The sequence below is a fragment of the Bufo gargarizans genome, chromosome 6 (genome assembly GCF_014858855.1).
Source record: "Bufo gargarizans isolate SCDJY-AF-19 chromosome 6, ASM1485885v1, whole genome shotgun sequence".
In the NCBI taxonomy this organism is placed as follows: Eukaryota; Metazoa; Chordata; class Amphibia; order Anura; family Bufonidae; genus Bufo; species Bufo gargarizans.
In genome coordinates, this window is record NC_058085.1 from 318,529,778 (window position 1) to 318,673,956 (window position 144,179).

At 45.5% G+C, this 144,179-nt stretch overlaps 1 protein-coding gene across 1 annotated transcript; it reads right to left on the reverse strand.

The window, feature by feature from the left end:
* Positions 1-25,663: 25,663 nt before the first annotated feature.
* BMP7 (bone morphogenetic protein 7) lies at positions 25,664-101,017 on the reverse strand. The gene is made up of 7 exons (XM_044297360.1): positions 100,339-101,017; positions 49,969-50,161; positions 37,402-37,550; positions 28,565-28,762; positions 28,309-28,385; positions 27,795-27,905; positions 25,664-26,713 (listed from the first exon to the last, which is right to left on the reverse strand). Exons 1-7 carry the CDS (start codon positions 100,733-100,735, stop codon positions 26,564-26,566), a joined length of 1,275 nt encoding a protein of 424 aa, XP_044153295.1. The 5' UTR covers positions 100,736-101,017; the 3' UTR covers positions 25,664-26,563.
* Positions 101,018-144,179: the final 43,162 nt, after the last annotated feature.

Sequence of the window (144,179 nt, forward strand, 5' to 3'; positions counted from 1 at the left end):
TGCGGACCCATTCATTTCAATGTGCAAAGAAAAAGGGGGTCAGTCAGCACATCCCAAAGCGCAGGGGAACGTTGCTATGGCTGAGAACAAGACTGTTAAACAAAACATGCAATGCAACAGCTCACTGCAAACCAAATAAAGTACAAAATTGCATCATAATTGCAAATGCTATACTAATAAGTTAGAGATGGTTGGCAAATCGTTTTGTACAAAATTATTTGAGCCCGTCTGCCACACTTCAAGGCGATCTCTAGTTAGACGGGTTCCTAACACTAAATTTTACCTGTTATGTGCCATGACGGCTACCATATAATTCAGAAAGTGCAGGTTCCACATGCATTTTTGGTGCCAAAATGGCCTCCATTATATCCACGGAAAGCAGTTACCAGCATGCATGCCGGGCCCACTCCACACCACTCCCGGCACCACATGGCCTCCAGGGACTGCAATGAGAGTCCACACACTATCTCTCTCCTGGTGCCATATGGCTTCAGTGAGTGAGGGGGAGCAGGCCAAGCCATATACTAACACTAATTAAAATCAGCCAATGGGGCAGACGAGCTGGTCAGGAGTGCACGACTGCCCCATTGGCTGATTTTAATTAGTTTGAGTATATGGCTTGGCCTGCTCCCCCTCACTCACTGAAGCCATATGGCACCAGGAGAGAGATAGTGTGTGGACTCTCATTGCAGTCCCTGGTGGCCATTTTGCGCCGGGAGTGGTGTGAAGTGGGCCCGGCATGCATGCTGGTAACTGCTTTCCGTGGATATAATGGAGGCCATTTTGGCACCAAAAATGACAGAAATTCAGGCGGATCCAGCATGCATGTGGAACCTGCACTTTCTGAATTATATGGTAGCCGTCATGGCACATAACAGGTAAAATTTAGTGTTAGGAACCCGTCTAACTAGAGATCGCCTTGACGTGTGGCAGACAGGCTCAAATAATTTTGTACAAAATGATTTGCCAAGCATCTCTAACTTATTAGAATAGCATTTGCAATTATGATGCAATTTTGTACTTTACATACAGTCGTGTGGATGTAGCCTTAGTTGCAGGATACAGTATCACACATAGACCTCTTTCACACGACCGTTTTATTTATTTTCTTTCGTTTAGGGGCCGTTTTTTGGGTTCCGTATACGGAACCATTCATTTCAATGGTTTCGCAAAAAAAAAACGGAATGTACTCTGTATGCATTCTGTTTTTATATCTCAGTTTTTAATGGCTAGGGCAGCATTAAGCAGTGACGTAACCGGGCTTCCTGGCAGCCCCATAGAGAGCCCCGGTACGTCCCCGGAACTCCTAAAAATGCCTTTTGTCCTGTGCGATTTAGCACAGGGCAAAGGAGAGCATCGGAGCATGAACTGCTCCGATGCTCAAGTCAGGGGGGCTGCTCGGGTGAAAATGGATGGAATGTCTGGGTTCTGTTCACACCTCTGGTGGGGGGTTCTGACAGGAGCCTCCATTGTAGATTCGGCAAGAAAATAAATGACAAAATAGCACTACACACAGCTGTATATTGTCCGGTAGTAGGCCATTATCCATGCCGTAAACACCAAGGACCCCATTATAGACAATGGGTCCCACTGGGCCATTCTGTTTTTCTGTTCCTATGCTGGAATTTTGCTGCATATGTGCACCTAGCCTAACTTGTCCATCACATTGATGTTGGAATTGCTCATGTCGTTGGCTTGGTCGAGCCAGATGATCTTCAGTATGTACTATAGGATCTACAATGATGAAAGGCTGTCTTCTGTCGCAGGATCTGCAGGGCTTGCTGGCCCTCAGTGCCACTGTAAATCTGATCCAGCAGACGTATCTCTTGGGGTACGGAATGCAGAATGAATAATGTGCTAGGGGTCAAATGTGGCTTCTTCCTTCACTGCTTCGGCTACAATGATGACTATTTAATTGCATTCCTTACCACTATAACTGTCTCTTCCCACACAGCCCGCTCCGCCTCCAAGTACCAACACTTCATGTCCAGACGTCTGCCAGAACATGGGAAAAATATGGATACATGTTTATATGTACAGCAACCATTTCTTAAAGAGGACCTCTCATGGTTTTTATTAATTGAGATAAATACCTTTACGATAAAATGCTTGCTTGCTTTCTGATGCTGCCACCCTGCCTGATTTTTTTTAAATATCGCTCCTATGCCCCACAGTGCCCCCCTGCAGTTTTCCAGCTCAGTATGCTAATACTGAGCATCGGTACAGGGAGGAGGAGACGCCAGGGTTTCTCAATGGGCGTGTCCTTCTCCCTGGCTGTGCCGCGATCCAATCACAGCGAAGAGCGCCAAAGCCAGGGAGAAAAAAAAGCTCACCTTCTCGCTGGCTGTGACGCTCTCCGCTGTGATTGGATCGCGGCATAGCCAGGGAAAAGGACACGCCCATTAAGAAACCCTGGCGTCTCCTCCTCCCTGTACCAATGCTCAGTATTAGCATACTGAGCGGGAAAACTGCAGGGGGGCACAGCGGGGAGTAGGAGCGATATTTTACAAAATCAGGCAGGGTGGCAGCATCAGCGGGGGGCACCCCGCAAGTAAAGGTATTAATCTCAATTAATAAAAAAACATGAAAGGTCCTCTTTAAATCTGGCATCCAATAATCCAGAAAGTCCAACAATCCAATAATTGAGCATAATGATAGCCGTATAACCAACGAGTACTTTATTATTTTACTGCTCTTTATGTTACCTTTATGTAATGAACAATATACACTTTCATACAACTGTCCGATAATACAGAATATTTGATAAACCAGCACTAGTCAGGTCCCTTTAATAACTGATAAGAAGAATATTAATGTAGGTACAAGTAGTACTAAGAATATTAATGTAGGTACAATTACAAGTAGTACTGACTTCACAGTAAAATATCATTTATGTTTGTGCACAGTTTATATACAAAATACCATGCCTTATACTCCAGTTACTTCCAAAGCTGCATGTAGAATTCTACCAGCTTCTAGGTAAATGGATTTTCCCATCATAGTAAGTGATGGCATATGACTAGGATAAGCTATCATTTACTGCCCAGTGGAGGGTCACCTGCAGGGACCCCCAACAATTCTTAGAATGAAGGGGAATCAGCGCTTCCCTGTTCATGTACACAAACGTATTTTTTTTGCGTGTCCGTTCTGTTTTATTTGCACTTCAATGGGTCCGCAAAAAAAGGGAAATTAATCAGTTTCCGTAAGTTCCACAAAAAAATTCTAAATGTCCTATTCTTGTCCGTTTTGCGGACAAGGAGAGCCATCTATGTTTTGCGGACCACTAAATAGATACGGTCGTGTGCATGAGCCCTAAGGCTCCTGGCCACCAAGTCCTATGACTCTGAATTATGTTATGTTGCTACGCCGAGGGGGTGGTTGGAAGCACAGCTGTAAAACAGGAAGGGACCTCCGATGTTAGACTCCACAGAGAATACTTTGGCATGGGCTAGTGATGTTCCATCTCGGTAATCCCACAATTAATGTAAAAAATGAAAATCAGACCGTATGTAGTACATGACAATCTCCTTCTAAGGCCCCCTGCACACGATCAGGAATGCGTGCGGATTTTGTGCGCGGAAAATCCGCACCATAGGTCATGTACATTGTATTCTATGAGAATTTGAAATTCTCAATGCACACGATGCAGATTTTTTCCGCGCGGATTTTGACCTGCGGTGCGGATTTTAAAATCTGCGACATGTCAATAATTTTTTTTTTCCTGACCGGATTTTCTTCATTCACTTAGTGAAATCTGCATGCGGAAAATCCGCACTGAATCCGCACCAAATCCGCACGCAAATCCGCATGCAAGTCCGCACCAATTAATGCGGATTGACCGCACAGATTTGCCTGCGAACACCTGCGGATTTCAATGCGGATTCTCCGCACATGAATCCTGAACGTGTGCATGTACCCTAAGGCCTCTTGCACACGAATGTGTGCGCCCCGTGGCCGTGCTGCAGCCCGCAAATTGCACGAACACCGTGGGGCAGCCACAGCGGATCGCGGTCCCATTCACTTTAATGGGTCCGCGATCCGCCCGTTCCGTCCTATCTTTTTGCGGAACGGAAGTACGGGACGAAAACCCACGGAAGCACTCCGTAGGGCTCCATTCCGTGCTTCCGTTCCGACCATTCCGCATCTCCGGATTTGCCGACCCATTCAAGTGAAGGGGTCCGCATCCATGATGCGGAATGCCCACAGAACGGCGTCCGTGTATTGCGGATCCGCAATACGGCCACGGAGCGCACACGTTTGTGTGAAAGAGGCCTAACAAAGCTAGAACCAGCCCTGTACCTCACATGGATCCAGAGATCTCCACATTCATTGCTCTAATTGCTCAGCTAGATTTATTTCAAGCTGGCAGTAGTGTTGGGCGCGAAGAGAGACAGCAGTGTCATTGCTGTGCTCTGTGCTTTACTGTGTCCTTACATTAGATAGTTAGCTTATATATATAATACACATAGTCAGTGTAGGTTAGATCCTGATATAGTGTAGCTGTTGCAGTGCAGGGTGTTAGGTAGTGGTATAGGTTCTGCTGTCCATATGTACATGCATACCTGCTAAAATGTAAAGTTTCACATATTGCGCCAAAATATACGCATCATTAGTGCCGATTAGCGCAATCGCGAATATATTGGAGAACTCTATCTGCATATAAAGCAATTGTAATGTTCTGCCGTGTCAACCATTTTCTCCAGTCTCAGTAAACTTCTAGCAGCTTGGAAAATGTAGCAAAAGTGACCCACGTCTGTATTTCTCGCGCATTACCCGAATATTACATTGACGATTTTTCGCAATCAAGAAAATAATCTCAAATTTGTGAACATATGACGAATATTCGTCCAAATATTTGCGAATTTGAATATAGCCCCTGCTGCTCATCACTAGCTGGCAGCTCAGGGAGCATTCCCTTTTGCCGCAGCTGGTGTCAGTTAATGGATGGATCTGAGCATGTGCGTCCACCTCACTGAGAAAAAGAACAAACAGCAGGTGGCGTTATACATATGGATTTAATTGAATAACTCAGTAGCTATAACACATTTTTAATTACATGCAATGACAAAAGTATTCAGAACCAGGTGCTGGTTTGAAAAAATGTAGAATATTTGTTGTGGGACAACCTCTTTAATATTCACCTGAGATCTCCTGCTGGTTCACCATCTGTACAGACAGCGCTCCAGTAGGGACTGTTAGGTGGTGCTGGTTCTATGTGTTTACAGAGCATATTCTAGTGATTTGCATCATGGGATATGAGCTCTTCAGACAAGGCACAGTTGTGTAGCAGTGTATGGTTTATCGGCATCTGGACTAATGACACATTCCAAGGCTGCCAAACTGTAAATGCAGCTCTGTATGTGACTGGAGTATAACACATGATGAGGATCATTATAAGCTAAAGCAAATATTAGGATGGAGTTCAGTGATGAATCTGCAGATTAAAGTTCTTTCTTCCCCAGGTGTGACGTGTGGAATTTTTCAGATGTTTGCAGCAGCGTCTATGGCAAAGGGTAGTTTCTTTTTATAATTGCAAAAAAAATAAAAAAAATCCTGGCTGGAAATAGTACTTATGACAAATCGTGCTGGCCTCGATGAGTAAGAATATGTCTGAGTTATGCCAAAAATGCGGGGTGCCCTTCTAAATCAAATAAACAGCGTCGGGTTACACAACACAGAACATTTGTGTTTATCAGCAGGGCCACAAAAGAAAACACATGTGAGGATCGCAGCGCGGAGAGCGTCCAGCCGGAGGCTCTGTACAGTGCTCCCATACAGAAAAATGATGGCTTACGACACACGGCTGCGATTTTGTCGCAATAGTTTTTTTCTTAGAGAGGCAAGTCTAGAAAACGTCCAGCATAAGGCGGTATTGTGTGAACAGACTCCTATAAAATTCCGTTCCATATTGACAATCCTCTGCGAAGTCACTATATTACCGCAGGGGCAAGACAATACGGGGGAAAAAAATGTAAATCTGCAAATTATAAACCCTCTTAGCCAATCGAAAGCTCAGAGAGAGCACACAGGAAAGCAGTTCCCCGCCCCTCAGACTCTTTCAAGCAGGAAGTGCCAAGGCTGAGTCACCCCCGATCAGCCGTGTTTCTGCCCAGCAGGACGGGGGCCGCCAACCATGGCTCTGGGGGCCGCATGCAACCCGCAGGTTGTGCACCCCTGGATTAAGCAGATTGATTGTTATGTACCTGTCTGGCAGCCATGAGGAGGGCTCAAGCTGTCCCATGGGCATTGGCCCACCAGGAAAGTTCCGTGTAGGGTCTATGGTCAGTCCACCTCATTTACTACTTTAAGTTTTGAAACTTTCTAATATGCTTGTTGAATTAAGTTGTCAACATTTTCAAGATCCCCGCTTACTGTTGAATGGAAACATTAAAGGGGTACTGTCGTTAGGATAAGGCATTATTTTATGATCAGTGGGAGTCTGACCACTGGACTCACAACCAATCTTGAAAATGAAGGGGCTCCAGTACTGATTTAGTACAGCAGCCCCTGTAAGGTCTTTTCTTGTGCAGCAGCACCCGGCCACCCGCTGAGCGTGTGGAAACTTAAATCAATTGGACCGACAGCAGTTCTGTGAACAGTGAGCTTTGCCCCTTCATTCTCAGAATTGGAAGATGTCCCAGAGGCTGTCACTTTAAGAGAACGGATTACCAATGTGTTGGCCCATCTCAAACATTGATGCCATATCGTTCGGATGCGCTATCAATGTCCGATAGGTGCAGGTGGCATAACCTAACCATATGACATCAAAGCCTGAGATGGGCCAACCCCTTTAAGGCCCCTTTCACACAGACGAGAATTCTGCGTGGGTGCAATGCGTGAGGTGAACACATTGCACCTGCACTAAATCCGGACCCATTCACTTCAATGGGGCTGTGCACATGAGCGGTAATTTTCACGCATCACTTGTGCGTTGCGTGAAAATCGCAGCAGGTTCTATATTATGCAACGCAAGCCCCATAAAAATGAATGGGTATGCGTGAAAATCGCAAGCATCCGCAAGCAAGTGCGATTTTCACGCATGGTTGCTAGGAGATGATAGGGATGAAAGCAACCCCGGTGTCATGGTCTTACCTCCTTGCTGTTCCCTTCGTTTGACATGTGCTGGCGGCCATCTTGGTTTCTGGGTTTTCTTGTAGCCTCCCACCCTGCGGCTCCTCCTTCCCACTGGGAGGAGCTGGATGCCTAGCTCATATATATAGGAGGTCTGTGGCTTCAGTTCCTTGCTTGGTCCTCCTGTGTTCACATGCTTCCAAGACTGCTGCTGCTTCTGGTTCCTGATCCTGGCCTCGTCTGACTACCCCGTTGGTTCCTGATTCCGGCTTCGTCTGACTACCCCGTTGGTTCCTGATTCCGGCTTCGTCTGACTACCCCGTTGGTTCCTGATTCCGGCTTCGTCTGACTACCCCGTTGGTTCCTGTTCCTGGCTTCGTCTGACTACCCTTCTGGTTCCTGACCTCTGTCTCCGCAAGACCCTGCTTCGGTTTAGCCATCCGTTTGGACTTTGCTTACGGCTTGCTCTTCAATAAAACCTTCTTATTTTCCACTTATCTCTTGTTGTACGTCTGGTTCATGGTTCCATGACATTAGGACCAAGCCATGAATTCTGACGGTACAGGGCCACCCTCGCTACCTACGCTGGTTGCCAGACTTGATCAGCAGGATCACCTGTTGGGTCGGTTCGCTGTGGCGTTGCAAACCCTGCTTGAACGCACGGCTCATTTAGCTTCCGTTGCCGATGGGTCGGTTGTCGCTCCTGGGCCCGCTCCTACTGCCGCTCCGGTTGTTGCGCCAGAGTCTACCCTGACACCTGTTGCTGCGCCTGTGGTGTTTCAGGGTATGACCGGTTCTGCCCCCCTTCCACAGCGCTTTGGGGGAGAGCCAACTCAGTGCCGAGGTTTCCTTAACCAGGTGGGCATTTACTTCGAGTTGCTGCCACATGCCTTTCCTACTGAGAGATCAAGGGTGGGCTTCTTGATCTCGCTGCTCTCGGACAAGGCCTTGGCCTGGGCCAGCCCTTTATGGGAGAACAACAATCCGGTGGTTGCCGAGTTTTCCGGTTTTGTTGCTTCTCTTCGGAAGGTATTCGATGTGCCGGCTCGTGCTGCCTCTGCTGCGAAGCTCCTTATGTCCATCAGACAGGGTTCACGATCCGTAGCTGAATACGCCATTGAGTTTCGTACCCTGGCAGCAGAGGTGGGCTGGAATAATGAGGCTCTGGTCGCTGCTTTCTCTCATGGTCTCTCGGATGCCTTGAAGGATGAGGTTGCAGCTAAGGACCTACCAGTGGAGCTCGAGTCTCTTATTTCTTTCCTGATTTTGATTGACACCAGACTCAGGGAGAGACCTTCCTTTAAGGAGAGCCTGCGGAGGTCTCCTAACAGATTGGCGCCTATGTTTGCTGTCCCACCCGTGCCTCCCTCTCCTCCCACGCCTCCTGGGGATGACTTGTCTGGGGGTGAACCCATGCAGCGGGGGTTTGCTCGCCTGTCTGAGGGGGAGAGGGTACTCCGGAGACGCGAGGGCCGATGCATGTACTGTGGTCTCGGTGGGCATTTTCGGTTGGCATGTCCGAACCGTCCGGGAGAACGCTCGCACCTGAGGTCCTGTCGGGGGCAGATCTTGGGTGGAGTCTCCTCGTCCCCGGTTTCCCGTGTTGACAAACCACTGATCACGGTTGTCCTCTCCTGGGTCGGGGGCTCGGTGACGACCCAGGCGTTGGTGGACTCTGGTGCTGGTGGTTTGTTCATTGATAGAGTGTTCGTTGCCGCCAATTCCATTCCTCTGCAGCCTCGAGGTTCCCCACTGGCTCTTGAGGCGATAGACGGCAGACCCCTTCTGCCGCCACACGTGACTCATGAGACCCTTCCAGTGGGGATAGCCATTGGTGCCGTTCACAGAGAGTCGGTCTGTCTCCAGGTTATTTCGTCTCCACACTACTCGGTGGTCTTGGGGTACCCCTGGCTCCAGAAGCATAATCCGACTTTCGATTGGAGATCGGTCGAGATCCTCTCGTGGTCACCGCAGTGTGGGGCTAGTTGCATCCATGGGCCTGTCAAGTTGCTGTGTACTTCCTCGGACTCTCTGTTGCCTCCTGAATACGAAGAGTACCGGGATGTATTCGATAAGGTGCGCGCGGTTGCCCTACCTCCGCACCGCCCATACGATTGTGCCATAGAGTTACAATCCGGTGCCGTTCCTCCTCGTGGCAAAGTCTATCCACTGTCGGTAGCGGAGAATGAGGCCATGGAGGAGTACGTGAGGGAGGCGCTTTCACGCGGACACATTCGCAAATCCTCGTCCCCGGCAGGGGCTGGATTTTTCTTTGTGAAAAAGAAGGGCGGCGAGTTGAGGCCTTGCATCGATTACAGGGGTCTCAATCGCATCACGATCAAGAACGCTTACCCGATACCCTTGATTTCCGAGCTGTTCGATCGCCTCAAAGGGGCCACGGTCTTTACCAAACTCGACCTGAGGGCGGCATATAACCTGGTAAGGATCAAGGCGGGCGATGAGTGGAAGACCGCGTTTAACACCAGGACCGGTCATTATGAATCCTTGGTTATGCCCTTTGGGTTGTGCAATGCGCCCGCAGTCTTCCAGGAATTCATCAACGATGTTTTCCGTGACCTGTTGCAGCAGTGTGTGGTGGTCTATTTGGATGACATCTTGGTATATTCTGCATCCATGGAGGCCCACATTCTGGATGTCAGACGAGTGTTGCAACGCTTACGAGAGAACAAGCTGTTCGGTAAGCTTGAGAAATGCGAATTTCACCGATCCCAGGTAACCTTCTTAGGTTACATCATTTCCGCTGAGGGGTTCTCCATGGATCCTGAGAAGGTTTCGGCTGTCTTACAGTGGCCCCAGCCCAGTGGGCTTCGTGCCCTGCAGCGCTTTTTGGGCTTCGCCAATTATTATCGGAAGTTCATCAGGGACTTTTCCATGCTAGCCAAGCCTCTCACGGATCTGACCAGGAAGGGCAGTAATCCTCAGGTCTGGCCGCTCGAGGCCATCCGAGCTTTTGAGGCTCTAAAGTCCGCCTTTGTGTCGGCTCCGATTCTGTCGCATCCCAACCCTGGGTTGCCTTTTGTCCTCGAGGTGGACGCGTCTGAGACGGGAGTAGGCGCCCTCCTGTCTCAGCGTAGAACACCAGAGGGTCCTCTGCTTCCTTGTGGGTTTTACTCCCGGAAACTGTCTTCCGCGGAGTGCAACTATCAGATTGGTGACAGGGAGTTATTGGCCATCGTGCAGGCCCTTAAAGAATGGAGGCACTTGCTCGAGGGCTCGGTGGTTCCGGTTCTCATCCTGACGGACCACAAGAATCTGACCTACCTCTCTGAGGCCAAGAGATTGACACCACGTCAGGCCAGATGGGCTCTGTTCTTGTCACGTTTTAATTACGTGGTCTCCTACCTACCCGGCTCCAAGAACATCAGAGCGGATGCCTTATCACGGCAGTACTCCGAGCTGTCCGGGGAGGAGTCGATTCCGACTACGGTCATACCCCCGAATCAGATCCTGGCCGCTATTCGCACCAGCCTGACTTCTCCTCTGGGTGAGCAGATTTTGGCGGCTCAATCTGGTGCTCCCTCTGGGAGACCCAACGGCAGATGTTTTGTGCCTGAGGAGTTGCGCACTCGGTTGTTGCGAACCTACCATAACTCCAAGGCCGCGGGGCACCCTGGAAAGAATCAGCTGTCCTGGGCGGTTTCACGTCTGTTCTGGTGGCCTTCTCTACGTTCCGACATCGCCGCATATGTAGCGGCATGCTCCGTTTGTGCCCAGAGTAAGTCCCCTCGGCACCTTCCGTTGGGCCTTTTGCAACCCATAGCCACCGGGGAGCGTCCATGGTCACACCTGGGGATGGATTTCATTGTGGACCTCACTGCATCCCGAGGCCATACGGTCATTCTCATGATTGTGGATCGTTTTTCCAAAATGTGCCACTGTGTTCCTCTCAAGAAGTTACCCTCTGCACAAGAGTTGGCCTCGATTTTTGCCAGGGAGGTCTTCCGGTTGCACGGTTTGCCCAAGGAGATTGTGTCGGATCGGGGGAGTCAGTTTGTGTCCAGGTTCTGGCGCGCCTTTTGCTCCCAGTTGGGGATTCATCTCTCTTTCTCCTCGGCCTACCACCCTCAGTCCAATGGGGCCGCAGAACGATCCAATCAGGCCTTGGAGCAATTCCTTCGTTGCTATGTCTCCGATCACCAAGACAATTGGGTTGACCTCCTGCCTTGGGCTGAGTTTGCCAGGAACACGGCGGTGAACTCTTCCTCTGGGACGTCTCCCTTCATGGCCAATTATGGGTTCCAACCTGCCGTGTTACCGGAGGTATTCTCTCCCCAGGATATTCCGGCTGTGGAGGATCACCTTTCCGTCCTACGTGCTTCTTGGGTACAGATCCAGAGGTCCCTTGAGGTCTCTGCGCAGCGCCAGAAACTCCAGGCTGATCGCAGACGAGCGCCCGCTCCTTCCTACCAGGTCGGAGACCGCGTATGGTTGTCCACACGCAACCTCAACCTTCGAGTGCCCACTCCCAAGCTGGCGCCTCGCTTTGTTGGTCCCTTCCGAGTGCTTCGCAGGGTAAACCCGGTAGCCTATGCCCTTGCGCTTCCTCCTGGCATGCGGATCTCCAACGTGTTTCATGTCTCCCTGTTGAAGCCACTGGTGTGTAATCGTTTCACTTCCTCGATTCCTCGGCCTCGTCCGGTCCAAGTGGGCAATCGTGAGGAGTATGAGGTGAGCAATATCCTGGACTCACGCCTGGTCCGCGGCCGGGTGCAGTTTTTGGTCCATTGGCGTGGTTATGGTCCAGAGGAGCGTTCCTGGGTTCCCTCCGCAGATGTCCATGCTCCTGTCTTGCTCCGAGCCTTCCACGCACGCTTCCCTCAGAAACCGTTCCTTACTCCGCGGAGGAGGGGCCCTTGAGGGGGAGGTACTGTCATGGTATTACCTCCTTGCTGTTCCCTTCGTTTGACATGTGCTGGCGGCCATCTTGGTTTCTGGGTTTTCTTGTAGCCTCCCACCCTGCGGCTCCTCCTTCCCACTGGGAGGAGCTGGATGCCTAGCTCATATATATAGGAGGTCTGTGGCTTCAGTTCCTTGCTTGGTCCTCCTGTGTTCACATGCTTCCAAGACTGCTGCTGCTTCTGGTTCCTGATCCTGGCCTCGTCTGACTACCCCGTTGGTTCCTGATTCCGGCTTCGTCTGACTACCCCGTTGGTTCCTGATTCCGGCTTCGTCTGACTACCCCGTTGGTTCCTGTTCCTGGCTTCGTCTGACTACCCTTCTGGTTCCTGACCTCTGTCTCCGCAAGACCCTGCTTCGGTTTAGCCATCCGTTTGGACTTTGCTTACGGCTTGCTCTTCAATAAAACCTTCTTATTTTCCACTTATCTCTTGTTGTACGTCTGGTTCATGGTTCCATGACACCCGGACCCCATTAAAGTGTATTCCCTGTATTATTTTCCCTTAAAACATGGTTATAAGGGAAAATAATAGCATTTTTAATACAGAATGCTTACTAAAATGTAGATTGAGGGGTTAAAAAATAAAAAATATATAACTTACCGGTTCCAATTGATCGCGCAGCCGGCATCCTCTTCTTGCTTCTTCTTTCAGGACCTGCAAAAGGACCTTTGGTGACGTAATTGCGCTACCACGTGGTGAGCGCGGTGACGTCAGTGCAGGTCATGCTAAATGAAGATAGACGATCTCTATATTCATTCAGCAGGACCTGCGCTGACGTCACCGCGCTCACCACGTGGTGAACGCGATTACGTCACCAAAGGTCCTTTTGCAGGTCCTGAAAGAAGAAGCAAGAAGAGGATGCCGGCTGCACGATCAATTGAAACAGGTAAGTGAATTTATTTTTATTTTTTTAACACCTCAAGCCACATTTTACTAAGCATTCTGTAGTAAGAATGCTATTATTTTCCATTATAACCATGTTATAAGGGAAAATATTAAAATCTACAGAATACCTAACCCAAACTTCAGTTAAAAAGTTCAGGTTCGGGTCTGGGTACCACAGTCTGTTTTTTCTCACGCGCGTGCAAAATGCATTGCACTCATGCGGAAAAAGCTGAAGAACGCAAAGCAATCGCATACAAAACTCACCCCACTCGCAGGTAATATCGCACGATTTTTTCCGCTACGCACCTGCATCCTATCCGGCCCCGTGTGAAAGAGGCCTAACATCCAGATGCTGAAATTTTTGTGCAAGTGGCATTTAAAAAATCTCAAATGTGCAGTATGTGCCTTTTTTTACGCTACAAACATAGTGTATTTAAATAATAAATCTGGCCCATTATCCTTACCAGAAATGTGATGATGGGAGTCTTTAACTTGTAGAAATGCGGGGAATTTTCTCTGGATCCTGGAAGGTTGATATAAGCCGTGTTTATAAACAGGATATATGTTCTTGTGAGACGCAGTAAGTGGTTAATTTATGTTTAAGGAAATCTTGAGAGTGGTTAGAAAGCCTCCAGTGTGAATTCCTGCCTTACTATGGGATCGCAGCCACAGGACCTGAAGCCGAAAGTCTCTCATACCTGGGATACCATTAGAAGAGATAACAGGCTGAGCTGCAGCTAAATGTATTATTTTAGGCATTTCTCTGAGGAGCGGATATGGGGCCATTTAATCATCACTCGCCACTCCTTTTGTCAGCATTGAACATGTATTCCATTTACCTCTAGGTCTGTGATATGTCCAGAGCTGTGTCCTGGGTCCCCGGGGACAGAGAAAGTGGGCGAGTAATTAGTGCCCTCACAGACCTTACTAAATACATCCATACATTGACGGACTATGTAACTATGATATCATAGCGTTGCCAATGTCATCTGAGCACAGCTGATATTAAGAGCACTGGTGCGAGGATGCCAGGACAGTTATACAGTACAGATATATGATAAAAGGAGGTTTGGCTGAATTTGTGTTTTTTTTCTTTTCTTTTTAATTTTTTCCAACCTTTCTGCAGCACTTATTTCATATTTTCTTTAATCTGAATAGTTTTTCTTCTGAGCTCTAGGTAATGTATATGTATTGCACAAGCACTGTCTAGTATAATACTTCTACCTATGTGCAAGAATATAACTACTATAACACTGACCCTATGTATAAAAATATATCTACTATAATACTGTACTATGTACAAGAATATAACTACTAAAACATACTGCTTCCTATGAATAAAAATACTACTATAATACTGCACCTATGTTTAAGAATATAACTACTATAATGCTGCTCATTTGTACAAGAAAATAACTGCTTTAATACTGTCTCCTGTATGCAAGAATATAACTACTATAATACTGCCTACTATGTACTAGAATATAACTACTATAATACTGCCTACTATGTACTAGAATATAACTACAATAATACTGACCCTATGTACTAGAATATAACTACTATAATATTGCCCTCTATGTATAAGAATATAACTACTATAATACTGCTCCCTTTGTACAAGAATATAACCACTATAATACTTCCTCCTATGTACTAGAATATAACTACTATAATACTGCACCTATGTCAAAGAATGTACTGTAACTACTATAATCATTTTTTTTTTTTCGATGATGCGTATAGTGGGTGATGGTGTCCGGCACTCCAATCAGATTGTAGGGGTGTGTCTAAGGACACTATTGGTTGGCAGTGCTTTGTTCTTTGTAACTGATAGGATGGCTAACCTGTCAATTAGTTTACACACTATTTAAACCTCCAGGTGGCCGGGGTCACTCATGGCTGCCCATTAACCCCTGAAGAAGCCAGAATACTGGCGAAACATGTCGGGGGGCAGTGTTAGTTTTTAATTGCTGTGCACCACTCCACTGTTAACCAGCAACTAGCGGTCAGGCTGGCCGACAGTGCTTGTTTTGATTTAGCAATCAAGTTAGTTGTGGTTTTGGCTACTGTGCACCGAGTCCATGTTGCGGTGTTAGTTGCCACTAATCCCAGTCTGAGATCAACTGAGACGCTTTATGCGCCATTCACATAGTGGGTTGATATTTCCATTTCTCCCACCACTCTATATGGCTCTTATTACAACCATTCTCAGCTGGCAGAGTCACCGCGGACAGTGGTACGGTAGTGTTCTGCCCTTACAGTGGTAAGAGTGAGAGATAGTGCACATTTCTTCACCCCGCCTAATTGTCAAAGCAATACACCTATCAGTGAAGTGGTGTACTGTGTTTTTAACACCCTTTAATTTTTTGGTTCTGTTTAAGTTCAATTTAAGAGTGCACCTCGCACACACTTAGCATTTAGGTTTTACTTGTATTCAAATAAAAGTGAAGTATTAATTTATACCTGGGTTAAGACAGGTTCTATTGCCTGGATAGGCATTTGTAAATAAACTACGGTAGTAAAATTACCTTACCCAGGTCAGGTCCTAATTATATTCATTTCTGTATGCAAGAATATAACTACTATAATACTGCCTACTATGTACTAGAATATAACTCCTATAATACTGCCTATTACGTACTAGAATATAACTACTATAATACTGCCCTCTATGTATAAGAATATAACTACTATAGAACTGCTCCCTTTGTACAAGAATATAACCACTATAATACTTCCTCCTATTTACTAGAATATAACTACTATAATACTGCACCTATGTCAAAGAATATACTGTAACTACTATAATACTGCCTCCTATGTACAAGAATATAACCACTATAATACTGCCTCCTACATGCAACAATATAACTACTATAATACTGTCCTCTACTTACAAGAATATGACTTCTATAATATATCTTCCTATGTGCAAGAATATAGCTACTAAAATACTGCGCTCTATGTAAATGAATATAACTACTATAATACTGCACTCTATGTATATGACTATAACTACCTTTGGACAGAATGTGGTCCTAAATAATAAAAATGCAGCTCTGTACTGTGTACAATGGATCTTGCGCTTGTCTGGAGTGTTCAGCAGATTTCCTTTAGTTAATCAGTACCTTGTAACTGTAAGAGAACTCTAATAAATCTCCCTTTCTAGAGGGCAGAAATGGAGGTGCACTTTATCCCATCCAGGTGGAGCGATATCTGTAAGTACCCCTGTGTGTGGGCTCTATCACAACATCCCCCCACCCCTGAAGCGTCTATTTTTATGGTCATGACTCTATCTCAGAAGTATTTTTGCAGTAAACAGAACTAATTTACCCCCCTCGCCTCCTACTTCTCTCAAACAGCTGTTGACATCTGTAATTCAGGAACAATCATGAACTTTCATACACTGCAGATGTCTGTAAACACATCACAAATCAGCAGCAATGAGAGATTCAAGGTAAACGTTCTCCTCAGCAGCAATGTGCTTTTCAGGTTATCAATTAGCTATATCCAACTTTGCATGATTTTTAAAGTAGAACTCCACCCCAAAATAAGCCTCTCTCTCTCACCAGGCAAGATATAAGTCTGAACAACTGTTCTTCTACCTTCCTCATTTTCTTCACTTGTTTGTGTCCTGAAGTTGCAACTTCCCCTTGAGTGTTAAAGCCTTAAAACAAGTCTGTGTAGTGTAGAGAGGCAGTCTACTATACAGGTAGGACTGGGGTTCCTTGACCCACCAGAGGAATTTATTCTTGGGGCCCAAACCTCATATCATCAATAATGTCTAAACACTTTTGATTCAAAGAAAATCCAAAGTCATCTCCAAATGTTTGTTTCTCCTGGACTTTAGGGGCCCACTATGAGTCTGGGTCCACCAGAGGATCCTCTGGTATTTTGGTGGGCCAGTCCAGCCCTGCTACTGTACAGCAGACTGAACTTGCTACAAGTTTTGTAAATTTACCCAAATGTTGGTCACCCAAACAGCAACTCGTGGATGCTAGGCAAGCTGGAGTAAAACAGCCTGGAGAGAGGTGGTTATACATTCTGAGGAGGTATATCATACAGTGAGATGGCATGCTAATGGGGTGGTCCTCTCGAAGAGGAGGGCCAATATACAAAGTAACTGTCATACCTTTTTTACCTCGAGCCGCTGTTCCCCTGTCTACTGTTGTGAAGCCTCCATGGCTGGAGACTCTCCTGCTGGTGGCTTTCAGTCTCTGCTTCCTAGTCCCAGTCACGACTCTCCTGGGTTCTCTAAGGCTACTTTCACACTAGCGTTCGGGGCTCCGCTTGTGAGTTCCGTTTGAAGGCTCTCACAAGCGGCCCTGAACGGATCCGTACAGCTCCAATGCATTCTGAGTGGATGCGGATCCGCTCAGAATGCATCAGTTCGGCACCGTGTGGCCTCCGCTCCGCTCAGCAGGCGGACACCCGAACGCAGCTTGCAGCGTTTTCGTGTCCGCCTGGCCGTGCGGAGCCAAACGGATCCGTCCAGACTTACAATGCAAGTCAATGGGGACGGATTTGTTTGACGTTGACACAATATGGTTCAATTTCAAACGGATCCGTCCCCCATTGACTTTCAATGTAAAGTCAGGAGTCCCTATTAATATACCATCAGATCGGAGTTTTCTCCGATCCGATGGTATATTTTAACTTGAAGCGTCCCCATCACCATGGGAACGCCTCTATGTTAGAATATACCATCGGATTTGAGTTACATCGTAAAACTCAGATCCGACAGTATATTCTAACACAGAGGCGTTCCCATGGTGATGGGGACGCTTCATGTTAGAATATACTGAGAACTGTGTACATGACTCCCCTCCTCCTGTATTTAACTTATTGGTGGCCAGTGCGGCCCCCCCTCCCTCCCCAGTATTAATTGTAGCCAGTGCGGCCCCCCTCCCTCTATATTCATCGGTGGCCAGTGCGGATTCCCAGTATTAAATATGACCAATGCGGCCTCCCCCTCCCTCCCTCCTCAGTATTAAATATGACCAGTGCGGCCTCCCCCTCCCTCTATATTTATTGGTGGCCAGTGCAGATTCCAAGTATTATGACCAGTGCGGCCTCCCCTCCCCCCCCCCCCTAATTAAAATCACACACCCCCCCATCATTGGTGGTAGCGGAGAGTACCGATTGGAGTCCCAGTTTAAATCGCTGGGGCTCCGATCGGTTACCATGGCAACCAAGACGCTATTGCAGTCTTGGCTGCCATGGTTACTTAGCAATAAATACAAGCATTATACTTACCTGAAGAGCTGCGATGTCTGACCGGCCGGGCGCTCCTCCTACTGGTAAGTGACAGGGGGCAGGGGGCAGTCATGTACACAGTTCTCAGTATATTCTAACTTGAAGCGTCCCCATCACCATGGGAACGCTTCTGTGTTTAGAATATACTGTCGGATCTGAGTTTTCCGAAGTGAAAAATCAGATCTGAAATAAACAGTTATGCAAATGGATCCGTTCTGAACGGATGCAAGCGTTTGCATTATAGGAGCGGATCCGTCTGTGCAGACACCAGACGGATCCGCTCCTAACGCAAGTGTGAAAGTAGCCTAATGGCTGCCATGTGTATAGCCATGTGTATATAGTCTCTTTACCAGGGTGTGTAATGACCCAGAGTGCCAATACCACTCCGAACCCTGCTACTGCCTTCTATGGGATAACACAGTGTCATCTTATGCATTTATTTAAGTCCACTACAATGTGCATTACTAGAGAGGAGTTGCAGCATAAAGAAAAAAGCTAAGTTATACAGTAAGCTTGTCAGCACAGCAGAGCCAGAGAGCAACAGATGTAGCAGAGTTGAGTTTGTTTGCTGCCTGCCAGAGTTAATGCTAACGCATGCTGGGAACCAAGACAAAGCGTGAAACTGTTAGAGAAACATTTATTCAAGTAAAGCTGTTATTGAACTTCATTACAAGGTCTGGACTCAATTTATTGCCTCAAATCCCTTGATTATTTCTCCTATATGCTCTGCTTCGGATGACAGAGCCTGGGTTCCAGCGTATCCAGGTAGGAGCACCGTGACACGTGCACCAACATTAAGGAATATTTAGGCCACCCTATACCACTCTGGCATTCCTACACCTGGGTGCCATCTACTACGTCACTAAAAGGGCCCATGTGCTCTTGTTGCTTCACTACAACTGGCGTCACGAAAAACATTTGCTTTAAGGGACCCATGGCCAGTGTCGTGCGTCACAGGTGTGCCTATGCATCTGTTTCCTAACCAATATCCAGTTGGCACAGTCTTTATAAAGACCTTTCCATGCCTGAACTTAGGTGCCAGTAGCTGCAAAGGTGTACCCAGCTTGTCCTCTTACCACGTCCATGTGGTGCTATTCTCAGCAGTGTAATCCAATGGAATTCATAAGCCAAATCTGTTGCCACCTAGTGGTTCACATCATCTCCAGTGTGGTGGTGACATTATATAAGGACACTGAACATCTGTCACAGAAAAATATGCCAGGAGTGGGTTTCTTAAAGAAGTGGTCACCTGGAGAGGTGTTACAAGTTTGCCATTGCTTACCTTTCAACTTTGGTTGTCATTACTAGCGGTCTTCCACACTCATCTGAGACCGTTGTGAGTGACCTCAGCCTTACTTGGTCCTTTCTGCCTTCTAGAAGGGACAGCACACAGATGTCCAGACTTCAGTCTGGTTCATTTCAATGCAGATGGACCAGGTCGTTCTGAACATTCGTAGGAGTCCGACCGCTATCAATGTGACTTGTCATAAGACACTATCACAGAAACACCCCTTTAGCAGTTTGTGGTTGGCATCTTATAATATTTCAAAGCTATCATTTCAATGTCCAACCATTCTGCAGCCAGTCATCATGGACAGTCATGGTACAGAGAGGTTGTCACATTGTCCCTGCACCGGGACCCTGAGGCTTCCAAGAAGGGGTTAACCTGCTATTTCCAGTCATGAGGGGGAATCAGTGGTCCATGTAAGCTGCCTGTGGTTAAAGTCACTTTGTATTAGTTCCAGAGATGTGGGTTCCCAGCACTGAGAAAGGTCAGTGAGCAGGAGGGTGGTGGTGGGGAGAGAGGAGTCACTGATTTCCTCATCCAAAATGTAAAACTCTGCAGCCCTGAAGTTGGAAGTGCAGCTTAGATCACCTATGTAGGAAAGCCTATCTGGAATGATGTCCTGTGGTCAAGTGGGAAGTGATGTCCAAATAGCATCAGAGAGCCGCAAGCTTAAGTGTGTGCTATCCTACCATGCCGCAGCAGAGGGGTTATTGTCCTGAACTGTAATTGTCACCCTAAGTGTCAATGTGTAGTTGATCTGTCACACTAAGTCAGTAGATCATTGCCCTGTACTCCCCAAGTGTCAGTATGTTGTTGTTCAGTTACCCCATGTGTCAGTATGTTATTGTCTTGTTCCCCAAGTGTCGGAGTATCATTGTAATTACCCCACGTGTCATTGTCATTCTCCTGTCCCCCAAGTGTGTGTCATTGTCCTGTACCTGACGTGTCAGTGCCCTGTCCCCCAAGTGTCACTCATTTTCCTATTCCCTCAAGTGTCAGTGTCCTATACCTGGTGTGTCAGTGTCCTATACCTGGTGTGTCAGTGTCCTGTCCCCCAAGTGTCACCATCATTGTCCTATACCTGGCATCAGTGTCTTTGTCCTGTCCCCAGGTGTCAGTGATTGTCTTCTCTTGCAAGTGTCAGTGTCATTGTCCTGTACCTGACGTGTCAGTGCCATGTCCCCCTAGTGTCACTCATTTTTCTCTTCCCTCAAGTGTCAGTGGCGTGTCAGTGTCCTGTCCCCCAAGTGTCACCATCGTTGTCCTATACTTGGCATCAGTGTCATTGTCCTGTCCCCAGGTGTCAGTGATTGTCTTCTCTTGCAAGTGTCAGTGTCATGTCCCCAAAGTGTCACTGTCATTGTCCTATACTTGGAGTCAGTGTCATTGTCCTGTCCCTAGGTGTCAGTGATTGTCTTGTCCTGCAAGTGTCAGTGTCATTGTCCTGTCCCCAAGTGTCAGTGTCATTGTCCTGTCCGCCAAGTGTCACTGTCATTGTCCTATACTTGGAGTCAGTGTCATTGTCCTGTCCCTAGGTGTCAGTGATTGTCTTGTCCTGCAAGTGTCATTGTCCTGTCCCCAAGTGTCATTGTCCTGTCCGCCAAGTGTCACTGTCATTGTCCTATACTTGGAGTCAGTGTCATTGTCCTGTCCCTAGGTGTCAGTGATTGTCTTGTCCTGCAAGTGTCAGTGTTATTGTCCTGTATCCCAAGTGTCTATGTCATTTAGGGCTGCAGTAAACAATTATTTTAGTAATCGAGTATTCTATTGATTATTTTTACGATTAATCGAGTACTCCAATAAGAAAAACCTTCTAAAAATAACGTATTTCTTTATAAAAAACAATATTTTAATTTCTTACAGTAGTATAGCACATAATTGCACACACAAGGCTTCTTTCACAGCTGCAATAAACATTCTGTCAGAAGAACAGCCAAAATGTACCATATCGGGTATATCTGGATACTGCCGGCTGCTGCAGTGATTGACTGTAATGAGGTCCGGCCTTGTTACAGCATTCAAGCTGGGTTTTGGCTGAACAAATAAAAAATAAAAAAAGCTTTGGACGACAGAACATGGCCAGATGGCCTTGGACCACATTATAGTCAATGAGAGAAAGCTGGTTGTATCCGGCTATACACAATACGGTATACTCCAGCAGGCTGCTGTTCTGCCAGAATGTGTATCTAAGGCGATGTTGTGAACTCTGGCAGTTTTTACCAGTGGAGGAACAGACTGCCAGAGTTCACTGGCTGCATCTGTCATAGCTGGATGCCCATTGACTGTAATGGGGATCCGGACAGAGGCAGACCCCCATGCCATCCATTGCCATGTCCCCCACTCCCCCAGTGCCATCAGATCAGGCCCTCCATGCCATGTCCCCACTGCCATTAGCCCCTCCATGACATCCAGATTGCCATGATGTCCCCCTTCCCCAGTGCCTCCATGCCATTCACCATGTCCCCCACTCCCCCAGTGCCATCAGGTCAGCCCATCCATGCCATGTCCCCCAGAGCCCCCATGATAGCACTGCCATCAGACCCTCCATGCCATCCAGATTGCCATGATGCCCCCCTTCCCCAGTGCCTCTGTGCCATCAGATCAGCCCCTCCATGCCATGTCCCCCAGTGCCCCCATGATGGCACTGCCATCAGCCCCTCTATGCCGAGCAGATTGCCATGATGTCCCCCTTCCCCAGTGCCTCTGTACCATCAGATCAGCCCCTCCATGCCAAATCACAGGTGCCCCCGCCGCTAACTATATACTTACCTTTCCTGGCAGTGCAGCGACACATGGAGTCTGCAGGAGACACGTCTTTATCCCAGCATGCACTGGGAGGGACCTGACGTCACACACAGCGTCAGCCAGCGCACTGACGTTGTGTGCACTGGCCAAAGCAGCGCGGTGCCGAGTCGGGAGGTAACGGAGCAGTGAGTGATTTTTTTGCCTTGATTACAGCGACGAATCGTTTCAGCCCTAATGTCATTGTCCTGTACCTCAAGTGTTTTTGTCATTGTCCTGTACCTGACTTATCAGTGTCATTGTCCTGTCCCCCAATGTCAGTCATCATCTTGTCCCCCAAGTGTCAGTGTCATTGCCCTGTCCCCCAAATGTCAGTCATTATCCTGTCCCCCAAGTGTCAGTGTCATTGTCCTGTCCCCCAAGTGTCAGTGTCATTGTCCTGTCCCCCAAGTGTCAGTGTCCTGTCCCCCAAGTGTCATTGTCCTGTCCCCCAAGTGTCAGTGTCATTGTCCTGTCCCCCAAGTGTCAGTGTCATTGTCCTGTCCCCCAAGTGTCAGTGTCATTGTCCTGTCCCCCAAGTGTCAGTGGTCCTATGGACAATAGTTTATGAAATACTTAAACTTCACACCACTGACATCTGTTCATCAGGTTCACCAAGTAAAACCCATGGAATCCATCTTTATGTCCAATTATTTTCAGGCTGATGACTTATGGGTAGTGAAGTATTTTTTAAGGGCTCGCTCTTTGAAATGCAATCTAGTCATGACTGTATAGGTTACATATATTCCACTGGGGACAAAACAGACCAAACACACTTGATTTTCACTCAGGTCTGAGAGAGGTGAAGGCTCAGGGGTCACATTTTAAATTCTTTACTGAAGCATCTGGTGGAGATTTAGGAGGTCACAGAACAGACGTTATTTTCAGAGTCACCTTACTCCGTCATCCATCATTATTAGGTGGCTCCATGTTGGAGGATTAAACCAGAGGTGGGTAATCTGCGCCAATGGGGACCAGTGCGGGTCAGCGCAAGCTTCGAACTTACCCATAACTCATGTCAGTAACGTTCCTGTGTCTGGATTAACCAATGAAGTCCTGCTCAACCCCATAAAAGTGACACATGGGGCTCTGTATGGAAGCGATTGTCAAATGTGTGGGTACTAGACATGAAGTACTGATGCCACCACTTGCTAAACCAATGGCTGGCTCTCCAGTTCTTGTGAAACTACAACTCCCAGCATGCCCTGAGAGCAGAATGATGTCAGGGCATGCTGGGCATTCTAATTTACCAACAACTGGAGAAACACAGGTTGAACACTGTGCTAGACTACTGGGCCATTTCATGCTGACCAGAAAATGTGCACTGGATTAGAAGGATTTCCTGACCTTTTATTAATGGAATTTAACTACATTACTAATTACTATACCGAATAGTTTAATAGAAAAATATCTTCTCAATGTGATGTCCACCCTACATATCAATGAGTCTCCAACTCAGATTAACAAGACCTGTTGGAATAATTTGGAAGAAAATCCAAAGCAATTAGTGGGGTGTTTATACCAGCAATAATCACTTAAAGGGATTCTGTCATGACATTTTAGGCCTATAACCTAAACATATAGCCAGGTCCAGGTCCGTACTTATAGTAAAAAGATTGCAGCACACAGTTTTTCTTGTTGCTTATTAAATTTTTATTTATTATCATCACATGATCTAGTTCCAGTGCAAATTTCACAGCTTTAATATATTGAAGAAAATGACCAGACGTTTCGGCCTGTCAAGGCCTTCTTCAGCGGTCTTAAATCTACAAAAATGATAATGTATATTTGTATGAGTTACAGAATACATGCATTAAGATCTAGGTTAGGTGAAAAAATTATAAGAAAATTTTAGTATATACATGTACGTTGAACATAAGGGGAAAAAAAAAATATACAAAGAAAATAATATAAAAACAATAGACCAGTTTGTTGCATTCTGAGAGTGGACACGATGATGCCAGCGACTATAGTTTGAATAAATATAATTTGAAATTTTTTCACCTAACCTAGATCTTAATGCATGTATTCTGTAACTCATACAAATATAAATTATCATTTTTGTAGATTTAAGACCGCTGAAGAAGGCCTTGACAGGCCGAAACGTCTGGTCATTTTCTTCAATATATTAAAGCTGTGAAATTTGCACTGGAACTAGATCATGTGATGATAATAAATTAAAATTTAATAAGCAACAAGAAAAACTGTGTGCTGCAATCTTTTTACTATTGGAGTGTGACTGAACAAGTCCTTGCAGGCACCAGTGAACCAAAACGGAGTGCGGTACTCCAAAACTCAACACACCAGGTCCGTACTTATAACCTGAATCCGAAACTGTCCTTATTAAATCTGCCTGTGGCTCTATTAGCACATAAAACTGTTTTTTATAACCTGTTATTCACCTACCTAAGGTGCCCAAGGGGACGTCTCTTCACACAGTGTGCCCGGCTGCACCCATCTCCGTCTGGTGCCCAGCGCCGCCTTCCCAGTTGAAATCGCCGCCTTCCTCACCTCAGTCCCGCCTCCGCAAACCGGACGATTGCGGAGGCGGGGCTGAGGTGAGGAAGGCGGCGATTTCAACTGGGAAGGCGGCGCTGGGCACCAGACGGAGATAGGTGCAGCCGGGCACACTGTATGAAGCGACACCCCCTTGGGCACCTTAGGTAGGTGAATAACAGGTTATAAAAAACTGTTTTATGTGCTAATAGGCCACAGGCAGATTTAATAAGGACAGTTTCGGATTCAGGTTATTAGTACGGACCTGGCCATATGTTTAGGTTATAGGCCTAAAATGTCATGACAGAATCCCTTTAAGTGTTGTGTACCTTCATTAATGCCATGAATTCTGTATCTGTCCACAAGTCTTCAATCAAAACGTATCACGCCATTGGCCACAACTGCAAAATAACGTGTTGGTTTACTATTCCAGCCGAGGAAGGACACATCACGTATTACAATTCACACCCGCATTTCGGGTATATATAACGTAGAGCCCTTTTTCAAGCAGGATTAGATGCATCTGTATGCAGGGCGGCTTCAAAACACTTTGAATACACCTCCGATCCGCCCTGCATACAGATGCATCTACTCCAACTTGAAAAAGGGCCCTACATAATATAGGCCAGAAACATTGCTGTGAATTGCTATATGTGATGCACTCTGGAATAATAAACAGACACGTGCAATTGTGGCGTGCTGGATTACGCTTTGTGTCCCTTGGTGGATAGAGACCAGAAGATATGCACCTACCAAAAACCATATGCTGTTGCCATTGGTATATACCACACTCGGTTGGGACTTCAAGTTCCTTTGGTTTTAATCGTAGCCACGAAAAGAGGCACAGCTCTTAGCAGGGCATCCTTGGAAACAATGAAATGTCCTGATCTAATGAGTGCAATGATCTGAACAACTCCCTGTCTCTGAGACTTTGTGTTCTACCACCACTGAAGACACGCCATGATCTACCAATTGTATACCCTGACTGCAAATCCATGACCAGAATATCAAGGACTCCTGATGACATAACTCACTGACAGGCTTCTAGCTATCTGTGAGGGTCTTTATTGATGACACCTCCAACATGTCACTGTAAGCATTCCCTTTGATGGTAGGCACATCCATAAAACATGACAATGAGACTTATCTTCATACCTCAAGATGTAAATGAGAGTGAGTTATTTCCATTCTGTACAAGCTGTTACAGTTGGACGGTACTGGTTCTCCTTGCAGAGACCCAGTTGGTGTAATGAGTCTTACAGGCAATGCTCCCTGGGAAAAAGTATGCAAATTAGCGTTCATCCGAAAACAGAAAAACTGTCTTTCTAGTGCCATCTAGATTCTGTACAGGGAAATAATATAGTGACGTCCACAGAAGACAGAGGACGCATTAGAATTCTTTTTTTTGTTTTTATTACTATCTATCAACTCATCTTGAGGGAGTTTCCGCGTATGGACTGCTAGTGACCCCAATCTGACACAACAGACCAACGTCTAATGTCTCCAAATATTGATAATCGTCCAAGTCCATCTTGTGTCAGCAGCTACCAAAGACATAGGAAAATCCCATAAATCCATTTTAAAGTACTGTGCAGTCTATGAACTCCAATCACGATGCAAAACATAGACCTGACGTTTCATTGCATCGCCTTTTCTCTCCCGGGAAATAGTACAGGATGTGTATACAGCAGTGGAGGCGCAGAATTAGCACTGCAGTGACAGCTCGCTCACGACCCTTGGCTATAGGTAGCACAAATGGACAGGATCTTTAGATAATGAGTGGTGGGATTGGACAGGTAATTCTTAGCTGGTTGGATCAAATATGGCGGTGGATCTTGCAGATGGAACTTGAGAACCCTCACTATTAATGACATCCACAGGTCCTCACCACCATGTTCCTGTATTTTTTAAGTATCACATTGGAGCTGTCGTCGAAATAGAGAACAGATATTGCGGTGAGTTGGGTGGGGGCGCAGCACGGCTTAGGAACCGTGTCCGGGTTAATAAAATGAACCTGTGTGGAGATGAAAAAAAAAAACATGCTTTAATAATGAAGGACCTTTTCCCCCACAGTGTAAAGGCAATGCCAAAATATTGATTTATACTACTCCCGAAATTTAAAAAATCTCCAGTAAATTAAGCGCTTATGCTGTCCATCCTCCATGATTTACACTGCAAATCTACTTGCGACTGATGTGCGCAAGTTCAGTAGGGAGTGACAGTTATGGGGAAATTGCTGCACAGAGACTAAGGTGAGGAGCTTCAATGCGGAGGAGCTGCTTGGAGATTTACTTTAAGGTCTCATGCACAAGACTGTGTCAGCTGCTCAAAATACAGACACCTTCCATGTGCAATTGGCAATTTTCTAACGATTATTATTAGAAAAATTAATATTATTGTCTGCAATACAGACAAGAATAGGACATGTTCTATAATTTGCGGAACAGACACATGGATGCGAATAGAACACAGATGACATCCGTGTGCCATGCATTTTTTTATAAACTCATAAATGAATGGGTCCTTGTGCAATCTGCAAAAATGTGGATCAGACACGGATACATGGTCGTGTGCATGAGGCATACAGAGGATGTTAGAAAAACATGGCTGATTTCTTCCAAAAGAAGCCACACACCAGTCCACAGGTTGATTGTGCTACTGCAGCTCAGTCTGATTCACTTCAATAGAGTTGAGCTGCAAATACCAGACACAACCTGTAGTTGATGGACTTATGTTTTGACAACTATATTAGGCCTGATGCACAGGACCGTATCTGTTTTGCGCTTTGCAAATCGCAGATATGCAAAATAAGAATCCTTGGCATGGCGTGTGCATGCTGCAATCCTGTATCTTTTTTGCGGGGCTGCATCTTTTGCGGCCCCATTGAAATAAATGGGTCCACATCCAGTCTACAAAAAATGCGCATTGGATGTGGACCAAACATACGAACGAGGCCTTAGGCATGTAACCCAGGTGTGGTACTGTTTCTGGAAGAAAGCCGTCATGTTTTTCTAATCCTGAACAGCCCCCTTTAACCTCAGTGACAAGTTTGTGTCTTAACAATCTCGTGGACTGAACCACTACACAAAACTTACCAGTGTTTGTACAATAGCGTGATTTGTTGCATTCATGTAGGAATTTAAAGGAAAAGCGCATTCTCCTTCACAATAATATGCAGCATAACCTTCGGGAGCAATTATCCAGTCCTGTGTGAAACAGAGATCATATAAAATGAAATACATGGTACCTGATCATCTGTATCTGTCTATGAAAGGGCAGTCTCCGACTGGTACTGTATCTGAGTCCACTACAGACCTATGGTAAATGCTGCACTGCGATGATTGTTGTATGTCTAAATTGGCACTTGGCAGTCTTGCATCAGCACAAAATCACTGATATTACTGTGTGGCATGAGCTGAGAAAGGGCCCAGGGTAGTGCCCAAGCCATTATTCATTTTTTGCTGGCTATAAACTGAAGTGGTAATGTTCTGCCTAACTACCTAATGTCTAGTTAAAGAGGTATCCAGGCCAGAAGCATTTATCTCATGTTCACGGGATAGTTTACAAAAGCTGAAAGACCGCAACTATGAAGAGTCTGAATGACTTTACCTGCCATCCCAAGTCCCGAAAACTGACGTATAACTCATGCTTCTTACAGGCCTGCTTCTGATCCGAGCTGGTGTTCTCTGTAGGGATGGGGAAAAAAGGTGAAGTCAGAATGAAGCTTCCCAACTGGTAAATCGCCCCATCCACAGATAACAGATTCTCAGAGTCTCCAGTTCAAAAGCGAAAAGCAAACTCTGCTGGGGGAAAAATGTGAACCTTGGATAAAGCTGGCAGCGGGAATATCCATTGCGCTACTGACCTGCCACATTGGCCACTCTCAGCGCCTCCTGGTTCTTTGGTGCTTTGGATCGGTTTTGGTTGCGCTGCTTCCCACCTGTTGACCGGATACTGCGCAGGTGGATCTCTGTAGCTTTAAAGAAGGCCACCATGAAGGGCTGCTTGTTGTGAGGTCCATTAGTCCCAACCAAGCCAGCCAATTTGGGGTTAATGCTCTGACCTAAAATACAAAAACAATGAATAGGTAGAGCAAAAATACAGGTAAATAGACAGAATATAGACAGATAAATAAATAGATCTGGAAAAGATAGAGAGATAAATAGATTTCAAGAAAGAAAGATAGATGGATACAGGTCCTTCTAAAAAAATTAGCATATTGTGATAAAGTTCATTATTTTCTGTAATGTACTGATAAACATTAGACTTTAATATATTTTAGATTCATTACACACAACTGAAGTAGTTCAAGCCTTTTATTGTTTTAATATTGATGATTTTGGCATACAGCTCATGAAAACCCCAAATTCCTATCTCAAAAAATTAGCATATCATGAAAAGGTTCTCTAAACGAGCTATTAACCTAATCATCTGAATCAACTAATTAACTCTAAACACCTGCAAAAGATTCCTGAGGATTTTAAAAACTCCCAGCCTGGTTCATTACTCAAAACCGCAATCATGGGTAAGACTGCCGACCTGACTGCTGTCCAGAAGGCCATCATTGACACCCTCAAGCAAGAGGGTAAGACACAGAAAGAAATTTCTGAACGAATAGGCTGTTCCCAGAGTGCTGCATCAAGGCACCTCAGTGGGAAGTCTGTGGGAAGGAAAAAGTGTGGCAGAAAACGCTGCACAACGAGAAGAGGTGACCGGACCGTGAGGAAGATTGTGGAGAAGGACCGATTCCAGACCTTGGGCGACCTGCGGAAGCAGTGGACTGAGTCTGGAGTAGAAGCATCCAGAGCCACCGTGTACAGGCGTGTGCAGGAAATGGGCTACAGGTGCCGCATTCCCCAGGTCAAGCCACTTTTGAACCAGAAACAGCGGCAGAAGCGCCTGACCTGGGCTACAGAGAAGCAGCACTGGACTGTTGCTCAGTGGTCCAAAGTACTTTTTTCGAATGAAAGCAAATTTTGCATGTCATTCGGAAATCAAGGTGCCAGAGTCTGGAGGAAGACTGGGGAGAGGGAAATGCCAAAGTGCCTGAAGTCCAGTGTCAAGTACCCACAGTCAGTGATGGTCTGGGGTGCCATGTCAGCTGCTGGTGTTGGTCCACTGTGTTTTATCAAGGGCAGGGTCAATGGAGCTAGCTATCAGGAGATTTTGGAGCACTTCATGCTTCCATCTGCTGAAAAGCTTTATGGAGATGAAGATTTCATTTTTCAGCACGACCTGGCACCTGCTCACCGTGCCAAAACCACTGGTAAATGGTTTACTGACCATGGTATTACTGTGCTCAATTGGCCTGCCAACTCTCCTAACCTGAACCCCATAGAGAATCTGTGGGATATTGGGAAGAGAAAGTTGAGAGACGCGAGACCCAACACTCTGGATGAGCTTAAGGCCACTATCGAAGCATCCTGGGCCTCCATAATACCACAGCAGTGCCACAGGCTGATTGCCTCCATGCCACGCCGCATTGAAGCAGTAATTTCTGCAAAAGGATTCCCGACCAAGTATTGAGTGCATAACTGAACATAATTATTTGAAGGTTGACTTTTTTTGTATTAAAAACACTTTTCTTTTATTGGTCCGTTGAAATATGCTAATTTTTTTAGATAGGAATTTTGGGTTTTCATGAGCTGTATGCCAAAATCATCAATATTAAAACAATAAAAGGCTTGAACTACTTCAGTTGGTGTGTAATGAATCTAAAATATATGAAAGTCTAATGTTTATCAGTACATTACAGAAAATAATGAACTTTATCACAATTATCACAATATGCTAATTTTTTTAGAAGAACCTGTAGATAGATAGATAATCTCTGCTAAAAGGGTTTAAAGCAGAGCTGAAATGTTGCATCAAAGGTGAATATTTTTGATACATGTGACGCAGATAGATATGAGATAGATAGATAATAGATAGACAGATAGATAATTAATAGATATATAATGGATATTAGATAAAGATAGATAAATAGATAATGGATATTAGATAGATATTAGATAGATAATAGACAGACAGATATGAGATAGATAGTAGATAGATAATGGATATTAGATAAAGATAGATAAATAGATAATGGATATTAGATAGATAAATAGATAGATATTAGATAGATAATAGACAGACAGATATGAGATAGATAGTAGATAGATAATGGATATTAGATAAAGATAGATAAATAGATAATGGATATTAGATAGATAAATAGATAGATATTAGATAGATAATAGACAGACAGATATGAGATAGATAGTAGATAGATAATGGATATTAGATAAAGATAGATAGATAATAAATAGATAGATAGATAGATAGATAGATAATGGATATTAGATAGAGATAGCTAGATAAATGGATATTAAGAGATAGATAGATAAATAGATAGATAAATGAATAATAGATAGAGATGGATCGATAAATAGATAGATAAATGAATAATAGATAGAGATGGATAGATACCGTAGATCGATAGATAGATAATTTGAGAGCACCATCTGATAGATCAGTCACTGCTCCCCTATTCCAGCCCTTTGTACAGTAAGCAGTAAAGTCAGGTAATAAATAAAGCCCCCCGCTCCCTGACATTCTCAAGGGTTGCACAGAGTTCACCATCTTTAAAACATGAAAAAAGACCCCAAAATAATGTAAGGAAAAAAAACTGTATAAAAATAAGAAGGAACCGTGTGCGAGTGTAAACCATGTTCCTCAGGAGAATCTTAAATTCCAGCCTCAGGTAATTTATTCAGTGCAGAAAACAAATGCGGCCTGTAAAACGTGTTACTAGATTGTGTGAGATAGGCACACATGGAAGGGGGGTTGCAGCCTCGCTCAGGAGCCGGGGTACAGCCGCTACCAGTAGATCAAATAGCACCGAGAGACCATTCACTGCATGCCGAGGCTGCAGTGCAATGTGGGATATAAAAGGATTGTGCAGTTTTATGCAAAAGCTTTGCAACTTTGTAATAAAAGTTTGCATACATTTTTTTTTTCAGATCAATGCTTGCAGTCAGTGAATAGGAACACTGGGGAAGATTTAGGAAACTGTCCAAAAGAAAAAGCCGATAACAGCTCACTTTATTAGTTTCCCTTAAAAGTTATGCACACCTTTGGGGGCATTTTTTTTTTAATTATTGCATTTTACTCATTTTCAGCCCCAATTTTTTTTTATTAGTCTTTATTAAAAATATATCGTCCTTTTTTCTGTACAGAGCTGACAAGCTCTAGTAGCACCCTTTGGACTTCTGTCTTCTCCGTCAGCCCAGGAGCTGTCGGGCTCCTCACCTCTGCTCTCTAACATTATAAACACTCATTATAGCTCAGTCCTTACCTTATCTTAAATAAGTGTTTATGACTCTCGGTAATTAAGAGATAAGGTTTATTAAGTGAAAGTACCAGTCACACATCTAGAAAAACCGTTAACCCTTTGTAACAGAACAGCTCAATATTTGTAATAAATTGAAATTTATTTATTTTTTGCCAAAAAGGAGTAACGTGCAATTATAGAAAAATGACTATGAAGGTGAACATAGCCTTTAAATATTCCTCACTGTTTTGTTCATTTAGAAGCTGACCCCGATCTTATAATCCTGCTTTCAATTCTATGTTTGTAACATTGATTTCACGACACGTTTAACATCTCCTCTTGTTGTCAATGAATGACAGTCTTCATTGTTTGCGTTCTAGTCCTGCTTACAGGGAGGGATTTGTTACAATGTATCAGTGTAGTAAGGAGCTTTCTCAGGGTGGAGAGACTTGTGCTGCAGATGTGTGATATTCGTACAGCTGCAGCTCATCACATAACCAGACCAGATGTTTCCATTCAGTGACTACAAGCAGAGATCTTGAACTTGACACTTTAACAGTTCACCTGAAGGGGTTGAACGGGATGGATAATCTTGCATTACTACATAGAGCGGACCCACATCCGGACACATCTGCAGACCAGAGAGCCGGGGATTGTACAGTGCAGCGTCTACCAGCGAGGTTAGGACACACAGCTCACATGCCGGCCTCATTATCCCATTGGTTATTCCTTTTTTTTTTCTTGTTTCTTTCCTGGCATTTATTTTTATGGGTAAACACACACTTAACTATCTTCCGGACGCCATTCACTGATAATATCTGCTGCGGTTTCCGCAGAACACATGTGATGATCATAGGGCCCCTGTCAACTGAAATGGGATGACCTGCCTTCTTAAGGACTCCCTCACACACACTATTTTTCAGCTTTTTTAAACGCTTGGAAAAATAAAAAGTCATGTGCTCAACGCATTTTCTTTTTTTTTTACATGTATTTAAAAGGTTTTTTGTAACAAAGCAGCAAAAATAAAAATGCTGGGTATATAGATTTTGGGGGTCGTTTATCAAACTGGTGTAAAGTAGAACTGGCTTAGTTGACCTGTAAAAAATAAAAGGTGGAATCTGATTGGCTGCTATGGGCAACTAAGCCAGTTCTACTTTACACCTGTCTGATAAATCTCCCCCTTTGACTTTTCAGTTATTTCCTATAGACGTTGAAGTAACACTTGGCCATGGCGTTTTGGAACAAAAAGCATGAAAAATGGTGCTTGATGCACAACGATAAAAAAGAAATATAATTACATCTAATACAGCACTAAGAATAAGGCCTCATGCACACGACCGGATGTATTTTGCAGTCTGCATATTGCGTATCTGCAAAATATGCATATCGTTTGTGTTGCATCCTCTTTGTTTGAGGGACCCACTGACTTCAATGTCTATTTCTCTATTTTGCGGCCAGGTACACGACATATTCTATCTTTTTGCGGAAAGGACATATGCCTGCAGAAAGCAGAGAAATATGTCCGCAAAATGTGGACCAAGTACCCACTGAAGTTAATGTGTTTGCAAAAAAAGAAAATCTGTGAAACCATGATTTGTGGACTGCATAACGGATATGGTCGTGTGCATGAGGCCTAACGTGCACTTTTAAAGGGCCGGTAGCTCAAAAGTGGTCAGCTTATTATAGCGCAGCAGGGTTATAAGATGCAGCCGATATCAGTCACATATGTATAAGTACTAACATTAATACAATAGACCTCTCACAAAGTGTAGGACGTTTTCAATATTGGTCAGTTTAACTCCACTTAGTCTCTTGACTGTAGGACGTCTTTTTACACTTGCCGAATAAATTAAGACATGACTTTTATTTACATATTTCTTTTAAACCTTAAATCAACATATTTTGTGAGACTTGTTTAAGCTCTCAGTAAGTGACGGTCTTTTGCCTCTACTTGTTTGGTCATCTATGTTGTTGAAACAATTGCTGTCTGTCTCTCACCAGCAGCATTAGGCTCCATTCACACGTCCGCGGATCCGCAAAACACGGACAGTGGCAATGTGCGTTCCGCGTTTTGCGGACCGCACATTGCCGGCACTATAGAATATGCCTATTCTTGTCCACAATTGCGGACAAGAATAGGACATGTTCTATTTTTTTCGGGAACGGAATTGCGGACCCGGAAGTGTGGGTCTGCAATTCCGTGTCCCGGCAGCACATCGTGCCGCCCCATAGGAATGAATTGGTCCGCAATTCCGTTCCGCAAAATGCGGAACGAAATTGCGGACGTGTGAATGGACCCTTAGGGAACTTTCACACTAGAGTTTTTCTTTTCCGGTATTGAGTTCTGTCCCAGGGGCTCAATGCCGGAAAAAAACTAATCGGTTTTATCCTAATGCGTTCTGAATGGAGAGCAATCCGTTCAGTATGCCTCAGGATGTCTTGAGTTCAGTCACTGTACGGTTTTTGGACAGAGAAAATACCGTAACACTTGCCGTAAAGCCGGATCCGGTATTATTTTCCATTAAAATGCATTAATGTGTTCCGGAAAAACGAATTCGCTCGGCAGACCTTTAAAAATGTGAAAAAGATAAATACCGGATCCGTTTTTCCGGACGATAACCGGAGAGACGGATCCGGTATTGCAATGCATTTGTGAGATGGATCCGCATTCGGGTCCGTCTACAAATGGTATCCGTCTGCATACAGATTGACGGATCCGGCAGGCAGTTCTGGCGACGGAACTGCCTGCCGGAATCCAACAACGCAAGTGTGATAGAGCAACATAGTGGCCAGCTTGTGGAACACTATCATTGGTTACAATTGTATCTTATTTACTGCTCTTTCCCTGTATTTTCATAATAGGGCTATACACGGTCTCCTACTGCGCTAAAAACACACACACATCCTCTGCCTCCCGCCATGTTTCGCCGGTAAGGCTACTTTCACACTAGCGTTCGTCGGTCCGCTCGTGAGCTCCGTTTGAAGGAGCTCACGAGCGGACCCGAACGCAGCCGTCCAGCCCTGATGCAGTCTGAATGGAGCGGATCCGCTCAGACTGCATCAGTCTGGCGGCGTTCAGCCTCCGCTCCGCTCGCCTCCGCACGGACAGGCGGACAGCTGAACGCTGCTTGCAGCGTTCGGGTGTCCGCCTGGCCGTGCGGAGGCGTGCGGATCCGTCCAGACTTACAATGTAAGTCAATGGGGACGGATCCGTTTGAAGATGCCACAATATGGCTCAATCTTCAGGCGGATCCGTCCCCCATTGACTTTACATTGAAAGTCTGGACGGATCCGTACGAGGCTATTTTCACACTTAGCTGTTATATGCTAAAAATAATGCAGACGGATCCGTTCTGAACGGAGCCTCCGTCTGCATTATTATGATCGGATCCGTTCAGAACGGATCCGATCGAACGCTAGTGTGAAAGTAGCCTAAACCGGCATCTTCAGGGGAGAGGTTTACCAGTGAAACATGTCAGGAGGCAGAGGATGTGTGTGTTTTTAGCGCAGTAGGAGACAGTGTATAGCCCTATTATGAAAATACAGGGAAAGAGCAGTAAATAGGATACAATTGTAACCAATGATAGTGTTCCACAAGCTGGCCACTATGTTGCTCTATCACTAATGCTGCTGGTGAGAGACAGACAGCAATTGTTTCAAGAACATAGAGATGACCAAACAAGTAGAGGCAAAAGACCGTCACTTACTGAGAGCTTTAACAAGTCTCACAAAATATGTTGATTTAGGGTACTTTCACACTTGCGGCAGGACGGATCCGACAGGCTGTTCACCATGTCGGATCCGTCCTGCGGCTATTTCGCCGTGCCCGCGGACCGCCGCTCCGTCCCCATTGACTACAATGGGGACGGGGGCGGAGCTCCGGCGCAGCACGGCGCTGCACGGAGAAAGGCCGCCGGACTAAAATTACTGCATGTCAGGCTTTTTAGTCCGGCGGCTTTCTCCGTGCACCGCCGTGCTGCGCCGGAGCTCCGCCCCCGTCCCCATTGTAGTCAATGGGGACGGAGCGGCGGTCCGCGGGCACGGCGAAATAGCCGCAGGACGGATCCAACATGGTGAACAGCCTGTTGGATCCGTCCTGCCGCTAGTGTGAAACTAGCCTTAAGGTTTAAAAGAAATATGTAAATAAAAGTTACGTCTTCATTTATTCGGCAAGTGTAAAAAGACATCCTACAGTCAAGGGACTAAGAATAGGCATTTCTATAAAGGGCCATCCGTTCCGCAAATTGCGGAAGGCACACGGGCAGCTTCCGCGTTTTGCGGATCTGCAATTTGCAGACCGCTAAATATGGCACGTTTGTGTGAACCAGCCTTAGGATGTAAAAGTCTCTGGAGGTTCTCAGCACTGGAGATATGTGACATAATGTAATGATCATGAGCTGCTATGTCTACACATTAGGCCCATTTCACACGGGCGAGAATTCCATGTGAGTGCAATGTGTGAGGTGAACGCATTGCACCCGCACTGAATCTGGACCCATTTACTTCTATGGGGTTGTGCACATGAGCAGTGATTTTCACACATCACTTGTGCGTTGCGCAGGCCTCATAGAAGTGAATAGGGCTGCGTGAAAATCCCAAGCATCTGCAAGCAAGTGCGGATGTGGTGCGATTTTCACGCACGGTTGCTAGGTGACGATCGGGATGGGGACCAGATCTTTATTATTTTCCCTTATAACATAGTTATAAGGGAAAATAATATCATTCTTAATACAGAATGCTAAGTAAATTAGGGATGGAGGGGTTAAAAAATAAATAAATTTAACTCGCCTCATCCTCTAGTTGACGCAGCCCGACTTGTCATCTTCTTCTTTGAGGACCTGGGAGAAAGGGACCTTTGGTGACGTCACTGTGTTCATCACATTGTCCGTCACATGGTCTGTCACCATGGTGATGGACCATGTGATGAGCGCAGTGACATCACCAAAGGTCCTTTACTCCCAGGTCCTCAAAGAAGAAGAAAGAAGACAAGCCGGCCTGCGCCAACTAGTGGATGTTAGTTTAATTATTTTTATTTTTTTTATTAACCCCTCCATCCCTAATTTACTTAGCATTCTATTATTTTTCCTTATAACCATGTTATAAGGGAAAATATTAAAATCTACAGAATACCTAACCCAAACCCGAACTTCAGTGAAGAAGTTCAGGTTCGGGTCTGGGTACCACATTCCGTTTTTTTCTCACGGGCGTGCAAAATGCATTGCACTCGCGCGGAAAAAACTGACGAACGCAACGCAATCGCATACAAAACTCACCCCACTCGCAGGCAAAATCGCACGATTTTCCCGCGATGCACCCGCATCCTATCCGGCCATTACACTTGACGCCCGTTTGAAAGAGGCCTAATAAGATCGTGCTCTATCACTTACCATTGCTGCTCTCCACAGACAGCTGAAGGCCAAGATTTTGCTGCGGGATGAGGACCCAGTGATTGCTGGTGGCAGTAATATCGAAAACCAGCCAGCCTTCTTCAGCTGCAAAGATGGTCCTGGAGTCGAGCAGGAACAGGTCAGAATCCCTAGGAAGACACTAATGATTAGGATATGGGCAGGGTATAGAGAAGGAAACCTGTACTGCAGTTGCTTGCAGTTTGTTACAATGTATCAGTGCAAGTAAAATGTATCAACCTATAGTCCAGACTGTTTAGATCATAGAGGAGTACTGTAACAGAAACTCAGCTGTGAAAAGCATCAGGCCTATAAAGGTTTTCAGTCACTGGATGTAAACAGCAACATACGGGAATAGATCAGAATCACTGTAAGGCTTCGGTCACATCATCATTCAGCCTTTCCGTTCTCCTGCTCCGTTATTTAAATGGATTTAAATTTTTTATATATTATATTTATATATTTTATATTTATATATTTTATATTACCAATGAAGTCTATGAGAGATTTGCTATATTCCTATGGAGCACTGCCACAGGCAGGGTCTTCATAGGAAGAAAGTTGTGGCAGCCTTGGATTCTTCAGGGAGACTGAGGCTGCTGCAGGGAATGAACGGCTCCCCCGATCACCCCTAGGGGGGAGCCGTTCCAGCCGTAACCACGGCATCTGAGGGGTTAAATGTCTCCAGACATTAGCCCCGGGTGTCTGCTATGTAAAACAGAAGGCACTCGGCAGTTATGGCGCATCTTTAAAGAGAAGACATCCTATGTATGTGTACAGCAGATGTCGTCAAGGGGTTAATCTAATGTGTATACCTATCTTAACTTCCTCTATCTTAACTTCCTCCAAACCTCCCACTGTCATCTCGAATATGCTGCACCACTTCTCTGGAATGCATTACTCTGGGCAAACAGATTGATTCCCAACTAAGGGTACTTTCACACATGCGTTAGAGGATTCCGGCAGGCAGTTCCGTTGCCGAAACTGCCTGCCGGGTCCGGAAATCCATACGCAAATGGATAGCATTTGTTTCCGGATCCAAATGCGGATCCAGCTGACAAATGCATTGAAATACCTGATCCTTCTCTCCTGTGTCATCCAGAAAAATGGATCCAGTATTTTTTTGCATTTTTAAAGGTCTGCGCATGCGCAGACCGGGAAACCGGATCCGTTTTTCCAGAACACTTGGTACAGGATCAATGGAAATTTCTGCAAGTGTTCTGGAATTTTGGCCGGAGAAAATACAGCAGCATGCTGCGGTATTATCTCTGGCCAAATACTGTAAGAGGTACTGAACTGAAGACATCCTGATGCATACTGAACGGATTGCTTTCCATTCAGAACGCATTAGGATAAAACTGAAGCGTTTTTTTCCGGTATTGAGCTCCTGTGATGGAAATCAACACCGGAAAACTTCAACGCTAGTGTGAAAGTACCCTAACACAGTTTTAACAGTGTCCTAAAAACACATGGATTTAGGCAGTGCCATCACATTCCCTGATATCACTGCTTTTTTAAAATCTTACCCCCCTTCCCAAACTATCTTTCCATTATTCTTCAGAACCCCATCTCATCCCGTTTTTTTTTTTTTTTTAATAATATTTCTTTATTAAGTTTTGTGAGTCTCCATACAGTATCATACAATTCAGAAGCAATACAATCACCTCAATGCAGCATTGCGATACAGAAATCAGCTTGAGAGATAACATAAATGAGATAGCACAGTTGGAGACTCATTTTCATTTTTCTCCCCCCCCCCCCACCCCCCTTGAATAACCCATACCCATGAACAAAAGCCCCATCCATCTCTCTCCCCCCTCCCCCCCTCGGATGATACTGAAAGTTGTCCCAAGCAGCTAACAGTAGAGTCGCACTCCCCCTGAAGGGGCCTTACCCTATACACTCATATAATGCTGGGCTGTCTTGTACTCCTCCGACACCACTTGCGTTCTCCTGACGCTTCAAACCCTGAATGACTCCAGGCCTAACAATGAGACATTAATTGGGAATTTTTAATGGTCCCAGGTCCCCCCTTAAATCCTCTTTTAGATACCATGCCGTCAGCCTAAATGGGCGCATTATTTTCGCGTACTCTGTGCGTGGGGTGAACGACAGAAGAAATTGCTTCCACGTTTTATAAAGTTGCTGTCCTAGCTTTTCCTTACCCTTTAGCGCTTCCAGCCACTCCAAATGGAAAAGGTTTCGCATTTGTGACGCCACCATTCCCATAGTAGGGATCTCTGTTGATAGCCATAATCGTAGTAAACTTCTTTTTGCTACCATAATCAGTTTATGGCCCACTAACGGTAATTTAGAGGGAACACCTTCCTTTTCCACTAGCCCTTGCTTGTCAGTCTGGTGAGCAGCATCGCAGTGCAGTATCACCAATGAAGAAGTGGCAACAATGCTCAGTTTGCTAATCTTACTTAACATCTGGCTGATCTCATCCCAGTATTTCCTCAGTTTCGAGCATGACCACAACCCATGATACAGATCTGTTTTGGGGGTATCACATTTAGGGCACGCCTTAAGTCTCCCCGGGCTAGTGATTGAGCTTGGTAAGTCAAATCCGTAGATAGCATGGTGTAAAATTTTCAAGTGTGTCTCCCTCCATGATTCGTTTATTATGGCCTTGCGCATGACTGCAATTCCTGCCCAAACTGTGTCATGTACCTCCCCCACCTCCAGCTGTTGGCCCCATTTTTTGAATATCCCTTTAGGGTCTTTAACTCTCCATCTATCCCTCAGCACATGATGTAGCATGGACAGAGACCTCTTAGACTTGATACTTAGAAATGAGTCAAAGTCATTGGGTTTCCATTCCATTGATAAATCACTAGCCAACCTCCTGCAGTAGTTCCTAACTTGGGAATATTGCATAAACGAGGAGCTCCCCAATCCCAGTTTATCTTTTAATTCTTGCAAGGTCGCCCACCTCCCTTCAGCCTCAAGAAACAGGTCTCCTACTTTCCGTATCCCCTTATGGGCCCAATCTCTGAAGAATACATTATCCCTGCCTGGCTCAAAAGATGGGTTCCCCATCAATGGGAGGTGTTTGGAGACTTGATATGGGAGATGAAAATGGGTTCTAAGATTTTTCCAGACTATCGTCGTGTCTCTAACTACCAAAGAGGTTTTAATGCTCACAGGTAAGGTGGATCTTTTAGCATGAAGTAAAGCCACCAGGTCCCAGGGGCGCACAAACTCACGTTCTAAGGCTACATTTGAGTAGTGGGAAGTTCCGTTGACCCAGTCCAGAATGTGCCTACTTATGCACGTCAAGTTATACCCTCTAATGTCTGGAAAGTTCAGACCTCCCTCCTCCTTTCTCAGTTTCAGTTTGTCAAGTGATATTCTGGGTCTCTTGCTCTGCCATATGAACCTAATAAACCTGCTTTCCAGCAGTTGAACATCCGCATGGCGGAGGAGAAGTGGGATGGTCTGGAATGGGTAGAGAAGTTTGGACATACTCATCATTTTGATAAGGTGACATCTACCTACCAGATTCAACGGTAACCCTTGCCATCTATCCAATTCCTTCACAATCTTGGCAATGAGAGGTGGAAAGTTCAGGATATACAATGAATGCGGGTCCTTACCAATTTTAATACCCAAATATTTGATGCTCCCTTGCGCTTTCGCTATGTTCAAGTGTTTAGGTAACTGATACTTCCCTATATCCTCCTGGGAGAGGGCCAACATCTCACATTTGGACGCATTTAGTCTATACCCTGAGTAGGATCCAAAGACACCCAATGCATGAAAAATCTGCTCCACATGTTTTTTAGGATCAGATATAAACAGCATTACGTCATCTGCGAATAACGCTATCTTTAATTGCTTAGCCCCTATCCCTATCCCCTCATACAGATCAGATTGGCATAAAAACCTAGCTAAAGGCTCTATGGAAAGGTTAAACAAAAGGGGCGATAGAGGGCACCCCTGGCGTGTCCCCTTTTGAAGTTGGAAAGGTTTGGATAGAAAGCCCGGGGTGTATATCCAAGCCCTAGGACACTTATACAGTTCCGAAAGAAAAGTCCTAAAAGTCCCCATGAATCCCATCCTATCAAGTACTGCCTCCAGCCATGCCCATCTCACATTGTCAAAAGCTTTCTCAGCATCCAAGGTGAGCATGGCTGGAGCCTCCCCAGGTCGTGGTTGGTGGCGGACCCTATCCAGTACCGTCAATACTGTACGGATATTGGTGACAGCTGATCGACCTTGCACGAACCCCACCTGTTCTTTGCCAATTAGCGATGGTAAGATGCTAGCCAAGCGATCTGCAATGATTTTTGACAGTATTTTAGTGTCCACATTTATAAGTGAGATTGGTCTATACGACCCTGGCAGTGATGGGTCCTTTCCTGGTTTAGGCAGTAACTTGATATAAGAGACATTCTCCTTGTCTGGGGATGCTCTGCCCAACAATACGTCGTTGTACCACTTCAATAAGATTGGGGATACCTGCCCTAACAATGCCTTGTAATATTCCCCTGAATATCCATCCGGGCCAGGTGCTTTATTGTTCCCTAGTTTCTTGATGACAGACTGAAGTTCCTCAAGGCTAACCTTTCCATTTAGATGCTGCAATTGTTCCACAGTAAGACCTGGTAGTTTGACCTTCTCCAAGAGGGAATCTGTAAGGTCAGGCTTAGTGGCATCCCTGTATAATGCCTCATAGTATTCCCCTAGTAGTAAATTTATTTTGGAGGGGTCGGTAATGACTCCCCCTTCTTTTCCTTTAAGTCCAGAAATGAACTGGGGGTCCCTCCTCCCTTTTGCAAGATTCGCCATAAGGCGTCCAGATTTATTGCCGAATTTATGTAACGTCGCAGTAAGATTCGTATTGTTTAGCAATTCCCTATCCTTCTCATTGGCCTCAAAAGCCCCCCTGGCCTCTGACCACTTCTGCTTATTCTCAGCAGTGGGGTTTCTCCTATATTCCTGGCAAGAGCTTCTGACTAACATACTTGTTTGCTCCAATCTTAATTGGGTCTGCTTTCGCCTACCAAAGATATAGCCCATGATCTTACCTCGTATAACCACTTTAGAGGCGTTCCACAACAACTCCGGTGAGTCAATATGCTCCTGATTGTCACCCATGTACTCCTCCCACCAGGCTATCAGTTTATCGGTGAAATCATCACTAGCCGTCAAATTCGCCGGGAATCTCCATAAATAATCGGAACCCTTAGGGTATGTATCCCGTACCTGTATCCAAATCGGGGAGTGGTCCGATATCACCAAGTCGCCAATGTCAGCTCTTTCCACTTTTCCCATCAAATGGGAGCTGGTGAATATATAATCTATTCGCGACCAAGAATCCTGTGGATGAGAATAGAAGGTATAGGACCTTTCATCAGGGTGAAATTGGCGCCAAGGATCCACCAGGGCCACCCCCTCCATCAGCCTACCTAGTGCTCTATCATGTTTGTTTGAACCTGCTTTTGGGGGATTACCTCTCTGTCTATCCTCCACTTCTTTCGCCACGGAATTGAAATCTCCTCCCACTATTTTATTCATGCATGGGTCAGACAAAAGTTTAGTTTCTAGATTTTTGAAAAAACTCTCATTATTTTTGTTGGGGCCATACACATTGTAGATACTATATTGGATATTTTGAATCTGAATCTGGACTTGGATTAACCTTCCCTCTGCGTCCGACGTTGAACCCAAGACCTGGCAGTTTAAATTTCTGTTAAGTAGGATCAGGACCCCAGCCTTCTTAGCTACTGAAGCCGACCCGTATACCTTGCCTACCCATAATTTATTCATCCTTGCGAAATCTTCCGTTGCTAGGTGCGTCTCCTGAAGAAGCACTATATCAGGATTAGCCCGCTTTAAATGACGCAGCACCATCCACCTCTTGTGAGGCGACCTTAGGCCCTTCACATTCCATGATAAAACCTTCATGTTCTTTTTTTTTCCTTTTTTTTTTCTTCCCCCCCTTTCCCCCCCCCTCCCCTTTTTCTTTCTTTCTTTATCGTTTATTCCTTTTGTGAAAGCTTTTGTACCCGTTTCCCTCCCCTGAGTGGAGTGCGCTACTTTGATGGATAGGACAACAAATCCCCAACTGTTTTCGAGAGATCCCCCTTCCCCCCACAAAAGATACCCTTAAAACGATTACCCTTGTAACACGGACAATAATCCCCAACTCCTTAACACTTTTTTCCTCCGTTAGTAGAACTTCCTTTTTTCTGAGTTACCAGGACCCTCCCACCTCTCCCCTTCTGTACTCTGCCTTACTATTGCGTCATAGTACGGCTCCACCAGGGTGGAACTAGCGGCATATTAAACATTCCCAGTTGACCAACACCAGAACCGTTTAAACATAATTGCACCAGCAAGAGTAACTCCATCCTTATCCGACCCATTCAACATATTAACCTCGCTGGAGCATGAGAGAACATTTCAAAGCATTAAACCATGCAAACAATAAATGAGTCCTTATCTGGTGCGGGACATACGGCCCCTTCCATAAGGCTGATCTCTGCCTCTACGATCTCGCTCCCTTTGGGGAAGATGGTCTCTATCCGGGCTGCTTGCTCTTTCCCACCTCGTGGCATTAGCATTGTCCCGATCCGCTGAGGCCCGCGTTTCGTCCGATGATAATATTTCCTGTAGCGACTCGGACGCTGCTAAGGAGTCACTGAAAGTAGTTGTTGATCCATCCGGCATGGTTACTCTCAATATAGCCGGGTATTGCAGCTGGAACTTAATCTGTCGGCGGAATAAAGCAGAACATATGCCACTAAACTCCCTCCTTTGTTTTGCTACTTGTGCGGAATAATCCGCAAATAATAATATGGTGTGCCCTCTAAGTTTCAAAGGGCCTCGTCTGGTTCTGTAGGCTCTGAGAATTGCCTCCTTGTCACAGTAATCCAGATACCGCATAATGACAGGGCGAGGTCTCTGCGGTTGGCTGTTTCCTTCACGGCTAGGCGAACCATTGAGGTCCGGTGGTGGCCCGATCCGGTGCGCCCGCTCCACCTTGTGCTTTCCATCTAGCCCCAGTGTCCGCGGTAAGTCTATTTCGCAGATCTCCTTAAGGGCCTGCACTTTGACCCCCTCGGGTAAGCCTAGGAGCCTCAAATTATTTCGCCTGGACCGGTTTTCTAAGTCCTCAAGGCGATCCCTCAGGATAATATTATGCTTCTGCAGCTCCTGGATGGCCATGTTTGACCTCGAGTAATCATCTTCTAAAGATGTGCATCTCTGCTCTAAATCCACCAGACACGTGTCATGGTGCGCCACAGACTCATGCAGCTGCTGCAAAGTCATCGCCAGTGTTTTGGATAAAGTCTCCTTAATATCCGGGGCCAAATGCCTGGCTACTTCTATGGCCAGCGATTTATAGTTTATTTTGGCCATGTCCAGCGATTCATCTGGCTGTGAGTTTGTCAGGGCCTCTATCACACTCTCCACAGCGCTGGAAGGGGACCCGGGCTCCGAGCCCTCCATCTTGTCCGGCATGCTGTCTTTGATAAGTGCCGCGCCGCTCCGTACCTGTTTTCTGCCGCTCCGGAGCAGATATCTGTCCATGGACCTCGTGCCAGGACGTTCTAGGGGAGTCAGGATCACTGCCCGGCCCCTTACTGTGCCGATTTGTAGCGTCCGGAGCTTGCTGTAGGCGAGGGATGGTCGGAGCAAGCTTACTCCGCGTCCTCCATCTCAGCGCCGGAACCGGAAGTCCATCCCGTTTTATGCACGGTACAGAACAAGCACTTTTACCTTCTGTGTCTCCCCGATCTCCTCATAGATTGTAAGCTCTTGTGAGCAGGGCCCTCACTTGTTTGTCACTTTGTTAGTCTGTAATACTCTCTGTATGTAATTACTCTCTAATTTGTTAAAAGCCGAGTAATAAATTAGAGCTATATACCGTATTTTTCGCTCTATAAGTCACACTTTTCTCCCCAAAAAAGTGGTGGAAAATGTCAGTGCATCTTATAAAGCGAATACTAATGAACGGCTAATGGAAGAGCTTATTAGTACACGACAGGATCTGGGAGCTGTACTCACCGCTCCCTGGTCTTCTGCCGGCTGCCCACTGTGCTGTGTCCTCACAGAGTACAGCGTCAGGCTGTAGTGTGCACTATGACCTGACACTAGACGATATAAGGCCATAGTGCAGAGCGTGCTAGCAGAAGACTAGGGAGCAATAAATACAGGAAGAGCGGACTGGATCTCGAGAGTGCTGGCACCGTCTGAGGCAGGAGAGGTAAGTTTTATTTTACACCTGATCTGAGGACTAATGAGGAATGGGAATCTGAATTGGGGTCTGATCTCATGCCTGTTAAGAAATGGGGGTTGGATATGGGGGTCTGATTTTAGGTCTGATTAAGATTGGGTAGTTTTTTCCTGTTTTCCTGCTCTAAATTCTTCTATTCGTCTCATAGAGCAAAAAATGTGGTAAATAAAGGTTGCTACAGTTAATAATAATAGTAAAAATGATGGTTTCCTTTGACAGAAAGCAGAGATCTTGAAAACAGGGAGGAACAGAAAGACAAGGTAGACTAGACATGCCATCACTTATTTTAATAGCAAATCCCCTTTGACGTGCAATTTGACAGTCTTTTTAATCAGTGCACGTGTAAAGATAAGTGGAAATGTTTTTTTTAAGCCCTTTTCTACACGCTTCCACCATGTGATTGTACCTTTCACCCTGCAGCTCTCCCTCCTCTTTGTGACCCCCTTTGCTGTGTGATATAAAGTTTTACATGCTTGTTTATTGAAATCAATTTTAGGCTGGAAAAAAAACTTTTCCTGGAGAGTTTCTGACCTCTTAAAATATTGTCAGGGGGGCAAAAAAAAAATCCCTGGATAAAATTCTTTGGTGTAATGACCTGCACGCTGGCCTGGAGAGAGTCATAAATGCTGCTCATAAAAGATGGATCCAGGGCTGTGGCTGCGAGGCAGAGGGGAACTGTGAAGATATTTATTGAAATTCTTTATGCACACGTGCCCTCTGTGGGAGCCGTAAAACATGGCCGCCGGAGATGGCGTGCAATGCTAAGCATCCTGGAACTCACAATGTAACTAACAAGGCTTTGAGGTAGTGCCACGAGTAGGTTTTCAGAAAATAAAAGATTACTTTTGGTGCATCTGAGGATGAGTCGGCCATTATAGTGTATCTCTCACAAACCAAAATAAAGATGTCGATAAATGTGTTGGGACACGATACAATAGGCTGAATATGTCTAGTAGGCAGTGTAAGGAAATCCAGAAGGGACCCAGATGACACTGCTACCTCTGCAGCCCTCTGCCATTTGATAGCTCAAAGATAGTAGTGGTTAGGGGGTACATTTGCCAGCCATTACATTACTTATCCTGTACAGATCCTGAGTTACATCCTGTATTATACTCCAGAGCTACACTCACTATTCTGCTGATGGAGTACAATACAGGATGTAACTCAGGATAAGTAATGTAATGTATGTACACAGTGACTCCACCAGCAGAATAGTGAGTGCAGCTCTGGATTAGAATACAGGATGTAACGCAGGATCAGTACAGGATAAGCAATGTAATGTGTGTACACAGTGGCTCCACCAACAGAATAGTGAGTTTAGCTCTGGAGTACAATATAGGGTGTAACTCAGGATCAGTACAGGATAAGTAATGTAATGTCTGTACACAGTGACTCCACAAGGAGAATAGTACATCTCTGGAGTATAATACAGGAGGTAACTCATGGTTAGTACAGGATAAGTAATGTAATGTATGTACACAGGGAATCCAATAGCAGTATAGTGAGTGCAGCTCTGGAGTGCACCTTTCATTAGAATACAGGATGTAACGCAGGATCAGTACAGGATAAGTAATGTAATGTGTGTGTACAGTGGCTCCACCAACAGAATAGTGAGTACAGCTCTGGATGTAACTCAGGATCTGTAAGGCTGAGTTCACACGAGCGTGACAGATTTGGTCCGGATGCGTTCAGGGTGCGTTCAGTTAAACTCGCACCATTTTGCAAGCAAGTTCAGTCAGTTTTGGCTGCAATTGCGTTTAGTTGTTCAGTTTTCTCAGCGCGGGTGCGTTTTGATGCTTTTTTCACGCGCGTGAAAAAACTGAAGGTTTACAAACAACATCTCCTAGCAACCATCAGTGAAAAACGCATTGCATCCGCACTTGCTTGCAGATGCAATGCGTTATTAACGCAGCCCCATTCACTTCTATGGGGCCAGGGCTGCGTGAAAAACGCAGAATATAGAACATGCTGCGATTTTAAAGCATTGCAGAAGTGATGCATGAAAAAAAATGCTCATGTGCACAGCCCCATTGAAATGAATGGGTCAGGATTCAGTGCAGGTGCAATGCGTTCACCTACCGCATTGCACCCGCGCGGAAATCTCGCCCGTGTGAACACAGCCTAAAGGATAAGTAAAGTAATGTATGTACACACTGAATCCATCATCAGAACAGTGAGTGCAGCTCTGAAGTATCATACAGGATGTAACTCAGCATAAATACAAGATAAGTAAGGAAATGGATTTATAAAGTCATTGGTGACAGGGGTGACTGGTATATTAGTGCTGTTGTGAGCGGCAACCAGTCAGTATCTTCCTAATTGCCATGGGTAACACTGCTGTCACCTGTATTTGTATTTACACCCTACCCCTTATATCTGTGTTGACCGAGGTCTTGGATTTATTCTTTAGCAGAACTGATTGCCCTCACCTAAACCTTACATGAAAGCACAGCGTGCTTTTTCCATTAGGTCAACCCCATTGATGTGTCTTTGCTGAAAACCTGAATTGAAAATAAATTAAAGTTTTCTTCAGCCGGGATACAGATGACAACGTAACCACCATTACTTTCATTGCAGCCTAGGGAGACGACAGCCGATGTACACTCCTACAATAGTCAGAGCTGTCTGCTCTTTAGGCCGCACTACAAAATATATGCATGACTTCATGGTCTGGTGATGTCACTGGACTGTACGCACCACAGCAAAGGACAAGATGGTAGCCATATTGTTTTTACTGCACAGACAACCCTTAAATAGGAAGCACCGTAAAGCAGGTTCTCATTAACAACCATCACTAGGGAGTATTGATGGGCAGGGGTTACTTGTTGGAGATCCCCTCCAGCGGCCAGGGCAGGGAGCCTCTGCAAAGAGCAGGATTTTAACGCATCATCAGAAAATGACCTATTGTTTGAATCATATTTTTAAAGGATTTTTGATTATGTTATTTTTAATTTTCCATGTCAACTTCTATATTTAAACAAAAGCATTAAATCCTGCAGTTTTCACACTGGCCACTAAGCCTAATAATTGGCGCACTTCTTAGTCGGTACATATCACTTTACTGCAGTTATCTGCTTATCTGTCATTATAATCCTGCGTGTATTGATATCACCGCTGTATATGGATAAGACAAGATCCACCATTCACAATAGGCGATTGTCAAAGCTTATCTATTCTTCCCTTGTACAATGACCCCTGCACAGGATCACAGAGCATGCCTAGAAAACTCTCCTATAGACATCAATAGGGTCAGCTCCAGATTATTGTGTCTATAGAACATAGACATAAAATAATTTTACTAATGCTTTCCAAATGCTGTTAAGAACACCTCAAGCAACATGGCCTCCCCCATAATCATGTTTAGGATGTAGAATTAAAAATCAGCAATCAGAAAATTAGAACAGATTAGAAAAAAAGATATGTGTTGCTATCGGGCAGATAACATTTTTGGTGACACATTTCCTTTAAAAGATACCCTGCAAAAAGTAAGTTCCCTGCCAATTAAAGCACATTTAGCAGTAGTACCCCTGCCTGTACCCAGAATATCATTGTTGTGGGACCCCCTAGAACAGTGATGGTGAACCTTTTAGAGATCGAGTGCCCAAACTGCATCCTAAAGCTCACTTATTTATCGCCAAGTGCCAACATGGCAATTTAACCTGAATAGCAATATAGTATATCTTCGATGTACTTTATCATTTAGCTATAATAGCCTGTCTACATTCAATGTGCTGCCTGTTCTGTTCATAGCGCGCCCTGCGCTGATGAATGGCAGGAAAAGTCATAGACTTTTTCCAGGGTGTGGGTGCCCACAGAGAGAGCTCTGAGGGCCACCTCTGGCAGCCGTGCCATAGGTTCGCCACCACTGCCCTAGAACAAAGGGAGTTTGTCCAAACGGGACTTTGAGGATCAGTACGGCATCTAATCAAAGCTGGGCAAATTCAATCACTAAGGACACCCTTACATTTTAAAGGGCACTTCCACCCCACTTATGGAGAGACATGTCGGAAGATAACATTGGGGGCAGAGGGTGTACGGCTAGAGACCCCACAAATAGAACAAAAGGGAGAAGATATTGAATAATGTGGCTGAATCCCAACAGGGCCTATTCCATCACCAAAAAATAATTGGAGCTCCTAATTTGTGGGATGGGGAACAAGATCACTACTGTGCATCATGACCCATTTTTAAAAGGAAAGGAGTGGAGGTCTCAATTAGCAGACTCGACCCCCCACATATTATCTTCTCACATGTCTCTATGACGTCTGTTGTGATGTGGTTTCTCTCAGGAATTCACTTACTTTCCTTGATGTTCCTGCAGAACTTGGTAGATGCTGATCTGGAAGGTCTCATTGTCAAACCGCTCTCGAATGTAATCCTTATATATCCTGAATTCAGCTGCTGTCACTGCTTCCCCTTCGGGGATTTTGGCGAGATCGAACCGGAACTCCCGGTGGTGACGTCTCCGATGAAAGAACTCTTTATCGTGCTCCACTGAAAGATATGACGTAAGGTAGAGAGTGTAAATGGTCACAGACATAAAGTGCAGCTCCGCTTCTTTTTGAACATCAAAATACTTAGTAGGAGATTTACCGAAACTGGTGTAAAGTAGAACTGGCTTAGTGTTTCAATAAGTCTCCCCCTTTAAAGGGTATTCCCATCTTGGACATTGGGGGCATATCGCTAGGATATGCCCCCAATGTCTGAACAGAGCCCGCAAAGTGCAAGAGGGCACACCGCTCATGCATGGCTGCCCTCCATTCATTCCTATAAGAGCATCGAAAATGACTGAGCGCTGGTTTGGCTATTTCGATAAGCCCCATAGGAGCGAATGGAGCAGTGCCCACCTTTGCGCGGTGCGCTTCTCATTCATTTCAATAGGACATCAGAAAATAGGCGAGCGCACAGCTCAGCAATTTTCAGCGCTCCCGTAGGAATAAATGACCCCAGTGTCCCAGATGGGAATAACCCTTTAATCTTTTATATGGATTACAATTAACATCAAGTTTTATATTATGTATACAGTCACATCCGGAGCTGCATTCAAAAATGAGGTGGGTTTGTTACCTCCCAGGCTGCAGGACCTCAGTCACTTTGCGTCCCCCTTATTATTCATGGTCATAGTGAATTATGTGCTCTATTGTGTACCCCCTTTAGTTTAATGTAAAAAAAAAAAGACTACAATACACAAAAGTTCAGTTCACTATTAGAGTACTTATGCTGTGGATATCCACCATGCATCAGATGAAATCTGCAGGAAAATCTGTGATGAATCCAGAAACACATCCAAGGTCATGTTCACAGGGGAAATATGCAGTGTATATTTCAATGTGTAAAATACCGTATCTGTTTTCCATGCCTTAATACATTTGAAAACATTATTTTCGATTGGAAATATGCACCCCAGTTAACATGTGTCTGTATTTTTTTTTTTTTACAAAAAAAAGATTATGCCCTATAAACAAAGCCCGTGTATTGACCTTACCCTGTACAAGAGGGCTGGGTACTCTACTTAAAGGGGTTCTCCAGGAAATAAAAAAATGAAAATACTTAAATATTATTTTATAATAAATATATTCACAAACACCTTTCATTACTTAGAATGGCTTGTTTTGTCTGGGGAGCAATTAGGAGAAATAAAATAGCTGCCGTCCTATCAGTACACACAAAACCTGTCCTAATCACACGGGAGGACAAGTTACTTCATCACAATAAGCCATAGTGCTGCCTCAGCCTCCTCTCTGCTTGTCAGGAATCATGATCCTGAATACAGGTGAATCTCTGTGGAAATGGAGATGATGAGGAGACATAAGAGGAGGGTGTGTTGTGGCTAATAGGCAGCAGCACTCGCTTAGTCTCCATTACCACAACCTGTCCTGTCCGTCCTCTCTGTACTTCATGTCTCCTTATGAACTAGGTTCCTCAGAGATTCAGCTAAAGTTCTTATTAGGCTACTTTCACACTAGCGTTCGTCGGTCCGCTCGTGAGCTCCGTTTGAAGGGGCTCACGAGCGGACCCGAACGCAGCCGTCCAGCCCTGATGCAGTCTGAATGGAGCGGATCCGCTCAGACTGCATCAGTCTGGCGGCGTTCAGCCTCCGCTCCGCTCGCCTCCGCACGGACAGGCGGACAGCTGAACGCTGCTTGCAGCGTTCGGGTGTCCGCCTGGCCGTGCGGATCCGTCCAGACTTACAATGTAAGTCAATGGGGACGGATCCGTTTGAAGATGCCACAATGTGGCTCAATCTTCAAGCGGATCCGTCCCCCATTGACTTTACATTGAAAGTCTGGACGGATCCGTCCGAGGCTATTTTCACACTTAGCTTTTTTTTTGCCATTTTAATGCAGACGGATCCGTTCTGAACGGAGCCTCCGTCTGCATTATTATGAGCGGATCCGTTCAGAACGGATCCGCCCGAACGCTAGTGTGAAAGTAGCCTTATCTGTATTCAGGATCATAATCCCTGACAAGCAGAGAGGAGCATGAGGCAGCTGTTTACCTCAGTGTTGTAAAGTAACTTGTCCTCATGTGTGATCAGGACAGGTTTTGTGTGAACTAATGGGACAGCGGCCATTTTGTTTTCCATGATGATTGCTCCCCAGACAAAACGAGTTATTATAAATAATGAAAGGTATTTGAGAATATATTTAAAATAAAGTAATATTTAAGTAATTTCATTTTCCAAATTCCTGGAGAACCCTTTTAAAGAGGTCCTGTCACTTCTCCTGACATGTCCGATTTAGTAAATACTTGCATACCCCATGTATTAATTCTAGAGCATCTCTTCTTATTTTTTTCTTTTGGTGGTGGGGCGGGGGGGTGTCCCTGCAAAGTCTGCAGCACTGACTGGATAATGTCAGACTGCGCAGGGACACATCTTCAACTGGCAACACCCAGATGGACCTTTATTCATAAGCCTCTAGTAGGATTAATAGGAAAAGGACACAACATAGACTGTGGAATGCAATTATTTAGTAAAACAGCCATGTCAACCTTCCCCACAAGGTGTCTAGGGTGAATACCAGGGGTCCCTTGAACTTCACACCCCAGTATTGTCAGTGCCAAGTCATCTGTGATCTCTTGAGTCCAGAATTGGGGAACATTGTGAGGCTGGTTAATAGGGCTGGCGGGCATTCCAGTAATATCCAGCAATGCCAGATCCGAAGAACAGTCTGCCGGAATAGCCTGCTAGAAAGCTGTGCCACAAATGTGAAAATAGCTTAATACTCAACTACGCTGGTAAAGAAACACTTCTTTATGACATATTATAAGAACCTATACTTCATGCTCTGGACTACAGAACACAACAAACATAGCTACCATCTTGTCCTCACCGTGCAGACAACTCTTAAAGGTATTGCCTGAGATAACTATAAACCTCAGACTAGTGCAGTGTCCCACTGCTACCGCAGTGCCACACTGCAAAAAGGTTTTTATGTGCATTTTCTAGATGTAGGCCGTTAAAGGTCAAAGGTGGTTTATTTTGCATCTATGCATTTTCTGTGTACCAAGCCGTTACAGTTAACAGGCCTTAGCAACCAGTCTCTACGTTGGGCTATTGTCCCCCACCCCATAGGCAGTGGTTAGAACATTCAGTGTAGGGACAGTGAAAGTCTATACAAAAGTAGTGTGCTGAGACAGCAGAACATAGCCCTAGAGAAAGCGAGCCAGCTAGAAGGAGAGAAAGGTTCAGAATATATTTTTGAAAATCATTCTAGTGCTAAGAGGAGGTGTGCGTAGAAGCTCTGTGGAGATAAACTGCTTATAAAGAAGCTCATAGGCTCCACAGCCAACCTGCTCAAAAGATTCAAGTCTTCTGGTGACTGGATAGACTACGCTTTGTTCACATCTCTGTCTGGAGATTCGGCAGGCTGTTTTGGCACAGAGCATCCTGCCAGATCCTCTACTTCACTACCGAATCCCCACTGACTCTAATGAGGTCCGGCGTAATCCGGCCAATTTCCTAAACGAATGCCGGGTTTCGGCCAGACAATATGTGTTGCATGCAGGCAGCTGCATCTCTGAAATGAAGATGTGAAATGCAGCCGTAAGGAGTTAGAATCCGGATATGCTCACTATACTACTGTGGACACCTGTAGTAACATTAATTTTGAGTATGACAACTTGTAAAAAAAAAAAAAAGGTGCAGATCTTAGGCACCTTTCACACGGGTGAGAATTCTGCACGGGTGCAATGCGTGAGGTGAACGCATTGCACCCGCACTGAATCCGGACCCATTTACTTCAATGGGGCTGTGCAGATGAGCGGTGTTATTCACGCATCACTTGTGCGTTGCGTGAAAATTGCAGCATGTTCTATATTCTGCGTTTTTCACGCCACGCAGGCCCCATAGAAATGAATGTGGCTGAGTGAAAATCGCAAGAATCCGCAAGCAAGTGCGGATGCGGTGAGATTTTCACGCATGGTTGCCAGGATATGATAGGGATGAGCAACCCTGGACCCCATTAAAGTAAATTCACTGTATTATTTTCCCTTATAACATGGTTATAAAGGAAAATAATTTAATACAGAATGCTTACTAAAATGTCGATTGAGGGGTTAAAAAAAAAATTAACTCACCCATCCACTGCGCACTTGGCATCGTCTTCTTCTTTCAGGACCTGCAAAAGGACCTTTGATGACGTAATTGCGCTCACCACGTGGTGACGTCAGCGCAGGTCCGGCTAAATGAAGATAGAAGGATCTTAGATCATCAAAGGTCCTTTTGCAGGTCCTGAAAGAAGACAATGCTGGCTGCACAATCAAGGGGATGAGGTGTGTTAATTTTTTTTTATTTTTTAACCCCTCAATCGACATTTTACTAAGCATTCTGTATTAAGACTGCTACTATTTTCCCTTATAACCATGTTATAAGGGAAAATAATAAAATCTACAGAACAGCTAACCCAAACCCCAACTTCAGTGAAGAAGTCCGGGTTCGGGTCTGGGTACCACATTCAGTTTTTTTTTCACGCGCATACAAAACGCATTGCACCCGCGTGATAAAAACTGAACAACGCAAAGCAATCGGAGTCAAAACTGACTTAAATTGTGCGTGCACTCGCGTGGGTTTCCCGCAATGCACACGAGATGCATCCGGAGAAAATCCGGGACGCCCGTGTGAAAGAGGTCTTAGTCTCATGTTGTGGTCCGCACCATGGTTGCATAGTGAGAAGTGTTGCACCCCTATTTCTAGATGCTTGTGCCTAAGTCAGCTAGAGAAGTGCAGTGTGAGAAAAATTGCTTTGAAGAAGCATCTTGGCCTCTTAACTACCTCTGCAGCCGTGTGACCTGTGAGATCTGTGGAAATTGAATACTATGTAAGAACCGCCAGTCCATGCATGCTGAGAACTGAAACTGATGTGCTTGGATTTGGAATGCAAGTAAAGAACAGTTTTACTGTTGGAGCTGCCTCCTCCACTGCTGCAGGGGACCCTGTCTTGTACCTCACAATTCGTCATCATCAAAGCCGCATCCTGAACCATCATCAAGCAGGAGAAATCCTAAAACCGGGGTGTGCACCAAAGGGAAGAAAGAGGCACCCTTCCTATCACTACATAGTCCAGTGGAACACCCTAACTGTGACAGCAATCACCATTTTTAATACTATGACTCCCATCATCTCCTGCTCGGTAGCTGCTCAAGTCCTAAAATTGCAAAAAAAAAAGTTACACTCACCCCTTTCTCCAGCACCATTCTCTGGTTCAAATCTGCATAGAGCACGTCCTGCTGTCTTATATTGAGGGACATGTAGTGTTGATACTAAGCACTGTGAGATCGTTAACTACGCCGCCCCTTTAAGTATTGCTACTGTGAGGAAATAACAGACACAGGCAAATGACTATCCGCCCAAAATTTTATGGTGTTATTGAATTTTCAATCTGTATTTTGTGTTATTGGAAAGAAATAAGCAGCCTACAGTTTACGGAGGCTGGCATCCATGCTCCGCGTTGCTAATGACCTGCTCCACCTTGTGAATGATGGAAGCTGCAGATCCTATGTGATGGTTTTGGCAGAATCCTTCCTGTAATATTTGCTCCACCGCTTTTTACGATATTTTAATGTTCTGCTGGTGACCTTGGCTGTAATCTCCACAGCACATCAAAGTCTCACACACCCAGAATAAACAGCGCCTCTGCCCGGGCCTGTGGCCGTGCCAGTCTCCTGAAATTTACACGTTTATCAATCGCTGGACAGAAGTCTGCAGACGGAGAAGCCAAACTCTGGAGATCCAAAGTTTATTTATGGAGGGAGTTAGGTGATCCGAAACCAGCACCCCCTCCATGTGTGGGCAATGCTGGGGCAAACAGTGTACCGCAGGAAGCAGACCCTTAAAGTCAAGTTTATCGACAGGTCAGATTTCAGGAACGTGACGGAACAAAAGAACTTTCTGAAAGAAGAAACACTTTACTCTGGGACCTACCATATCCAGAAGCTTTTAAGTATGTATTTATTGTGTTCCACATAGTACAAAATTATGCTGTTTGGAAACCATCAGGAAGCAGGCTTGGGGCTGCTGACAGATCCTATCATTAACCTTTTTTACCTTGATTATGGATTGTGTATGCAGCCATGATAGCTATAGTATGGATAACATGAATACCTAAGACACTCATGTGTTAGGCCTCATGAACATGGCCTGTATGGCGGCCCACAAACAGTGGGTCCGCGATATGCGGGCATCGGCCCTGTGCTCAGGGGAGGTAGAGGGGACGGGGCACGCTTGACTTCAGGCGAGAAGGCCGCTGCCACATAGCGTGGCCCGTTGAATAAAAGTTTTTTTTTCGACTTTTGCCGCATTGCACAGAAAAGACACAGACACCTTTATAATCATTCTACAGGCTGCAATAAGGTACTGCTGGCGGTTTAATATGCATTTTCTAGGTGACAGGTTCCCTTTAAGTCGCACAGGCGTTGATGAATTAGGCTAGACAGATTTATATTAGGGCTCATGCACACGACTGTCGGCCCCGAATCGAACAGTCCGATCCTTGTCGGTAATGCGGACAATAATTGGACATGTTCTATTTTTTATTGTATAATGGCCATGCGGATATACGGACATATGGACACGGAATGCACACATGGAGCAAAGTCGCATGTCTCCCGGAAAGTGAGACTTGTAATGCAAAAAAAGTCGCACTTCAACACTGAAAACAGATGAAGAAAAGTACGCCAGCCCTGGGATGGAGTAGAAAAAAATAAATAGGTTGGAAAAAGTCAAGAAAACTTCTGAATAGCTTGCACACAAACGTGCGCGCCCCGTTGCCGTATTCCGCAATACAGGTGCCGTTCCGAGGGCATTCTGCATCACGGACCCATTCACCTGAATGGGTCCGCAAATCCGGTGATGCGGAATGGAAGCATGGAACGAAACCCTACGGAGTGCTTCCGTGGGGTTTCGTCCTGTACTTCCGTTCCGCAAAAAGATCGAACATGTCCTATCTTTTTGCGGAACGGCCGGATCGCGGACCCGTCAAAGTAAATGCCCCACTGACGGTGTTCGTGCATTGCGGCCCGCAGCATGACCACGGGACGCACACGTTCGTTTGCAAGAGGCCTTAGTCTAAAAAGTCAAAATAGTTGAACAAGCCTCCAAAACAGACGCAATTTCAGTAGTAAATGCGACTAAAAGAAATACTGTCTAAAACTGCATGTTTTACACTAAAAACAGGTGCAAACACTTTAGTAAATATGCCGCATGGACTCTGCTTCCGAAAAGTTCACGCCAGGTCTAAAGAAAGGGGATGTGGAGTGAGCGGGAAAGGGGACGGGCCGGAAGGTCCGTCTTAGTCATCATTTTCTACACCTGTTTTAGGCAAAGAAAATGGTTTAAATCAGGGATGCTCAACCTTTGGCTCTCCAGCTGCTGTAAAACTACAAATCCCATCATGGTCTACATAATAGCACTGATGATGCTGATGGATCCCAACTGGCATCTGGTGGAATTGTGAATGCAGATCTGGATGTGACTGGAGTACAGGGCATGAAGTAACAGTACCTATTACACTGACATTGCCTAGACATTGAACATTCCTAAGCGTCGGATGTTTACTGTCCTGTCCCTTTAAATTTCCCTCCCTGCTCAATGTCTCCTAAGGTCTGTTTTTTTTAAAACCCGGTTACAATTACAGCTCATGCTGTCATCTAAGCGAAGACCGCTAATGACCACGTGGATTTGCGTGGAATGGGTTAATTGCGCAATATCGCTCTAAATGGCCCTATTAACCCCATCTGCCCCTCCCTTACAGCGTATACATTATGACTCAATTTTCCTAATGACCAGATGTCAAAGAAAATCGCAGTAGAACGGGCTTCAATGTAAATTAAACGCTTAAATCTCCGCACATGTGCGGCTCTTAAGCAAACAATCAAATCATTGTAAACTAAGAAAAAAAAAAATCGGGATGGATTCAATTAGCCTCTGGGCCGCAGGAGGGGAGGGGATGCGGGGCTATTTCTTCATGTTTACCCCGGCTACCTATCACCGCTAGTATGTAATAAGACATCCTTGACTACAAGAGACTTCAATTTAGCAAATCTACGCTGATGGATCAGGTTTTTCAGGGCACAGCTGGTTTCAAGCATTTCAGAAGTAAATGAAATCAAATGAGAATTTATAATCCATCCTGGAGTCTGGATTCCATCATCCTGAAATCATTACGCAGCAAGGCGCAGGTGCAGGACTCATAGAAAGGTTTCTTCTCTCTCCACATAATCCTGGAGATCTGTATCTCCGCCATGGAATCAAAGTCTTCTCAGAATGTATAAAACTCCTTGATGTTAAAGGTATGGTTATTCCTTAAAGGGGTACACACACCACCAAATATTATAGAATAAATGAAGATGGGCTATTGTTACTGCATTCTACATATTACTTATCCTGTACTGATCCTGAGTTATAGCCTGTATTATAATCCAGAGCTGCACTCACTATTCTGCTGGTGGATTCACTGTGTACATACATTACATTACTTATCCTGTACTGATCCTGAGTTACATCCCGTATTATACTCGAGAGCTGCACTCACTATTCTGCTGGTGGGAGTCACTGTGTACATACATTACTTATCCTGTGTTACATCCTGTATTGTACTCCAGAGCTGCACTCACTGTTCTGCTGGTGGAGTCACTGTGTACACACATTAGTCACCCTGTACTGATCCTAAGTTACATCCTGTATTGTACGCTAGAGCTGCACTCACTGTTCTGCTGGTGGAGTCACTGTGCACATACATTACATTAGTCATCCTGTACTGATCCTGAGTTGTATACTGTATTATACGTCAGAGCTGAACTCACTATTCTGCTGGTGGAGTCACTGTGTACATATATTACATTACTTATCTATACTGATCACAGAGCTGCACTCACTGCATATCTGCTGGAGGAGTCACTGTGTGTGTGTGTGTATATATATGTATACACACACATACATTACTTATACTGTACTGATCCTGATTTACATCCTGTATTATACTCCAGAGCTGCACTCACTATTCTGCTGGTGGAGTCACTGTGTACATTACATTACTTATCCTGTACTGATCCTGATTTATATACTGTATTATACTCCAGAGCTGCACTCACTATTCTGCTGGTGGAGTCACTGTGTACATAGATTACTTATCCTGTACTGATCCTGAGTTACATTCTGTATTATACTCCAGAGTAGTGATGGACGAACATCGGCCAGAACGATTCGCAAACGCGCGATCAAATGTTCGCCAGAGCTGCAATTCTTCTGGTGGTATCACTAGAAGAGAATTATGAAAACTGGTGTAAGGGAAAACTGTCTTAGTTGCCCATAGCAACCAATCAGATTACACCTTTCATCTTTCACAGCTCCTTTGAAAAATGACAGGTGGAATCTGATTGGTTGCTATGGGAAATAAGCCCGTTTTCCTTTACACCAGTTTTGATAAATCTTTCCCACTGTGCACATACATTACTTATCCTGTACTGTTCCTGAATTACACCCTGTATTATACTCCAGAGCTGCACTCACTATTCTGCTGGGGGAGTCACTGAGGATCATTTACAAAGTGCACTGCGCTTGTTTTAGGCATAAAAAAAGTTGCTAATCCCCTTTTTTGTGACTTTTTTTTAACAATAATTTAGTCATAAATTAACTGCATCCTCCTGCTGTGTGCACCTATCATGAAAAACTATTGCACTCCCTGAGTGGAGTTGTTTTTTGTCCTCTTTTTCAACACCTAAAACTGGCGTAAATATGAATATATATGCCGGGGACGATTGCATGGCCCTAGCTCTCAACATGTCTCCGACACTCCCAAATGGCGAGGACGACGTGAAAACATGGGCATTTAGAAAGTCGCAAACCACTCACATTGTAAATGACCCCCACTTTTCTCTAGCGCTATAGCTAAGAGTCCATTCACACATCCGCAAGTGTTTTGCAGGCCACAAAGTGCGGATCCGTAAAACATAGACACTGGACATGTGCGTTCCTTATTTTGCGGACCGCACATGGCCGGCCCTGTGATAGGAATGCCTATTCTTATACAGATGTGTGAATGGACCCTGATATTGGTCGCTTACTTTGAGACTTTACACTAGAATTGTGGTGCACTGTTGATGCAAAATGGCGCCTCTTAGGCACCGCCCTCTTTCCTGCAAAGCTCTGCCCCTTCCTGATAAGATCCACCCTCTTGTTGAGCATTTGGAAAAAATGTAGAAACTGTACTGGGGGTCATTTACAAAATGCACCAGTTTTAGGTGTAAATAAAGATGCAAGACCCCGTTTTGCGACTTTTTAACACCTTTGCAACGGTAATTTGTCGCACGGGTGGTTTTACACCATCCTCACCACTTGGGAGTGGCTGGGCATCCATCTACACTAGTTTTAGGAGTAAAAGTAGATGAAAAAAACGACTCCGCTCAGGCGCACTCAGCATAAGACGCGCCTAATTTATGATGAGGAGCATACCTACATTAGGCGAATCCCCTGTCAGCGCAAAGGGGAAACAATGACCGACTTTCCCCTTCCTGGCGAGGGGTCAGTTTTGGGGCAATTATGGGCAGTCATACACTTGTTAATTCATCCCGTGCAGGTTACTACATCTCTTCAGCGCTTGCACTGACAGTGAAGCAGAACATTTACACAGGCCGCACCTTCTTCGCACTGCTGAGCTGAATGCATGTTACATAAGGTAAGGACCTTATAGCGAGTTTCTCCGGCTCCGCATACCAGAGTCATGACACTCCAGCCCGGCCTAATTATAGGTAACATGAACGCCAGCCATGTTCTGTGAGGTCGGAGTCACAGCTGCTCAGTGTCAGCATTACATTTGCAGAAAGGATGGGTGGCTTTCCTCTGGGTGCGTCCCTTTCTAGCCAGTTTAAGGATATCATGTAAGCTCATAAGGCCGTTTTCACACAGTCAGGCCTCTTGCACACGACCGTATGTATTTTGCGGTCCGCAAAAAATACGGATGACATCCGTGTGCATTCCGTATTTTGCAGAACGAAAGAGCTTGCCCTTCATGGAACAGTACTATCCTTGTCCGTAATGGGGACAATAATAGGACATGTTCTATTTTTTTGCGGAACGGAAATACAGACATACGGAAACTAAATGCATATGGAGTAACTTCTGTTTTTTTTTTGTGTGGACCCATTGAAGTGAACGGGGCCGCATACGGTGCGCAGAAAAACGGAACGGACACGGAAAGAAAATACGTTCGTGTGCATGAGGCCTCAGGTCAGTGTTTGATCAGTGAGTGGGTCAAAAACACAAAACTCCTGATTGTAGTTGACAATCACTTTTCAGAGAAACGCACTATGCACACTACGTTGATCCGTGATGTGGACTAAACATACCCATTGAAGTCTATGGGTCCATGACAAACCACTGATACAAAACGGATGGCATTCGTGTTCAGTCAGTGTTTCATGGACCATTGGTAATTCATTTTTACCTTAGCAGTGTCTGTGCAATATGGATAACACAAGGAAGGCAAAAAACGGACACGTGGACTGAACGTATGGCGCTTCTGCACTGGTATAGCTGTCATTACTTATAGCACACTTCACGTCTCCTCCTGGTCCCTGTCCTGGACAGGGAGGGGGTAAGGTAGAAGCTGTTAGGCCTCATGCACACAACCGTAGTTTTGATCTGCATCTGATCCGCATTTTTTGAGGGTCGGATGCGGACCCATTCACTTCAGTAGGGCTGCAAAAGATGCTAACAGCACACTATGTGGTGTCCGCATCCTTATGTCAGTTCCGTGGCTCTGTGGCAGACAAGAATAGACATTTTTAACCTGCCGCAGGGCCTGTGGAAAGGAAAATGCAGGATGCACGCAGCTGGTTATCCGTGTTTTTTTTTTGGTTATTTTTTTTTTGGGGTTATCCGTGTTTTGCAGACCACAAAAACGGATACGGCTGTGTGCAGGAGGCCTCCTGCCTGTGCCCACCATCCTCATCACCCGCTCACCTGCCAGCAGCTCTGGGGTAACGGCCTCACACAGTGTGTGCACACTAAGGGCTCATGCACACAAACTTATTTTTTCTCTGTTCCATTCTTTTTGCGGCCCCATGTAAATGAATGGTTCCGCATATGGGCCACAAAAAATATCTGGAACGGACACGGACAAAAAATACGCCTGTGTGCATTCTGTATCTGTATGTCCGCAAATCTGTTCTGCAAAAAAATTGAACATGTAACAGACATTGTTACTGGAGTATATAGGCTGCGCTAATACAACGCTCCAGATGAAACCAAAAATCGATGACAATAAAAAAATAAAAATAAAATCATCAGGCTTTAAAAGGGTGAATTCATCAAATTCATTTGATTACTCGCCCACTCCTTTGTCATGTACACTTTGCTTTTTTTCTTCCATGTAGATATTGATCTGCCAAGTGGATTTTAAAATCCACAGCATGTCAATTAGATTTTTTATGCAGATTTTATCTTTTTCAATAGACGGAGGAGATCTGCGGAAAATCACCTCAAAACTGCAAATAACAAATGTGGTTGTTAATGCGGATTTTGTGTGGAAACGTACAGAAATCAGCACGGAAATTCTGCAAGGCGGCCTGCACCCATGTGCAGATAGCCTAGGACTAGTGACAGATCCGTATGAAGAAAATTGGCATGAAAAATGGGTAAAAAAGTTATTTTGAGCCTGGACAGGCAGATAGACTGCTATATATGCTCCAAATTTATAATGTAGCACAGGGAGCCAACTAAGACCGGTGTAAAAAGCTGTCTTGGGGTACTTTCACACTAGCGTTATTCTTTTCCGGTATTGAAATCTGAATACCGGAAAAAAAGCGCATTCGTTTTGTCCCGATGCATTCTGAATGGAAAGCAATCCGTTCAGTATGCATCAGGATGGCATCCGTTCCGCCCCTTGTACGGCATTTGACTGGACAAAATACCGCAGCATCCAAAATTCTGGAACACTACCGCACTTGCCGGCATTAATTTCCATTGAAATGTATATCTGTGGTGCCAAAATGGTCTCCATTGAATCCAGGGACTACAAATACCAACATGCATGCTGAGCAAACTATATACTCATGCTAATTAAAATCAGCCTTAGCGACCTGCACCTACGCAGTGGGATGTGCTGACCCCCTTTTGCTTTGTAGTTTATATGGGAGTTGTGGCTGACTCCTATGGTCGTGCACTCCTGTGGCCCGTTTTGCCTCACAGGCTGAGTATATACACTCACCTAAAGAATTATTAGGAACACCATACTAATACGACCCCTTTTGCCTTCAGAACTGCCTTAATTCTACGTGGCATTAATTCAACAAGGTGCTGATAGTATTCTTTAGAAATGTTGGCCCATATTGATAGGCTAGCATCTTGCAGTTGATGGAGATTTGAGGGATGCACATCCAGGGCACGAAGCTCCCGTTCCACCACATCCCAAAGATGCTCTATTGGGTTGAGATCTGGTGACTGTGGGGGCCATTTTAGTACAGTGAACTCATTGTCATGTTCAAGAAACCAATTTGAAATGATTCGAGCTTTGTGACATGGTGCATTATCCTGCTGGAAGTAGCCATCAGAGGATGGGTACATGGTGGTCATGAAGGGATGGACATGGTCAGAAACAATGCTCAGGTAGCCCGTGGCACTTAAACGATGGCCAATTGGCACTAAGGGGCCTAAAGTGTGCCCAGAAAACATCCCCTACACCATTACACCACCACCACCAGCCTGCACAGTGGTAACAAGGCATGTTGGATACATGTTCTCATTCTGTTTACGCCAAATTCGGACTCTACCATTTGAATGTCTCAACAGAAATCGAGACTCATCAGACCAGGCAACATTTTTCCAGTCTTCAACAGTCCAATTTTGGTGAGCTTGTGCAAATTGTAGCCTCTTTTTCCTATTTGTAGTGGACATGAGTGGTACCTGGTGTATCTTCTGCTGTTGTAGCCCATCCGCCTCAAGGTTGTGCGTGTTGTGGCTTCACAAATGCTTTGCTGCATACCTCGGTTGTAACGAGTGGTGTTTTCAGTCAACGTTGCTCTTCTATCAGCTTGAATCAGTTGGCCCATTCTCCTCTGACCTCTAGCATCAACAAGGCATTTTCGCCCACAGGATTGCCGCATACTGGATGTTTTTCACTTTTCACACCATTCTTTGTAAACCCTAGAAATGGTTGTGCGTGAAAATCCCAGTAACTGAGCAGATTGTGAAATACTCAGACCGGCCCGTCTGGCACCAACAACTATGCCACGCTCAAAATTGCTTAAATCACCTTTCTTTCCCATTCTGACATTCAGTTTGGAGTTCAGGAGATTGTCTTGACCAGGACCACAACCCTACATGCATTGAAGCAACTGCCATGTGATTGGTTGACTAGATAATCGCATTAATGAGAAATAGAACAGGTGTTCCTAATAATTCTTTAGGTGAGTGTAGTTTGCTCAGCATGCATGTTGGTATTTGTAGTCCCTGGATTCAATGGAGGCCATTTTGGCACCACAGAAATATAAACCAAAAGGGGCCCAGCATGCATGTGGGACCTACACTTCTTGAATTTCATGGTTGCTGTCATGGCACATAACAGTGTGGAGAAGTATTGTGGAATCGCACTCACCAGAACTTGTGGTCATCCGGAATGCAACAGCCTGCCTGGAGTCCAAGATCCATCAGGGCTCCTATATATGCAGTCCAATAAATAGAGATGGAGGCTGCATGTCCGGTACAAAAAAAAACTTTATTGGGAGCCACTTCAGTGAACAAACACGTGCAGAGGGTAGTTACGTTTTGGCTGACCCACAGCCTTTATGAAACAGGCTGTCGGTCAGCCGAAACGTAACTACCCTCTGCACGTGTTTGTTCACTGAAGCGGCTCCCAATAAAGGGATTTTTTTGTACCGGACATGCAGCCTCCATCTCTATTTATTGGATGGCACATAACAAGTGAGTTTAGTGTTAGGTCTTACGATTTGCCAAGTATCTCTCACTTATAGTATAGCACTTGTAATTAATATGCAATTTTGTACTTTATAGTGCAGTGAGTTGTCGCATTGCATGTTTTTGTCTTTTAATGTTATTCCCTGCCATAGCAATGTGCTCCTGCGGTTTGGGATGCGCTGACTGACCCCCTTTTTTTCTTTCAGTTATGTACATTTGGCATCTGTGTGAGTAATTTCAGTGTGAGATCCGTTTTCTAAGACGGAAAAAAAAATCCTGCATGCAGTACTTTTTTCTGTCTAAAAAAACAAACTGATTTTGGACTAAAATGGCTCAAAAGGATGTCAAATGTGCAGAACGGATGCACAGGATCAGTTTTTTTCTTATAGTATCTTTTTTTACAGGATCCCTTTTTTTTTTTTTCTGTTCTTCTGACAGATCAATGGAAAAAGAAACAGAGATGTGCACTCTCCCATCCATGGCCGCTATTCAAAAGCGGTGAGAGCAGCATAAAAAAAATTCTAAAAGTTGCATAATATTTGCGTAAACATGGCATGAGTGCTTTTTGATGGCAGTTTTCTAGCACAAAAGGAACAGTTTTTTTTAGCATGTGGATGAGATGTCTAAACATCCTGGTACTGTAAAATATATTTTTTTTACATGGCATTTACGCCATGTGAATTCATACCCTTAGGGCACTTTCACGTGCTGATTTAGTGCCGTTTTTTAAGTCAATGCTTTAGCAGATTCAGAAAAGTGGTGACAGAAATCTTTCCAATAAAATTTACTTCACGTTACAATCCGCTTCTGACATTAGCTTTACAAACTGCACACAACTGGATTTTTCATCCGCGTGTTATCTGCATATCTATGGGCCATGCACACATCCGTATTTTTGCGGATCCATATGGCCATTCCACAAATTATAGAACATATCCGATTCTTGCAAATGAGAATAGCCCTTTTTGTTGGTGGTAGTGAAAAAAAGACGCACAAAAAAACGTTAAAAATAGCATGAAAAAATAATGGATGCGAAACCAACCTTTTTTTGGGCTACCTGCATTTTTTAAAGCGTTCTTTGTGCAGTTTTTTGCACACAGTGGGGATCAATTAGAAAGACCAGCATTTTACGCTCCCCTGCACTGCTGGAGGATGTGCCTAATTTATGACGAGGTGTGCACCTTGTCATACATTTGGTGCATCCTACGACAGTCTAAGCGCCTAGAGTGAAAAATGACTCCACTCCCTGTTTCCGGCATAAATGTTAGTCAGTTTGCCAGAGTCAATGTTTCAGCCCCCACTATGCACGGGTATTTAAGGGGGTCTTGCAACCTTTTGTTATGCCAAAAACTGGCATAGGGATGTTCGTAAATAACCCCCAAATATGCCTTACCACTAGCGTTCTCTTCACTGAGATTTTTAAAAGAAGCCAGAAAGGGAAAAAAAACACCACCTAGGAAAAATAAACACTTGTGTGTCCTGCGTTTCCCATAGACCTTCAGCTAACATTTGGAGCTGAAGTTTTTACACCATGCCGTGTAAGGCCCCTTTCACACGGGCGAGTTTTCCGTGCGGGTGCGATCCGTGCGGCGAACGTATGGCACCCGCACTAAATCCTGACCCATTCATTTCTATGGGGCTGTGCACATGAGCGATGTTTTTAACGCATCACTTGTGCGTTCAGTTGAAATCGCAGCATGCTCTATATTTTCCGATTTTGACGTGACGCAGGCCCCATAGAAGTGAATGGGGTGTGTGAAAATCGGATGGCATCCGCAAGCAAGTACGGATGCCGTGCGATTTGCACGCATGGTTGCTAGGAGACCATCGGGATGGAGACCCGATCATTATTATTTTCCCTTATAACATGGTTATAAGGGAAAATAATAGCATTCTGAATACAGAATGCATAGTAAACCAGCGCTAGAGGGGTTAAAAAAAAATAATTTTTTTTTAACTCACCTTAGTCCACTTGCTCGCGAAGCCCGGCATCTCCTTGTCTCCTCTGCTGATGAACAGGACCTGGGGTGAGCTGCTCCATTAAATATCGCTTAAGGACCTTCGATGACGTCACTCCGGTCATCACATGATCTTTTACCATGGTGAATCACCATGGTAAAAGATCATGTGACGTACCATGTGATGACCGGAGTTACGTCATCGAAGGTCCTTAACCTGTATTTAATGGAGCAGCTCACCCCAGGTCCTGTTCATCAGCAGCGGAGACACAAGGAGATGCCGGGCTTCGCGAGCAAGTGGACTAAGGTGAGTTAAATTTTTTTTTATTTTTATTTTTAACCCCTCTAGCGCTGGTTTACTATGCATTCTGTATTTAGAATGCTATTATTTTCCCTTATAACCATGTTATAAGGGAAAATAATACAATCTTCAAAACATCAATCCCAAGCCCGAACTTCTATGAAGAAGTTCGGGTTTGGGTACCAAACATGCGCGATTTTTCTCACGCGAGTGCAACGCATGACAATGTTTTGCACTTGCGCAGAAAAAATCGCGCATTTTCCCGCAACGCACCCGGCTCTTATCCGGGCAAAAAAACTCACGCCCGTGTGAAAGAGGCCTAACACCACTAGAAAAACTACATGTGAAACCTGCCTGAGGGCTCATGCACACGACCATATATGTTTTGCAGTCCGCAAAAAATGGATCCGCAAAAAAATACGGATGGCGTCCGTGTGCATTTCGTATTTTGCGGAATGAAACAGCTGGCCCCTAAAATAACAGTACTATCCTTGTCTGTAATGCGGACAATAATAGGACATGTTCTATTTTTTTGCGGAACGAAAAAATACGGACATACGGAAACGGAATGCATACGGAGCAACTTCTTTTTTTGCAGACCCATTGAAGTGAATGATTCCACATACGGTCCCCCCAAAAAATGGAACGGACACGGAAAGAAAATAAGTTCGTTTGCAAGAGGCCTAAGAGTGTATGCATAATGTATAGATTACATGTGGATTTTTCACCCAGGATTTTGTGTGGAAAATCTGAAACATTATACAGTACCAGCTAAGTTAGGGCTCATGCACACAAACGAACATGTGCCAGCCGGGACCGTGCTGCGTCCCGCAGGGCACTGACCGCAAGGCCGTCGTATGTGGAAGCAGGAACTATTTACTTGAAGGGCGTCCATGATCTGCACCACAAGAATATTGTGCCCCCGCATCGCAAAAAAAGTATGCACTGACAGAAACCCCATGGAAGCACTACGGAGTGCCTCCGTTCCACACAACTTCTGGATTGTGGATGCATTCGCAAAACGAGCACATGTTCGTGTGCATGAGCCCTTAATGAGATTTTTACAAATGTAAAGCACACAGTGCATTATTTAAACGCAAGCATATGTGCCATGCGCATTTTGAAGTCACGGCATTTCAATTGTGTGGATTTTTTGTGCAGATTGTACGCTTTGCAATGCAAAGGGGGAGATCTGGGGCAAATCCATGTCAAAACCCGCAAGTAACATATCCGGATTTTGGTGTGGATGGAAAATTTGCATAAACTACACATCCGTGTGCAGACACCCTAAAGGGTTTTGACAGCATATATCAAACAACTCTGTAAGGGGCACATTATGTAAAATATATTCAATGTGCTGGCGAGCGGTCAGCGCACACTACTGTTACATTATTCTAATCGCTCGCAGAGACCGTCCTGCTGTTTTTAAACAAAACTTGCAAAAGGCGTTTAAAGTGTAAAACCACAAGACAAAAAGTACAGCGCCCAGCGACTAATAACTGGAGGGGAGACCGGGAAAAGAGGACGGAAAATCTGTTATTTCAAATAAGATTATTAAACTGTCAGCAATACAGACCACTTGAAAAGGGTGTCCTAATAAATAAAAATGTTTCAACTCCCTGACAGCAAGCAAAGATCTTGAAAATGGACAGGAATGAGCACAAAGTATATTAGGAAGTTGCTAAACCCACTGATAAGTGCCCGAGTGCTTCCTGGAAGACCTAAGATTGGCATGTTTAGGCATCATCGTTCGTGATGATATCCGTGAAGATGTCCGTAAAGGATCCATGTTTGGTCCATATGTCCGTTTTTTACCTTCCTTATCATTTGTGTGAAAACATCATTGCTCCTGGCCCTGCCAATCAAAGTACAGAGGGTGTGGCAGTTGCAGAGAGATAACGCCCCCATTTCACCTACAGGCTCATTTGCATATATTAAAACATGTGGTCTGTCACATATGAACATGGGACCAACACACGTCTTCAGCTGCTAAGCGCACATGTAACAGGTCAGTGTCATGGGTACAAATCTGTTGCAGGAGCGGGAGTAGATTTCAGGTGTATTGTACGCCCGCCTTCTGGTACACATGTTAAATGAGTTGGGTCACGGAGCTCCTGCCTATCGTCATCCTTCCCTACCCACTTTTTTGAAAAGTGACTAGGGTGTCGGAAAAAGCTAACTTTTTCACAAAACAGCACTTGCGATGGTGTAGAAAAGTTAGTACATGACTTTTATTGCTTACATCCAGAGACTGTATAGACTTAGGGAGTCATTTATCAAAAAGAAATACGCCTTAATTTCTACATAGCAAGAAGCTGCAGAATCGTGAGCAGGACTAGGTCATGACAGGTTAAGCTGCTGAAAAGGTAAAGGGTTTGTTAACAGAATCTGTTGGAAAATCTGATTAATAAAGCCGGTCGTTCCCCATCCAGTCCTGCTTTATTAGATTTCTCAAAACAAAAATGTAGAAAACCCTAACGTTTCCCATTTACATCGGCTATCTACAACCTGCTATCCAATAAGTCATTTAATCTAAAGCGGCTCTCTATAGACAAATCTGATTAATAATGCAGTCTGAGATGTGGAATGGTGCCAACCTGCTTCTCTGTCAGCTCACGTGATCTATCATGTCTGACAGTCTGGCTGCTAGAGAAGCTGTCCTGCAGTACAGCCTAAGCAATCATTCTGTCTCACCTTACACAGGGCTGATGCACAATGCAGAATTTACACTAGACTGAAGGCAATGAAAGATCAGGGGCTTGTTCGGTACTGGGGATAGGTCATCAATAGTAAAAAGCAGACAACCCCTTTAAACCACTGCATAGTTATTAGGTGGAGAACCCCTTTAGGCTTCCCTCATACACACTTTTTTGTGGGCTTCATTCTGCTTGTAAAAAAGTTAATGTTTTTTTATTTTTTTAAAGCATTTTTAGGGTGGCAATTTTTTGTGTATTATGATGGTTGCACAATATAAGGGCACCGGCCGCGTGAATTCCGTACCACGGATGCGGAGCCCTTGACTTGAATGGGTCTGAAATTCGTAAGATACAGAATGGATAGTCCACGGAAGCGCTTCCATGGGCTTTGGTGTCCATGACTCTGCACCTGTTTTTTTTTTTGCTGAAGGCTTAAAAAAATCCCAGCTCCAGATGTTAAAATAAGCTAAAATAATAATATAAGAAATGTACAACACACAAGCTTTTTTTGGGGTTAGTGCCCGCTTTTTTCAGATTAGTGGCGTTCGTTGCGTCTTGCATAAATTGTTTTTTTAAAAACTCCATCCACACATTTGTTTTCAAAAATAAAAAAACCAAGAAAAGCTATAAAAATGCAGTATATGGAAATAAGATCAAGCAGATTGTTAAAGGAAAAAATCCTCCATGGCATATCTGTGTGTGACGTAGCCCTTAGGCCTCTTGCACACAAATGTTGTGTGCCCGTAGCCGTATTGCCTCTGCATCACGGATGTGGACCCATTTACTTAAATGGGTCCGCAATCATGGAGATGCGGAATGGAAGCATGGATCGGAAGCACTACGGAGTGCTTCCGTGGTGTTTCTCTCCGTGCCTCCACACCGCAAAAAAATAGAACTTGTTCTATTTTTTTACGGTTAGGATAGATCACAAACGCATTCAAGTTGAATGGGTCTCGATCCATCCTGGCCGCCGCACGGACGCTGCCGATGCATTGGGGGCCGCAAATTGCGTTCCTTAAAGGGATTCTGTCATGAGATTTAACCCCTCTAACCTAAACATATGCTCATGTCCAGACTAATAAGAAGAATCCTAAGCTGGCCAAGGTGCCCAAGGGGAGGTCCATTAATACATGGTGCCCGGTTGCACCCCTCGCCGCCCGGTGCCCAGCGCCGCGCTGAGCTGTAGAAGGTGGCGCTAAAGAAAGGGAAGGCGGCGCTGAAGACAGGGAAGGCGGCTCTTAACGGACCTCCCCTTGGGCACCTTAAGTAAGTGATTGACAGGTTATAAAAAACAGTTTTTTGGGCAAATAGAGCCACAGTGAGGTTTATTAAGGCCAGCTTAGGATTATTCTTATTAGTCTGGACATGAGCATATGTTTAGGTTAGAGGGGTTAAATCTCATGACAGAATCCCTTTAATGCACAGAATGGAACCACAACGGCCGTGTGAATAAGCCCTTAATCTGTACAAAAAACTGTGGGAACCTAACACACCATTCAGTACTTCATTGTCCTTCAACCTGGGAGAGACCTCTCCTGCCACCCTAGAGATGTGACCGAAAGCCAAGTAAAGGATTCATTCTAATCACAAGCAGATACCACCATTCAGTGCGTGAGGAAACAGCGAGGGTAGGAAAAAAAATCCTGTGCCTCTAGTTAATGGCTGGCAAGTTAAATGCAGTCATTGCTATATAAAATCCCAGCTTGGCAGAACTCGTCCCTCCATGGGAACAAATTAAAATTGGCATAGCGAACACAGGAAAGTAGAAGGAAATGAGAAACACGACCAGGGTTTGGCCAACCCTTTGAAATCCTGTACAGTGCTACTGATGTCAATTAATGACAAGCAGCATTTTGCTGAAAGGGTCTGCTTGGAAAACACATTAACACACGTTAAACATGTTTGCACAAGCCGCAGATTAGAAGTATTTCGGGTTCCAAAACAATAAAGCCATTACGCTAAAACCTCATACTCTCCGGCTAGACCTTAATTCAAGCCACTCATTTTGGACAAATGGAGAGGATTTTCGCCAGGGGAAGACACGAAGGGGACAAAGGGGACCGTGGTGGCTGAGGGATTAACACCAACCATGAGGGAAAATGCTTCAATGTGCCATAAAGAGTGGCTTCCTGCTGTATACGTGCTGGAAAATAGTGGCCAATGTATATATTCGTCACGTAGTTACTATTTAAGCAATTGAATTCATTTGAATGCAAGAGCTTACACTTTAAGGTTTACTGCATACATAATTTGTATGCACTTTTTTTGTGTTTTATAAACTGTATGCCCGTATTTTGCACTTTATAAGAAGCACTTTTTCCCCCCAAAAGTGAATATTTTGGAAGAGCTCATTAGTATGCAGGAGGGGCATGGAGCGGTGACTAAGAGCTGCTCGTGCTGTTTGTACTCACTGCTCCCTGGTCTTCCGGGCGCCCACTGTGCTGTGTCCTGACTGTGTATATCATCAGGACATTGTGCACTATGACCCAACGCTGTGTGATGTCAGGTCACAGTGCAGCATGGCGCCAGCAGGCGACCCAGGAGCGGTGACTAAGAGCTGCTTGTGCTGTTTGTACTCACTGCTCCCTAGTCTTCCGGGCGCCCACTGTGCTGTGTCCTGACTGTGTATATCATCAGGACACTGTGCACTATGACCCAACGCTGTGTGATGTCAGGTCACAGTGCAGCATGGCGCCCGCAGACGACCCAGGAGCGGTGACTAAGAGCTGCTTGTGCTGTTTGTACTCACTGCTCCCTAGTCTTCCGGGTGCCCACTGTGATGTGTCCTCACTGTGTATATCATCAGGACATTGTGCACTCTGACCCAACGCTGTGTGATTCAGGTCACAGTGCAGCATGGCGCCAGCAGACGACCCAGGAGCGGTGACTAAGAGCTGCTCGTGCTGTTTGTACTCGCTGCTCCCTAGTCTTCCGGGCGCCCACTGTGCTGTGTCCTGACTGTGTATATCATCAGGACATTGTGCACTATGACCTGACGCTGTGTGATGTAAGGTCACAGCGCAGCATGGCGCCGGCAGACGACCCAGGAGCGGTGAGTGCAGGAAGAGCGCGCAGGAGAGGTACGTTGTTTTATTGATTTTACTCTCTGATGGGAGGAGGTCTGATGAAGATTAGGGGTCTGATTTGGGGGGAGGGGGGGGGGGGGTTAGGCTTATCTGACGTCTGATAAAGATTGGTGGTCTATCTGAGGTCTGGTCCAGCTGATTTGGCACAAATGCTGGCTGTCAGATGGATCAAAAACCTGGCAGTTATGTCAGAAATCAGCCGCATCATGCCAGACCTCCTTACAGTCAATGCGGATCGGGTGGTGAATTATAGAATCCAGAAATGCCAGATCCAGCAAAGTCCAGCAGACTGCTCTCTGCCGGAACAGCTGGATCTACTGCCAGACATGTGAACGTGGACTAATCTGAACTCTGATGAGGATTGGCAGTTTAATGAAAAATTTCCTTTCTTATTTAAAAAAAAATAATAAACAGAATTTTTTCTTTTTCCGGTAACTGATTTGAAAAACGCTTGGAAAGTGACATGTTACTTCTGGAAAGCAAATGTTTGTGGATTCCATAGAAGCCAATAGGGAAGCAGAGAAACCTCACCCTAAGGCTACATGCACACGACCGTGCCATTTTTTGCAGTCCACAAACCGCAGATCCTTAAAAAACGTTAGCTGCCAGGTGTGCCTTCCGCAATTCTTGAGAATAGGACATGCTATATTTTTTTTGCAGGGCCTGAACGGAGCAACGGATGCGGAGTCTTTTGCGGCCCCATTGAAGTGAATGGATCCACATCTGAGCCGCAAAAACTGCGGCTCTGATGCGGACCATAACTACAGTTGTGTGCATGAGGCCTAAGGCTTATTGCACACAAGCGTGTGTACTCTGTGGCAGTATTGCGGACCGCATTTGCGGATCCGCAATACACGAGCACCGTTCCGTGTGAATTCCGCATCACGGATCCGGAACCATTCACTTCAATGGGTCCGCAAATACGGAGATGCGGAATGGAAGCACAGAACGGAACCCTACGGAAGCACTACAGAGTGCTGGTTTCGTCCCGTACTTCCGTTCCGCAAAAAGATAGAACATGTCCTATCTTTTTGCAGAACGGCCGGATCGCAGACCCATTAAAGTGAATTTGGTCCGGTGGGTGCCCCACGGTGGGTGTTCGTGCATTGCGGCCCGCAAGAGGCCTAAAGCTCTTATGAACCTCTAAAAGTCAAAACGCCACCAAATTACAAATCTACTACCATGGAGACCGTGTATGCAATGACCAAACACTGATTCTTCACGGATATCTTCAAGGATTAACCCACTGACCATCTTGTCACAGACGTAATCATGGACACAGTTTTTGCGGCTCAGGTGCGGATCAATTCACTTCAATGGGGCCGCAAAAGATGCGGACAGCACTCCGCGTGCTGTCCGCATCCGTTGCTCCGTTCAGGCCCCGCCAAAAAAATATAGCATGTCCTATTCTTGTCTGTTTTGCAGACAAGAATAGGCATGTCTACAATGGGCCACCCGTTCCGCAAATTGCGGAAGGCACACCGGCAGCTAACGTTTTTTGCGGATCTGCAGTGGTGTCTGAATCAGTGTGTATATATACTCACAAGCATTTACTATATATATGCTGTGAACTGTGAATAGTAATGCCTTCTAGTGCAATGTTTTGTTTTTTTCTAGTGTAATGCTTTAGTTTAAATGTCAGTTCTTGTTCCTCTGTCCATGGCATCTAGGATTGCTCCAAACAACATTTCATTGTATTGTACATTGTATTACATTGTATTGTACAGTGACAATAAAGGCATCTTATCTATCTTATCTCAGATGTGTGAATGAGGCCTTATGCTGCATAGTCCATTCATTCCAATAAATTATGCATGCAGGAACTATCTTGCCCTTTGATGTCATCACATCACTACACTTCCCAGCATGCCTAGTCAGCAGGTAGTTCATTGGATATAATCAATACCTGTCATATATACATATATTTCTTTAGATTTATCTAGGTATAGATAGGTTTGCAACCTGTTGACACACAACCGCCGCTTTCCCACACACAGCCATAAGTATTCATATTTAGGATTTCTTGCACTGGCTCACACTTTGGACATCTCGACCACAAAGATACCGTATAAATTAACTGGGAAGAAACCCAGTACAAAGATACCGTATAAATTAACTGGGAAGAAATCCAGTACAAAGATTGTGCACTGGAAATGTCGGTGGAATTGCTCTTTCATTTTTGGATATTAGACCCTAGATTGATAGCACATAAAGCGGAAGACTTGAGAGGTAATCAGGGAAAGAGTTTTTAATGAGTAACGATTACAGGTTCTTAGCCCTATCATTCCTCAAGCGGAGAAGTATTTCATTTGACAACCTCTGCTCAGCATCTGTGTGATACACCCCAGATCATGTCAGTACGGGAGCAGGGCCAGTCTTTAGAAGATAAAATGTCATTGCCATGAAGAAATATAAAAAGGTATAATTAGCTGCGGTGCTTGGCACTCTACCCATCTATCCAACAAGGTCAAAGACATCACTAGGTCTCCCCTAACGGTTTACAGAAAAACATCAGAGAAAGAGCAACATTAGATTTCAGTCATCGAAGTACTACCCCTGGCAACTACTCTACTACTGCCCCAACGGATCAGAATAAAACTACTGTACCGCTGCTCCCCATGTACAGTACTTTATTATACTGCCCATATGTACAAGAATGTATCTACTATTACTGTCCACTATGTGCAGGAATATAACTACTATAACACAGCCTTATATCTACAATACTATAACTACTATAATACTGCTCCTTATGTACAAGAATATAACTATCATAATACTGCCCCTATGTACAAGAATATAACTACTACAATACTGCCCCTATGTGCAAGAATGTAACTACTATAACACTGCCCCTATGTACAAGACTATAACTACTATAATACTGCCCCTATGTGCAAGAATATAACTACTATAATACTGCTCCTTATGTACAAGAATATAACTATTATAATACTGCCCCTATGTACAAGAATATAACTACTATAATACTGCCCCTATGTACAGGAATATACCGTAACTGCTTTAATACTACCCCTATGAAGAAGAATAAGACTACTATAATACTGCCCCTATGTACAGGAATATACCGTAACTGCTTTAATACTACCCCTATGAAGAAGAATAAGACTACTATAATACTGCCCGCATGTACAAAAATATCACTGCTGAAATACTGCTCGCTATGTGCAAGAATATAACTATAATAATGACTCTTAGGTACAAGAATATAACTACTACAATACTGCCTCATATGTAAAAGAATATAACTACTATAAGGGTCCATTCAAACGTCTGTGTTCGTTTTGTGGATCCACAAAAACACAGGCACTGGCAATGTGCGTCCCGCATTTTGCGGACCGCACATCGCCGGCACTAATAGAATATGCCTATTCTTTGTCCGCGATTGCGGACAAGAATAGGGCATGTTCTATTTTTTTTCGGGAACGGAAATGCGGACCCGGAAGTGCAGGTCTGCATTTCCGGATCCAGGCCGCACATCGTGCTGCCCCATATAGATGAATGGGTCCGCAATTCCATTCCACAAAATGTGGAACAGAATTGCGGACGTGTGAATGGACCCTAAAACTACCCCTATGAAAAAGAATATAACTAGTATAATACTGCTCCTATGTACAAGAATATAACTACTATACTACTGTCCCCTAGGTAAAAGAATATAACTGCTATAATACTGCATCCTATGTACAATAATATAATTACTAGTACTGCCTTGTCTAACATCTGTTCCATTTACCCAGGACTGAACACCTGTAAGGGCCAAAAGCATGACAAGAGCACAGTGCTATTATTCCTGCTATTATTCCTGTGAAGGATCATCTACTATGAGCAGGGGGGTCCCTCTGGGTGACTAGCTGAATGCTGGGATCTATACGGAAGTGTAAAGTACAGAAGCCCAGGACCGCAGGTACATGTTATAACACCATACTGAAATATCTCGTCAACAGAGGGCAATGGCAGTGTGAACTGACCAGACGCTCAGTACTGATACTGCCGCACTGTGACATGAGAATGCGCAGAGTACACATCTAGCTCTGCTTTACCATCCTGCTAACACTGTAATTACGAAGCTGAAATCATTGAAATCTCCACAGCCCAGGAAAAATGACTTCCATAATCCACTGTACAGATGTAGACAGGCTAATAAGCCTCTGCATCAGGGTAACATACACAGTTCTCCGCAGACATGGGATTAACATACCGGGAGGTCTGACAGTTCACTGACTATCCCCCAAAAAGAGGCGGCCATTATTGCTCCTGCAGGCTCTCACATTCACCTTTACTAGGTTCATGAAAGCACATCTGTCCATTAATGAGACAGATACTGTCTGGGGAGATGTCCTCTATGGCATGGCATCTGATAATCTGGAAATCCTGATACTTCAACACTTTGAATCCAACAGAGAACTGCAATATAATCTGAAAAGTGACAGCGGCAGGTTATAAAATGTACTTTATTTCGTGTTCTCCTCTACCCTTAGGAGTAAAGGTGCGTTCACACTGTGCTGATGAGCAGATTACTACTGGGAAGAAAGCAATCCTTCCTGATACTGCTATCGCTCCGCCTCATACAGTCTCATTGTTTCTGCGCAGCAGAGCACTGTTCACACAGCACAATCTGCTTCCTTTGAATGAGGATTGGGGTGTCCACACCAAAAATCATTTCATCAATGAACGAGCTTATCGCTCATTCATCGGGTCTGTTTCATGTTAAAGGGGTTGTCCAAGAAAGTAAAAAATCTAGAACAATCCCTACCATATCTTATTATATAAAAAAGCCATGCTATAGTCACCTGTTTCTCCAGCTTCATTCTCTGCTGTGCAGGTCCGGTACTCCCACTACTGTTTGTATACAAATGCATTGGGCAGGTCACCACTGCAGCCAATCACTGTCCTCAGCTTAGGACAGTGATTGGCTGCAGCAGTCACGTGCCATATAGGGCCCCGTCACCACTGCTGTTTGGAGAACCTTGAACAGCCCCATTCTGCGCACTGGAGAAAAGGTGAGTAATAACGCGTGTTTTTATTTTAAGACATTGTCGGGGATTTTTAATTATCTTGGGCAGCTCCTGTAATGTAACTCTATTGATTCTCGATGATTTTTTCTTCTGTACAAGTGACGTGTAGGATGGAGTTTTCCCAAGCAGACATCGTCTTCATTTCCAGTGAACGGATTTCAACCAACGCCACCCACACAGGCCTCCCATTATCCACAGGGCAATTGCCAAAGTTCTTGCCAATTTCCGAGAAACACAAACCCTCACCGGACGGAATCATCTAACACAGTTTCCTCCCCTGAAGTTATGGCCTGGGTGGTGTATGGAGTACCTGAATTATGAGACCTGTCTTCAGTGATGGAACATTAAAAGCAGACCATTACGCAAGGTTGTTAGATGAAGACATGTTGTCAGAGGATGGAACATTTCCTGATTTCTTCCAAGATGGCACCCTGCCTCATTACAGATGTGTTGTCAGACCTATCTTGCTGTGCAATTTTCCAAAAAAAGTGGTTGGCCACTAGGGTCCAATCGAGTGGCTTCCTACATCGAGCTTTCCAACATTAACCCTATGGATTTCTTTTGTGGGGTCATGTTAAGGCACTGGTTTACTCTGTGAAGATGCACAGCTGTTCATCTTATAGAGAAAAAGTGTTGATGCTTGTTCTAGCATTCGGCCAGATGTTTTGGTGACTCAAACAGGGTGGACAGCATATCAGACACATTCTGTACACCTTATGGTCAATCTATGGGCTTCACATAAAATCACTGTTCTAACTAATAAAGTTACGTTAACATGAAGCGCGCCATTGTTTCAGGTGAATTTCTCTAATGCCTACTTTCCCATTTGAAAAACGCGCCATTGTTTCTGGTGAAATTCTCTAATGCCTACTTTCCCATTTGAAAAACAACTGAAGTGGAATCCAAGATGACGTCTCTTAAGATGGCCACCATGGAGGTGGCATGGCATAGCAGGTTCTCCCCTTCCCGAGTTTGTATCTGAAATCGGATCACCTTCTGCTAAACCATTTGAGTTCAGATGTTTATTTCCTTACTATTGGGAAACTAATCTGAAACAAAGACCTTTCAACACGGAATCAAAATGCACACTTCTCCCCACAAGGGAGGTCCTTCATTTGCTTCACCTAGTAGATAACCAAGGCCTTCCCTTATGAATAGCATGCCATTCATTTATATAGGTTTTAAAGGGGAGTAAAAAAATGTCTGCTTTCGCCTAGAAGCAGCCCCACTCTTGTCCACCTGCCATTCTAGTCCTCCTCGCTCCATCTTCTGCCATAGCGTGGCAATGTCTGGCTTCAGCGGTGACATGATGCTTGAAGCTAAGTCACCGCTGAAGCCACTCATTGGTTGCAGTGGAGCATGTGACCATGCCCATGCTGTGGTGGAAGAAAACAGTGCAGAGACGGGAAGATAGAGACACCAGAGGAAGCGTGAATGACAAGGTAAGTATAAATCCTTAGCTTAGTGGGGCAGGCTGCTGGAACTTGGTATAATGTCATTATTACTGGAGAACCCCTTTAAAAAGAAGGATCTTCACTTTAAAACAAGCCCAGAATCTGCATATACCTGTCTGTGCGAAGAGCAGGGAGACCAGAAGGATCCTGTATGGTTTCAGATGACCCCAATAGAGGGCAGACATGGAATATTTGCTCATTATATCTACTGCTCACCACCCTTTATCAATCAGATCGTCAAATATACGTGTGGGACATTTTTCCAGAAGGGGAAAGAGAAGATAAGCATCTAGTCATCTAATTACTCCTCTGCACCAAAATATGCCATTTATATCCTCAGAGGCCATGTCACCTCGGACGTGTGAATTACCGCAAAGGCTAAAATCAGTTACATCGATAAGGGATTAAAATGCACTTAACTCACCTGATTTATGCGACAACTGTACAGTAATCACTTAGGACAAAAATGAAAAAAATAAATAAATGAAACAACGTTTTTGAGCCACAAACACACGTGTATTAGGCTACTTTCACACTAGCGTTCATAGGTCCGTTCGTGAGCTCCGTTTGAAGGAGCTCACGAGCGGAACCGAACGCCTCCGTCCAGCCCTGATGCAGTCTGAATGGAGCGGATCCGCTCAGACTGCATCAGTCTGGCGGCGTTCAGCCTCCGCACGGACAGGCGGACAGCTGAACCGCCTGGCCGTGCGGATCCGTTCAGACTTACAATGTAAGTCAATGGGAACGGATCCGCTTGAAGATGTCACCATATGGCTCAATCTTCAAGCGGATCCGTCCCCCATTGACTTTACATTGAAAGTCTGAACGGATCCGCTCAGGCTACTTTCACACTTAGAATTTTTTCTAAGTTATTAATGCAGACGGATCCGTACTGAACGGAGCCTCCGTCTGCATTAATATGATCGGATCCGTTCAGAACGGATCCGATCAAACGCAAGTGTGAAAGTAGCCTAACGTGCAGATTTTCCACACGCCGTAATACAGTGCCAGCTAAGTAGATGAGATTTTTAGGGTACCTGCACACCAATGCAGGCTTACAAACAGAATTTCCACGCAGATTTTTTTGTGGATTTCTGCACCTAATCTGCATGTGTTATTTGCGGTTTGTGTTGCTGATTTGATGCAGATTTTCTGCAAAGGGCGAAATCCTTGACATGCTGTGGATTTCTAAATCCGCATGGCAGGTCAATTTCCACATGAAAAAAAAAAGTAAAATAAGGCTACATGCACACGACTGTATATATTTTGCAGTCCGTATGCCATCCGTTTTTTTTTTTGCGGATCCATTGTAACAATGCCTAAAACGGAGAAGAATAGGACATGTTCTATTTTTTTTTGCGGGGCTACGGAACGGACATACGGATGCGGACAGCACACGGTGTGCTGTCTGCATTTTTTGCGGACCCATTGAATTTAATGGGTCCGCATCCTATCCGCAAAAAAAACAAAAAACGGAATGGACACTGAAACAAACAACGTTCGTGTGCATGTAGCCTAGACATGTGATTTGTCTGATCTTACTCACACGACCGTTAGCAGGTCTCCTGTATCGGGGCCATGATGCAGAAACTTGTTCAAAAGTAATTTTTACCACAAAACTCCTTTAAAATCCCACAGTGTAGATATTTTCTGCATGGAAATTAATCTGCGGTTTGGATTTTGAAATCTGCAGCACGTCAATTGTTTGTGTGGATGTTTAGTGCAGATTCCACCATTTGGAATGCAAAGGATGAGATATGGGGAAAATCTGTATCCAAATCCATCACAAAATCCACAAGTCCCGTTTCACACTGGCGATACTCGTTCCGGCAGGGGAACAGGTAATCACAGCGTACATCCGTGAGCTGCCGGACGTCCACTCGGCCCCATTCGCTATAATTGCAGCGTGGAAAAATTGCACAGGGGCGGCCAGACAAAGACCACTGCGTGCATTTTGGTGCAGAGAGGCTGCAAAATCCGAATAAAAATCCGCGCGGAGCATCCACATAAACTACACTGCTGTGTGCATGGAGGCAGTCATTGTTCACATCAAGAGGCCAAATCGTTTTCACAGCTGAGGGTGTGCTTCAGTTGTATCCAGTCTGCTGTAAATCCTCTTGAGCCGATCAAAGCAGCAGCACAAGTCTCCCGCCTTTCCTGATTTGCTACAATGTATCAGTGCAGGTACAATGTATCGATCTGCGCTCCATACAATTCAGCAGATGGGAGGATTGTCTACGTTGGATACAACAGCATTGAAACCTTTGGCTTGGTGAGAAAAACAAGGACTGAACAGGTTTTACCCGGCTACAGGAATGCTCTAATTTATTGACAGCAAGCAGAGATCTTGGAAATGGCGAAGAACAGTAACGCAAAAGATGATTCTAAGGGTACTTTCACATTTGCGGCAGAGGAATCCGGCAAGCAGTTCCGTCGCCGGAACGGTCTGCCAGATCCGTTAAAGCGTATGCCAAACTGATGGCATTTGTAAGACTGATCAGGATCCTGATCTGCCTTACAAATGCATTGAAATACTGGATCCGTCTTTCCGGTGTCATCTGGAAAAACTGATCCGGCATTTATTTTTTTCACATATTTTTCGGTACGGATCCGGCACTAAAACATTCCTATGTAAAAAAAAAAAAGCCAAATCCGGCATTCAGGCAAGTGTTCCGGATTTTTTGCTGGAGATAAAACCGTAGCATGCTGCGGTATTATCTCCGTCCTGAAAAGGCAAAAAGACTGAACTGAAGACATCCTGATGCATCCTGAACGGATTGCTCTCCATTCAGAATGCATTAGGATAAAACTGATCAGTTCTTTTCCGGTATTGAGCCCCTAGGACCTAACTCAGTGCCGGAAAAGAAAAACGCTAGTGTGAAAGTACCCTTAAGTAGCCGAACTTCTTCTACAAGGCAGAGTCTCTGGGTAACTTTACGTACATGTTACAAGCTCGGCATGCAGAAAATAAAGCGCTGTGACATCTCAGTTAACCTTTGGCAATTCACCAGCAGGACTGGAGGGGGGAGCCCTGTAGCGAGCTGGAATGTGCACCCCCTTCCAGAGAGAACGACTTAACACAAGCCAGGTTACAGCTGCACATGCCTGTAACCGGCGCTCGCTTTATAAAATATCGCCCCGGAGGAAAAGTTTCAGCTCTTACAGAACCTTTATTCCTGGTGTCCCGCAGTGTTATAGCAGCAACCACCCTCACTCACTTCAAAGGAGCCCGCCCCGAGAACTGACCGCTTTTTTCATTTGAAGGGAATAGAATTTCAGGTCTGTTTCTCTTTCTACGGCTACGTTCACACAACTTCACCGCTGCGTGGAAAAATCGTGACCAGGATTTGTGATGCAGATTCGCCGTTTGGGTTGCCACGGGGCTAATTCGCATCTGGTAAACCCACAGCGGTTCCTGTATGAGCAAGTGACATGTCATAAGAGGGGCAACGCCCGATCAAAACCAACGTGCGAGGATTTCATGTGGGTTTCGGAGCAAAATAAGCGCAGAAATCTGAGTGACAAAATACTGTGTGAACATACCCTTAGGGCTCATTCACACAAACGTTTTTTGCGCTCCCTATACGTTCTGTATATGGAACCATTCATTTCAATGGTTCCGCAAAAAAACTGAATGTACTCCGTATGCATTCCGTTTCTGTATTTCTGTTTTTCCGTTCCGTTGAAAGATAGAACTTGTCCTATTATTGCCCGAAAATCACGTTCCGTGGCTCCATTCAAGTCAATGGGTCTGCAAAAAAAAAAAAAAACGGAACACATACAGAATGTACTCCATATGTCTTCCATATCCGTTTTTGCAGAACCATCTATTGAAAATTTTATGTCCAGCCCAATTTTTTCTATGTAATTACTGTATACGCCGGAAAGACTACTGAAAAAAAAAAGAAAAAGAAAAACAGCTCAGTAGATGGGCCCAGTGGCTCAGCAGACAGTATTAGATAGGATTGGCTTAGATACATCAGTTCAGCCCACAATGTTGCACATGATGGGATTAGGGTACTTTCACACTTGCTGCAGGACGGATCCGACAGGCTGATCACCCTGTCAGATCCGTCCTTCCACTATTTTGCAGTGCCGCCGGACTGCCGCTCCATCCCCATTGACTATAATGGGGACGGGGGCAGAGCAACAGCTAAAAGTCCTGCATGTCCGACTTTTTAGTCCAGCGGCCTCTCACCGCGAACTGCCATACTGCGCCGGAGCTCCGCCCCGTCCCCATTATAGTCAATGGGGACAGAGTGGCGGTCCAGCAGCACGGCAAAGAAGCGGAAGGACGGATCCGACAGGGTGAACAGCCTGTCGGATCCGTCCTGCCGCAAGTGTGAAAGTAGACTTAGATACAGTGGCTCAGCAGGCAGTATCACATACAGTAGGCTTAGATACATCAGGTCAGTAGACAGTGTTGCACATAATAGGATTAGATACAGTAGTTCAGCAAGCAGTGTCACACGTGATAGGCTTAGATATACAGTTCAACAGCCAGTCTTACACATAATAGGGTAAGATATGGTAGGCAGTCAGTATCATGCAGGATACGCTTAGATACAGCAGACAGTATTATACATGATGGGCTTCAATATAGTGGCTAAGACGACAATATCACATAGGGCAGGCTTAGATACATAGCCCAGAAGACAGCGTCTCACAGGATGGGCTTTGATGCAGTGTCTCAGCAAACAGTATCACACTAGGGTTGCACCACGTATCGAAATACTTTTCCAATACTTTGATGCCCGGTTTGGTTTGATACAGACATTTCCAGTATTTCTATATTGCGCAGCTTAGTAGCACTTCCGATTAGAGAACATAGTGCGTGCACTACCCCACACATGTCATGTTCTCATCAGCGGCCGCACGTCTGAAGTGAAGCCGGGGAAAAGGGGCAGCAGCCAAGAAGGCTGTGGGATTGAGATCTGGGAGAGAGCTGTCCCCTGTCTTGGGAGCAGAGATGTTTGCAGGGGGCTCAGGCCCAGGCATGAAGGACAACAAGGGGACTTCTTTCAGGACAGGAGGACAGGTGTGGATCTCTGACCTGCAGGTTACTAGTGCCAGGAGAGAACTACACATTCTTGTGCAGTTCTATGTGGCTACAGCCTGTGTACAGAGACAAGTGTGGGCTGCTGCGATCTGTGAGCTCTGATAAGTATGTCATGGATCTTCACTATGGTGTGTGAGATGGATCTTCACTATGGTGTGTGAGATGGATCTTCACTATGGTGTGTGAGATGGATCTTCACTATGGTGTGTGAGATGGATCTTCACTATGGTGTGTGAGATGGATCTTCACTATGGTGTGTGAGATGGATCTTCACTATGGTGTGTGAGATGGATCTTCACTATGGTGTGTGAGATGGATCTTCACTATGGTGTGTGAGATGGATCTTCACTATGGTGTGTGAGATGGATCTTCACTATGGTGTGTGAGATGGATCTTCACTATGGTGTGTGAGATGGATCTTCACTATGGTGTGTGAGATGGATCTTCACTATGGTGTGTGAGATGGATCTTCACTATGGTGTGTCAGATGGATCTTCACTATGGTGTGTCAGATGGATCTTCACTATGGTGTGTCAGATGGATCTTCACTATGGTGTGTCAGATGGATCTTCACTATGGTGTGTCAGATGGATCTTCACTATGGCGGGTGTATCATGGATCTTCACTATGGTGTGTCAGATGGATCTTCACTATGGCGGGTGTATCATGGATCTCCACTATTGTGTGTGCATGCCATGGTTCTTCACTATGGCGTATGATGTATCTTCACTATGTTGTCTGTGTGTCATGGATCTCCACTATGGTGTGTGCATGTCATGGTTCTTCACCATGGTGTGTGATGGTGTGTGTGCCATGGATCTTCACTATGGTGCTTGGTGGAGCTTCACTATGGCGGGTGTGTGGAACGTATAGTATAGATAGTATTGTTATGGTATTGGGTATTGTGATACTGAACTTGGTATCGGTGTCGAAATCCAAATTCTGGTATCATGACAACCCTATACCACACATCTCAGACAGTTACGCAGACATAATCACAGGGATAGGATAAGATAAATTGGCTCAGCAGAATATATCAAACATAAAAGGCATAGCTACAGCAGCTCAGCAGGCTATATGGCACAGGACAGGCTTAGATATACAGCAGTCAGTATCACAAATAATAGGCTTAGATACAGAGCCTCAGCAGACAGCATGACATAATAAATTGGCTTAGGCGTATCATACAGTATGTGTTTCAATACAGCATCTCAGCAGGCACTATCACATATGCCAGGATTGGATACATCCGCTCAGAAGAAACTTAGATACACCACACCATGTTCAGCATGTATCTGTGCCAAAAATCTGTCTAAAAAAAGTGTCGGAAACTGGTGGAATTTAGCGTATCTAGGGTTTCGACACATTTTATCTTACATGCTCGGCAAGGGGGCAGGGCTTAGCGGAAAGTAGACAGTGCTTTGCTGGAAAGGGGAGGCTCTAACATGCACCATTTTGCGCCAACATTTACCCACAATTCTTAAGTCAACCAATAGTATAGAGTCAGAAGAGTGGCTATCCCTGCACTAGATGTATCCTCTGGCCTGGAGCAGCTCCCATCACACTGAATTATTCTGAGCACATGTTCTATCTGGACTATCAGTCAACAGACTAAAGGAATCTCGCTGTACCTGCTGGTAGTTTTCTTCCATTTTTAATCAATTCCAGCTTTTGCCCTTTTTTTTTTTACTTTTTTGGCTGCGTTTTAGTGAGATCCGTAAACAACACTGATTACTTTAATCAACACCAGGGCATGTTTACCCGGCTTGGAAAACCTCAGGGCTTTGGGAAAAAAAAAAAAAAAGCTCTCTGTGAAATGATAATAGGCTACGAGAAAAGAGAGTTAGCTAATTGGCACCATGGATGCTGGCCTGATTGTGTCTGAGTGTGCCGCAGATGTCCACTAGGGGGCCTCATCAAGGCAGCTGGTGGCATGGGCATATGGTTCGAATCAGCCCAGCTGCACTCTGCACGTATGACTAGGACAAGAACTGGGGATGAGATGATATTAATGCTGGGAGAACATAAGCAATACACAGCAGATGTAAGGCTATAGCTATAGCAGCTTCCAACACCTGAACCTGAGGGGAGGGGGGGTAGTAGACGGTTGGTGGTTGGTGGTTAGGCTACTTTCACACTAGGCAGGGTCCAACAAAAATGCTTCTGTTACTGAAAATACAACTGTCTGAATCCGTTATGAACGGATCTGGTTGTATTATCTTTAACATTGCCAAGATGTATTTGTCATGAACATTGAAAGTCAATGGGGGACGGATCCGTTTTCTGTTGTGTCAGAGTTTTGTCCCTATTCATTTTCAACGGGGGACAAAACTGAACTGAACAGAACGAAATGCTCCAAAATACATTCCATTCGGTTGCGTTCCCATACCGGAGACATACATTTCCATCAAGAGATACTGAGCAAGACGGATCAGTCATGACCCACAATGCAAGTCAATGGGGACGGATCCGTCTTGCACAGCATCCCATGACGGAAAGAAAACCACAGCATGCTGAGGTTTGCTCTCCGGTATGGGAACGCAGCCAAACAGAATGGAGTGCATTCCGTTTCGTTCAGTTTTGTCCCCATTGACAATGAATGTACTATAATGTCACATCCACATGTGCACCCGACACAAACAAGACTGAAGTTCAAAGGATTTGTACAATCATATTTTTATTGCTCTTGATATAAAATCTACCAGGTTGTGTCTACAGCTCCAATGCAGAGCTATGTGTCTCCATGGTAACAGACTACAAATAAACCATATGTCGCAGTCATACTCCCATCGGTCACCCATTTCTTAGCAACCTATCCAATGTATGTATGACTGCAGGACCAGACTGCACAGGGTTTGTTTGGAGTCTGTAACCATGGAGACGCATAGATCTGCTTGTGCTGTATACACAATATGCTAGTTTTTTTTTTTAAATCAAGAATATTTGCAAATTTCTTGTTTTTTATATTATTTTTATTTTTGATGCAGCAGAGCAGTAACAATTGCTGCAAAGGTGTATATAGGCATTAATGCTTTCCCTGTCTGTAGCTTGCAGATATTCTCCATATAACTTGGAGTATTTAAGCAGCAAGACTACAATGTTTTCATTCCTGCTGTATCTCTGTCACCAGCCCTTAAAAATTCACTGGACAGGACGTGTAATTATGTACAAAAATAGCCTCTTGTTACATGAATTCACCAATCCAGTGAGCTGGAGCTGCGTACTGCACAGGCAGGCTGAATGATTTAGGATTCAAAGACTTTAGCGTATCTACAGTGACACTGTGAGCGTATGGACTACGGCAGGGATGCCTAACCTGCGGCCCTCCAGCTGTTGAAAAACTACAACTCCCAGCATACCTGGGCGGCCTACAGCTATTAGAGCATGCTGGTAGTTGTAGTTTTGCAACATCTGGAGGGCCGCAGGTTGAGCATGCCTGGACTACGGCATGGACCTTGTGCTCAAGTATAGCAGCAAGGATCAACTATATAAGGTACAAGTTAATCTGCAGAAAAAAAGGTGTCACACTGTTATCTTGTATTATACTCCGGAGCTGCACTCACAATTCCACAGGCATAAGAGTTAACCTCTCCTAGCATACTCCCTGTGTGTTCACTGTCTGGTAACTCAGGGTCAGCACAGGATAAGACCACTTTCACTTGAATCAGGATTTGGTCAACATTTTGCATCAGTACTTTTACGGTGAGCAGAGTGGCTCTAAAATAGAGAAGAGGAAGAACACGGAAGAATCCTTTCAAGAATATGTTTTCTCTCTAGGAAAAAATTACTGACCAAATACTGACTGCGTGAAAGCGGCCTCAGTAATATAATAGTGAGTGCAGCTCTGAAGCATAACACAGGATGTAACTCAGGATCAGTACAGGATAAGTAATGTATGTACACTGTGACTCGACCAGCAGAATAATGAGTGCAGCTATGGGGTATAATACAAGATGTAACTCAGGATCCGTACAGGATAAGTAATATATGTACACAGTGACTCCACCAGTAGAATAGTAAGTGTAGCTCTGGAGTATAATACAGCATGTAATGCAGGATCAGTACAGGATAAGTAATGTAATGTATGTACACAGTGACTCCACCAGCAGAATAGTGAGTGCAGCTCCGGAGTATTCTAAAGACTGTAACTCAGGATCAGTATAAGATAAGTAATGGAATACACTTAAAGAAGTAATCCCACTATTTATGTAGATTACTTCTATATGTAAACTGAGAACATGTGCTACATTTGTAATCAAAACATTGTTAAGAATAAATAAAGTTGCATGTTATAATTCCGTTAGATATTAAACGGCTCTTTCTTTACCAGAATCCATCTTTTTTGTATGTAGAAGATTTCCTCTATGAACTGACTTTCTCTAGAATGTCCTCCTGTTTAGGTCATTGGGCTTCTCAATGTTGTGTTCATAACTTCTTCTCTTCATCTAAATTGTTGATATTCATCTTCCTCTTTTTTTGTCAACTCTTCCACCCATATAGGTCTTCTCCAAGGAGCTGGAGAATCCTGAGTCAGTCTCTGATGCCTGCCTAGCTGAAAGATGGAAAGGCGGTACTACCTTATCATGGTCCTCAATTCGGCATGCCTAGATTGGTGGCGCACATGAATAAAGTGCAGTAACCCACAAGTAGGAGAGAAGGAAAATCGGCGCTCACCACTGCCTTAAATAAACCTTAATTACTCCAAGTCAAGGCTTGCAGAAGATATAGCATGCGGTATAGGTGACTGCCGCTTCACGTCTCTACGCTTCTATGGGTCTACAGATGTGATGACGTAGGCGTGTCTATATACACATAGTGTGTATAGGAGATTGCCAAAGGGTTCTGCTCCCAAAAAATGCGAGCCGGATCATCCGTTCCATGGGACCATTAGGGTGCTGCCACACGGTCAGGTTCCTGATGCAGTTTTGGAAGCCAAAATCAGAAGTGGATCATAAAAGGAGAGAAAGTATAAAAAGGACAGATACAACTTCTCCTCTTTTTTGAATTCACTCCTGGTCTTGGCTTCCAAAACTGAATGTAGAAACCTGATCGTGTGGTCGTACCCATAGGTTTAAATGACAAAAATAACCTTGGTAACTTTGTTGTGTCTGTCATTGTTTTTAGATGTACGTATTTTCCTTCTCTCCTACTTGTAGAGGTGCACAATATCTTGGCAGTATCACAAGATGCCAGACCCCAGCATTATTAATCAGATTTCCAGAAACATGATGGGGGGCCTCTGATCAGAGAGGGGAGGTTACACAATACGAGCCATATGTTTAGACAGAGCAAGGTGGCAAGGAGTTGGCCCCACCGTTTCCCAGTCCTGTCTTTAGATTAACCTCTTCCCTGCCAGGGACAACTCCCTGCAGCGGTCTGCCAACTGCCCTGACAGCGAGTTACATGGAATAGTTTAGTCATTTTGTACCTCTCAGATACATGAAGGGATGAGATCTCAGCTATGACTCATACTGTACATAGCCTTTCAGCAGAGGTGGCTGTAAATAGCTGGAGTGAAAATACAGGCTTTTAGGTGGTCACGTGTCCAACGTGGCGCACAGAAAACCACAAAAACATTGGTGACCAAATCAGATCAGTGCTCGTATTTTATGACCGATTTCCTTACTCTTTATATATAATCCCCCTCCCCATTGTATGTTTGCCTTCCACTTGTTTCAACCAAGACATCCTATGGGTTTAACCCTTAGTAAGACTGCAGCCACATGGCGATTTGGCCACACTGTCCCCAGTTCAACATCATGACGTGGTGGCAAGAAAATTAGGCAGAATCACTGGATTCTATCACACTGCACAACTCAGGGGCTACAAAAAGCTGGGTTATAACACGCATGACGGTAGCCCTATTGCTCACTCAGATTTTTCAGGAACAGATAAACAACCACTTATCTGCAGCTACCAGGGGGTGCTGGGCAATGATAACATCATTTATATGACTGGCACCTTTAATCACTGCCTGATACTTGGGGTTACCGAGCCCTACCTTTACTTACTATTCAGGGACTCCAGGTTAGCTGCATTGTCTGTTGGAGTCTGAGGTAGACTGAAATTTACTTCCTGTGTCATTAGAGGTCAAGATGCTGTTCTCCCCTCATGCTTTACCCTGCAGTTCTGCTTCTTTGAACAGACTGCTTTGTATAAGCACAAACTCAGCAGAAAGTCAGTATACAGAGAGCTGCTTTCTAGTGGATATTTCTGGAAATTGGTATCCTTAAAAAATAACTTTTATTGTTACTTGTATTTAAATAAATGCCCTTAGGTATTGGTGCATGAATAGAAAGATGGGGTGAACGAGCACCCCAGTCGTGGTGCGTGTGCAATAGTACTAGGGAGGGTAAAGGAAAAAGGGGAAGGGAATGCTGGGTCTCAGCCCCTAATATTGCCCTACTCAAAGGGCCCTTCTCCTGGTATACTCCAACCTCCTATATTGCCCCTATGTGTGTCCCTATGCAGTGCTCCGACTGCCCAGCTTCGTCCTGAAGGGGTAGGGAAGGGGGGGGGGGGAGGATTCCCTAGTGCTAAATTAGTACAGCACCCACAGATGGGCTCCCAGAGCCCTGGGAAACCACTGTGTACAGTGACACTGGGCCAGTGGGGACCGGTGTCCTGCAAAAAGGGAGTGTTGGTGGGTGTCACAGCCGTGTATCACCCAACACTCAATGCTGCAATAAGCTGGAATGATCAATACTAATTGGTGGCCCGACGCGTTTCCCTGATGTGTGGCAGTTCGTCAGGGGCCCACAGAATTGATGTCAGCATTAATATCAATGGCCGACCCACAATTATGGGCAGGTCACTGGCATTTCAAACAATTATGTTCACCAGTGCTTGGTTTACAACAACTGATAGATGTGTGGTTCAAACTTCATAAATTCCCATTGTGTGGCAGTATAGCATTATCATAGCATTAGCCGCAGTCACAAATGGGGATAGAAGAATATTACTTATCTCGTCAGGAGACACCGGTCAGTGGACCTGTTCCCACGGTATGGACTGGTTGTGGTTTCGCGCCAGTCAGTGCGTTGAGTCCCGCGTGTGGCAGTATCGCAAAGGGCGCCGGCATCGCTGCACCATTTAAAGCCGTGCGCACGGTAGCGCCACCTCTCCTCCCGATCAGCTGATCCACCACGTGACCACAACATCATGGTCAGCATGAGAAATAAAACTATTAAAGGGAATCTGTCAGTAGAGATGGTATTGTGGTTCGCCCGGAGGTCGTTTCGCGTCGAACTTTGCACGTTAGCGATTCACCAAACGTATGGCGATATTCGCATTCGCCATATTCTTTTGCATTGCGCTGAACTTTGACCCATGACACATCCATCAGGTGGGACAGGACAGCCAATTGAGACACATGGACATACCCCCTACCTTATAACAGAACCCAATCTGGCAGCCATTTTACATTATGTGTTTTGCCAGTGTAGGAAGAGGTTGCATTTTGGAGCAGGGACAGGCTGTTAGGAACTTAGGGACACCAAACAGTAGCTTATAGGGCCACAAGTTCTTTTAAGGACTGGTAACATTGTACTATCGATAGGTGTGATACACAGAGGGGTGTGATATACTTATAATATACTTTCTAACATAGAAAGTATATTATAGTGCATTTGTATGCTTCCAGAAAATACTGATTGAGGGCTGCGATCTATCAGCTTCCACGAAATAGTGATTGAGGTTTTCAATATACCTGCGTCCACAAAATTACTGCTTGAGGGCGATATACCAGCTTCAACTAACAACTGATTGAGTCCAGCACAGGCCGGACTTAAGGCTGCAAGACTGGGTATTGCAAGGATGGGGGGTGGGGGGACATTAGGGGAGGAGTGTAAGGTTTAAAAAGGGCAGCGAGGGGCGGGATCAGGGTCATCTTGTGTGGGACAGCAGTCTTGCAGCAGCCCCCTCCCACCCACCCGTTGGGCTGCTGGTTGGGAAGGGAAGCTAGCGGCGGTCAAGGTTGATGTGGTTTCTGGGTAGATTTTGGTCCAGCAGGGACGGCATTGTCATAGCGGGGGTGGGTCCTTGGAGTTGCTGGTTATGGTGGCTCTGGCGTGGTGGGGACGGAGCCAAAGGGGCTCTGGACTCCCCAGGTATTGAATGTTGGGGTGTGATATGGCGGGTATCTGCCCTACGGTTGTTGCCCATGGTTACCGGTTCTGCGTCTGAGCTGGCGTTTATCGGCTGGAGGTAATTTAATTGAGGGCACGGGCTGTCACTTGTCATGTTTTAACGGAGCTCCAAGGACCCTCTCTGTGCTGGGCATGTTTCTCTGTGGTCTGGAAGTTTTTCTTGGGCGGGGGGCCTTCAGGTGGGAAGGCCTTGGATTGGTTATGTTATATGTTATTTATGCTTAAAATATTATTATTAATAAATAAATGGCTGCTGTGGCCAATAAAATCCACTGGAGGAGTTGTGTCTTTATTGGGGAAGGAGGGGAGAGTGGGAGGTAAAACGACTCGACAATACGCTGGTCATGCCATATATCAGCTTCCACAAATACTGCTCTTCTCTAGGGACTTTGGCACAGGGTCATTTTGAAAATGACAGGCAGAGGAAGAGGCAGGCCATTCCGCAGGGGTGGTAGGGGTCGGGCAGGTGCACCAGGCCTAATTGGGAAGTTGGAGTAGGTGCGTGCGATTATGTCAAAGGACGCACCAGAGTTGGTCTGGTTGGCCTTCCGCTTCTGCACCCTCCTCACTCTCTGTGTGCACCCCCAAAGACACCAGTATCATAGCCCCTCCACTCAAGTCAGAGGAATTATTTTCCCATCCATTCCAAAACCTTACCGATGCACAGCCATTCTTGGCACCAGATCAGGAAGAGGAGGTATCAACGGCCATCACCCAGCAGTCTGACGACAGTACCCAGATCAGCCCAAGGAGGGTGGTCCCCGCTGTTGCTTCCTACTCCGAGATCTCTAATGTCAGTGGTGGTGAAGGTGATGATGATGACGTGTCGATGGACGTCACGTAGGTGCCCACAAGAGAGGAAGAGGAGGGGAGTTCAGAGGGAGAGACGGAGCAGCAGAGAGGGAGAAGCAGGCAGAACTTACAGTGCACAGGAGGCAAAAAGCAGACTGGTAATGTATCTGGGACGAGCCACCCACCATGCAGGGTCACATCTTGCGCTCCCAGGGCGCCAGAACATGGCTCCGCAGTGTGGGCTTTTTTTTAAAGTGTCAGCTGCTGACAAAAGTGTTGCCATCTGCAGCCTGTGCTGTCAACGCACAAGTCGCTGTAAGCCCAACACTCACCTAGGGGCGACCGCCTTAAGAAGGCACCTGGCCTCCCATCACCGAGCCCAGTGGGAGCAATGCCGTCAGAACCCACAAAGCTACACTCCTGGCGCTCCACGTCCTGCCACTTCTCCTTCTCTCTCCTCCCATTTGTCCTCCACTCCACCTTCCACCGTGCAGTCGTCGCGTTCATCTGGCACAAGGCAGGCTTCCGTGGCCCAAATATTCGAGCGTAAAAAAATGATGACGCCGGATAATCCTCTTGCCGAACGGCTGACCACTGACTTGTCTGAACTGCTAGCCCGCCAACTACTGCCATATAAATTGAACATTTTTGGCCAATTGGCGCAGCGCAATGGCAGGTCCCCGGAAGAAAATATTTATCCCAGAAGGGCATCCCTGAACTATATGGCCACGTTCAGCGGCAAGTTAATATATCTCTAGCACACAGTGTCGGTGTCAAGATACATCTGACCACAGACACGTGGTTTAGCAAAGACGGGCAAGGAAGGTACATAACTTTTACTGCCAACTGGGTAAAACCTTCTGACGGCCATCAAGCATGTAACCCGTGTGGATTTGCTGTTACCGCCACGGATTGCATGCAGGCCTGCCTCTTCTTCTCCTCCTGCTACTCCATCCTTCGTCTCCTCCTCGGCTGACTCCTCCTTTTCCACTGCTACCGCCTCTTCTTCTGCACCCCCCAAGCTCCCCAGAAGCTAATTAAAGTGCCAGGTGAGATGTTGCCATGCTGTGCTGCGGCTGTTGTGCCTGGAAGCCAAGAGCCACACAGGTCCTGCTCTGCTTTCTGCTCTGGGGTCACAGGCCGATCAGTGACTAACCCCACTAAATTTGACAGTTGGTAAAGTGGTGTGCGACAACAGTGCCAATCTGCTGAGCGCGCTGAAACAGGGCAAAATGGCACACGTCCTTAACTTAGTCGTGCAGCGGTTCGTTGCCAAATACCCCGGGGTCCCGGACGTCTTGAGGCAGGCCAGGAAAATCTCTGCCCATTTTAGAAGATCTTACACAGCCATGGCTCGCCTTGCTGACCTTCAGCGGCAACACCACTTGCCCGTTAGACGTCCAATTTGTGACTGCCCGACACGCTGGAACTCCCCCTTGTATATGCTGGATAGACTGCTCCAGCAGAAACATGCCGTTAACGACTACCTGTACGAACTCTGCGGCAGGACATGTTCTCATGCGCAAAGCATGCAGACTTCTGCGGTCATTTGATGAGATCACCAAACTGGTCAGTCGCAGCCAGGGTGCCATCCGTGACAACATACCTTACGCTTTCTTTCTGGAGCGTGCACTGTGTCGTGTCATTGATCAAGCTGTCAAGGAGTAGGAGCTGGAGGAGGAGGAAGTTGCAATGCTGAATGAATTCCCGGGGAGGAGGAGGAGCAAGAAGAGCAGGCTTTAAACTTTTCGGGGATCCCTGGTGTTGTCCGTGGCTGGGGGGAGGAGACCGAGGGCGACATTCTCCTGGGCGGTGAGCAGGAGTCAGAGTGCTCCACCGCTTCCAATTTAGTGCAAATGGGGGCCCTTCATGCTCCAGTATTTGAAGAGGGATATAAAGCATAAAAGTCAAGGACCTGTACTGGATGGCAACGTACTTAGACCCCCGGTACAAACACAAAATGGCGGACATATTACCAGCATCACAGAGGGCTGTCAGAATGCAGCATTTCCAGGCCTTGCTGCGAGAGATGCTGCATTCTGCTGTTGCGGGCACTGGCAGAGGAATTTCCACCCACAGCGAAACAGGCGCGAGTAACAATCCTACCATGCCTGCAAAAAGAGGGTGGTTTGAAGATGTGTTGGTCACTTTGGATATGAGATCATTCTGGCAGCCAACCCATCGACAGCCGCCCTCCGGATCCAGCCTCAGGGAACGCCTAGATCGACAGGTGTCCAACTGCACCGGGTTTAAGGCCAATGTGGATGCTCTGAGAAGCGAGGAACCCCTTGACTACTGGGTGTGCAGGCTTGACCTGTGGCCAGAGCTGGCACAATTTACCATGGAACTCTTGGCTTGCCCCTCATCGAGTGTCCTGTCCGAAAGGACGTTCAGAGCAGCAGGGGGATCGTGACCGATAAGCGCACTCGCCTAGCTCACGACAGTGTGGACTACCTCACATTTTTTTAAATGAATGAGGCATGGATCTCGGAGGAATTCAACACCTGTGATGACAACGTGTAATTGAATTTCCTCATGCCAGCCCACACATATCTGCCACCACACAGCCACAAAGAATGGTCCTTGCCTTATATATACAGCGGCATAAAAAGCCTTTTATGTCAGGTGAATGCCTAATTTTTGGGGCCTGTACTGGCCGACAGTTACATAGTTATCCTGTGACCACCTAATGTACCTCCAGCCACAAAATCCAAAGTTTTTTGCTGTCAGGTGAAAGCCTATTGCATAATTTTTGGGGCCTGTACTTTATCTCTAGCCACATAATCACACCCTTGTCACACCACCATAATGAGAGGCAGAGGAGTGAATGAACCGCATTCACCATAAGGACCTTCTAATGTCACAGGGTCATATGACTGTGCCCCCCACCCCGTACTGTGCCCACTTATACCCTGCATTGTACCCTGTGCAGTGCCCCTAGTCATTCCCTGTACTTTGCCCTCTTACCTTTTATCTGGTCACGGTATGGCGGTGTTATTTGGTCACTGTACAGATGTGTTATCCGGTCAATGTATGGCGGTGGTATCCAATAACTGGATGGCCATAACTGTATCCCTTTCCCTGCCCACGCCATCCTTTTTTAGACCTGGCATGAGAGGGAAAAATATACAGATTGTGGTGCTAAGGACCTTTGCGCCACAATCTGTGTCAGAAATACACCTAACATAGATGTATTTCTATATAATAAATGACCACCTAATTGTATTATTATTCGGGGCTAATATGTTAATATTATATAGATTCTAGTGTATTATACTGTCCCCTGTATTTCCCAGTAGAAAATTATCCTTGAGAAACAAAGTCCTCATCCCTGTCCACCAGGACCAGGTAGCGCTCTGTCAGTACATGGCGGCTTCCCCTCTCCGCCACGCTGCTCCGCTGTGTACTGGTGCTTATTATGACACTAGGGCTGGGTTCACATCCTATTTTTGCCATCCATTTAATGTATACCAAAAATGTATGCGTTAACAGATGTCTCAGACTGATGTACAGTGGCGCCCGTTCACCGTACAGTTCCATGGTAGAAAAAACGTATGCATTTTTGTAATGGACTCTGCAGGATACAAAAACGTGGAGTGCTGCACATTTGTATACATCAAACCGATAGGAAATAAAATTCTTCTAGGCTTCAGCAGGGCACATTTTTGAGAGTTTCCCCTTAAGACGCATAAAAATGGCCCCTGATATACCCTTCCCACCAAAAATACATATTTTTGGTGGGAATTTTTGCCAATGATCCCCCTCTGGTATATCATTGTCTTTGTTGTGGGACTATTTGTGCACTCATAGTTTGTATTTGGTGGCTGCAAATATGACCTAAAGGTTTTTCAGGTTCGCCTGCTATTATAATGGGTGCGATGCAAACGCGCAGTTCGCGAACATTTGATCGCAGATGTTCGTCCATCACTCCAAAATAGAGTAAGTAGTGGATAGTGTAAGTGATGCTGGGTCTGATTATGTAATTTCCATCTTCATATTCTTTTTAACGCTCCCGCAAACCAGCAGCATAACAGGAAGAGACCTCTATGCATCATTCTGCTTGTTTGTGGGAGCACAGCTCGGAAATGCAAGGGAGTATGAAGATATTACATAATCAGAGTAATTTACATTATACACCACTTTCTGTAGTTTGGGGGTGTCTCAGGGCTGACAGATTACCTTTAAGTGACTACTGCAACTGGGAGAGGAGCCTGGAGATGAGGAGAAGCAGCAACAGGGGGGAGGAGCCTGGAAATCAGCAGAAGCAGCACCAGGGGGGAGGACCCTGGAGATCAGGAGAAGCAACAACAGGCGGGAGGATCTTGGAGATCAGGAGGAGCAACGGTTAGGAGATGCAAAGGAGGTTTCTGAAAAAATAAAGGGGAGGAGCCTGGAGATCAGAAGGAGCAGCAACAGGGGGTAAGAGCCTGGCGATCAGGAGGAGTAACAATAAAGGGTAAAGAGCCTACACATCAAGAGGAGCAACAACAAGAAAGGAGGTCTCTAGAAATCTTTGTGTCTTCTGGGTAGATCACTGTTAATGAAAATCTTATTACTATTAATAATAATAATAATAATAATAACAGATGTAGAACAACCCATAACAGGGAGCAACCTCTGGCACTCCAGCTGTACGGAAACTACAACTCCCAGCATGCTCCATTCACTTATATGGGAGAAACTAGAACATCCAAGAAAGTGTGCATGCTGGGAGTTGTAGTTTCACAGCAGTTGGAGTGCTGAAGGTTGCTGACCCCTGACCTATAATATACTATTACAATAATTCCACCATGACTCACATCTCTGGGATGCCACTATGTTAACTCCTAGATTTTGTCACAAGGTAAACACAAGCGTGACTCACCAGCAGACAAGTTGCGGACAAGTGACATCACCGGAGAAGTGTCGTTTGTGGACATTTCAAAATGACGCACTATTCTGTAAAGCAATAAAGATGAAATGGCATTTTTACAGCTCAAAATCCTGCCTTCTTTTCACTCTCTATTTGCTGTGCTAGTGTACACAGTCTAATTGTCCCTGTCATCAACCACTCCAGGATGGCGAGAGGGTGACTATAAGGACCGTATAGGGTGAGCAGCACGCAGTGCAGAAACCTCCTTGTCCTTCATGATCACTACTTCACATCACATATCTTCAATGCTGAGGACCTCCAGAGACATCAGCATCTATATGTATGACTGATATCAGCCACTAATTTGCCAATCTTAAAATGGCAATACGAATTAGCTAGCTGTTGGTCAAATGCTCGTTTGGCTGATATCTATGTCTCCTGATCCTCCCCATACACCTGCAAGCTCAACTTGACCAAGCATGCATGTGCCTTGAAAGGGGAGAGGGGAGAAAGCTGCTGCCAGATTCCTCTTGTGCCAGCTTAGTACGACTGGGTAGTTGAAATCCAACTGCTTAAGTCCTATATCCCCCAACGTCATCGGAAAGTCGGGAGTCCCCCATACACATTAGTAAGAGTTAACAGCCCATTAGTTTGCTACGATTTTAAGAATCCATGGGTCCATTTGAAGCAAAAGACTGAATATTCTCATTGCCCAACCCGGGACATTTCAGAAAATTGTTAGTAGTAGCAGCAACTAAGAAAAGGTCTGAAACAAGTTTGATAAATTTAGTGGTTAAAGGGCAACTTCATAAAGACGCAGACAAGTGTGGGAAGATATAAGGTATCCTCACTGCACCTTATTGGGCTTATATAATTTGTATAAATAGCTTTTTTGGTTCCGGTATGTTCACTTCGGTTTCCAGGAGGGAAGGGGTCTGGCAGGCAGCTTGAAAGATGTTATTATGTCGCCTAATGGGTCTGTGTGTCCATTTGCGCTTAGTGTTGCGGAGTGAATCACTGAGGGCTGTGCTTTGAACTCGGAGCTTCCTGCTCCCCTCTCTTATCCTGTACAGTAATTGCTACTTCAAAGAGAAAGCTGAAAACCTGTCGGATCATGTACAATCCCAAGAAGCTGCTGGGATGGTGCCTTTTCGAGAAGACACATGCACCTGAAAAGTTTATACCTTGGCAGCGCGCTTCAGACAAGATTCCACTCATAGTCGACCCCCTCCTCCACAAGCAGAGAATAGAATCATGGGAGAGGCAACAGATGAAGCGGAAGAGCTAGCAATCGAATTTCTGAGCAGCTTTTATGATTTGGGTTGTGTTCTTGCTTTTCAGATTCTGGCATGCCCTGGTTCTTTGCAATTACCGTAGGTCTCAACCCTCTGTGGCCCAACTGCCTCAGTCATGGGCAGCACAGTGACTTCAAAAACAGGTTTCTGTTCATTGGATTCCCATCAGACTGGTGGATACAGACCCAATGCTGAAAGTTGACGATCTATGAGACTACAACAACTCAGAAGGAAACTACGTGTTGGTTCACATTCTTACTGACGGGCTAGCAGCTACAAGGGCAGATATGTCCCTTTAACAACCAGTGGCCTGATGAAAAACACTGTAATGTCAAACGGCATGAGGCAAATTGACCCCTGTACTGACCGTTTACAGAGGAATTAGACTATTAGCCCCTCCAGAGACCAATGTGGTTGCATTCTCTGTCCAAAGGTAAAGAAGATATTGTCCTATACATGCCACCGAAACATCTCCAATGCTGTCAACCCCTCAGCTGCCAAATATATACCCAGAACAACATTGTGTGGTGCCCCATCTTATATCAGAATAGAATAAGGATAGTGTCCCCCTTACTACTCACCTAAGTTGACGAAACTCATGACCATGTCAGCGTCGTTGAGGAAATTGCTGTCCTGTTGAATAGCAAGTGGTGGACCCTGCGTGGTGAAGATGGGCTTGTATGGATACGAGAACCCTTCAGCCTCCTCTTCTTCCACTGTCATGGCATTGTATAGATCCAGCATGAACATTGGTGCAGAGTTCTGTTTGCCATACAAATGTGGACGCGGTCTATGAGGCAGCCCCAAAATGGACAAGATCTCTCTCTGCATCTCCCGACGCTCCTGGCTCCGTAACCTCCTTTGGATGAAGCTGGAGTGGACCTCATTGTCCAAAGTGAAATCAGCTAATATGGACCTTAGCAACAAGTAGCTGCAGAGAAGCGTGGAACCAGCCTTGATCCCCAAGAAGACATTCATTTCCCCTGGATCTGTAGGCTACGGCTTATAGCACCTGCACTTCTATCCAAAGGGGAGTTCATACATAGGAGAGCATTAAATAAACCAGTGCATCTACTGAAGTCCTTGGGATCTCTTGTGGGTTTTCTGCACATCAGCTGAAGCCAGTCATGGCTGGAGAGTTGATTGGAGTGTGTCTAAGGACAGCAAAGTAGAAGGTGGACAGGTCCTGAGGTTCTCTTTTCCTCGAGCCTTTTGATACGTCTTCACTCTTTCCCTAGCAAAGACTAAGTGGTGGTTTGTGAAGGCAGCAGACGAAGCCAGCAGGAGACTGAATGTGATGGGAGGAGCAGGCAGAGTCCAAGAGGAGGGAATCGAGCAGGGTAAAAAAAATGAAAAGAAATAAGTTTGGTGCACTGCTGCTCAATCCCATCAGGTTGATTCTTTTGGAGATGTTTGGAAGGGACTACTATAGAAGAAGGGTGGGCCAAGTCCTGCCGGGTAATGTTAAGTAAACAGATTAAGGGTTGTCTGTGTGTCTTCTGCTGCTTCATATTGGGGAAAGTAGAAGGGGGAGGCAATTAACAATGCTTTCATCTGCTGAAAGAATATGAGGTCAACATCAAGCGAGTCAGGAGTAATCAGCATCACTGCCGGCTGACTCTGTACTCTGTGCTATACCCAATGAGAAGTTTCAGAACACCCGTCTGTTCATCCCAAAATGCCCCCCTCATATGATACATCATTGCTCTGTGTTTTCTGCACAGGTTGGACATATAAAGATGTTCTTCAGACAGTTTCTTAGGGTTTATTCAGATATGGCCTTGTTCACACGTTAGTTATTTGATCAGATGTGTAAACAAGGCATTAGAGATGGAAAATTTGTGTGTTCTGTCCACTAAAAACTGACAATTTTCCAACTGTGTGGAATCAGAATTGTCTCCAACTGCGTCCCGTTTGTCCGTGTTTCCATCGCATGGCTTCAGTATGTCATCCGTTATTCCCAGCATTTCCTAGCAATCATCTGTGAATAACATACCGCAGAACTGTCTGCAACAAAATTACATTCTTACGGACAAGAATAGTACTGTTCTATTAGGGGCCAGCTGTTCCGTTACACAAAATACGTAATGCACACGGATGTCATCCATATATTTTGCGGACCACAAAATACATACAGTCGTGTGCAAAAGGCCTTCGTAGGCTGGGTGATGACTCCTGTCGGAGGTGTAATGATGGTGATACTCAACTTTCCAAGGAGCAGACATACAGAAATGGCTGAACAGAACTGTTCTGGACATTACAGCTGATTTGTCTGCAGTTAGATTAGGCTGCCTAAGGGTCTCGTAGTGTTGCCAGCTAATGTCCCAGAATCCCCCCCCCCCACACTACTCCCGTCTCCGGACAAGGACAGATGCTTATCATGCTAAATACTTTGTGATAGGAGGATAGAAATAATGAAAACACAGATTTCAGAGGAGATAGAGGAGACATACAGCCCCCTCTCATTTGCAGCTGGGTTGTCTGATTCTGTCTGGTTTTCCTGATACTGATGACCTAGCCTGAGGATGCGTTGTACAGTACCAGCAAAGTGAATACCTTTTTAGCAACTCTTATCCACACGCTGGAAAAAAAGAATTTGTAACAGAAACTGACCTGTAGTGTAGATTTTAAAAGGGCTGTGCCAAGTCTTGAAGTAGGATAACTAACTGATCGGTGGAGTCTAACCTCTGGGACCCCTGCCAATTCTGATAACATGGGTCCCGTTTCTCCAATCTGATAGAGCGGCAGATTGAGAATGCACCCTGCAACTCCATTCTTTCTCTAGGGGAGCAGCGGAAATTGCAGAGCACTGTCTCATAGGAAATGAATAGAGAGGCAGGACGCATGATCATCCTGCTGCTCCATCAGATCAGGGAAACGGGACCGCTGTTCTCAGGGTCGGTGAGGGTCCCAGCGGTCAGACCCCCACAATCAGTTAGTCGTTCCTTATCTTGTGGATAGGGGATAACTTCAAAAGTTTGCACAACCCCTTTATATCAACTTATGCTGGGGCTTCTAATTGCAAATTTCCCCTCTGCCTCAAATCAGCAGCATTTCCGCAACAAAAACCGCGCAGTTTGGTGCAGTTTTTCTCTGCTGCAGATCTCCACCAGAAAGACTGCACATTTTCTACTGCAGAAAATACTCAGGACAGGTAGGCCACAAATACCAAGTAGGTGTTGGTCTCCAACGAACAATACAAAGACTGCAGCAGCTGCAAATTGGTCAATGTGGGACACAATATGTCTTCCCATCAAAACCCTAATGGAAGCTGATGGACCCCAGTTTATTGGGATCTGTTGAGAGCATCCAGCCATGACACAAGTGTGATTACAGCCTATATAAAGGCTCAAAGCATGTAAACGGCGTCGTGTCGGTAGGTCACTGGTGTTGTCAGTCACCTGAATGATTATCTACTCGTCTTAAAAGACCTTGTGTGGATCAAACTCACCATCCACATCAATACCTACATCCTCCTTCTTGGCTTGAATACTCAATATATTTTCGCATACTGTATATAGTACAGACCAAAAGTTTGGACACACCTTCTCATTCAAAGAGTTTTCTTTATTTTCATGACTATGAAAATTGTAGATTCACACTGAAGGCATCAAAACTATGAATTAACACATGTGGAATTATATACATAACAAAAAAGTGTGAAACAACTGAAAATATGTCATATTCTAGGTTCTTCAAAGTAGCCACCTTTTGCTTTGATTACTGCTTTGCACACTCTTGATGAGCTTCAAGAGGTAGTCACCTGAAATGGTTTTCACTTCACAGGTGTGCCCTGTCAGGTTTAATAAGTGGGATTTCTTGCCTTATAAATGGGGTTGGGACCATCAGTTGCGTTGTGGAGAAGTCAGGTGGATACACAGCTGATAGTCCTACTGAATAGACTGTTAGAATTTGTATTATGGCAAGAAAAAAGCAGCTAAGTAAAGAAAAACTAGTGGCCATCATTACTTTAAGAAATGAAGGTCAGTCAGTCCGAAAAATTGGGAAAACTTTGAAAGTGTCCCCAAGAGCAGTCACAAAAACCATCAAGCGCTACAAAGAAACTGGCTCACATGCGGACCGCCCCAGGAAAGGAAGACCAAGAGTCACCTCTGCTGCGGAGGATAAGTTCATCCGAGTCACCAGCCTCAGAAATCGCAGGTTAACAGCATCTCAGATTAGAGACCAGGTCAATGCCACACAGAGTTCTAGCAGCAGACACATCTCTAGAACAACTGTTAAGAGGAGACTGTGCGAATCAGGCCTTCATGGTAGAATATCTGCTAGGAAACCACTGCTAAGGACAGGCAACAAGCAGAAGAGACTTGTTTGGGCTAAAGAACACAAGGAATGGACATTAGGCCAGTGGAAATCTGTGCTTTGGTCTGACGAGTCTAAATTTGAGATCTTTGGTTCCAACCACCGTGTCTTTGTGCGACGCAGAAAAGGTGAACGGATAGACTCTACATGCCTGGTTCCCACCGCGAAGCATGGAGGAGGAGGTGTGATGGTGCTTTGCTGGTGACACTGTTGGGGATTTATTCATAATTGAAGGCATACTGAACCAGCATGGCTACCACAGCATCTTGCAGCGGCATGCTATTCCATCCGGTTTGCGTTTAGTTGGACCATCATTTATTTTTCAACAGGACAATGACCCCAAACACACCTCCAGGCTGTGTAAGGGCTATTTGACCATGAAGGAGAGTGATGGGGTGCTGCGCCAGATGACCTTGCCTCCACAGTCACCAGACCTGAACCCAATCAAGATGGTTTGGGGTGAGCTGGACCGCAGAGTGAAAGCAAAAGGGCCAACAAGTGCTAAGCATCTCTGGGAACTCCTTCAAGACTGTTGGAAGACCATTTCAGGTGACTACCTCTTGAAGCTCATCAAGAGAATGCCAAGAGTGTGCAAAGCAGTAATCAAAGCAAAAGGTGGCTACATTGAAGAACCTAGAATATGATATATTTTCAGTTGTTTCACACTTTTTTGTTATGTATATAATTCCACATGTGTTAATTCATAGTTTTGATGCCTTCAGTGTGAATCTACAATTTTCATAGTCATGAAAATAAAGAAAACTCTTTAAATGAGAAGGTATGTCCAAACTTTTGGTCTGTACTGTATGTAGAAATGATCAAGGATGGTGATCTGGTCTTGACAGTTTGGTCTCATGGGAGCTACTGAATGACATGAGGTCCTTATCAGTGAGAGGAATCATCCCAGGCAGAAGCAGCAGAGTCATGGTGGTTTAAGTGACGTCATCAGGACTATCTGTGACATCTTTGTCTCATCTAATCACAGGTAGAGGATCATTTACAGCCTGAAATCTCCTTACACCAATGATAAGTGACAGCCGACTACGAATACTGTCCTTACACTTAATTTCTGGACGTTAAAAGGGTTGTCCCACTAAAATATTATACATTTTTCAAACTAGCACCTGGATCTGAATACTTCTGTAATTGCATGTAATTAGGAATGAGCTATTCAATAAAATGTATCTGTATAGCGCCATCTGCTGTTTGTACTTTTCCTATATCTCTGTCCGCTTCTTTAAAGGGGTTGTTTGGGTTCCTGGACAACCCCTTTAACTATCCCTCAATATTCCTATCATTTTGATGTTTGTTCCCAAGATCAAACTAAGACCCCCTATGTTGTCGTAGACATAAGATTACTGTGAACCGCTATCTTCAACCAACTTGCATATCATTTTTAGAGTGGGATCAGGAACAAGCTGTGACCAGGAACATGTGGTGTTGCTTATCTTGGGGAAAATAATAGAAACAAAATAGTTGAACGCTAATCTGTTTAAAAGGTACTGTAAATATGTGGGGGCCCATCGCGTTTGCACTGCAGCACTCCAGGAAAGACCTACCTTCATCCTAGGCTTCCTGGTTAGATGGTCATAATGGCTGTCAACCAAGTCCTAACTCTCCCATAGATAAGCATGATTGGTACATCTTCCAATAAGAGGAGATAAGCAGGAAACAAACACCCCTGCTCTTTGACAGAGGTGAGTATTTTGCATTATATGAAGCGCTGGAAACATGGCTATAAAATGAGCGAAGGAAGGATAAGATTTGTCGACTCTGTGATATGATAACTAGTAATTTCGTCCGGGAAATGTAAAATCTATTTTCCAATTCAGGCGAGAAAACGAGGGCAACATTTTCTGCATTCCAAAGGCGTGTAAATCTACCTGAAATGTCTCCTCTACCCATGTCCCTGTGCTTACTGCCTTCTACTAGGCTGAGCTTCATTTTACTATGTACAGGGATGTACCGGTATTCTCTAAAGAGAACCTGTCACCACAAATCAGGAGGAGCTGAGCAGATTGATATATAGTTTTGTGTGAAAACAATTTAGTAAAACTTGTAATATATGCATTTCTCTGCTCTTTCTATACTTAAAGGAGTTGTCCAGGTTCAGAGCTGAACCCAGGCAGTCCCCCTGATATGAGCAGCAGAGCAGTTCATGTTCTGATGCTCTCCTTTGCCCTGGGCTGAATCGCGCAGGGCAAAGGCATTTTCAGGAGATCCGGTGACGTACCGGGCTCTCCTGAGGGCTGCCATGAGGAGGCTTCCGCCCAGCAGTGAGCCCGGTGACGTCACCGGCACTGATGGCGAGGGCGGCCTCGCTGTGGGAGCGTGGCTTGGTGAGTATATGACATTTATGTGTATATTACAAGTTTTACTAAATCTTTTCACATGAATATATACCAATCTTCTCAGCTCCTCCTTCTCAATAACGTGCTGCCTGCAGGTTGCACTGCATTTTGTGGTGACAGGTTCTCTCTAAAAAGGGGGTTTCATTTTAAAGGTGTTTTTCCAAAATCCCTAAACCCTGATGATCAGTTGAGGAGGCTGCAGCTGAACAGGGTTTGTCACATTAAAGACCTCATGCACACAACTGTATTTTAAATTCCATGCACGAACCACATTTTTTTGTGGCCAGCACACTGACCCATTCATCACAGCTTAAGGCCTCATGCACACGGCCGTTGAGCGGCCGTTCCGTGCATTGGGGACCACAAGTTAAATGGGTCCATGGTCTGTCCGCAACGCAAAAAAATATGACATGTCATATTTATTTGCGGTGCGGAACAACGGAAAGAAACACCACGGAAGCAATCTGTAGTGCTTCCGGTGTTCCACTCCGTGACTCCGTTCCACTCTGATTGGAAGGAGTACCGGGAGTCATTCGTTTTAAACACTCAGGCAACCCCTATAAAGGGGTTGTCTAACTTCAGCAAGTGGCATTTATCATGTAGAGAAAGTTAATACAAGACACTTACTAATGTATTATTATCCATATTGCTTCCTTTGCTGGCTGGATTAGTTTTTCCATCACATTATACACTTCTCGTTTCCATGGTTACAGACCACCCTGCAATCCAGCAGTAGTGGTCGTGCTTGCACACTATAGGAGAAAGCATCAGCCTCTCTGCTGGCCGGGACCATGGGAGCGCACATAGGCTAGTGCTTTTTCCTATATTATGCAAGCACGACCACCATTGATGGGTTGCAGGGTGGTCTGTAACCATGGAAACGAGCAGTGTATAATGTGATGGAAAAATGAATCCAGCCAACAAAGGAAGCAATATGAATAATAACAATACATTAGTAAGCGGCTTGTATTATTTTTCTCTACATGATAAATGCCACTTACTGAAGTGAGACAACCCCTTTAAAACCAATATTCATAGATATTCTTTTTTGGACGTTTTCTTTTTTTGGCTACACTATACCATTATTTATTATATGCACTTATACTATATTCTGCGGCGCTTTACAGACATTAGCATCACGCTGTCCCCAAAGGGGCTCACAATCTAAGTTCCATATCAGAATTTCTTTGGAGTGGGGGAGGACACCGGAGCACCCAGAGGAAACCCACACAAACACGGGGATACCTTTAGTTTACAACACTGCTGCACGGATGGGTTTGTCTGCCATGTAATCTCATTATGATAATGTCTGGAGGATTGGACTGACTGACAGCAGAGTGTGGGAGAACTGTTTTGATAAGGCCTCATACACACGACTGTGTCCAGTCTGCAAACTACAGATCCGGAAAATATAGATATCTTCCGTGAGCATGCCACATTTTTCTCACTCCCATCACAAGAAAGGTCTATTGTCGTCTGCACTATGGACCAGAATAGGACCTGTTCTATAATGTGTGGAATGGTCACACCGATCCGCAAAATATATGGATGTGTGTATGGCCCCATAGAAATGAATGCGTCAGTGTGCTATACACGAAAAATGCAATAGCACACGGAAAAATATGAAAATGTGCATGAGGACTAAGTGCATTTGTGAGAAGCCCTGTCCTGCCACACTTACAGGGACTGCACAGGGGAGATGCAATAACCACCCCTCACTTCTCCATGGTCTGACTGATGGTCTGACAAAGATTGTTACAACAGCGAACAGATCGAGGAAGTTAAAGACTCTGGACAGGAAGTAGAAGACATGAAGTAACTTCAAAAAATTACATCTAGATAGCCATCCAATCATTGGACAGTCATATATAGGTTGTTAACATGGTAGGGAGAAAAATGATTGGAAGTGTTCTGTTATATAGAATGTGGCTGCTGTCATCTGACTAAGGCTACATGCACACGACCGTGCAGTTTTTTGCGCTCCGCAAACCACGACTCTGCAAAAAAGGAAGCCACCCGTGTGCCTTCCCTTGGAACGGGGCAACGGATGCAGACAGCACACGGAGTTCTGTCCGCATCTTTTGCGGCCCCATTGAAGTGAATGGGTCTGCACCCGAGCCGCAAAAACTGCGGCTCGGATGCGGACCCAAAAAATGATCGTGTGAGGCCTTAAGCATAGGCCCCATTCACCCCATGGTGCCCTAACTTGCATCTGATTTGTATCGTGTCCTGCTCATTTCTGCTCGGGCTACAGATCACTCCCAGTTGGTGTGCATTGTAGGAGGTGTAGTGATTACTCCAGGCACTGTCTGAAAAGAATCATCTCATAGAATAATGTAGCTCAGCTAGGGATCCATCTGAATTTCTCCAACATGTGCGGGGTGTTTCTTCACAAGGATGTGTCCACTCATCACAGCTGGTGTAGAATGCTAGTGATCTGGCCTGGGATAGAAGATCTTCTTATCTGGCCAGGAGGCAAGAGATAAGGACACTTGTGGCAGCATTCCTGCAGCCCTGACAGCTCAGAGACGAGCTACAGATGTCCCCACAGTGAAATACAACCACATGAGGGGACGACCCAGGACACTGCAGCTCAATGACACTTTATATCCAGAGCATAGTCCCGTCATTTTGTCCTATACCTCGAGTGTGTCATTGTCCTTTACCCCAATAGTCAATGTGTCATTATTATTATTATTAGGGGCGGACGGGCCATAGGCCCTACAGGTATATTTACCGGTGGGCCGATGCCCAGGGGGTGGCCTGAGCCTTCCTCCTGGCCACCAGTTAGTTACCTAACGATCTGATGATCTCAATAGTAATTCATGTAAGGGGCATCAGGTTCTTATCCACGAGGCCGGTGGCTGCAGGTGCCCTCCACAATTAAACTGTATAGCCATGCTCGGGACGGTGGTACAGGGGGCTACTGCAGCGGAGCAGCAGTGTTTTGTGCTGCCCTGTGGTATCCGGTTCTGCTGGAGTGGCATTTTGTGCTGCACTACGGTACCGCTGGCCCCGACTACTTCTGCCTATTTGTGTATTTCCCGCCTTCTTGTGTTGCCCTGTTTTCTGTCGATCTGGACTCACCTACAAGATGAGGCCTCTTTTAGGTGTTTTTCCAGGGCCACTTTAAGCTTCCAGTCCACCCCTGTCAACGTGTCACCATCTTGCCAGTGTGTCATCCTCCTGTCCCCAAGTATCATTATGTCACTGTCCTATTCCCCAAGTGTCAGAGTGTGGTGGACAGAGACTCTAGGGGACCGCTGGGAGAGAACACTTCACGGGCCCCTAGTACTTTAATAGCTCAGCTTAGAACACCTCCTCCCCTTTGTCTAAGAATATATTAGTGAGATGTAAAATGTATTACCTCAGCCCCTTACATTGAATCTAACTCACAGTGGGGACCTGTTTTAAAGGGGTACTCTGGGCTCTAAATATTGATGACCTATCCCCAGGAGATGTCATCAATATCAGATCTGCAGGGGTCCGACACCCGGCACCCCCAGCTGATCATCTGTATGAAAGGAAGGTGCGTGTGTGCGTCTCCCTTCTCTCTTCCTGCTCATCATGGACATAGCAGCAGCAAGCAGAAAGGGAGAAGAGACAGCACGAGTGCACTGTGCGTACGCGCCTTTCCTTCACACAGCTGATTGTCGAGGTCCCGGTTGTCAGACCCCTGCCGATTTGATATTGATGACCTATCCTGAGATATTGATGACCTATCCTATTAAAAGCCTGGAGAACCTCTTCAAGGTGATATTGGGCCCCCTTGCCTACTGAGACCTAGTGTAACACTGCACAGATTGCACACCTGTCCCTGAGTGCGTCATCACCCTATACCATAAGTATCATCCTCCTGCGCCCCAAGTGTCAGTGTGTCCGTCACTGCCTTGTCCCGAAGTGTCAGTGTATCACTGCCCTGCCCTGTCCCCAAGTATCAGTATGTCATTGTTCTGTTCACCCATGTGCTAGTGTGTAAGTGTTCTGCACCCAGAGTATCATTTATCCTGGGCGGCCCATACAGAAGTATGGGTGCAGTATTGAACCTATAGATCCACACATAACAAGACTTCACATTTCAGGTCTCTGCGGGCGAGAGAAAGAAGCATTGAGTCCCTGATACTTTACACTACAGCACATCTCCATGTACCCCCATAAGTGCCCATATCTTTCAGTCTTAATACTGTATCCACTCCTTTATCTTGTAAAGCAGCTCTGACACACTGGAACGGGCCTTGTACCTGTGTCAGTCGGACCATGTCTGACTAAGCAACTTTAGCATAAAACCGGAGGGGGGGGGGACCCGTTAGAGGAAGTTAGACGCCAGTTCCAGGCAGAGATGATGGCTTTTGAAGTCTTGTCATTAGCTGTCATGTTCTCCAGCCTGGTTACATCACACCAAGCCTCAGAATCCAGAATACATCCCGCTGATCCTGGCAGACCCGACTATCTCTCCGAGGGATCCAGCCTCATTTGCATATCTGGCCATTCACAGATCGATGGAGCCGGTCCAACTGGCTGATAACATCGTGGACCATATGCTCCATATAACTGTTTAACTAAAATGAACTTCTACAGCGAAGCGCAGCCCCGCCGATGGAAGTAATTTAACAAATGCTTCCAAAATCAGTTTGCATGAGGAGAGAAAGTGGTTTTACATTACTGGCCCCATAAATAAAAAGAAAAAATATCCAGAAATTGTTACCATGCGCGGCCTGCGAGCCATTCGTGCAGCTTCACATGCTCAGCGAGCCACTGATTTTTACAGGATCGGACACAAAGTAATGGATACACGTCAGATGGCCAAGAACCCCCCCGCCCTGTCCTGGGGCCTGGATAATGAGAAGAAAATAACTTGTCCTCCATACTTGTAGCACATGACATTCAATCAGAGCGGAATAATGAGAGAACTAACAGAAAGAACTCATTAAGGGTACAAGCACACGTTCCGGATTCATGTGCGGAGAATCCACACTGAAATCCACTGGTGTTCGTAGGCAAATCCGTGCGGTCAATCCGCATCAATTGGTGCAGATTTGCATGCGGAATTGGTGCGGATTTTACTAAGTGAATGATGAAAATCCGGTCAGGAAAAATAAAGAGATTGACATGCTGCGGATTTTAAAATCCGCACCGCAGGTCAAAATCCGCACAGAAAAAAAATCTGCATTGTGTGCATTGAGAACTTCAAATTCTCATAGAATACAATGTACATGACCTACGGTGCAGATTTTCCACACGCCATCCTGATCGTGTGCATTAAGCCTAAAGGGGCCGATGTGTGTGAAGCCTAATCATCGCGTAATAAACAATTCTGCAACCTTAGGACTTCATAGGTTTAAATTTCTAATTTCCAAGATTTCTGCTTGATGCCGGTAGATGGTAAGATTCTGGTTCCCGTATCGTCCTATTGCTGCTTAGGGTTTGCTACAGTTATATCCAGTCTAGACAATCCTCTGTCAGCTAAACGTACAGCAGAGCAGTCAGTCTGGAGATGGACTGGACTCCACTGCTATGTACTCTCAGCTATAAGGCCAGGTTTTCAGCCTCTGGATATAAGGAAGAATCTTCCCATGCACTAACAGTAAGTTGAGATCTCAAACCTCTAGGCCAGTGTCCAATTTGCAAAAGGGCCTGTAAAGGGGTCTTCCAGATGGGACATGTTTTGGTCAGAAGGCTCAGAGTGGGTTAAAAAGAACAGAAGGGATCCTCACCAATTTCCCACTGATCCCATTCCAACACTGGGAACACGGCAGTATATGCCCGCTCTGCCAATCAATGCACCAGGCTTAGGGGACCCAATAAGTGTGAAAACGGGATTGAGGAGATTCTTTTACATTTTTAACGCACTCTATGCCTTCTCACAAACTTTTGTCCAGTGGACGTAAGTGGATAAGGGCTCTTTCACATCTGCGTTCTTTTCTTCCGGCATAGAGTTCCGTCGTCGGGGCTCTATGCCGGAAGAATACTGATCAGGATTATCCTAATGCATTCTGAATGGACAGTCCGTCCTTCAGGATGCATCAGGATGTCTTCCGTTCTGGAACGGAACGTTTTTTGGCCGCAGCAAATAGCGCAGCATGCTGCGCTTTTTGCTCCGGCCAAAAATCCGGAACACTTGCCGCAAGGCCGGATCCGGAATGAATGCCCATTGAAAGGCATTTATCCGGATCCGGCCTTAAGCTAAACGTCGTTTCGGCGCATTGCCGGATGCAACGTTTAGCTTTTTCTCAATGGTTACCATGGCTGCCGGGACGCTAAAGTCCTGGCAGCCATGGTAAAGTGTAGTGGGGAGCGGGGAGCAGCATACTTACCATCCGTGCGGCTCCCGGGGCGCTCCAGAGTGACGTCAGGGCGCCCCAAGCGCATGGATGACGTGATCGCATGGATCACATGATCCATGCACATGGGGCGCTCTGACATCATTCTGGAGCGCCCCGGGAGCCGCACGGATGGTAAGTATGCCGCTCCCCCGCTCCCCACTACTACTATGGCAACCTGGACTTTAATAGCGTCCCGGGTGCCATAGTAACACTGAAAGCATTTTGAAGACGGATCCGTCTTCAAATGCTTTCAGTACACTTGCGTTTTTCCGGATCCGGCGTGTAATTCCGGCAAGTGGAGTACACGCCGGATCCGGACAACGCAAGTGTGAAAGAGGCCTAAGGCTACTTTCACACTAGTGTTAATATTTTCCGATATTGAGATCCGTCATAGGGTCTCAATACACGAAAAAAAAACTTCTTGTCCCCATTCAATGTCAATAGGAACAAAATGTAACTGAACAGAACGGAATACTCCAAAATGCGTTCCGTTTGGTTGTGTTCCCATACCGGAGAGCAAACCGCAGCATGCTGCGTTTTTTATTCCATCATGGGATGCGGAGCAAGTAGGATCAAGTCAATGAGGACTGATCCGTTTTCTCCGACACAATAGAAAACGGATCCATCCCCCATTGACTTTCAATGACGTTCATGACGGATCTGTCTTGGGTATGTTAAAAATAATACAACCGGATCCGTTCATAATGGATGCAGATGGTTGTATTATCAGTAACGGAAGAGTTTTTGTTGAACCCTGCCGGATCCAGTAGGGATCAGCAAAAATGCTTCCGTTACTGATAATACAACCATCTGCATCCGTGATGAACAGATCCAGTTGTATTATCTTTAACATAGCAATGACAGATCTGTCTTGAACACCATTGAAAGTCAATAGAGACGGATCCGTTTTCTATTGTGTCAGAGAAAACGGATCCGTCCTCATTGACGTTCTTCGTTTTGCTCCACATCCCATAACGGAAAGTAAACCACAGCTTGCTGCAGTTTGCTCTCCGGTAGGGGAACACAACCAAACGGAACAGAATGCTTTTTGGAGCATTCTGTTCTGTTCAGTTACGTTTTGTCCTGAATGACAATGAATGGGGACAAAACAAAAGCGTTTTTTCTCCGGAAAAGAGAAACGCTAGTGTGAAAGTAGCCTGAGTCAATGGTGCCTAAACCGTTTTTTTTTTTTTCCATTCACGTACAATGATTTTCATGCCCGATTAGGTTTGCTCAGTTTTGATTTAATACAGACGGATCTGGCTAAAACTGAGCCATCAGGATGTAAATGGAACGGATCCTTTTTTCAGTGTAGGAGGGTTCAAGGGATGATTGTGGGTGATAGATATGAGTCACCGAGGTTCCTGGCCTCGGTGAGGTAAGAGGCGGTTTCATGTGTTAGCTGCAGTTGCTGTTTGACACGTTGCTATCCAGTATGGCTGTACTACCTGGGAATGTACAAGAAAGTGGCCACAAGGGAGAAGCTACCCCGGGACCAGTAGGCTGAGGTCGTCGCTCCGTTCCTGGCATCCAATCCCCAGCGGGTGTATTTCGACTTCCCGGATGATCAAGCGGCCGACTACCAAAAAGTAAATGGTGAGATTTTGGCAAGACTGGGGGTGAATGTGTTGGTCCGGGCCCAGCGGGTACATCAGTGGGGGTTTAAGCCGGCTGAGCCTGCAAGACCCCAGTATTATGAAATACTCCACCTTTTGCAAAAGTGGCTACAGCCTGATGTGCTGAGTCCCATGGCTATTATGGATAGACTATTGGCTGATATGTTCTGAAGGGCTTTGCCACCCCCTCGCCAGCAATGGATCGGCCAGGTCTCTCCAGGTAATGCCCTTGAGATGGTCGACCTGGTGGAACGCCATGAGGCTACCTGGATTCTACAGGGGTGTTCTTTTGGGAGGGAGCAGTCAAATCCCGTAAATCTCCACCCCAGACCCGGCGACTTGTGCCAACCAAACCCGCCCGGGATATACCCACTATGGACCCAGGTCCAATAGTCTGCTGGTGGTGTCGAGAGCCTGGCCATGTATGAGCTGACTGTCCACATCAGGTTGAACCCATGGACACGAACTATGGCTTCCGTCAGTCGTTATATGCCAGAAAGCTGTGTGCAGCGGGTACCCCGGAAACTCTAAATCACTTGTGCCAGGTGGAAGTTGGAAACACTCCAGCGGAGGCCCTGCTGGAATCAGGGAGTATGTTGTCTAGCAAGGGCTCCCCTGGTACGGTCCGCTGAGTATACTGGCCGGAAAGTCGGGGTCATGTGCATTCATGAAGACTTAAAAGACTATCCCAACGCCCTGGTGTCTCTAACCACGGGGGGGAGGCAGGTGGACTCACAAAGTGGCAGTTGCCACAAACTTACACTACGAACCTATACCAGGGAGAGACTTCCTAGGTTTCCTGGCACTGTTGCCTGCTACGAAAGTGACTTCTACCCATGAGACAGAGGTAACCCCAGCAGAGTGGCCTTGCTCCGGGGGGAGGCCAGAACCCTGGGAACCCAAGGCCGAAGGGCCAGCGGTAGGGGTGACCGCCACTTCGGTGGAAGAGGGGGAGACAACCCTACTGAGTGTGATGGTGGGAGACGTGGAAGACTTGCCGCCGGGGCCTGAGCTGGCAGACTTCAATGTCTCCGGGGATAATTTTGGTACTGCACAACACCGGGACCCAACCCTATCCCGAGCCTGGGAAAATGTATTAATAGTAGATGGTAAACCACAACAAGCTGGGGCAGAGACAATGTTCTCCAGTTTTGTGGTTCATCAGGATATGTTGTATCAGGTAAATCAGCTGGATACTACCACGGTTTTACTGGCACAGTGTATTTAGGGAGGTCGACGAATTCTGTAAGTCTTGCCCGACCTGCCAGGCAACTAGCCCCCAGCACCTTTTCAGCAGTCCCTTGGTACCTCTCTCGATCATCAAGGTACCGTTGGAGCGAATCGCTGGCCATCATTACTTTAAGAAATGAAGGTCAGTCAGTCCGAAAAATTGGGAAAACTTTGAAAGTGTCCCCAAGTGCAGTCACAAAAACCATCAAGCGCTACAAAGAAACTGGCTCACATGCGGACCGCCCCAGGAAAGGAAGACCAAGAGTCACCTCTGCTGCAGAGGATAAGTTCATCTGAGTCACCAGCCTCAGAAATCGCAGGTTAACAGCAGCTCAGATTAGAGACCAGGTCAATGCCACACAGAGTTCTAGCAGCAGACACATCTCTAGAACAACTGTTAAGAGGAGACTGTGCGAATCAGGCCTTCATGGTAGAATATCTGCTAGGAAACCACTGCTAAGGACAGGCAACAAGCAGAAGAGACTTGTTTGGGCTAAAGAACACAAGGAATGGACATTAGACCAGTGGAAATCTGTGCTTTGGTCTGATGAGTCCAAATTTGAGATCTTTGGTTCCAACCACAGTGTCTTTGTGCAATGCAGAAAAGGTGAATGGATGGACTCTACATGCCTGGTTCCCACCGTGAAGCATGGAGAAGGAGGTGTGATGGTGTGGGGGTGCTTTGCTGGTGACACTGTTGGGGATTTATTTAAAATTGAAGGCATACTGAACCAGCATGTCTACCACAGCATCTTGCAGCGGCATGCTATTCCATCCGGTTTGCGTTTAGTTGGACCATCATTTATTTTTCAACAGGACAATGACCCCAAACACACCTCCAGGCTGTGTAAGGGCTATTTGACCATGAAGGAGAGTGATGGGGTGCTGCGCCAGATGACCTGGCCTCCACAGTCACCGGACCTGAACCCAATCGAGATGTTTTGGGGTGAGCTGAACCGCAGAGTGAAGGCAAAAGGGCCAACAAGTGCTAAGCATCTCTGGGAACTCCTTCAAGACTGTTGGAAGACCATTTCAGGTGACTTACCTCTTGAACCTCATCAAGAGGATGCCAAGAGTGTGCAAAGCAGTAATCAAAGCAAAAGGTGGCTACTTTGAAGAACCTAGAATATGACATAGTTTCAGTTGTTTCACACTTTTTTGTTATGTATATAATTCCACATGTGTTAATTCAAGTTTTGATGCCTTCAGTGTGACTCTACAATTTTCATAGTCATGAAAATAAAGAAAACTCCTTGAATGAGAAGGTGTGTCCAAACTTTTGGTCTGTACTGTACATTAGCTAAACTTACAGCTAAGGAGCTAATGGAAATGTTCTCCCGAGTGGGGCTACCTAAAGAGGTTCTGAATCACCAGGGGACCCCTTTTATGTCCAAGGACATAAGGGAACTCTGTAAGATGCTGCATATCAAACAGTTACGGATGTCTGTGTACCATCCGCAAACGGACGGTCTGGTTGAAAGGTTTAACAAAACGGTTAAAAAGGGTGGTGTCTAAAGATGGGAAGGACTGGGACCTTCTTCTGCCATATCTCATGTTCGCTGTGCGAGAGGTACCCCAGGCCTCTACCTTCAAATTTCTATATGGCAGACATCCTCGTGGTTTGTTGGACGTAGCCAAAGAGGCATGGGAACAGCAACCCACTCCGCATAAAAGTGTCCTTGAGTATGTTACCAAGATGCAACCACGGATAGAGACCATTTTGCCTCGTCAGGGAGCATATGGAGGACACTCAGCGAGCCCAGAGTCGGATCTATAATCGGCAGGCTCGGGTCTGGATCTTTACCCGGGTGATCGGGTTTTGGTTCTGGTGCCGACCGTGGACAGTAAGTTCCTGGCCAGGTGACAGGGGCCCTACGTGGTAATTGAGAAAATTGGAGAGGTAAATTACAAGGTACACCAGCCAGGGAAGCGAAAGCCGGAGCAGAAGAAACCTGTACAGAAGACAGCCCGCGGCCAGGTTTTCTAGGGGAAGAGGTGTTGGCCCTTCTGTCTGAAGCAAGGGAAGCTGTTGCCACAGTAAGAATTGCTGACAGCCTCTCCTCTAAGCAAGCTTAGAATACCAGGGAGTTTATTAGCCGGAACACAGATGTGTTTTTCGGATCTCCCTGGACGCACTTGAGGCGAAAGTCCGGCTAAAACCATACTGGGTACCCGAGGCTTGGCGACAAGCCATCTCAGAGGAAGTGCAGATGATGCTGAGGCTAGACGTCATTGAGGAGTCTAAAAGTGAGTGGGCTAGTCCTACAGTGCTAATACCCAAGCCGGACGGGACAATCCGGTTTTGTAACAATTTCCGAAAACTAAACAAGATCTCCAAGTTTGATGCGTATCCCATGCCTCGGGTGGATGAGCTTATTGAGAGGTTAGGCCAAGCCCAGTATTTTTCTGTTTTGGACCTCACCAAAGGGTACTGGCAGGTACCCTTGATGGAGGCTGCCAAAGAGAAAACTGCCTTCATCACACCAGAGGGGTTGTACCAATATAAGTCCTGGACGATATTGCCATTCACAGTACTGACTGGTAAAGTCACCTACCAAAAGTACAGGCTGTAGTGGACTCCCTTCGAAAGGCTGGACTAACAGCTAATCCAAACAAATGTGTAATAGGGTTAGAGGAGACAAAATACCTGTGGTATGTCATTGGGCACGGAGTCATCAAAGCCCAAGTGAACAAAATAAAGGCGATATGGAATTGGCCCCGACCTGTCATTACTAGGCAAGTAAAGTCGTTCCTGGGAATGGTGGGATATTATATGAGGTTTGTCTCCCACTTTGCTACAGTCGCCGCACCATTGACAGGGCTCTTGAAGGGACGCAAGTCAGTGATGGTCCACTGGGATGATCAGGTGGAAGAGGCTTTCTCCGCTTTGAAGTCAGCCCTGAGTGGGTCTCCGGTTCTGGTGATGCCCGACTTCAAAGGGGAGTTTATAGTACAGACCAAAGCCTCCGAAGTAGGCCTCGGTGCTGGGCTGTCTCAGGAAGTCAACAGGCAGGAGCATCCCGTTGTCTTCCTCAGCCGTAAGCTCACCCCAACCGAAACCAGGCACAGTATAGTGGAGAGAGGGTGCCTGGCTATCAAGTGGGCACACGAGTCTCTCCACTATTATTTGTTGGGGAGAAATGTACGCCTGGTGACTGACCACTCTCCTCTCAAATGGATGAGCCAGGCCAAGGACAGAAATGCCCGGGTCACCCGATGCTTTCTCTCCCTACAAAATGTAACATTTTTGGTGGAACACAGGGCAGGCCGGTCGCAAGGAAACGCAGATGCTCTGTCCCGGGTACACTGTTTCACGTGTGTTCACCCCCTCAGGGTTGAACAAAAAGGGGAGTTATATAGGAGGGTTCAAGGGATAATAGCTACTGTATGTGTCACCGAGGTTCCTGGCCTTGGTGAGGTAAGAGACGGTTTCATGTGTTAGCAGTAGAGTTGTTGCGATAACAGAATCAAAAATTTGGTTTCGATACCATTAAAAAGTATTGCGATACCATTCGATACCACGCGAAAAAAAGAAACCAAAAAAGCTATGTGCATTCCGCATTTTAAAAAATGGCAAATCGCGCAGTTTTTATTTATTATTTCTGTTCCGGCGTTCACTGCATAGATTTTTTTTATATTTTAAAAGTTTGGACTTTTCTGACGTGCCGATATGTAATATGTTTACTATTTATACATTTTATATGTGAAATTGGGAAAGGGGGTGATTTATAACTATTTCCCCCCTTAGGGGCTAGAACCTGGGATTTTTTTCATCCCTTGTCCTATTCACCCTGATAGAGCTCTATCAGGGTGAATAGGACTTCACACTGTCCCTGCTGCTCTGTGCTCTGTTCACACAGCATCAGGGATGTTACCATGGCAGCCAGGGCTTCAGTGGCGTCCTGGCTGCCATGGTAACCGATCGGAGCCCCAGGATTACACAGCTGGGGCTCCGATCAGAAGCTGCCACTGCACCACCACTGAGGGGGAGGGGACCCCGTGGCCACTGCCACCAATGATTTCAATACTGGGGGGGGAGGTTGAGAGGGGCCGGGGCACTGTGCCACTAATGATTTTAATGGGGTTGGGGGTTGAGCGCACTGCGCCACCAATGATAATTACCCCTTAATTACCCCTTATATACAGGAGGCGGTTACTGGCAGATCAGCGGCAGTTAACCCCTCAGGTGCCGCACCTGAGGGGTTAACTGCTGCTGATCGCAGCTCCCTGTCAGGAAATGCAATTAAGCTGCCGGCACCCACCTCCTGTATTATGTGTTAAAGTCTACTTTTCCTGAGTCCAGACTTTAAGTATTAGGCTACACAGAGCGGCGCCCAGCGATTTCCCAGCACTTACATTACTGTCTCCTCTCCTGCTCTATATGCTAATCACTATCGGAGCAATGGGAAGCTTCTCTAGTGGGCGTTCCTTCTCCCTGGCTGTAGCGCTGTTCAATCGCAGCGCAGGGAGAAGGAACACCCACTAGAGAAGCTGGTGTCTCCTCCCCATCGCTCCGATAGTAATTAGCATATGGAGCAGGAGAGGAGACAGTAATGGGGCACTGCAGGCGAACGGAGCGGCGCCCAGGAATAGTGGTAAGTGCTGGGACATTGCTGGGCGCCACTCTGTGTAGGAAAAGTCGTATCATTGGTGGCGCAGTGCGCCCGCCCCTCCTCCTCCCCTCTCTCCGTTCATTGGTGGCAGCGGCGGTACAGGGGGAGGGAGAGACTGCTTCCTTCTCCCCTGTGCTGCTGAGAGAACAAGAGCGCGCCGACAGCAGTGCGCTCATGTTCAGAGATACTAGACTGCGCAGCTCAGTATCAAAAAAATGGAAATCCCAGTAAAGTATTGATTGGGTATCGAAATTTCGATATCCGCAACAATCCGAGTTAGCAGCAGTTGCTGTTTGACACGTTGCTATCTAGTATGGCTGTAATAGCTGACCCGGGATGGTGGCTCTTACTGGGAGTAGTCCTGGGTGGGTGACTTCTCCCCATGTTCCTACTTTTATACTAGAGTTTCTATTTTCTGGTATTGAGATCCATCATAGGGTCTCAATACCAGAAAAAAAAAACCGCTTCTATTTCATTGTCAAAATGCATTCCGTTCCGTTTCACTGCATTCCCATACCGGAGAGCAAACTGCAGCAAGCTTTGTTTTTTTTTCTGTCATGGGATGCGGAGCAAAACAGAGCAGAATGCATTTTGGATCTGCCTCCTCACAGCTTAACAAGCACAGCACCATCCATTGGATACTGGCTGCGCTTGGTACTGCAGCTCAGCCTCATTCACTTGACGTCACTGGTCTAGGAAGAGGCTGCGGTGCTAAACAGAGAGCTGCAGCCTCTTCAAACAGCTGATTGGCAGGAGTACCGGGAGTCGGTCAGATACTGTTGACCTATCCTGAAGATAAGTCATTCGCTTTAAACACTCAGACAACCCCTTTAAAACCAATATTGATAGATTTTTTTTGTTTTTGGGCTATACTATACCATTATCTATTTATTTTTACACTAGCGTTTCTTTTTTCCCGTATTGAGATCTGTCATAGGGATGCGGAGCAAGACGTCATGACCCACAATGCAAGTCAATGGGGACGGATCAGTTTAACTCTGACATTATAGAAAACAAATCCGTCCCCCATTGACTTTCAGTGGAGTTCATGACGGATCCGTCTTGGCTATGTTAAAGATAATACAACCAGATCCACTCATCACGGATGCAGTTGGCTGTATTATCAGTAACTGAAGCATTTTTTCTGAGCCCTGCCGGATCCAGGAAAATCGCTAGTGCGAAAGTAGCCTAATGCACATTATTTGAAGATTTTTTGATTCACAGAATTCTGGCTTCATGGGCAGCATATGTTACACTGTCATCACTTGGAATAGGTGATGGTAAACTGATCACTGTTCATGGCATGCTGCAATTTTTAGAACCCACAGCACACTTCACCGCTTGTAGATCTGTCAGGGTATTTCTCATTTCTATTGATTGTGAAAATGTCATCAATTTAAAGCGTACCTGAGTTTTCAAAAAATGTTTGCATAATGGCTGTGCTTCTTTGTACAATCATAACTGTAAAGGAGCAGTTATGGTTGGGCTTCCCTAATGTTTTTTTTTTTCCACCCATATTATTCCCTGTTTAAGCTGCATATCTAGATGCATTTCACTCAGAAGCAGGGGGAGTCTCCTTTCTGCCAGCACTGTTACTGCTGTGACATCCTTTCCCTTACTTCACACTATGTTTGTTTTCAGCTCTGGAGCTCACAGAGCAGGGATAAATCACACTTACAGAAAGGCAGGAGGCTCATTTGATGTTCAGAAGCAGTATAGAAGCAGTTCTTTTATCAGGCTCATGGTCTCGGCTAGCTCTGACACCCCCCCCCCCCACACACACACACACACACTTCCTCTCAGCCATCTTCTGTCTCTGTTATCAGGGCCTGAGAACAGGCAGTGGACTGCAACTTAGGTGGAGGTGAGACCCCTAGTGGTCATGACTTTACAGCTTTTCTTCAGGTGGATGCAGGTATGTTTTTTAAATGAAGTGAAATTTGTTAGTTACACCATTCTTTTTTGAATGCAATGAAATTGTGTGAAAGTACAGGGACTCTTTAATGGTATGGTATCAGGTTTCCTGATGCAGCTTTTGAAGCCAAAAAGTTACAAAAAGGAGAGAAAGTATAAAGGACAGATATAACAGCTAAATTTTGAGTTCACTCCTGGTTTTGGCTGGTGGCAGCGTTGTGGGTGTGATCCTGTTTTTGTCACGAATACAAGGGAGGGGAGGGACACAGAACTAGGCCTCAAGGCTAGGGAGAGGGGAGGGTCACCTCCTAGGAAACCCCTAAACCTGGCCCTGACTCCTGTCAGTATGTATAGACCCTGAAGGTGGGAAAATACATACTCCGGAACCTAGACCCTAGGAGCCCTGAAATGCCCTAGGTAGTGGCAGGGAATGAGACTACTGGTTCCTTCCCAGGTAAACGAACCAGCATCTCCCTGAGGCCTAGTAACAACAAGCACAGGGGAACAACCAAACACAACGAGAAGTACAACTTATCTTATAGAAAATGAATGAGCAGGAACACAGGTAAGGTCCACATACCAAATATAAAACAATATATACGAGATATATATAAAGAAAAAGTCAATCCTGAGTCCCAACAAGGACAAGTACTTGCGCTGCTGGTCCCGATATGGTGTGGTAGGTAGTTCACACTGAATGATCAAAGAATAAGGGTGTTGGAACCGCGCTGCTCGGGGCTATGTGGTCCGTTTCGCCAGTGGATATAGCAGGGCACCCGCGTCTCTCCTCTTCACCTAAAGGGGATCCAATCCTTCACAGACCGCCTCCTCTACAGGGTCAAGAAGATTTCGCAAGATAGTGAAGTACCCTCCGTTATGTTGGTTTAAAAGGTTTTATTATACTCACAAGAGTTCACAGAAAACAGGCATAAAACACAAAAGAACCGTCACGTTCCTGCCCGACCCGGGTTTCGCTCACTGGCTTCCTCAGGGGCGACAACTGCGCATGTCCGCAGTCAGGCCCTTTAAATAGTCTGGCCTCTTATATCACAAGTGCCGGAATCGGCCCAAATTGCATTTTCATATTCACTTTTGCAAGTCAAACAAACTCAATAAATAATAAAAGCATCCTATATATTCAAATTATAACATTTTCTTTTAAAATACACTCTTTTCTTTGCCGTTGTTATACAAAGGATCATCTGTCTTATTGCACACCCGCATCTTGCATATCACCTAAACAAGCTCTTTTTCGTTCCGGTTTACATAATCAAATATTCTAGTCTTCTAGGGTCACTCGATTTACATTTACTGTTGCATGCACATTTATCATTACGTTTCCCGTTGCATCATTATGCTTGCCGTTACATGTGATCCCACCCTCCTATGCCCACGTCATTCAGGTGTTCTCAGCCCTCCTCCCTCACAATATCCACGTCACCTAGCCTCGACGCCCATCAGGTGGTCACGCCTATTGACGTGCCTCAAAGGTCCTCAAGAAGGATGGAAGAGAACTCACCAAGTGACATCATAGAAGAGGATCGTTCATATTATGCAGGGTTTTAAATCAAATTCGATATTCAGGCCCCCAGGCTGCAGGGTCCCCAGCTGGTAGATCCATTCTACTTCTTTTCTATTGATCTGTGCCAGCGAGTCCCCCCCTCGCCAGTGCGGCTTGACAACTTCCACTCCGGCAAACTTCAAGCCCCGCGGATCTTTCCCATGCATAAGTTTGAAGTGAGCCGACACACTGTGAGTCATCAGTCCCTTCTTAATATTCCGTATATGTTCCTGAATCCTTATTTTTAATTTTCTCACTGTCCTGCCAACGTACTGGAGCTCACAAGGACACTCCAGCACGTATATGATCCCCTCATTTTCGCATGAACACGTCCCTTTTATGCGGAACTCTTCGCCATTTTTCTTGGATATCATACAGTTAGTGTTTTTTAGACGTCCTTTACTGTCCCGGTTTCTGCATCCAGTGCAGAAGCCGCACCATGTGAATTTTCCTCCATCCTTCTTCGGTTTTACAATTACTGGGGGGATAGCGCTATGAACCAGCTTCGTTTTAATGCTCGCAGCTTTCCTAAAGATAAAAGAGGGATTATCGGGAATGACCTTACCTAACACTGGGTCGTTCTTTAGGACGCGCCAGTTCTTTTTCACCGCTTTTTTGATCTTATCGGCCATCGAACAGTACTTTGTCACAAAAGAGAATCTGTAGTCTTGTTCATTCTTTTTCCTTTTTATGTCCTCCCTGTCTTGCTTACATTCATTCTCTTTCTTTTCTTCCTCCTCTACCATTTTAATACATGTATTCAGGACGACTTCGTCGTAACCCCTTTCAAGAAACCTATCTTTTAGCACCTTACACTGTGTCCTATAATCTTATGTATACCGTTATCCCAAAGGGGTTAGGTATAGAAGCGGTGGAAAGCAGGATCAGGAATGACCCCAAAATAGGAGATGTGCAGGGAAAGTTTATCCTGGAATGTCTCGAATACTGTTTGGATTATAATTACTTCTGGTTTAGGGACTCCCACTATGTTCAGTGCATCGGGACGGCGATGGGGGCGAAATTCGCCCCCAGCTTCGCCAATATTTTTATGGGGGCATGGGAGGAGAAGACCATCCTTCCCACACTAGGAGCAGATATCCCAGGGGGTAAGCTTACCCTCTGGAGAAGATATATAGATGACTGTCTCCTGGTGTGGGAAGGAGAGAGGGAGGGACTTGAGACCTTTATCCAGGGACTAAATATGAACGACTGGAACCTGCGTTTTGTGGGGGAAGTCAGCAATACATCTGTTAACTTTCTGGACTTATGCATACAGATAGAGGAGGGGCGATTTAAAACCAGTTCGTACTTCAAGGAAACTGATGTGAACTCATATATCGATACGAAAAGTTGCCATTACGGGCCATGGCTCAAAAACATACCTAAAGGGCAGTTTAAAAGGATGGCCCGTAATTGCACAGCAGTAGAAGATTATAGGACACAGTGTAAGGTGCTAAAAGATAGGTTTCTTGAAAGGGGTTACGACGAAGTCGTCCTGGATACATGTATTAAAATGGTAGAGGAGGAAGAAAAGAAAGAGAATGAATGTAAGCAAGACAGGGAGGACATAAAAAGGAAAAAGAATGAACAAGACTACAGATTCTCTTTTGTGACAAAGTACTGTTCGATGGCCGATAAGATCAAAAAAGCGGTGAAAAAGAACTGGCGCGTCCTAAAGAACGACCCAGTGTTAGGTAAGGTCATTCCCGATAATCCCTCTTTTATCTTTAGGAAAGCTGCGAGCATTAAAACGAAGCTGGTTCATAGCGCTATCCCCCCAGTAATTGTAAAACCGAAGAAGGATGGAGGAAAATTCACATGGTGCGGCTTCTGCACTGGATGCAGAAACCGGGACAGTAAAGGACGTCTAAAAAACACTAACTGTATGATATCCAAGAAAAATGGCGAAGAGTTCCGCATAAAAGGGACGTGTTCATGCGAAAATGAGGGGATCATATACGTGCTGGAGTGTCCTTGTGAGCTCCAGTACGTTGGCAGGACAGTGAGAAAATTAAAAATAAGGATTCAGGAACATATACGGAATATTAAGAAGGGACTGATGACTCACAGTGTGTCGGCTCACTTCAAACTTATGCATGGGAAAGATCCGCGGGGCTTGAAGTTTGCCGGAGTGGAAGTTGTCAAGCCGCACTGGCGAGGGGGGGACTCGCTGGCACAGATCAATAGAAAAGAAGTAGAATGGATCTACCAGCTGGGGACCCTGCAGCCTGGGGGCCTGAATATCGAATTTGATTTAAAACCCTGCATAATATGAACGATCCTCTTCTATGATGTCACTTGGTGAGTTCTCTTCCATCCTTCTTGAGGACCTTTGAGGCACGTCAATAGGCGTGACCACCTGATGGGCGTCGAGGCTAGGTGACGTGGATATTGTGAGGGAGGAGGGCTGAGAACACCTGAATGACGTGGGCATAGGAGGGTGGGATCACATGTAACGGCAAGCATAATGATGCAACGGGAAACGTAATGATAAATGTGCATGCAACAGTAAATGTAAATCGAGTGACCCTAGAAGACTAGAATATTTGATTATGTAAACCGGAACGAAAAAGAGCTTGTTTAGGTGATATGCAAGATGCGGGTGTGCAATAAGACAGATGATCCTTTGTATAACAACGGCAAAGAAAAGAGTGTATTTTAAAAGAAAATGTTATAATTTGAATATATAGGATGCTTTTATTATTTATTGAGTTTGTTTGACTTGCAAAAGTGAATATGAAAATGCAATTTGGGCCGATTCCGGCACTTGTGATATAAGAGGCCAGACTATTTAAAGGGCCTGACTGCGGACATGCGCAGTTGTCGCCCCTGAGGAAGCCAGTGAGCGAAACCCGGGTCGGGCAGGAACGTGACGGTTCTTTTGTGTTTTATGCCTGTTTTCTGTGAACTCTTGTGAGTATAATAAAACCTTTTAAACCAACATAACGGAGGGTACTTCACTATCTTGCGAAATCTTCTTGACCCTGTAGAGGAGGCGGTCTGTGAAGGATTGGATCCCCTTTAGGTGAAGAGGAGAGACGCGGGTGCCCTGCTATATCCACTGGCGAAACGGACCACATAGCCCCGAGCAGCGCGGTTCCAACACCCTTATTCTAAGGTCCACATACCAACTCTTCCAAATCCAAGCAGAGAATATTAACTGCATGGTATGAAGTGTGAGACCAAACTAAGTAGGGAAGCAGTAATGAACGCCAGCTGCACCTGACAAGAGGTGTAGTCATTACCAAACCACAACACTGAATCAAGAGACTGTCAGTTAACCTCACGTGCAGTCAGTCTCTCCGATCTTCTGACCTCTGTCACAGAAGGTACCGTGACAGTTTTATAAGCATTCCACAAATCAGATTTGATCTGGTGACTATGATGTTTTCACTGCCTGGCCCTGTCAATCAAAGTGCAGAGGGTGCAGCAGTTGCAGAGAGAGCAGAGCCTCTAGATGTCACAGCAACACCCCCGTTGCTCCTAGAGGCTCATTTGCAAATATTAAAACATAATTTTTCTCAGCAATGTGGACACATATGAACATGGGACCAACACAGATGCCTTCAGCTGCCAAGTGCCCATGTAACAGGTCACATAGTTTCATAGGCACAAATCTGCTGACAGATGCCCTTTAACAATAAACTGCCCAATGCCCCGTCATGTATGCTCACAAATCTACACCCGAAATTTCTTTGCCCCCTTTCTTTATCACTTAGCGGAGAGACTGCTCACTTGGCCTGCGGTTTTCTTTTTTTGATGATTGTGTGGGGCCTATGGATACTGGAAGGTCTTTGCAGGTTCACACTACCAGAATTAGGAGGCTATGGCATTTGCCTTTGCCAGGCACCATAGCAGCTAGCTACCTAAAATGTCTAAGGGCGGGTTCACATCACCGTCATGGATTCTGTTATTGTTTTCCGTTATAACATAGTTATAATGGAAAATAACGAAATCCATAAGACGGAAGTCAAAACGCAAGCCTTTAAGAGGCATTCCGTTTTGATCCTTCATAATACAAGTCTATGAGCCGCATAATGGATCCGTCCTGGTTTCTATTATGCAGGAGTCCAGTCTTGCATAACGGAAACCAGGACAGATCCGTTATGCTGCCCATAGACTTGTATTATGATGGAATGCAAAATGGAAGCCTTTAAAAGGCATTCCGTTTTGACTTCCGTCTTATGGATTCTGTTATTTTCAGTTATAACCATGTTATAATGGAAAACAAAAACAGAATCCATAACGGTGATGTGAACCCACCCTAAGTTTTACATACATCCTCAGAGGACCTACTTTATACGTCAGCATTATACCTCAGACCCTGAAGAGGTTAACAGGACCTCTGAATTGTGCATAAAGCGTCTTTTATGAGCGCAGGTGTCCGATCCTCCCAGAGAGCGTGCTTTGATCCCAACAGATAAAAGAGCTCTTCATTCAGATAGATGATTGTATATTTTAGATAGTCAGTCAGTTATTACACTGCACCTGTCAGGCAGAAAGAACCCTCATCAATATTTATGAGAAAAAAGAGAAAGAAGAACAATACGGTCATTTCATCAGCTGCAAAACTGTGGCCCTAGTGGTCACCAACCTGTGGATCCACGGCCACAGGGCAAGCTCGAACTTCTAGTTTTGCAACGGCTGAAATATCACAGACTGGCATCATGGAGGATAAAAAATAATCTCGTACAGCATTTCTTTTAAATAGTGCAATTGTTCATCCTGAGCCCCCTGGTTCCTAAATATAACGCTAGGACTGCTAGAGAGCAGCTATAAACCCCTGCAGTGGTTGCCAATAAGACTTACGCTGATGTACAGTGATGACGTCAAGCAGTGCGCAATAAGTTAAGGAGATTAAGAGCAGATTGGGATCAAAAGATTGTTAAAAATGACTGATCCAACATTCCACAGATTCCGAAAAATCATCGCACTCTGCTGTATATCTGCGCCACAGGGACAGGCTGGGAACAGCACATCCACAAGCTTCAGCTTACCTCATCGTCCACCTCTGAAGAGAAATCGGTGTCCTCCCAGATCAACTGCAGTGGGATCACGTGGGATCGATAACCACCATCTGCAGGTAAAGAAAATGGCGATAAGGAAATATTAGAGAAATGGTGCCATCTGACATCATATTTATGACCCCCCTCACCACTCTTCCAGTTCTGCTGTAAAATTGGTCTTGTTCTCAAATTGATTGTTAAAAGCTAAACGGATATGCAGGTAGAAGCGTGCGGCCATTCACCACTGTGACAATCACATTCTGCCAAATTTCCACGTTTCTGTCATTAAGAGTCCATTCACACGTCCGTAATTTGGGTCCGCATTCGTTCCGCAATTTGCGGACCCATTCACTTTCAATGGGGCTGGAACAGATGCGAATACGCATTTCCGGGATCCGCATCCACACTTTTGGGATCCACATCCGTTTTTTCGAGATCCTATTCTTGGCCTATTCTTGTCCACAACTGCGGACCAGAAAAGGCATTTTCTATTAGCGTGTCTGTGATGTGTGGTCCGCAAATTGCGGATTGCACATTGCAGGTGTCCGTGTTTTGCGGATCCGCAAAACACTTACGGACGTGTGAATGGACCCTAAATGGGAGTATGGCCCCCCGGTCGCATGGTTTGTGACTGGAGGGGGGGCCATACACCAGTTTACGTGCATCCCATAGTACAATAAAAGTCCGACACCCCAAGGATTAGCTGTTACCTGCAGCCACCAGCGCCTGCAGGGACCTGGACCGGGCCACTATAGTTTGAAATGAGCAGTGCTCCAGTCTACTTTCAAAGTGCTAGTTCTGGTGCCTGCAGCTGGAGGGAACAGCTGAATGGAGAAGGCAGGGGCGGCTGTCGGACCACCACCGATCGGATACTGGTGACCTATCCTGAGGATACGTCATCAATATTAGGAGCCTGGAAATCAATGGTTACCCGACTTTTTTCTTGCCTCTGTCTTGAGGAGCAGATTTCTGGATTATCAAGTGTGGATGGTCGACAAATATGACCTCTTCTTGAGAGCTCCTTTTAAAAAATAATACAATAAAATTATATATACAGTATATCATTTTATTTTATTTTTTTAAAGGAGCTCCAAGTAGCGGTCATTTTTGTCAACCATCCACATTTGAGATAGATAGATATATATATATATATATATATATATATACACACACACACACACATGTGTTTTTGCAGTTTAGATGTTGGATGAAAGGAACTTCACTGCGAGCATAGAAGATACCTAGTACCACTGGGCTTGATGGGCCCGTTACAATGTGGGGCTGACACGACATCGGCTCTGATATTATCACCTAAAGGCCCACATACACCTGGAGCTGGAGCCAAGAGGTGGTCGCAATGTGGTCAAAAACAGCAGGGTCATGCCGATCGGGGCAGAATGGGAACTTAAAGTGGCCCTGAAACCTAAAAGTGGTCCCATGTTGTAGGAGGGTCCAAATTGACATAAGGCAACAGAATTGGGCGTGGCCAGCAATATCATAATACAGAACCAAATACCACAGTGCTGTACAAAATTCTGCAACAGTATGAAATTGTATAGTCATCCTGAGGACGGTGATCAGTTGAATTCAGGGGGGCAGCTGCGGCCACTGGCCAGGTGCATAGGTGCCCGATGCTCCTACATTAAGGGCTCGCGCGCGTATGGGTTCCGTTTCCGCATTGCGGACGTATGGGTCCGCAAAACCGGAGATGCGGTGCGGAACAGAAGCATGGAATGGAACCCTATGGAAGCACTACAGAGTGCTTCTGTGGGGTTCCGTTCCGCAAAAAGAGAGAACATGTCCTATCTTTTTGCGGAACGGAGGGATGCGGACCCATTCAAGCTGAATGGGTCTGGATCCGTCCCGGAGGCCTCACGAACGTTTCTCCGTGCATTAGGACACATACGTTTGTGTGAATGAGCCCTAATACTGAGCGCATTAGATCTTTATGTACCTGGCCGGTGGCCATCAGGAGGACTTGGGTGCCCCCCTGGGCATCAGCTACCAGGGATATTTCCCTGTAGGGTCTATCGCCAGTCCGTCCCTGGTGCCTATAACTAATGAAAGTGGCACCTCGTTGTGGTTTGTCAATGGCGGAGCAGTTTTTGAGCAGTCCACACAGCCATTAATGACATAGTGCTACCACTTCTTTCATTAGTTATCCACTTGGCCCTGCTGCTCTTTTCCGCACTGCAGCCCCAGCTCAGCTGTGCGCTGGCAGGTACGTGTAGCAGTGCTCTTATTCATTATATTTCACCTCTGTGCTGGTTTACCGGATGGCAGATCAAAGGGTTTTCTCATGGCACTTAGTCAACAATTGCATTATGTGGTACCTGTCACATATCCGCCATTTCCACCCTAAACAGTACAATATTTGAAGGCTTTGGGTCTAGATTTCCAGCTATGAGGTCCTTAAGCCAAAAAGTTGCAGAAATAGCACCCCTCCTGTCCATGGGTTCTGTACGGTATTGCAGGTCAGCTCCACTGAAGGGAATGGGGCTTAGATGCAATACCACAAACAACCTGAAGACAAGGGTGACGCTGTTATTGGCAAAAACTTTTCTAACTCTGTTCAGCCCCTTTAAGTCATTCTTCAGGCCAGACACTTCGCCTGGAAAGTACTAAAAAAAAAAAAACGTTCTGGCGCGCTTACGTTCGCTATCTGATGTTCCTGGAACATGTAACGTACTTCAGAGTTGTCTGATCCCTCAGGACTCCACTGAAGAAAGCGTCCGCTAATATTTAATACTCATGCTGGAAGGAGATTAAACTTCTCTGAGCGCCGCGATATCACGAGGGAGCAATGATCTCTGAGCTCAGTCTAGATGGCGGCCTTCTACTGCCACAAAACTTATTATTAGAGAAATCCAAAAATCTGCATGAAATATAACCCCTCGAGTTGTCCTCTTCTGTCAACTAAAAATTCCTTTAAGATGTTCCTGGGAACGTTGTGTGACAGCCAGCATGGCCACAATTAAAACTCCAGCAGATGTTGTCACCCAGCTTTCCCCAGCTCCGGAAGAGCAAATGGCCTAGATATGCACTATTGCAGGGATCAGCAACCCCCAGCACTCCAGGTGTTCTGAAACTACAACTCCCAGAGTGCTCCATTCACTTCTGTGGGAGTTTGGCCTCATGCACACAACCGTTTTTCAGGTCCGCATCCAAACCGCAGTTTTTGCAGCTCGGGTGCGGACCGATTCACTTCAATTAGGTCCGCAAAAGATGCGGACAGCACTCCATGTGCTGTCCACATCCGTTGCTCCGTTCCGAGGCCCTGCAAAAAAAATATAGCATGTCCTATTCTTGTCCGTTTTGGCAGGTACGTGTTTTTTTGCGGATCAGCGGTTTGCGGACCGCAAACAATTGCACTGTCGTGTGCATGAGGCCTTAGGAGAACAACTGAGCATGTTTGCATACTGGGAATTGCAGTTTCACAGCAGCTGGAGTGCCGAAGGTTGCTGATCCCTGCACTAGTGTGACAGATGTATCAGTGGCCTCAGTGTGATAGAAGTGACAGATTATCAAATGTTCTGGATTATTGGCTGGTCATGGAAAAGTATAGAATATGTACTTCAGGAACATAGCCTCTACGTCAGGGAACGCTCATAGCGCATACTCCCAACGTAGACATAATGCACACGACTGTATTCTTTTTTGGGTCCACAAATCACAGATCTGCAAATTACAGATGTGGTCCATGTGCAGTCTGCATTTTATTTGTGGACCCAATGGGTCTGTGGTCCGCATTTTGCTTGAAAAAGATAGAACATGTCTTATGCTCATGTCCCACCAAAAATGGGAATGCAACAAGGACCACACACGTATTTTGCAGATCTGCGAACTGCAAAACACAGACGGTCGTGTGCATGGGGCCTGAGACTGCATGTTTTTGGGGAGGTGTTATGTGCCAGCACTGATGACTAGTCAAATACAAAGGCATAGCCCAAAGAAACCTATACTACAAGGTTGACATAAAACATCTGTCAACCAATAGTCTGATGGGAATAGAGCCTTTTAGGGTTCCCACAAAAAAAAATAAAAAAAATGTTAAAAAATGCCAGAATTGCATGCAATTTTTTGGTTAGGGTACTTTCACACTAGTGTTATTTTTTTACGGTATTGAGTTTCGTCCTAGGGGCTCAATACCGCAAAATTAATTTGTGAACTGGGTATCTTAAAACATAACGTTTACTGAGTCATTTAAAATATAATAGGTACCACTGGGTGAGAGACAACAAAATACATGTACCTCCACTATTATAAATCACATTAAGTGAATAAATGGGTGGATCTTACCACGTCTTGTGGGTTCCACAACCTGTGGAGGGAGGTCCTGGTAGTTGGTGGTAACTGGAACCGGCGTGACCAAGGTGCTTGTGTCTGGTGGCAGTATTGGCACTCCTATTAAACCCTATTATGGCTTTCCTACCTATATGAGGGCTAGGGGCTGTTCTGAACACCTGCCTAACACACATGGAGCACCCGCCCCGACAGGGGCGACCCCATACCGAACCTTTCCCTCAGTATGGGCCTGGTACTGTACTTAACCCTAATTACAAAGCCCTACATGCCATGTTTCAGTCTTGCTTTTCAGACCTCATCAGGGGACTTCACAACAGTATTCAGGGATAACTAGAAACAAAGTTACAAACATACACTAAGCATAGGTCACATATACTACTGAGTACCAGATGTTAATCAATTTAGTAAGGACTCAGATTACTTACTGAAAGATGAAGATTGTTTTAGCCTCGTACTTTCACTCTGGATAGTGGGTAAATCTTATCCATGCCGTATCACGGGAAGTTTCCCATGTCAGCTGTGTGTCTCACCTCAAACAGAGGTGATTTGGGTGAGCAATTGGTGAGTGTTGTCCACCTCCTTATATTACCCTACTTCCCAGTGGGTGTACGCCCCCCTGATTACCTGTCTCACCTGTCCGATGCGTTCCACCGGACCGGAAGCTGGATTCACATGGTGCGGGCTAACCGGAAGTGAGGTACGGACCTGCGTCTGAGCGTCACCAGTTACTTGGCAACATCCAAGCTCACATCCGCACGGCCCGATGAAGCTGCAAATGATAACTTGCCTGCTATTTTATTCATGCTGAATCGCAAATATGGATTTAATCTGACAGGATAGCCAAACACATACCAAGATACCCGGCATAGTAACAACCGGCAAAACCAAGGGGAAACTACAATACAGTTCGTCTTTGCTATTTATAGCAGTGCCATGTGAATGCTTACTATTTGTTTACTGCCTAAATCGTCCATCATACTTCGCATGCTCATGTAAATAGATGAGCATGTACCAATTTAGGGAAGCTTAGACAGGTAGATGGACTCCTATTCAATGCACTTGTGGATGATGGTATCCTGCTACAAAGCATTTGGTATAGACAGGGGTCATATGAAGCAGCTGTAATTCTGTTGCTCATTTAGACCGGAGGGGTGGACCGTCTTAAGATAGAAGATCCACTTCGCTTCACATTGAAGGATCCTCCTGTCAATATCCCCCCGTCTCATTCCTGGCTTGATTCTTTCCATCCCCATAAAGGAGAGACAATCAGGCCTCCCATCATGTTCAGTGTTGACATGTTGTGAAACTGGTGTGTCTCTACCGTCTTTTATGTCACCCACATGTTCTCCTATTCTCCTCCTTATTTCTCTAATTGTCTTACTGACATATTCTTTTCCACAATCGCATGTAATCTTGTAGACTACTCCCATACTTCTACAATTAATGAAATCATTTACCGTGTATGTTTTACCGGTGTTGTTACTCCTGAATGTTTTTGCCTTGGTCATAAAGGGGCACGCCACGCATCCTCCACATCTAAACTTGCCATTGATGTATAGTGGCTATGCACCATAAGGTCACGGACACTCCTGCCACGCCTGTAGGTGATGCTGGGGTGCTCCTTTATGACCTTACAAATATCTGGGTCCATCCGCAATATATGCCAATGTTTAGAGATAATATCTCTAATTGCGGAGGAGCAACCATTGTACGTGCTGATGAGACGGATCTCCCTGTTTTCTTTAGATCCATCAGCCATGGGGACATCCTTTTGAGGGGTAAGAAGTGACATTCTGTCCCTATTAAGGGCCATCTGGTACGCTGCTGTCAGTTGGATAAGGGCCTCATCCCCAAGGGTTTGACACTCACCAAGATACCCGCATCGGATCTGGTGGATGACAAATTGAAAAAGGAATGGGATGCTTTCCTGAAAATACAGTCAGGAGCCCTTATACAAATGATTATTAGAAGACGCACTCAAATGACAGAGGAGATGACGGGGCAGATAGACACCCTTAAAAGAGAGATAGAAGCATTCCCAGACACCGATGTAGTCCGCAAATGGCATGAGAGGATTTGCAAAAATTTGGACTCATTGGAAAGAGAAATAATAGGAAAAAAGTCTAGGAAACTGCACCATATGGAGAGGAAAGAAGTCACTGAGGTTTATGAACAAAGGGAGGTCGAGCACACTAAGGGTACTTTCACACTTGCGTTTTTCTTTTCCGGCATAGAGTTCCGTTACAGGGGCTCTATACCGGAAAATAACTGATCAGGCATATCCCCATGCATTCTGAATGGAGAGTAATCCGTTCAGTTTGCATCAGGATGTCTTCAGTTCAGTCGTTTTGACTGATCAGGCAAAAGAGAAAACCGTAGCATGCTACGGTTTTATCTCCGGCGAAAAAAACTGAAGACTTGCCTGAATGCCGGATCCGGCATTTTTTTCCATAGGAATGTATTAGTGCCGGATCCGGCATTCAAAATACCGGAATGCCGGATCCGTCCTTCCGGTCTGCGCATGCGCAGACCTTTAAAAATGAAAAAAAACAAAAAAAAAAAACGGATCCGTTTTGCCTGATGACACCGGAAAAACGGATCCGGTATTGCAATGCATTTTTCTGACTGATCAGGCATTTTTCTGACTGATCAGGATCCTGATCAGTCTGAAAAATGCCTGATCAGTCAGAAAAAATGACATCCGTTTGCATACAGTTTGCCTGATCAGGCAGTCAGTTCAGGCAACGGAACTGCCTGCCGGAATCAAGCAACGCAAGTGTGAAAGTACCCTAACACACAGGGGATACAATTTGACAACGTTAAAATTTCACTGAAACACTGGCAACACCACATTTTTTAGATTTCACTCCACCACACCACAAAGCACGTACGAGGAGTACATGTACTCCCACGCCACCACGGCAGGAGACAAAGAAACACAATCACAGGACACAGGGTTTTTGTCACGGAAGGTGTACAGAAAACTAGAAGACACAAAATGAAGATCCGACTGACTGGATCCAAAACTAAGGAACCAAAGGGATAGCCCTGCAACAGACCTGGCTCTCTCCCTAACTGCTCAGCCTATGCAAAAATCTCTGCAAAAATCTCAATGGTAGATGATCGCATATCCTCGACTGTACAACACCTGAACACCCTATAATAGTGAGGGGACACGACCACCGGCTCCCTACACTTGATACGGAGGGAGTCAGGGTCACCTGGGATCCAGCAAACAGGAAAACACAAATGAATGAACAAAACTTATCTGTAGAAGACTCAGCAGTAGCATCCAACATGCACACACTCCAGGAAGTTCTATAAACTGCAAAGTGATGCAGTAAGGGAAGGGATTTAAAGGGATGCAATCTGTGCAACTACATGACAGCTGAGAGAGGCTAACGAGATGAGAAAATGAAAGCAAAACAAAAGGAACCTCAAGGAGGAGGTTCTGAAGGACGTCTGTCAGAGCTTCTCAGATGTCTGGTGGTGACAGTTTTGTACACGATTACAATTTGAGTGAGCGTCCGAGGGATTATGCACAGGACAGGGGGAATCACCAGTCACAAAGACAGGAGCACAGGCATTATCAGGACACAGCACATCACTATACACCGATACCGATCAGGTCAAAACGACACGAGCATAACGGAAAATTCAGAGAGGACGATATGCACGTAAGAAGGAATCACAGAAATTAACAGAAGTAACGACCAATGTAATAAATATAAGTGACACTGTACTCACAGATACCCAGGTGCAGTTATTAAATAAGGGTTTGAAATTTGCCCCCACAAATCCCCTGGACAAGTTTGCCACATACATTGGTATGGAGAAGTTCAGACGACGACTATGTCTTAAGAAATATTTTCTAAAAAATCCCATTAATAGAGAGATGGACATGGAAGGGAATACAAGTAAATATCTACACACTGATCTGAAGGCCAGATCTAGAAAATTTCCTAGGCAGGAGATCAGTAGTGAAATGGCCACGTTTAAGAATAATGTAGAGCGGGATCTGTGGAGAATCAAAAGCCACAGGGTCAATACAAATTTAAACAAAGAGGAAATTAAGGGAATCAAATCACTGCAAGAGGCCAATGATATCACAATTAGGCCAGCCGACAAGGGTGGTGCGGTAGCGATACTAAATACGGCAGATTACTTGAAAGAATGTTATAGACAATTAGGATCAGAGAATACCTATCAAAAATTGAAGGGAGACCCGACATTGGAGTATTATAAGATCCTAAAGGGCTATTGTGAGAAGGGATCACAAGAGGGCTTTCTTTCCAATCAGGAAGCTAGGTTTATCCTGGACACTGAGAAGAGGATTCCGATGTTCTATTGCACCCCCAAGATCCATAAAAATCTAGAAGAACCCCCAGGTCGCCCAATAGTATCTGGTATCCAATCCATATCATGTAACTTATCGAGGTACATTGACCAGTGGCTTCAACCTTATGTTAAGCAAGTGCCATCTTACATTTGTGATACTACCGACATTATCAAAACATTGGAAACAATTAAATGGGCAGACGGATGGATCTTGTGGACGCTGGATGTCGGATCCCTGTACACAGTGATTGATCATACCCAGGGTATACAAGCACTACATGAGCAATTGTCGGGAGATGCCGGCCTCTCTATTGAACAGTTAGAATTCCTATTGGGAGGAGTCAGGTATATACTGGCCCATAATTACTTTTCATTTGAGCAGGAGTTCTATGTACAGCGGACTGGCACCGCCATGGGCACCAAGTTCGCCCCCAGCTATGCCAATTTTCTTTGGCTCAATGGGAAAGGGAGGTCATTCTTCCCAGGCTGGGGGCGGATCTGGTGTTATGGCGGCGCTACATAGACGATATTCTGTTCATTTGGCAGAATACTACTGAATCCCTTGATCTATTCCTGAGTAATAATAATAATGATAGGAACCTCGTATTCAGCCCTAATGTTAGCAAAGAAAAGGTCGAATTTTTGGATCTGGAGATATGGGTGAAGGGGGACCAACTACACTGCAACACGTTTTTCAAGCCAGTGGCAAAAAACGGCTTCATCAGGTTTGCCAGCTGCCATCTTCCACGGTGGCTGATCAATGTACCCACCAGTCAGTTCCGCAGATTGAGGCGGAACTATACGGATGATGGCAAATTTGAGGAAGAAGCCACTGGCCTGAAACAACAATTGTTGGCAAGGGACTACCCAGCCCAGGTAATAAACAAATCATTGGAAAAAGTAAAAAGAACGGAAAGAAAATAATTTTTCTTAGCCAGTCAACCCCAACCGCGAGATGAAACAATGAGGATCATCCTTCTATTCAATTCTCAGTATTAGGTGGTGGAAAGGAGTATTCGGAAGCATTGGGGGCATCTGTTGAATGACAGGGTGATTGGTCCTATTCTGAGTGAGGTACCCAAAATAACATATACGAGGGCCAGTAATCTAGCTGGGAAAATAGCCCCGACTGTAAAAGTGAGGAAAGATAGCCATCGAAAAGAAAATTGGTTGGCAGTGAATGGGTTCTTCAAGTGTGGCAGATGCGCTAACTGTAGGATCACTAGTTTCCCCCAAAAAAACACAAAAGTAGTGTCCACAGTAAACTCTTTCAGTTTGGAGATACAAGAATGCTTGACCTGTGGTTCCACTGATGTCATATATTTGCTACAATGTGGGTGCAGGAAGCAATATATTGGCAGAACGAAAAGAACGCTAAAAAGAGAGTAGCGGAACATGTGGCAAATATCAGGAAAGGTCTAGAGACGCATTCATTATCTAAACATTTTAAAATGAAACACAATTGTGATCCAACTGGCCTGAAATTTACGGCCATTAAAAGGGTCAAGAAGGTATAGAGAGGGGGAAACCATATAGCACACATGTCAAGACAGGAATCCCGCAGAATCTTTGAGTATGACACAATTTTTCCCAGGGGCCTAAACGCCGAGATGGAGGTTTTTGGGTTTCTGTGAATAAAAAGGGGGGGTTGTCTGGTGGGGATTGGACATCGCAGTCTGGCCGTTTATCGACACTGATCTCCCCTCCCTGCCAGACGGCTCCGCTCAGCTACAACAACAATGTGTATATTCCTCCGCTTGGTTGCTATGCGTCTCACCATGCTGCCTGGCGTCTTCTGCAAGCTGCAGTCTCCATTGTTCCAGTCTCGTTCCCTTAGGGCATGCGCGTGCTCACCTGTGGCCTCTTAAAGGTCCAGTGCACGCATCGGCAAATCCTTCCCCAGCCAATGGCTGAGGGTCCTGGGATATTTTAGGCACCCTCTCCAGGCAGAGGGTGCCTGAGCTTCTAGGTTCCCTGTGACGGTTTTGGAAGACTATGCTTTAATGGTTTCCTTGCAATTTACCTGTGTTGTCCAGCATATGTTCCCTTAACCATTCAGTTTTAGTTCAAGTTTGTATTTAAAAGGATTCTGTCATCAGATTTGTGCCCTATAAGCTAAACATATGGCCATGTCGGTGCTAATAACATGAATCCTAAACTGCCCATATTAAACCTGCTTGTGGCTCTATTAGCCCAAAAAACAGGTTTTTATAAGCTGTCACTCACCTACCTAAGGTGCCCAAGGGGTTTTACGTTAATCCAGGATGCCCGCCTGCACCCCTCGCCGTCTGGTGCCCAGGGCCGCCTTCCTCACCTCAGCGCCGCCTCCTTAATCCACCTGTCCCTCTGCCAGATCCTGCGCTTGCGGACTAGGCTCAGCCTTATGCGCTGCGGACTCCTGGCAGCGGCTTCGTTGAGCGAAATGCGCATGCGTATCAGGCCGGCGCATGCGCACTTCGCTCAATGAAGCCGCTGCCAGGAGTCCGCGGCGCATCAGGCTGAGCCTAGTGCGCAAGCGCAGGATCTGGCAGAGGGACGGGTGGATTGAGTAGGCGGCGCTGAGGTGAGGAAGGCGGCGCCAGACGGCGAGGGGTGCAGGCGGGCATCCTGGATTAACGTAAAACCCCTTGGGCACCTTAGGTAGGTGAGTGACAGCTTATAAAAACCTGTTTTTTGGGCTAATAGAGCCACAAGCAGGTTTAATAAGGGCAGTTTAGGATTCATGTTATTAGCACCGACATGGCCATATGTTTAGCTTATAGGGCACAAATCTGATGACAGAATCCCTTTAAAGGGATTACCCCATAACTAATATAAAAATAAAAAAGACATCATATAGTACATGACTGTCTCTTTCTAACAAAGCTAGAACCAGCCCTGTACCTCACATGGATCCAGAGATCTCCCCATTCATTGCTCTGCTAGATTTATATCAGGCTGGCGGCTCAAGGGGAGTGTCTTTTCTGCTGCAGCTAAGGAGGCGTGTCCATGCTCTCCCTATCACAGCTCAGGAGGCAGCTGAAGGATGAAACTGAGCATGTGCGGCCCTCTCAGTGAGCAGGTCAAAGACAAAACAAACAAACAAACAGCAGGTGGCGCTATACAGATACATTTTATTGAATAACTCAGTGGCTATGATACATTTTTTATGACATGCAATTACAAAAGTATTTAGATCCAGGGGCTGGTTTGAAAACTGTAGAATATTTTTCCTTGGACAACACTTCTAACTTCTCCTTGTCTGCCCGTCTGTGCTACAGCCTTGGTTCCTGCATCTACCTGACGGCAAAATCTCCTACTGCAGTGGTGGCAACGCTATGGCATGGCACGGGTGCCAGAGGCGGCACTCAGAGACCTCTCTGTGGGCACCCACTCCCTGGATAAAGGTCTATGGTATACCAATATGGCTTAGACTTTTCCTGCCATTCATCAGTGCAGGGCGCGCTATGGACAGCACAGGCAGCACACTGAATGTAGTAAGGCTATTATAGCTAAATGATAAAGTACATGGAAGATATACTATACTGGACTGTAGTATTCCGTGCTGGCACTTTCCCATATATAAGTGTTTTTTGGGTTACAGTTTGGGCACTTGGTCTGTAAAAGGTTCCCCATCTCTGTCCTAGTGTCTCCTATTCTGTGGTGCCTAATATCCTCAGTTCTAGTATTAGAGACTGTCCAGACTGCTTCTGCGATTGTGGTACAGTTTCCCAGCCATCCAGCCAAGTTAAAGGGAGTCTGTCACCAGCATTTCACTTTTTTAACCCTTCCCACAGCTCTCTAGCATGCTTACAGTTAATCAAAACATTACCTCTGGCATCTTTCCTGCTCTTATAAATCCATCAAAAACGATCTTTATAAGATATGCAAATGAGGGCTTGCAAGTGCCCAGGGGCGGCGTTACTCTCTTAGGTGCCCTGCTTGCTCAGCCTTTTCATTGCGTCCCCCCACCCATCCTTTCGCTCTGACCGCCTTTCTCATAGCTTGTAATTCCGTTGAGATCCCGCGCCTGCGCACTCTGTCCGTCGGCCGGCGCATGCGCACTGCGATGCCCATTCCTTGTATGGCATCACAGTAACTATTGCGCATGCGACGATGGACCGCCTCCTTTGTTGTGTTTTCGCGTTGTTAGCCGGCGCATGCGCAATAGTTCCTGTGATGCCATACAAGGAAGATCCCTGTACAGGGGTTAAAGGGCAAATACCAGGTTAGTGCAGGAATAATGCCCTGAGGGTTTAGCGCAAAGCCAAGCCATGACCTGGTGTAGATTTGAATTGTCTTTTACACCAGTTTCTGGCGTAAATGATAGTAAACGTGGCGTCTGTGGGAGGTGAAAAGTAGCAAAGTGTGGCACAAATAGAGGAGTAAAGTGTGTTTACCTTCTAGCGTTTTCTTCATGGCGATTTTCTCTTACAGAAAAGGTGAAAATACCTGAAAAAACACCAACAGCTCCAACATGCTGGGTTTATAAAAAGAAGAGCCAAAAAGACGGAAAAAAAAGACACCTAATAAAGAAAAAGGCCAGTAGCGAAAAAAGCGTCTTTGTGTTCTGCGTTTCATGCTTCCCAGAGACCTTCAGCTAACATCTGGAGCTGGCGTCTTTACGACAAAAAGCTCTGCAAAAATGTTTTTACAGTGATAATAAAACTTCATTGCACACATGATGCTAAACACACACTACATCTAATAAATCTGCGCCATTTTCAATGTATGATGTACCAAAATTGAGAACAAAAACCCTGATCAAGAGGGAAGAACAAGCAGACATTACAATTGAAGGGGTTTTCCAAGGACAGGTCATCAGTATCGGATCGGTGGGGGCCTGACATCCGGGACCTACGCTGATCAGCTGTTATGAGGCCTTCGCACATAGTGTTGAGTGAACTTGCGATTTGCAAATTCGGCATTCGGGTTATCTAAGAATTCCATAATGGAGTCCGTTACCACGGACCCTAACGGAATTCTATGACAGCATGTACCAGGGAAGCCTATAAGAGGCATTCCATCATAACAGAAGTCTGTGCTGGCCATGACGGAATGCAATACAGAATACCTCTTATAGGCATCCGTGGTACATGCCGTCATAGAATTCCGTTACGGTCCGTGGTAACAGACTCCATTATAGAATTCTTAGATAACCCGAATGCCAAATTTGCAAATCGCAAGTTCGTTAAACACTATTCTCACAGCTTTTTCTAGGCCATGTGACGACACGTTCATCGGTCACGTGGCCTAAGCGCAGCTCAGCCCCATTGAAGTATATGGGGCTGAGTGCAATAACAAGCAGAACAGTTATATACTGCACGGCGCTGTGATTGGCGAGCTGAGAGAAGACGACAGCACTCACAGGAGTGCTGCTGTCTTCTCAAACAGCTGATCGGTGGGTGTTGGACCCCTACCTATCAGATACTGAAGACTTAGGCCTCTTGCACACGAACGTTGTGCATCCGTTCCGTTAATCGGGGCAATTTGCGGTCCCCAATGCACGGGCAACGTCCGTGAGGCAGCCGGGATGGATTGAGACCCATTCAACTCCGTAGTGCTTCAATGGGGTTCCGATCCATGCTTCTGTTCCATGTCTCTGTGATTGCAGACCCATTCAAGTAGAAGGGTCCACATCCGTGATGCGGAGTGCACACAGGCCAGTGCCCGTGTATCGTGGACCCGCCGTATCCAGGGGATAGGTCATTAGTTCCTAAGTCTTGGAAAACCCTTTTAACTCATTAAAGGGAACCTGTCACCAGTTTTATGGTGTCCTAACTAAGGCCCCATGCACACGGCCGTGTGCGGGCCCTGGAACCGCGGCCTGGATCCCTCCTGAGAGCAGGAGCGCACGGCGTCACTGGTTGCTATGACGCCGTGCGCTCCCTGCTGCCGCCGCAATACAGTAATACACTGGTATGATCTATACCAGTGTATTACTGTACTGTGCCGGCAGCAGGGAGCGCACGGCGTCATAGCAACCATTGACGCCGTGCGCTCCTGCTCTCAGGAGGGATCCAGGCCGCGGTTCCACGGCCCGCACACGGCTGTGAAACACGGCCGTGTGCACGGGGCCTAAGGGCAACATAAATAAGTGACTGATTCGCTTAGTAAAATGCTGGGTCACTTTCTTTAATTGACCCAGTCATTCCGTTTCCGTATTTCCGTTGAAAGATAGATCATGTCCTATTATTGCCCGCAAATCACGTTCCGTGGCTCCATTCAAGTCAACACATGTCTTCCGTATCCGTTCCGTTTTTGTGGAACCATCTATTGAAAATGTTATGCCCAGCCCAATTTTTTCTATGTAATTACTGAATACTGTATATGCTATACGGAAAAACAGAACGGAAAAACAACGGAAACAAAAAATGGTTCTGTGAAAAACAGACCGCAAAACATTGAAAAAGCCATACGGTCGTGTGAAAGAGGCCTAAGGCCTCATGCACACAGCCGTTGCCTGGCAGTGCTCGTATTGCGGCCAGCAAACAGCGGGTCCGCAACATGCGGGCACCGGCCGCGTGCTCACCGCATTACGGATGTAGCCTGTGCATTGGGGACCGCAAATTGCGGTCCCCAATGCACGGAACGGCGGAGCAGCGGCCGTGTGCATGAGGCCTTACACAGTTGTGTCCGTATTTCAGTCTGCAACCACAGAATTGCAAAATATGGATACCTTCCACGTACATGGCTTATTTTTCTCACTACCGCACTATTCTCACCTGCAATGCAATCCCTAATATAACACATTCTATATGGCCTCATGCAAATGACAATATCTGTTTTTCATCTGCATCCGATCCGTAAAAAATGCGGATGGGATGATGCGGACTAAAACTACGGTCGCGTGCACGGGGCCTAAA

Coding starts and splice junctions, on each gene's coding strand:
- BMP7 (XM_044297360.1), bottom strand. CDS start 100,735: ATGAATGTCTTCTTGGGGATCAAGGCTGGTTCCACGCTTCTCTGCAGC. Junction 50,162..100,338: donor CATGAGTTTCGTCAACTTAG/GTGAGTAGTAAG, acceptor CATATCTTTCAG/TGGAGCACGATAAAGAGTTC. Junction 27,906..28,308: donor TTCGGGACTTGGGATGGCAG/GTAAAGTCATTC, acceptor TGTTTCACACAG/GACTGGATAATTGCTCCCGA.